This window comes from Mus musculus, chromosome 3 (assembly GCF_000001635.26).
Source record: "Mus musculus strain C57BL/6J chromosome 3, GRCm38.p6 C57BL/6J".
In the NCBI taxonomy this organism is placed as follows: Eukaryota; Metazoa; Chordata; class Mammalia; order Rodentia; family Muridae; genus Mus; species Mus musculus.
The window spans coordinates 92,539,201-92,678,136 of NC_000069.6; the positions used below are offsets into that span (position 1 = coordinate 92,539,201).

The following is a 138,936-nucleotide window of genomic DNA, read 5'->3' on the forward strand; positions in this document are numbered from 1 at the left end:
TTTGACTCCTACAGAACATGAGAATCTTCACCAAGAGGATATAGTATATATACCTTTTCCCATAGGGAACCAGAAGCCAAAGAAAGGACATGATTGAAGCACTCTGAGCACTAGTTAGGAGCATACTCTGAACTTGGACAAGGGTGGTGAGAAAGCAAGGGATAACAAGAAGTTGGGAAAAATAAGTGATAAGACCCTTCCTCTGGGCAGCAGTAACAGGAGTGGGAAAGGATGCAGGTCTAAGAACAATGGAACTAAGCATTCACAGTGCTGGAGGACTGACAGGCTAGAGGGAAAGGCAACAATTTGAGACGACTCAATTTTGAGGGAAAGTGACAAAATTGGAGAATGTGGATGTTAGACCTGGAAGGAGAGGATATAGTGATAAAACTTCTGTCCATACACGTGTCTAGTGGGCCAGAGCACCCAAGAAGCAGATCAGTGTCAGACATGGAAAGTGGGGAGTGGAAGGAGGGAAGTCTCTCCTTGGAATACCTGCTATGTGCTGAGCTCTAGGAGATGGAAGAGAAAAGACATCCATGACTATCTAGGCTTTAGGCCAAGCATAGCTCCCATCTTCCAAGCAGCCACCCAGGTCAGGATCAGAATGTTAGAGAACAAAAAGGGCCAGAGCTAAAAGGAACCCAACAATCAAACAGAGCATCCATAACTCCAGAGTTAAGGACTATCATCAATATTAGAGGGCATTCTGGACAAGCCACAGAAAAATGAAAAAAGTTGTTTTATTTGCTTGTTTATGTTTTAGAGACACTGGTTAAAGAGAAAGATAGCAACTTTAATGTCTTTAGAAGGTCTTTAGTTGTTGGTGGTTCATATTTTGATACTATTTCCTTCTCTTTACTATTTTAAGAATTACCTTTATCTTGTAAACTGTGATGATTACAAATAGCCTTTGCTTTTACTTGGCAAGATTCAATAGGGTCTTTGCACTGAAAATTATATTCAATGAGATTAAAAAACCTGTCCATGCTAGTGTGACACAGGTATTGCCACAATTTAAACATGGAGAAGGTGAATGAGATAAAGGAAGTAACTTGCTTGAAGTCATATTTTATTAAATATCAGAGAGACCCTGCACTGTAGATACCTAACAATACCAAAGCAAACTAAAGCAAACAAACAAATTAGGACTTGAGTTGATGTCACAATCTCAGCCAGAAAGTCTCCTCCTCCTGCCCTCCCAACCTGGATGCCAGGCCTGATCTAGGTGGCAGGAGTAGGCCTGTTATGACACCCACACCTGACTCTTACCTATCCCAGACTGTAGGGTACAAAGCACAGCTATAGACTGGCCTTCATTCCTGGTAGACATGATGTGGCCTGCACCATGATCTCACTGGGACAGAACCACATCTCCAAGCCTTATCCTCTCCTCAGATCACAGTAGATTAACCCCTCCACACACCTGTCCTCTTCTTGACTCTTGGGAAGTCCCTCTTCATGAGAAATGAGTATGTTACCTACAAGGTCACACAATTGGATGCTCAGAAATGTGACTTTTCTATGTGTAGATCCTGTGGTTTTAGCTCTATAATAGAGAAATTCTGGAATATTTTTGTAACCAAGAGCAAAGGCTTAATTATACTTGTGGTTCTGAGATGTGAAATACAGTCCCTGAAAGGTTCAGGTCCTCTGGATCTGCCTGAGGCTTCTTATTCTCACTGAATAACTTCATTCATGCCTGTGGTTTTAATACTGCCTTTGACCTGACCTGGACTTTTACTTGTACTTCAGATCCATGATATATCCAGACATTATAAACATCTTGAGCAGAATACGATATTTTTATCTGTATATACATAGCTTGAACCCCATACTTCTGTAAAATTATTATTTGTCTACTAAAACTTAATACACTGTTTAGAAAACTTCCCCCATCTGGTTATCTACAGTCACTTTGGTCTCAATATATTCAAAACTTGACTCTCCATTATTCTTTTTTTTTCCTTTCAGTCTCTGTTTGCAGAAATAAAATCATTACCTACTACCTACTCAGCAATTTCATCTAGACCCTAGACATCACCTCTGACTACTTCTACTTACTAAGATCCACTGCTGTGTCATCTACAGAGATAGGTACACCTGCTTTGAGCTTTGCTTTGTCCTTTACCTATGGAGAGATGCATTCATCTACTCCACTGTTTCAAATCTCTCTCTATATATATACTCTCTTTTATATATAATATCCCCATCTCTCTCTCTCTCTCTCTCTCTCTCTCTCTCTCTCTCTCTCTCTCTCTCTCTCTCTGTGTGTGTGTGTGTGTGTGTGTGTGTGTGTGTGTGTGTGTGTGTGTGTTTGGTGTAAAGACCTGTCATGGATTTATGATTTGGCTTGATTTTTTTAACTTTACAACAGACAAAAGCAATGTATATTCAGTATAATTTATGTTTTGAGTATATATGCAGGCATTCTGCTTTTGCCTTCTATATAATATTCAATAAAGTACATGAAACATTCTGCACCAAATTATAGATAAAACAAATTTATGCTGAATGATTCTTCCCAAGTGTAGTCTAATATATCTCTTCTGAGAACACTTAATACAGAGTAAGTAAGCTATAATATGTGTAGTTGAGAAGTAGCAAAGCAATTTTATTTATAATGATTTTAGTTTTTGATAGTTTATTTAAATGAAACCATACTGTAAGTAAGGAGCATTTGATAGAAAGAGAGTTAACACATTTAAGAAGAGTGTAACTGAGTACAAGGTATCTAGGGATATTTGTACTTTTAAAAGTTTCTATAAACTTGGAATTATATCAAAATAAAGTGTTTTTTTAATGAGCTTATGCTGATCTCCTACATTGAGTCTTAAAGAAGACCCTCATTTTCTCCACTTATAGGACAGAGTGTGAATTCCAGCACAAGGGGTCCTTCCTGCCTCGCCAGCTGCCCCACACACTGTTCACGTGTTACATCCCATGCAAAGGAGCTGTACAGTTCCTGGTGTACAGGTTAATGCCTTATTTTCTTCTTTTTCATGGAGAGATTTTTTGGGCTCAGTTATTTCATAGAGAATCTACAGGAACCCAGCTCTCCTCATCGGTCCCTGGATGAGTATTCAGAGAAATAGTTTAAAGAGAATGGTGGATAAAACTAGACCCTCTATAACTATTTACTGCCTGACCACTGTGGTTGTTTTCCAATTTGTTGTGGTTGTCCTTTCTCTCCTTACAATACAGACACAGCATGTCTAAGGAATGCCCTATGTTTTTAAATGGATACAGACAGGGGCAGGAATCCAAAAGAATTCATTTGATGAGCTCAAAGTTTCTAGGAGTGGCTATTGTCCCTTTGGCTTCAGCTCTGTCACTGAAGGCACAGACTAGTTGTCATCAAGTAAAAACAACTGTCAAATGTTATTGCTCTACTTCTGTATCTCTTTGAAGGGTCTCCTCTCTGAAACTACATTATTACATCATATAAGCCAAAGCTGGAGGGTGAAGGCATTTCCATATTCAAGCAAAGTGTATGAGAAGGGTGGAAAATGTAAATAACAGGCAGGTGGTGAACACAGGTTCTCTTCTAGAATCTACTCTTCACTCAGCTTTGAATTCGCCAGTCACTTATCTTAAGATGTACTTATAAAAACACTGTTCAAAATAATTTTTAAGATATTCTAATGAGGTATTCTTCAGAGTTCAAATGGATATGAATAAATATACATGCTGATCTGGAAGGAGTCCTAGCTTGACATAGCTCAGATCTCTAAAATCTATAGGTGACTAGGATATTCTGCAGGATAGCTACTACATATTCCCTGACATGAAAGAAAATTTTGAGTGAAAAGTCTCGATTTCTATGGAGTATACAGGAGAACTATGAACACTTGGCTGGATTTAGATCTACAAAAGAATAAAGTAATCATTTCATATGTAATAAGTGGGTAGAAATCATCTCACTCCTCCACATGAGGGCTCTGACTCACTTGTTTTTCTATGCTGTTTGGAATCAGAAAAAAGTCAATAAAAAAACTACAGTCAACTAAAGAAAATAAACAAGATTGCTGTCCATATTAAAGGGTTGGGCCTCAAAGGAAAGGGGAAGAGAAATGAGACTGAATTGGACATAAAGTGTTAGGTTTTCACCAAAGTCTCAGTCCAGGTCTAAAATGGATGAAAAGACTTGTCTTTAAGCAGGTAACTCTTGCCTACCTTTCTTTCCTCCCGTCTGCATCTATCTGTAGGTAGAGTCATAAAAAAGATGGTTTATTTGTTTGTTTTTAAAACAGGGTCTTACTCTATAGTTCAGTCTGTCTTGATACTATATATGCTATACTGGCCTTGAATTTACATCACTCCTACCTCCACCTTAAAAGCTCTGCTCTTCCAAGATTGACCCACCATACCTGGCAAGAAGTATGATTTTAAGAAACATTGAGTATTGATGAAAATACACCTCTGTACTTTAGTTTAGATTGTTTTTCCATGTCTTTGAGTGCTTGCCTATATATGTGTCTGTGTACCACTTAGGTGCCTGGTGTCTAGAGAAGCCAGAAGAATGTGTTAGATCCCCTCAAGCTAGAATTACCAATTGTTCCGAGACACAAAGTGGATGCTAGGAATTGAATATGGAACCTCTGCAAGAGCAGGAGCCAGTACTGTTAACCACTGAAGCATCTCCCCAGGCCTTCCCTTGTTATTAGACCTTAAGAAAGAATATAATTGCTAAAAGGATAGCAGACACTCAGAGGCCACTCTTCTCTAGTTCTCCTACTTTATAGATAGATAGAAAGTTGAGATGGGGGACTTGAAATAAATAAAACACAGTAAGATAAAAAAAAAGCAGAATGCTTCCAAGGGGTGACTAAATTGCCTGGGTTACTATTATCCATGAAAAGTTAATAGTGTCATTCCCAAGAAAGGTTGTTACCATTGTTCTTAAAATAAAAATGTTTTTAGAATGATAAGCATCTCTTTTTTGCCCTTCTTGTCTTCATTTACTATGAGACACGTACCCAGCTTCAGCTCATAACCCTGTGAGCCACACTGAGAAACTGATGCTTCCATCCACTGCCTTAGAGCAAATGTTTTCACAAAAGCTGGTGTGTAGGCTTCAGCTTTTCAATGTAAACAAAATGCAGAACATTGCAAAGTTGTTTTGGTACAATATATATTAACTATTTATATTTATATATAATTTATAAAATGTATATAAATTACATATCTATGTAATATAGAAATAACTTGTATGTGTGTGTGTGTGATGCTATGGTGCATCCTATTAATGCTAAAACATCAGTAAAATGTAAGCTCACTTGTTACTTCTTAAAAACTAAAAGGAAATTACCTTAATACACACTTGAAAGATAATTCCACTTTAGATAATAGAAGCTAAGACTTGGTTTTATTCCTAGGAATAAACTAAGGCAATCCTACAAAGTGAACATAGCAATTCAGCAAAGTACAACAGAAAGGAATTAAAGTCAGTGTCTTGGGAGCTTTAAGTCTCATTGTACCTGGCTCCTGGTCTCTAATAAGTTCTTTTATTTTCAATGGTGAGGCTATGGCTGAAAACAAGGATGACAATGGTAACTTCCTTCCTGCCTTTCTGCCTCCACCTCCCTTTCCATACACACCCTCAACTACAATACTCTCTTGTGGGTGTATGAAACCCAGACAAGCAGGTATCTTGTTTGCTCCTAGGTAGGGAGAACAGACACTGTGTCTGGAATTCTGACTCATGGCAAACTTCCGTTAGGGTGGGTCTCTCTCTTCTCTTGTACCACATGCTTTCATATTCACATATATACACACACACTACAAAAAGTATGCCCCACTATTATCCAAGGTGATTTTTCTCTCCAATGTTCTATGGTAGATACTAAAATAAAAAAACACAAGTAGTTGTAATTTAACCATTGTTGAAGACCTATTATGTGTCTAAGCATGGGGTTAGGGATTATTGAAAATGGAACTAATGTAAAATTTCATATTCAATTTGCTTTCTTTTATCTGGAGAAAATGAAGGTGAATAAAGAAACTCAACATGCGAATTTCTAGTCCCACTTTTCCCTTTTTTCAAAAGCCTTTTTATCATTTTATTTATGTGTATGTATGTGTGTCTGTGTGAGTGCCATATATGCACAGATGTCCATGGATTTTGGAAGGAGATCTACTGCAGCTGGAGTTACAGGTGGATATACGGTGCTCAGGTTCTTTGGAAAGAGCAACAAATACTCTTAACAACTGAGCCATATCTCCAGCTTCCTATTCTTGCATCTCCAGTGAGAATCTGGTTATCAGCAGAAAAGTTTGACTTTCTGAAACAGGTAACTTTAAGAACTTGCTTATGACTAAACAGATTCGTGATACAATAGGGTAGACGGGCTGGGATGACCAAGACTATGCGTACAGATTATTTCACCTTATAAAGGTCAAGAAGCAGTGAAGCTGGGTGCCTCGATTATCTATGAGGTTAATAAGACATTCCTCTTCACAACAGAAGGCATGGGACAAGTAGGCTGATTGTGGCTCAGGCTGGGAAGGAAGCAAGTTGAAGAGAGCTTGAAGCCTGGATAAGCTGCTACTGGAATTTTCTGGGAATGGAGCATGAAGGGCTGCAGAGAAGTAATGACAAAGAGTAGAATTTCTATGTAGCTAGGAGGCCAAAGCTAGCTTTAAAAATAAAATGGATATGAAGCTTAATCCCATAAGGAGAGGACAGGATTTTAATGAGGCTATCCATCCACATTAAATATGGCATTTTTCTATGTTTTGAGTTTCTTATATACTAAAAAAGGAAATATATGATTTAAATAGAAACTTCAAATGTCAGCTTCATCCCAAATCCTTTCTCACTCCCCAAGAAACCTGTCTAATGATAGGCATTGCCATAACTACTATAGTCTTTCCTAGGTCTTTTTGAATCATAAAATGTTCTCAGTTCTTAGGCACACATGTATAAGATTTATTATTCTAATTATCAAGCCCTCAATGACAAAAACACACATCTTTTCCAAAATAGGCACAGATCCAGCCCCCTTTAATAAGAACTCAGTACTTGTTCCAAGAAATGAAGTCATGCAGAGTAAGGGGAGAGGCTAGATAAGCACTTACTTTGTGGGACAGGAATAGAGTTTTAAATATAAATACAACCCATCAGTTGTCTAGGGCTGTCTACCAATAAGCTCTGTTGTGAGTTATAATGCAATAAATACTTGCTGAATGCATGCTGTAAATAGAAATCTGTGGGAGATGGTTACTGGAACAACAGCTTATTTACTCCATTCCAAGAAAGGCATGCAGAAGAACACACAAACACACACACACACAAACACCTCTTTCATAGACACTTAGAGACTTACCTGTATAATTTTTTTTCTGGTTTTGTGCAAGCTACATGTCTGTGTTTCTCTTTGAATAATAATATAAACAGAATTGTACTTTCATGACTCAAGTTTCAGATTTGTCTCTCTGCACTCCTCTTCCCACTGCATGGCACTTGTTTTTGTAGCCAATGGGCCCGTGTTGGGTATGATCTTACACAACTACAACACCATGTGGTTATATGCAAGGCAAGTTCACTTCAAAACCATTGGAAATCCATAATATGGAAGCAGAACTCACTCTGATGTGCCTCAAAAACTCATTCCGTTAAGTAGCATCCCCTGTTTCAGGCATTGAACTATGCACAGAAATTCAGAGATAAATAAAATAAATCTTTCTTTCTTTTTTTTTTTCCATTTTTTATTAGGTATTTAACTCGTTTACATTTCCAATGCTATACCAAAAGTCCCCCATATCCACCCACCCCCACTCCCCTGCCCACCCACTCCCCCTTTTTGGCCCTGGTATTCCCCTGTACTGGGGCATATAAAGTTTGCAAGTCCAATGGGCCTCTCTTTCCAGTGATGGCCGACTAGGCCATCTTTTGATATATATGCAGCTAGAGTCAAGAGCTCCGGGGTACTGGTTAGCTCATAATGTTGTTCCACCTATAGGGTTGCAGATCCCTTTAGCTCCTTGGCTACTTTCTCTAGCTCCTCCATTGGGAGCCCTATGATCCATCCATTAGCTGACTGTGAGCATCCACTTCTGTGTTTGCTGGGCCCCGGCATAGTCTCACAAGAGACAGCTACATCTGGGTCCTTTCAATAAAATCTTGCTAGTGTATGCAATGGTGTCAGCGTTTGGATGCTGATTATGGGGTGGATCCCTGGCTATGGCAGTCTCTACATGGTCCATCCTTTCATCTCAGCTCCAAACTCCGTCTCTGTAACTCCTTCCATGGGTGTTTTGTTCCCAAATCTAAGGAGGGGCATAGTGTCCACACTTCAGTCTTCATTCTCCTTGAGTTTCATGTGTTTAGCAAATTATATCTTATATCTTGGGTATCCTAGGTTTGGGGCTAATATCCACTTATCAGTGAATACATATTGTGTGAGTTTCTTTGTGAATGTGTTACCACACTCAGGATGATGCCCTCCAGGTCCATCCATTTGGCTAGGAATTTCATAAATTCATTCTTTTTAATAGCTGAGTAGTACTCCATTGTGTAGATGTACCACATTTTCTGTATCCATTCCTCTGTTGAGGGGCATCTAGGTTCTTTCCAGCTTCTGGCTATTATAAATAAGGCTGCTATGAACATAGTGGAGCATGTGTCCTTCTTACCTGTTGGGGCATCTTCTGGATATATGCCCAGGAGAGGTATTGCTGGATCCTCCGGTAGTACTATGTCCAGTTTTCTGAGGAACCGCCAGACTGATTTCCAGAGTGGTTGTACAAGCCTGCACTCCCACCAACAATGGAGGAGTGTTCCTCTTTCTCCACATCCTCGCCAGCATCTGCTGTCACCTGAATTTTTGATCTTAGCCATTCTGACTGGTGTGAGGTGGAATCTCAGGGTTGTTTTGATTTGCATTTCCCTGATGATTAAGGATGTTGAACATTTTTTCAAGTGCTTCTCTGCCATTCGGTATTCCTCAGGTGAGACTTCTTTGTTCAGTTCTGAGCCCCATTTTTTAATGGGGTTATTTGATTTTCTGAAGTCCACCTTCTTGAGTTCTTTATATATGTTGGATATTAGTCCCCTATCTGATTTAGGATAGGTAAAGATCCTTTCCCAATCTGTTGGTGGTCTTTTTGTCTTATTGACGGTGTCTTTTGCCTTGCAGAAACTTTGGAGTTTCATTAGGTCCCATTTGTCGATTCTCGATCTTACAGCACAAGCCATTGCTGTTCTGTTCAGGAATTTTTCCCCTGTGCCCATATCTTCAAGGCTTTTCCCCACTTTCTCCTCTATAAGTTTCAGTGTCTCTGGTTTTATGTGAAGTTCCTTGATCCACTTAGATTTGACCTTAGTACAAGGAGATAAGTATGGATCGATTCGCATTCTTCTACACGATAACAACCAGTTGTGCCAGCACCAATTGTTGAAAATGCTGTCTTTCTTCCACTGGATGGTTTTAGCTCCCTTGTCGAAGATCAAGTGACCATAGGTGTGTGGGTTCATTTCTGGATCTTCAATTCTATTCCATTGGTCTACTTGTCTGTCTCTATACCAGTACCATGCAGTTTTTATTACAATTGCTCTGTAGTAAAGCTTTAGGTCTGGCATGGTGATTCCGCCAGAAGTTCTTTTATCCTTGAGAAGACTTTTTGCTATCCTAGGTTTTTTGTTATTCCAGACAAATTTGCAAATTGCTCCTTCCAATTCGTTGAAGAATTGAGTTGGAATTTTGATGGGGATTGCATTGAATCTGTAGATTGCTTTTGGCAAGATAGCCATTTTTACAATGTTGATCCTGCCAATCCATGAGCATGGGAGATCTTTCCATCTTCTGAGATCTTCTTTAATTTCTTTCTTCAGAGATTTGAAGTTTTTATCATACAGATCTTTCACCTCCTTAGTTAGAGTCACGCCAAGATATTTTATATTATTTGTGACTATTGAGAAGGGTGTTGTTTCCCTAATTTCTTTCTCAGCCTGTTTATTCTTTGTATAGAGAAAGGCCATTGACTTGTTTGAGTTTATTTTATATCCAGCTACTTCACCGAAGCTGTTTATCAGGTTTAGGAGTTCTCTGGTAGAATTTTTAGGGTCACTTATATATACTATCATATCATCTGCAAAAAGTGATATTTTGACTTCCTCTTTTCCAATTTGTATCCCCTTGATCTCCTTTTGTTGTCGAATTGCTCTGGCTAATACTTCAAGTACTATGTTGAAAAGGTAGGGAGAAAGTGGGCAGCCTTGTCTAGTCCCTGATTTTAGTGGGATTGCTTCCAGCTTCTCTCCATTTACTTTGATGTTGGCTACTGGTTTGCTGTAGATTGCTTTTATCATGTTTAGGTATGGGCCTTGAATTCCTGATCTTTCCAAAACTTTTATCATGAATGGGTGTTGGATCTTGTCAAATGCTTTTTCTGCATCTAACGAGATGATCATGTGGTTTTTGTCTTTGAGTTTGTTTATATAATGGATTACATTGATGGATTTTCGTATATTAAACCATCCCTGCATCCCTGGAATAAAACCTACTTGGTCAGGATGGATGATTGCTTTAATGTGTTCTTGGATTCGGTTAGCGAGAATTTTATTGAGGATTTTTGCATCGATATTCATAAGAGAAATTGGTCTGAAGTTCTCTATCTTTGTTGGATCTTTCTGTGGTTTAGGTATCAGAGTAATAGTGGCTTCATAAAATGAGTTGGGTAGAGTACCTTCTACTTCTATTTTGTGAAATAGTTTGTGCAGAATTGGAATTAGATCTTCTTTGAAGGTCTGATAGAACTCTGCACTAAACCCATCTGGTCCTGGGCTTTTTTTGGTTGGGAGACTATTAATAACTGCTTCTATTTCTTTAGGTGATATGGGACTGTTTAGATGGTCAACTTGATCTTGATTCAACTTTGGTACCTGGTATCTGTCCAGAAATTTGTCCATTTCGTCCAGGTTTTCCAGTTTTGTTGAGTATAGCCTTTTGTAGAAGGATCTGATGGTGTTTTGGATTTCTTCAGGATCTGTTGTTATGTCTCCCTTTTCATTTCTGATTTTGTTAATTAGGATTTTGTCCCTGTGCCCTTTAGTGAGTCTAGCTAAGGGTTTATCTATCTTGTTGATTTTCTCAAAGAACCAACTCCTCGTTTGGTTAATTCTTTGAATAGTTCTTCTTGTTTCCACTTGGTTGATTTCACCCCTGAGTTTGATTATTTCCTGCCGTCTACTCCTCTTGGGTGAATTTGCTTCCTTTTTTTCTAGGGCTTTTAGATGTGTTGTCAAGCTGCTAGTATGTGCTGTCTCCCGTTTCTTCTTGGAGGCACTCAGCGCTATGAGTTTCCCTCTTAGAAATGCTTTCATTGTGTCCCATAGGTTTGGGTATGTTGTGGCTTCATTTTCATTAAACTCTAAAAAGTCTTTAATTTCTTTCTTTATTCCTTCCTTGACCAAGCTATCATTGAGAAGAGTGTTATTCAGTTTCCACGTGAATGTTGGCTTTCCATTATTTATGTTGTTATTGAAGATCAGTCTTAGGCCATGGTGGTCTGATAGGATACATGGGACAATTTCAATATTTTTGTATCTATTGAGGCCTGTTTTGTGACCAATTATATGGTCAATTTTGGAGAAGGTCCCGTGAGGTGCTGAGAAGAAGGTATATCCTTTTGTTTTAGGATAAAATGTTCTGTAGATATCTGTCAGGTCCATTTGTTTCATAACTTCTGTTAGTTTCACTGTGTCCCTGTTTAGTTTCTGTTTCCACGATCTGTCCTTTGAAGAAAGTGGTGTGTTGAAGTCTCCCACTATTATTGTGTGAGGTGCAATGTATGCTTTGAGCTTTACTAAAGTGTCTCTAATGAATGTGGCTGCCCTTGCATTTGGTGCGTAGATATTCAGAATTGAGAGTTCCTCTTGGAGGATTTTACCTTTGATGAGTATGAAGTGTCCCTCCTTGTCTTTTTTGATAACTTTGGGTTGGAAGTCGATTTTATCCGATATTAAAATGGCTACTCCAGCTTGTTTCTTCAGTCCATTTGCTTGGAAAATTGTTTTCCAGCCTTTCACTCTGAGGTAGTGTCTGTCTTTTTCCCTGAGATGGGTTTCCTGTAAGCAGCAGAATGTTGGGTCCTGTTTGTGTAGCCAGTCTGTTAGTCTATGTCTTTTTATTGGGGAATTGAGTCCATTGATATTAAGAGATATTAAGGAAAAGTAATTGTTGCTCCCTTTTATTTTTGTTGTTAGAGTTGGCATTCTGTTCTTGTGGCTGTCTTCTTTTTGGTTTGTTGAATGATTACTTTCTTGGTTGTTCTAGGGCGTGATTTCCGTCCTTGTATTGCTTCTTTTCTGTTATTATCCTTTGAAGGGCTGGATTCGTGGAAAGATATTGTGTGAACTTGGTTTTGTCGTGGAATACTTTGGTTTCTCCATCTATGGTAATTGAGAGTTTGGCCGGGTATAGTAGCCTGGGCTGGCATTTGTGTTCTCTTAGTGTCTGTATAACATCTGTCCAGGCTCTTCTGGCTTTCATAGTCTCTGGTGAAAAGTCTGGTGTAATTCTGATAGGCCTTCCTTTATATGTTACTTGACCTTTCTCCCTTACTGCTTTTAATATTCTATCTTTATTTAGTGCATTTGTTGTTCTGATTATTATGTGTCGGGAGGAATTTCTTTTCTGGTCCAGTCTATTTGGAGTTCTGTATGCTTCTTGTATGATCATGGGCATCTCTTTTTTTATGTTTGGGAAGTTTTCTTCTATTATTTTGTTGAAGATATTAGCTGGCCCTTTAAGTTGAAAATCTTCATTCTCATCAATTCCTATTATCCGTAGGTTTGGTCTTCTCATTGTGTCCTGGATTACCTGGATGTTTTGAGTTAGGATCCTTTTGCATTTTGTATTTTCTTTGACTGTTGTGTCGATGTTCTCTATGGAATCTTCTGCACCTGAGATTCTCTCTTCCATTTCTTGTATTCTGTTGCTGATGCTCGCATCTATGGTTCCAGATCTCTTTCCTAGGGTTTCTATCTCCAGCGTTGCCTCGCTTTGGGTTTTCTTTATTGTGTCTACTTCCCCTTTTAGTTCTAGTATGGTTTTGTTCATTTCCATCACCTGTTTGGCTGTGTTTTCCTGCTTTTCTTTAAGAGCCTGTAACTCTTTAGCAGTGCTCTCCTGTAAATCTTTAAGTGACTTATGAAAGTCCTTCTTGATGTCCTCTATCATCATCATGAGAAATGTTTTTAAATCTGGGTCTAGATTTTCGGTTGTGTTGGGGTGCCCAGGACTAGGTGGGGTGGGAGTGCTGCGTTCTGATGATGGTGAGTGGTCTTGATTTCTGTTAGTAGGATTCTTACGTTTGCCTTTCGCCATCTGGTAATCTCTGAAGCTAGCTGTTTTAGTTGTCACTGTTAAGAGCTTGTTCTTCAGGTGACTCTGTTAGCCTCTATGAGCAGACCTGGAGGGTAGCACTCTCCTTAGTTTCAGTGGGCAGAGTATTCTCTGCAGGCAAGCTCTCTTCTTGCAAGGCAGGTACCCAGATATCTGGTGTTCGAACAAGACTCCTGGCAGAAGTTGTGTTCCACTCACTAGAGGTCTTAGGATCACGTGTGGAATCCTGTGTGGGCCCTTGCGGGTGTCAGGCGACTCAGCTGGCAAGGTAGCCGGGGCTCGAGTGGAGTGGAAGGGGTTTGTGCCCCAGATCAAGCCCGGGTAGCCTGCTTCCCTATGTACCGCAGTCTCAAGTTCCACGCGATTGGATTGGGGTAGGCGCTGTGTTCCACTCACCAGAGGTCTTAGGGTCCCGTGGGGAGTCCCGTGTGGGCCCTTGCGGGTGTTGGGCAAGACTCTGCTGTCAAGGTAGCCCGGGGCTCGAGTCTCGAGTCGAGCGGAAGGGACTTGTGCCCCAGATCAGGCCCGGGTAGCCTGCTTCCCTATGTACCGCAGTCTCAAGTTCCACGCGATTGGATTGGGGTAGGCGCTGTGTTCCACTCACCAGAGGTCTTAGGGTCCCGTGGGGAGTCCCGTGTGGGCCCTTGCGGGTGTTGGGCAAGACTCTGCTGTCAAGGTAGCCCGGGGCTCGAGTCTCGAGTCGAACGGAAGGGACTTGTGCCCCAGATCAGGCCCGGGTAGCCTGCTTCCCTATGTACTGCAGTCTCAAGTTCCGCGCGATTGGATTGGGGCAGGCACTGTGGTCCACTCACCAGAGGTCTTAGGGTCCCGTGGGGAGTCCCGTGTGGACCCTTGCGGGTGTTGGGCAAGACTCTGCTGGCAAGGTAGCCCGGGGCTCGAGTCTCGAGTCGAGCGGAAGGGACTTGTGCCCCAGATCAGGCCCGGGTAGCCTGCTTCCCTATGTACCGCAGTCTCAAGTTCCGCGCGATTGGATTGGGGCAGGCACTGTGATCCACTCACCAGAGGTCTTAGGGTCCCGTGGGGAGTCCCGTGTGGACCCTTGCGGGTGTTGGGCAAGACTCTGCTGTCAAGGTAGCCCGGGGCTCGAGTCTCGAGTCGAGCGGAAGGGACTTGTGCCCCAGATCAGGCCCGGGTAGCCTGCTTCCCTATGTACCGCAGTCTCAAGTTCCGCGCGATTGGATTGGGGCAGGCACTGTGGTCCACTCACCAGAGGTCTTAGGGTCCCGTGGGGAGTCCCGTGTGGGCCCTTGCGGGTGTTGGGCAAGACTCTGCTGGCAAGGTAGCCCGGGGCTCGAGTCTCGAGTCGAGCGGAAGGGACTTGTGCCCCAGATCAGGCCCGGGTAGCCTGCTTCCCTATGTACCGCAGTCTCAAGTTCCGCGTGATTGGATTGGGGCAGGCACTGTGGTCCACTCACCAGAGGTCTTAGGGTCCCGTGGGGAGTCCCGTGTGGGCCCTTGCGGGTGTTGGGCAAGACTCTGCTGGCAAGGTAGCCAGGGGCTCGAGTCTCGAGTCGAGCGGAAGGGACTTGTGCCCCAGATCAGGCCCGGGTAGCCTGCTTCCCTATGTACCGCAGTCTCAAGTTCCGCGTGATTGGATTGGGGCAGGCACTGTGATCCACTCACCAGAGGTCTTAGGGTCCCGTGGGGAGTCCTGTGTGGACCCTTGCGGGTGTTGGGCAAGACTCTGCTGGCAAGGTAGCCCGGGGCTCGAGTCACGAGAGTCTAAATCTTTCTTTTTAAAAGTCAGAACCTAGATCAGGTAAAAGACTAAATGAATAGTTTCAGTAAGATAACAGTGAATACTTTGGCAGAGTCTTACAGAGTATCTTATAGAAGGAAGAGTAAAACCATTGCAAAGCTATATTGCCCATAACTTCCTAGAAGACCTAAAGCTGGCTCAGTCCTGTTTTCTTCCCACATTCATCATGAGGTAAAGGCAAACATTCCCTTCCTCTGCCCCTACATGTATTCTGATTTAGCGATAGCTTTATATGACTCACCTAGCTTAAGAAATTCTTGTCTTCCCAACATCTGACTTCCACCCATAAACCTTGCAAACCATTTCCTCATTCTATCACCATTTGATAAGGGTCCACAGAGGTTGAAAATTTGGCACCTCTAGGGAAGATCCAGAAGTTGGTGCAAAGCACTGGCCAATTTCTATGGTGATAAGCTTCAAGCAGTCAGCAGGACGTCCTGATACTGACCCTGATCAACCAGAGAGAGAATGGTGAAGGCTGTAAAAACACACTAGTTACAGAATACTTCGTTTTTAGAGATTTAGTAAGTGTATTGCTCTCAGAGAACAATAATATGCACTAGTCACTATTTTCTGTTTTTGTAATAACAGTAAACACAAGATCTATTGCCTTAGCAAAGTTTTAGGTATGTTATTTTTGTTGTTAACTGTGGGCACAGTGTCACACAGTTCCCAAGAATGTCTAAAACTTTATACCTATCAATCATCATATCCCTCTTCTCCCAACTCCCATTCGACTCCATGTTTCTATTATTTTTGTTTGTTCAATTATTTTAGATTCCTAAGAGGAATGAAATCATACAGAGTTTATCCTTTTGTGACTAGCTCCAATCACTCAGTACACTCAGCATACTGATCATACACAACATGATTGTTTTACACTCTTTTAAAAGGACCACTATACTACGCGACAATATGTGCATAGTGCTTTTTCTTTATGTATTTATTGATTGAACAGGTTTTTTGGATTGTTTCAGGACTTTTACTATAGTGAGTAATTCTGCACTAATAGGAAAAATTACTCTGAGATTGTAATATCTAATTATCTCTAAGCCCAGAATGTGGATTTTGGAACCATTGGTATATTTTAAATTTTTAAGTAACTACTCATTTAATACTGTGAATGCACATTTAAATTCCCACTAAAGTTTTACAAAGTATCCAAATTTATCCATGTTCTTCCTCAACTATTTTTGCAAGTGCTTTATAATAATAATCCTAGAAAATATGAGGTAATAATGCATTGTGGGTTATTTTATTTTATTTCAATTTTTGGAGGTTTTGAGGGAGGGTTTCTCTGTGTAGACCAGTCTTTCCTGAAACTTACTTTGTAGACTAGGCTGGCCTCGAACTCAGAGATCCACCTGTCTGTGCCTCCCAAGTGCAGGGATTAAAGGAGTGTGCCAAAATGCTTATTTATTTATTTATTTATTTATTTATTTATTTATTTATTGCAGGTAGGTGCTCAAATTCCACAACACACATGTCAAAACCAGAAGACAAGTTATAGAAGTCATTGAGTCTTGGAATTCAAAAGTTTGGCAACAAATCCCTTTACCCACTAGTACATATTCCCAGCTTTCCATTATGATTTTGATTTTATTTCTACAATGATCTAATAATATAAAAGTGTTGGCCACCTTTAGATACACCTGTTGGCTACATCTATGGCTTCTTTGGAGAAATGTCTATTAATGTCTGTTCTTTATTTTTAAATTAAATAACATACATACATACATACATACATACATACATACATACATATGTATACATATCAATATGTATATATGTCTAACAATGTCCTTTGTTTATTTTTAAATTAAACACACAAACACACACACACACACACACACACACACACACACACGGATATTTTGTCTAAATGTGTGTCTTTGTGCCAAATATGTGCCTGTTCTGCAGAGGTCAGGAAAGGGTATCAGATCCAGTTGGCTGTGCACCATTATATCCAGCTCAGCCCCCTTTCTAGCTTCAAATATAAAATCAAATTATTACTATCTTCATTTCTATTGATTTGTAGAAGTTCTTTATATTATTTTGAATAGCAGCTCTTTATCACATGTACTCCTCAGTTTGTGGGCTTTTCTCAGCTATTGCTTTTAATACAGAAATTTTTACCTTGTTGAAATACATTAAATGAGATATAAATAAACCTAAAGTAATTTATGTTCATATGCTGTACAATTTAACATTGTATAAAATGCCAAAAATATTTGAAGTAATCTACAGATTTAATGTGATCTTCATAAGAATCCCAACTTCATTTCTAAAGAAAGATTTAAAAATCCTAAAATTCATATGAAATCACAGACACCAAATAACAGAACAATCCCATTGAAAAACAAAACCATCATACTTCCTAATTTTAAAATGCATTATAAATCTAGAGCAATGAAATATGTGGTATTGTCATAAAACAGTCATATATACCATTGGAGCATGTCTCTTCCAAATAAACACACACACACACACACACACACACACACACACACACACACACACACACCATGATCAACAAATAAAAATGGTTGCAAAAAGACATAATGGAAAAAGAATGGTCTATTCAATAGCTGATTTTATGTAGCAGAGGATGGCCTAGTAGGCCATCAGTGGGAGGAGAGGATCTTGATCTTGTGAAGATCATATGCCCCAGTACAGGGGAATGCCAGGGCCAGGAAGTGGGAATGGGTGTGTTGGGGAGCAGGGTGGGCAGGTTATAAGGGACTTTCAGGATAGCATTTAAAATGTAAATGAAGAAAATATCTAAGAAAAAATCTAGAACAATAAAAAAGAGCTGATTCTAGGAAAACTGCATATTCACATGTGAAAGAATGACACTGGATCCTTATCTTATATTTTACACAAACATTAACTAAAGATAAGTAAGAGATTTAAATCTAAGCTGAAGAATGGAAAGCTACTAAAAGAAAGTGTAAAGTTTGATGACACTGAAATGGGCAACAGTATTTTTGGATATAATATCAAAAGGCATAAGCATCAAAGCGGGGGATGGGGAAAGAGACAAATGGAATCCCAGTGCAATGGTAACTTTCTAGGCACAGAGGACTAAGGTAGAGTCTTCTTCTGCAGAGATTATGTCCAGGTGTGGAAAGACAGATGGCATGCACAGGTACAATTAAAAATAAGTAAGTAGTAATTTCAGGCAATTAAGGATAGCTATGAAGAAACCACAGTGTGGCAATGTTCAACTATGGTAGCAGGTAGGCTATTCTGAGGCGTGGAAGCTGGGACAGACTAAAGGGAAGGTATCATGGATAGGTCCATGAGTGAAAGGCTGGTCTTGATGTGCTCCCTAAGCATTGTGTGCTTGCAGAGTACTTGATGACTAGCAAGCATGATCAGAAAGCCAGGAAGAGACTAACATAGCAGGGTGTGGGCCATGTAAGGAGTTTGGGTCAACTTTGATTTGGTCTAGGCTTTGCTTGTGGAAGGTGACTCTGACTGCCTTTAGAATTGGGTTGGGCAGGTAAGAGCTGGGACTCCTGTCTTCTCCTTAGCTGCTTATCAGGTCAATAAGATATATATTTTTATTCAAAAATTTTATTATAAAACTATCCAAGGTAGGGGATGAGAGTCAGGAGGAGAGACTCAATTTTAAGTAAGGTAGCAGTAGTTTTCTTACTTAAGGTGGCTTAAATTTTAGTGTTCAAAAATGTTTTTTTCTGTATGAGCATATTCAATCTTGTCAGAACTTATACCCCAATGGGAGATACAGAGAGAGGGAGCACTATAGACAAATGGTCTCTTGCTGCAGGAATCGACTCCTAACAGGCATCTCACTGGGGGATCCCCTTCCCACAGTTGCTCCACTCAACTTTCCAACTTCACCTCATGTTCCCCTCATAGTTCTTGCATGTAGTAGGGATTTTCTCTTGTATAGTAAGAGTTTGCTCAGGTCTGGAAGTGTCTATCCTTCCACATCAGTTATGAAACATACCTTTTCTTTTATTAATAATTGCTCCTGGCAAGTATGTGGAGAAAAAGGAACAGTTCTCCATTGCTGGTGGGATTGCAAGCTGGTACAACCACTCTGTAAATCAGTTTGGCAGTTCTTCAGAAAAATCAGACATAGTACTACCGGAGGACACAGCTATACCACTCCTGGGCATATACCCAGAAGATGCCCCAACATGTAATAAGGACACATGCTCCACTATGTTCATAGCAGCCTTATTTATAATAACCAGGAGCTGGAAACACCCCAGATGTTCCTCAACAGAGGAATGAATACAGAAAATGTGGTACATTTACACCATGGAGTACTATGCACCTACTAAAAACAATGAATTCATGAAATTCTTAGGCAAATGGATGGAACCAGAAAATATCATCCTGAGTGAGATAACACAATCACAAAAGAACACAAGTGGTATGCACTCACTGATAAATGGGTATTAGCCCAGAAGCTTGTAATATCCTAGGTACAATCCACAGACCATGTGAAGCTCAAAAAGAAAGAAGACCAAAGTGTGGATACTTCACTGCTTCTTAGAAAGGGGATCAAAATACCCATGGGAGGAGATACAGAGACAAAGTGTGGAGCAGAGACTGAAGGAATGATCATCCATAGACTGTCCCACCTCAGGATCCACCGCATATACAGTCACCAAACCCAGACACTATTGTGGAAGCCAAGTACTTGCTGACAGAAGTATGATATAGTTGTCTCCTGAGAGGCTCTGCCAGCGCCTGACAAATACAGAGGTAGATGCTCTCAGTCAACCATTGGACTTAGCACAAAATCCCCAGTGGAGGAGCTAGAATAAGGTTTAAAGGAGCTGAAGGAGCTTGCAGCCCCATAAGAGGAACAACAATATGAACCAACTAGTACTCCACCACACTGAGAGCTCCCAGGGACCACCAACTAAAGAGTACACAAGGAGGGACCCATGGCTCCAGCTGCATATGTAGCAGAGGATGGCCTTGGTGGACATCAGTGGGAGGGAATGCCCGTGGTCCTGAGAAGGTTCGATGCCCCAATGTAGGGGAATGCCAGGACAGGGAAGAAGGAGTGAGTGGGTTGGTGAGCAGGGGGAGAGGGGCTGGGTTAGGGAGTTTTCGGAGGAGAAACCAGAAAAGGGAATAACATTTAAAATGTAAATAAAGAAAATATCTAATAAATAGAAAAAAAGAAAAAAAAAGGAAAAAAGAAGACAGTCCAAAAATAAATAAATAAATAAATAAATAAATAAATAAATAAATAAATAAAATAAAGATCAGATTGAGATATAAAAGATATAGTTACAGATAGCAAGACTCTATTCCTGAAAACAGTACATTATTCTGTTGCAAAATATTAAGAAATCAAGCTAGAACTAACATGAAAGCTTCCTGCCTACTGATTAGTTTGAAGTGCTAGAAAATGTTATATATGCTGCTGAGGGTGAGGAGGCATGGGTATGGTCATCAGCAATCTACTCAGCTATAAAACTTGAATAGTCTAATCCTGGTAAGCCTGCTAGGCAAGCTGTGCCCACCAAGTAATTGTGGTATAACTATTATGGGGCCAACCAACTGCTTTCTAATTGTATTTGAAGACCCTTCCATAGGAGTTAATTCATGCCTGATATTGTCCAAAGCCCACAGCTATAGAGGTCATAGTTCCTACAGGGAAGAAAAATATTGTTGTTTTCTAAATGACATAATAAAAAACTGCCTGCTTAGATATTAAAAATAAAAACAAAAAACAAAAACAAAATACCTATCTGCTCCATCACTGTAACTTGACCTTATAGAAGATCACAGTGCTCCTCTCCCTCTGTCCCTCTGTCCCTCTGTCCCTCTGTCCCTCTCTCCCTCTCTCCCTCTCTCCCTCTCCCCCCTCCTTTCTACATGTCATGTATTCCATTCATCAACACAGTTTCTCTCATTTCACTTAGATGGTTCTCTTTAAGAGCTCTCCTTCACTTAGATGGTTCTTTTTAAGAGCTCTCTTAGTATCTCTTGTGTGTTCTCTGCCCACTGGTTCCTAGTCTCCTAAGTTTCAATCACATGTCATCTGCCCAATGGAAGACCATTTAGGAACCTATAGAACATCTCTGAGCATTGCAAAGCATTCACTATGGAAATGATAGCTAGACCCAAGGACAGCTGAGTTTAAAGCCCAGTGACTAACAGAGTGACTTTGAGCAATCAACTTGCCCTGTCTATACCTCAGGTGCTGTTGTGCTGGGAAGATGAGATACACATAAACATTTGATACTGACTAACCTGTGCCCAATGCTCAATAACAACTGCTCTTTGTAGAAGCATTCGTACATTTATGGTATATTTCTCCTCATTCTGAATCTTTAAGAGACACATGTATCACTATGTGTTCTGAGTCTTCCCACATACAAAATCTAGTTACTTAAACTTTTTTTGATGATTTCTTAAGTAGCAGAGCTATACAATATCAGTCTTACAGATATATATCATAGTACTAATGGGTAGGAGGAAAGACAAAGAAATTGTGGAATATAGACTCTTCGATGCTCTTTCCTTTCGCATTCCTTACCAGTGTGGCGTTCCACCCCTTGGTAGGTTATTGCTTAAAAATTACTTCGATTCATTTTTGCTTATAAATTCTCCAAAGAATGTAAGATAAAAGTCACTCATTATAGTAATCTTTTAAGGCTTCCTCACTCTCTAAATTATAAAGTTTGCTTTGAATGGTAGTTAAAAGCAGCAGAGATGTCTCACTACATGTTATGTACCTTTTATTTTTTCCATGTTTTGGGATAAATGAACTGAATAATGAAAAATGTAGTCATCTTGGGCCACACATTCATCTAAGAACTAAGAAGAACATAGAAATGTGGACCTTAGTTTTATTCAGCAGTGTACTGAGCTACACAGACTTTGACACAGATATGGCAGAGTATTGTGGCATGGATGGCTACAAGTATTAAACAGGAGACTGGAGCTGCTGACACATGGTAAGTCTGCTCAGTACTGGATGGAATTCTATGATTCATAGTTGCATGACAGTCATGATAGAGAAGGCACCAAGGTCTACACTGGCATCAGAGTAGAGGTTTGACTCAATAGACTACATCGATGCCTTGCTCAAGTTGAACAAAAACACCAACTGCAATTGTAGAGTAAGATGAACCTGGGTTTCTAATTAGATTTGGCACTATAGCAACAGCTTTTAGTGCTGAAGTCATAAAGTGATTTCAGTGTCAAGGAACACAATCAGCATGCTTTGAATTTTAGGAAAGAGGGAGCAAACCAAGCCAGAGTACAAAGACTGCAACAAATAATACTTCATTGCATGTCAAGATGCATGCAATCAAGGACCAAGCACCCTCAGGGGAACATGACTTCTCAAAAGTGTTTGTCAACATAATGGAGCAGATAGATGGATCTGGGGAATATCATCCTGAGTGAGATGACCCAGTCACAAAAGAACACAGATGATATGCACTCACTGATAAGTGAATATTAGCCCAGAAACTTAGAATACCCAAGATACAATTTGCAAAACACATGAAACTCATAAAGAAGGAAGACCAAAGTGTGGATACTTTGTTCCTTCTTAGAATGGGGAACAAAATACCCATGGAGAGAGTTACAGAGACAAAGTTTGGAGCTGAGGCAGAAGGAAGGATGATCCAGAGACTGCCCTACCCAGAGATCCATCCCATAAACAACCTCCAAACCCAGACACTATTGCATATGCCAGCAAGATTTTGCTGAAAGGACACTGATATAGCTGTCTCTTGTGAGGCTATGTCAGTGCCTGGCAAATCCAGAAGTGGATGCTCACAGTCATCTATTGGATAGAACACAGGGCCTCCAATAGAGGAGCTAGGGAAAGTACCCAAGGAGCTGAAGGGGTCTCCAACCCTATAGGAGGAACAACAATATGAACTAACCAGTACCCCCAGAGCTCATGTCTCTTGCTGCATATGTAGCAGAAGATGACTTAGTCAGACATCATTTGGAGGAGAGACCCTTGGTCTTGTGAAGATTATATGCCCCAGTAAGAGAAAAAACAGTAAAATTGAACTCTTCAGAGATTTTTGTAGAGATTCATTGAGATAATGCGTAGTGGTTAGCAGGGAAATACAGTCAATAAGTACTATAAACAGTTTCTATCATCTTCTGCTTTTCAACTGAAGACTGTGAACCAGGTTTTCATATAGTGATTTTGTCTTTCTTTGTACCTTGGAGTTGGTTGGGCCTTAAACTGGGAGTTGGGAAACAAAGAGAAACTTATTTTGTTTCTTTAAATCTTTTTGAAAAAACATTAAATGTATATGTATTCTGCCTGTGTGATATGACTGTGTACTATGTGTGTGCAGTGCCCACAAGTGCCAAAAGAGGGCATGAGATACACTGGGAATCAATTTACAAACAGCTTTGAGCCACCACTTGGTTGTTGGAAATCAAACCCTGATCCTTTTGAACAGCAATAAATGCTCTTAACCCCTGATCTATCACTCCAACACCAAGAAATATATTTTGAATGGGGCAAATAAAGCTTTAATTTAGTCCCCCTATTACCTCTGTCTAATCCCCATGGCTTATGAAAAGAACCGTTTCTTCAGATTTTTTGTTTGTTTGTTTGTTTGTTTGTTTTGTTTTGTTTTGTTTTGTTTTAAACCCAGTTGGAAAGCAAATTCCAAAAAGAAAATTGGAATATTCAATAATAATTATAGTAGGCTTCTTTAATATAGTTTTTTTCAGTTTCCAAATACTTTTAAAGTAGTTTGCATTTTACAAAATACTTTCATCGTCACATTAACCCTGGGAAATTCTTACATGGACTTGACTAATAAAGAAAAGGAAGAACAGAGGAGCTAAATCACCTGTCCAGCTAAGAACCAGAGACCAAGTAGTTCTTCCAGAGCTTCTGTCAGTCATCATGCTTTTTATCTATTGGACTATAAAATGTGTGTTAACATGGAGCCATAGTGCCACCCTGGAAACTTGTACCTAATTCTACCTAATGAGCCAGTATTCAGCTCATCATTGTGTTTTCTGATATGATTCATTTAATGGAAATGGAAACAATTTCCCTACAATTTTTTAAAAATATTTTATTATATAACTTTCAAACACTACAAAAATATTGTGTCCACGTAATGCTATAATTAACACATTGGCTCATCAGAGGCATAGCTGCTGATCTATTGATATTTTTTGTGATGCATTTAGCAGTAAGTTGTATATATCCCTGTACCCTGCCTAGGACCTTCAGGATGCATATGACTAATTACAATTTGATATAGTGTGTTATTTTTCTTTTCAAATGTCCTCAGATAAATAAAGTTTTGGTAAATTCAGAACATAAAAAAAAAAAGATTATATGCCCCAGTACAGGGTAATGCCAGGGCTAGGAAGCAGGAGTGGGTGGGCTGGGGAACAGGGCAGGGGGAGGTTATAGGGGACTTTTGGAATAGCATTTGAAATGAAGAAAATATCTAATAAAAAAAAGAAAATAATGTTTTAGAAATGAAGGTGAGATAAAAGCATTTCTGGACACACAAAGTTATTTTTTAAAAAAATGTATCACCAACAGACCTGCTCTGTAAAGAAATTACTAATAGTAATTTGTTGAACTGACAGGGATGTTAATGAGTTAGAAGAAAACACGGGCTTGAGATTCCTTGGTAAGAGTAACCATAAAAACAGATTCATAGTGCCCTAGCATTGTAAAACCATTCATAGGCTTGGTGTGACAGCCAAAGTAGCAAACAATTGAAGCAAAGGGTAAATTAATGTGATAAAATTCAAAGACATAACCAGGTCATCAGATACTGAGCATGCTTGACAAATGGAACTCAAGGACAGTGTCTCATTAGCACATGTTCTCCCTCTCTCTACTGCTATATTTGATTTTTAAGTTTTATTTTTATTGTATGATGTTATCATTCAAAATAACTTGTCATTATCAAAAGATGTCTCTTTATGCATCATGTGAACGTCACATGAAATAAAAATCTGTGATTGACAAACTGAAAACACCAGCAAGGAATTAAAAGCAAAGTAAGTTATGTACCCACGCAAGAAGCTGAAAAACACAGACACTGTTTTGGATGCCAGCAAGTGCTTGCTGACAGGAGCCTGATATAGCTCTCTCCTGAGACACTTTGCCAGTGTCTCACAAATACAGAGGTGGATGCTCACAGCCATCCATTAGACTGAGCATAGGATCCCCAATGAAGGAACTAGAGAAAGGACCCAAAGAGCTGAAGGTGTTTGCAGCACCATAGGAGCAAGAACAATATGAACTAGCCAGTACCCCTAGAGCTCCCAGGGACTAAACCACCAACCAAAGTGCACACATGGTGGGACTCATGGCTCCAGTTGCATATGCAGCAGAGGATGGCCTAGTTGGACATCAATGGGAGGAGAGGCCCTTTGTTCCATGAAGGCTGTATCCCCCAGTTTTGGGGAATGCCAGAGCCAGAAAGCTGGAGTGGGTGAATTGGTGAGCAAGAGGAAGGGAGAGGGGACAGGGGGAGGGTGTTTTTCAGAGGAGAAACTAAGAAAGGGAATAACATTTGAAATGTAAATAAAGAAAATATCCAATTAAAAAAAAAGAGGAAAGAAAAGAATCACAGCAAATTTACAAAGTCAAACTACTAAATGCCTTTAATAATACCTCATCTATAAATGAGCACCCTACTCACACATGAGTTAAGAGTGCCAATTTAAAGAATAGAGTGAGTGAATTTATACAAAAAATTAGATTAAACCATAAGCCACACTACAGAAGCTCTATTCTATGCACACACACACACCAAGTGGTATTCAAGGAATTTGAACAAAATATTTCAAACAAATGGAAGCCCAATCAAGTAGGAACATCTATGCTTAGGTTAAAAAAGACTTTTAATCAAAAACAGGAAAGAGACAAGGTCATTCTGGGGGACTTTTGGTATAGCATTGGAAATGTAAATGAGCTAAATACCTAATAAAAAATGGAAAAAAAAGAACCCCCCCCCAAAAAATAAGTCATGGGGAACATAAAAAAAATGCTCATTTCATGAAGAAGAATGAGGAATTCCAAATAAATACCTCATACCAAAGTAACTAACTACAAAATGTGGGAATTCCTAGGCCCAATGAAAGAGATAAGCTGAAATGCAGCACTCATAAAAGATTTCAACAGCACACTCTCACCAGCATACACATCATCAGTGAAGAAAATCAGAGGTATGCAAAAGAATTTAATTACACCATATATCAAATATACATGACATCCAAGACATCAGAATATACACATTGTTCTCTCCTTGCAAGTATTTTAGCTGTAGGTGGCACCATTGTTCCAGTTTTGCTACAAGTCAGTTGGCATTATGTAGGTGTTTCAGAACTAAGGACCAACACCCCCCAAAAAAATCACAGATTTATATTTAGTATGTTGTTCACCATGAAGGAGGAAATCAACTACAGATAATTTTCTGTCCCTAGTGTCTTCTCCCTGGAGCCAGGGTAGACCTCAATGACTCCTCAGTGTCAGCCTGAGGTTAGACACTATGGGATTCCCACCATCTCTGGATCAACTCGGATAAACTAGCTAGAAGCTCCTGTGTCTCGACACTGTGTGAGGAGTATAAGGATCCAAGATCTTGAAGTTGCAGGCCCTCGTAGCAGGAGAAGCATTCAGATTTTAAATTATGGTCTTTGATCCATTTAGATTTGTTTTGTGCATGTTAAGATATACAGAAGTATCTTGGAGCATCTTTAAAACTGATCTGTTCAAATTAGATAGCTACATGTAGCAGGATGAAACTGGATTCCTATCTCTCACTGTATACAACACTCAACTCCAAGTAGATAAAGGCATAAGACTTTGGCATAAGGCCTAATACTCTGAATCTGAAAAGGGAGAAAATAAAAATATATTTTTCAATTTAAAGTCACAGGAACATACTCTGGTGGCAGACATTAAAATAAAAAATTGACAAGTGGGACCCCAGAAAACCAAAAGGTTTATGTACAACATTTAACACTATCATTTGAATGAAGAGGTAGTCTACAAAATAGGAAAAATTTTTAGGAGCTATGCATCTGACAGAGCATTAGTATCTAAAATATACAAAGAACAAAAATCAAAACAAAATAAAAGAAACAAAAAAACCAAACGTAACAAAAATCAGGAAAACAACACAAACAATGGGGCATGGATCAAAATAGCAAATTCTCAAAAGATGAACTATAGTGGTCAAGAAACATTTGTGTAAATGATCAACATTTTAGCCACTAGATAAATGGAAATTAAAACTACATTTAGGTTTTATCTTACCCCAGTCAAGATGGCCAAGATCAAAAAACAAACTGCAGCAGTGAGTCCATCCAGTACTAAGCTTTATTTTGTGGGGTAACTTTTAATTATTATTTCAATTCATTGCTTCTTATGGGTGGATCTAATTAGAAGTTTACTCATTTCCTCTCATTTGAGAGAATCTAAATTTTCAAAGTTCTATCTGCTTATTCTGGTTTCCATTGGATTTTGATGTAACAACTTTTTTTATTAAGTTGAGTAATTTTTTATGTTTCTTTTTCCTAGTTTGACTACAGATTTTGTACATCTTATCTTTCCTCCTTCCAAGTTCTATTATAAACATCTCCCTGATTTCCTTAAATTTAATGAGCTGTTCTTTCATCAGTTGTTATTATGTGCATATGTGTATGTACAGGTATAATCTTAAGTGTAACCTATTTTGTCTGAATAATATTACTTGCATATGTGTTTTCAATCTTATCAATCTTTTCAAAGAACTAAATCTTGATTGATTTTTATATTTTCTTTTAGTCTCTGTTTCATTAATTTCTGCTTTATATTTTATTTCTTGTACTGCATTTAGGTTTGACTTCCTGTTTTTCTAGCTCTTAAGGCTTATTGTTAGTTTAATTGTTTGAGATCTGTGATTTTGCCCTAGAAATGCTTTGCCTGAATCCCAGAGATCTGTTACATTGTGGTATCAATTTCATTCATTATAGGAATGTTTTTCTGCAATCCTTACTTCATCAATGACCCACAATTTATTCAAAATTTTATTATTCATTCTCCAAATATTTGTTCTGAGGCTTCTTTAGCTATTGAGTCTAGTTTAAATTTAGTATGATATAAAAGACAAGAAATAATTTAACATTTTGTATTTTTTTCTTTTATTCGTCTTTTATACATTACATCTTGTAGTTTCTCCACTGCTCCAATTCCTTCCCCTAACCTTATCTCTCACCATATCTTCTCCTCCTCCATTTCCCTTCAAAATAAAGAAACAGGATATTCACCAAATATGGCCTAACAAGATACAAAAACATTAGGCACAAGCCCTCATATCAATACTGGACAAGTCAGCACAGTAGGAGAAAAGGGTTGAAAAAAGCAAAAGAATGAGAGACACTGCCCCCCCCACACACACACACACATACTCATACTTTTGGGAATCCCATGAGAATACCAAGCTATAAAAACATATGCAGAGGACCTAGCTCAGAGTCATTTTTGTACTTTTAAAAGTGGTCTTGCATCTTTGTCAAAGATCAAGTGTTCATAAGTGTGTGGTTTTATTTTTGGGTCTTCAATTCTATTCCATTGATCAACATGTCTGTCTCTGTACCAAAACCATGCAGTTTTTATCACTATTGCTCTGTAATAAAACTAGAGGTCAGGGAAGGTGACTCCCCCAGTCATTCCTTTATTGTTAAAAATTGTTTTCGCTCTTCTGAGTTTTTTGTCTTTCCAAATGAATTTGAGAATTGCTCTTTCCATGTCTTTGAAGAATTGTGTTGAAATTTTGATGTGGATTGCATTGAATCTATAAGTTGCTTTTAGTAAGATGACCATTTTTACTATGTTAATTCTGCTAATTCATGAGCATGGGAGATCTCTCCATTTTATGAGATCTTTGATTTCTTTCTTGAGGGACTTGAAGTTATTGTTACACAGGTCTTTCACTTGTTTGACTAAAGTTACATCAAGATATTTTTTATTATTTATGGCTACTGTGAAGGGAGTTTTTCCCTAATTTCTTTCTCAGCCTGTTTATCATTTGCATAAAGGAAGGCTACTGATTTATTTGAGTTAATTTTATATCCAATCACTTTGCTGAAGTTGATTAACAGCTGGAGAAGTTCTCTGGTACAATTTTTGGTGTTGCTTATGTATACTATCATATCATCTACAAATAATGATACGTTTATTTCATCTTTGCCAATTTGTATCCCCTTTATTTCTTTTTGTTGTCTTATTGTTCTAGCTAGTACTTCGAGTATTATATTGAATAGATATGGGGAGAGTGTTCATCCTTGTCTTGTCCCTGTTTTTAGTGGGATTTATGATAACCAGAAGCTGGAAGCAACCCAGATGTCCCATGACAGAAGAGTGGATACAGAAAATGTGGTTTATTTACACAATGGAATACTACTCAGCTATTAAGAATGAGGACATCCTGACTTTTGCAGGCAAATGGATGGAACTAGAAAATATCATGTTGAGTGAGGTAACTCAGACCTAAAATGATATGCATGGTACGTACTCACTAATAAGTGGATGTTAGAAAAAAATACAGAATACCCAAGATACAGTTCAAAGAACTCAAAAAGGTCAACAAGCTGAAGTGCCCAAGTGAGGACACTTCGGTCCCACTTGGCCTCAGTCCCACTTGGGAGGGAGAAGCAAGTAATCACAAGTGGGGATGGAGGGAGGGACCTGGGAGGGTAAGTGAAGGGGGTGAGGGAGTTGGGGTAAGAGGGGAACCTGATCTCTTATTGGGTGAGGGAAAAGGACTGAAGCCCTTAGGGCCAGCAGAAAGAATGGAAACAGGCAACCTCAGGAGATAGGAGGTTATGGGGACACTCGAGAATGCACCAGAGGCCTGGGAAGTGACAGACTTTTAGGACTCAAAAGGAGGGACCTTAGGGAGAGGGAACTTATAGAGCCCACCTCCAGCAGAAAGATGGGGCATCAAATGAGGGAACGGGGGCATCCCACAGTCAAAACTCTGACCCACAATTGTTCCTGTCTGAAAGAATTACAGTGATGGAAATGGGGAGGAGCCTAAGGATAATAAGGTCCAGGGACAGGCCCAAAAGTGGAATCCAGCACAAGGGGAGAAGGTCCCAAAGCCTGACACTATTACTTAGGCTATGGAGCGCTCACAAAAAGGGACCTAGCATGATTGCACTCCTGAAGATTCAACAAGCAGCTGAAAGAGTCAGATGTAGATATTTGTACCCAACCAATGGACAGAAGCAGCTGGCCCCTGTTGTTGAATTGGTGAAGGCTGAAAGAAGCTGAGAAGAAGGGTGGCCTTGTACGAGGACCAACAGTCTCAATTAATCTGGACCCCCAAGATCTCTCCAACACTGGACCACCAAACAGGCAGCATGCACCAGCTGATATGAGGCCCCCAACACATATACAGCAGAGGACTGCTGGGTCTGTGTTCATTCAGAGATGATGCACCTAATTCTCAAGAGACTGGAGGTCCCAGGGGGTTTAGAGGTCAAGTGGGTGGGGTTGGGGACATCCAGGTGAAGACGGGGGTAGGGGTAGGAGGTACAGGATGTGGAACAGTCTGAGGGTGGACGGATGGCAGGGGAAATAAAATATGGAGTATAAAAAATTAATTTTTTAAAGAAGTGGTTTTGCAGTATATACTACAATTAATTTTAGAGACTGACACCAGGAACAGAGCAAACACAGGCTGGACAGAGGCCTCTGGCACATAGGTAGCAGATATACAGCTCAGTAATCATGTGGGTCCCCCCACAACTGGAGCAGAGGCTGTTCCTAAAACTCTTGCCTTTCTGTGGAATCTGTTCCTCACCTGGGGTGCCTTGCCTGCCTCAGTGGTAAAGGATGCACCTAACCTTGCAGAGACTTGATGAGCCAGGGTGAGTAGATACACAGGGATATTCCACTCCTCTCAGAGAAGGGGAGGGTGGGGAAGAAACCCTGTGGGGAGGGGGGAGCAGGAGGGAACACACATCAGGATGTAAAATGAATAGATAGATAGATAGATAGATAGATAGATAGATAGATAGATAGATAGATGGATGGAAAACTAAAAAAGAACTCCTAGAAAAAAAGTCTAGAGAGATGTATCAGAACTCATAAATGGAGCCTCCAAACATACTAGGCATATTTCTAATTCTTCTCTCGTGAAGAGTTGAACTGAGATGAGAAACAGAGCTGTGCTTTGCTGTGGATTAAGATTGGAGTCTGACTAGTGCACAATGGTATTGAATGAAGGTCAGTAAACCATCATTGTTAAAGCCTCTAGTCATGACTGTTGTGCACCGAGCTTGTTTTTGTGATTTTTTAAAAAAGAGGCTGTTGAGTCGGGCATGGTGGTGCATGCCTTTAATCCCAGCACTCAGGAGACAGAGGCAGGTGGATTTCTGAGTTCGAGGCCAGCCTGGTCTACAGAGTGAGTTCCAGGACAGTCAGTGCTATACAGAGAAACCCTGTCTCAAAAAACCACAAAACCAAAAAAAAAAAAAAAAAAAAAAAAAAAAAAAAAAAAAGGCTGTTGAATATGATAAGAAACAGAAAAGAAAAGGCTAAATAAAGTAAGTACAGGATCACAGGGTTTTTAGGATTTATTAGACATTACACCTATTCACAATTCTGCCACAACATTAGGAGTGACATCAGAGTTGCTAACTACTGACAGGCCTCCCTTTTTCCCCCACCCCCTGCCTCAGGAAGAAGTTGTGATATTTAAGGTTGGGATTGAGCTTCTTGGGGAAGATACCGGACCATATAGCATCCTGTATCCAGCCTGTCATAGACAAGAGGATGGTCAGGGCCAGATAGATTTATGGGTGAGTAGGCCAGCTGAGGACCTTAAGGAAGTGTGGATGGCTCTCTTCCCTTATGTGGGATGGTTGGAGAGTCTCTGGGACACTGGTGTGGTTGCTTTAGTTTTGGCTTCACTGCACTTCATGGTTCTGCTGCTGCTTCTCTGTAGTGAGCACGTCTCCTTTCACTGGTTGGACTGGCTTAGTCAGTGCTTGGTACTAATTGCTCTATCTACTTCTCCTGCTGTGTCCGGTTCTCCAATTCGTGTTTCTTCCTTTCCAGTTGTTTACCCTTCTTTACTAGTGCTTGATCCAGTGGCTGGTCTGAGAGCTCCTTCTCCTGTTCTAGATGTGAGTAATCTAGCTGCTGTTTCCTTGAAGCTTTCTCTTGCTTAAGTGACTGACCCAGGCTTTTTGGTCCTTGATAACCTTCACGCTCTATCTGTTGCTGCTGCTGCTTTCCTAGGTGTAATTCTGGCTCACCAAGTTTCTGCTTCTCTTCCAGATCCTCTGCCATATCTGGCTCATGTGACTCCTGCTGCTTTCCCAGGTGCAGTTCTGGTTCAGGTGGCTTCTGATGCTGCTTCTCTTCCAATTGCAGTTCTGGTTCCTGACACTCCTGGTGCTGCTGTTTTCCCAGGGACAACTCTGGGTCAGGTGACTCCTGGTACTGCTGCTTTCTCAGGTACAGTTCTGGCTTATGAAGTTTCTGCTTCTCTTTCTGATCCCCTGCCATATCCGGCTCATGTGACTGCTGCTGCTTTCCCAGTTGCAGTTCTGGCTCAGGTGACTCCTGCTGCTGCTGCTTTCCCAGAGGCAGTTCTGGTTCAGGTGACTCCTGCTGCTGCTTTCCCAGAGGCAGTTCTGGCTCAGATGGCTTCTGGTGCTGCTGTTTTCCCAGTTGCAGTTCTGGTTCATGTAGCTTCTGCTTCTGTTTCTGTCCCAGGTGTAGCTCCTGCTCCTGTGGCTCCTGGTGCCTCTGTCCCAGGTGCAGCTCCTGCTGCTTTTCTCCTGGAATCAGTTTCTGCTCCTCTGGAGTTTTCTGCTGCTGACCCAGATGCAGTTCTGGATCCTGCAGCTTCTCCTGGTGCTGTCTCAGATGTAGCTCCTGTGGTACTAGCATGTCTTGCTGCTGCTGCTGCTGCTTCTGCTGCCCCAGGCACAGACCCTGCTCCTGTGTCTCTTGCTGCTGCTGCTGCTGCTGCTGCTGCTGCTGCTGCTGCTGCTGCTGCTGCTGCTGTCTGAGGTGCTGTTCTTGCATTTGTGGCTCTTGCTGCTGTTGTTGTTCCAGGCACAGGAGCCCCTGGGGCTCTTGTGGTAGCTGCTGCTTCTCCAGATGCAGTTCCTGTTCCTGCAGCTCCTGCTGTGACTTTTTCACCTGCAGCTGCTGCTTTTGTGGTCCTGGCTGCTGCTGGTGCTCACACTTTTGATCAGGCAGATCCTTCACAGGGTTTGGCCGCTTCTCCTCATGTTTGGGAAAGCCCTTCTCTTGAATCTCAGTGAAGACCTGGCATTGTGTAGGATGTGGAGTTGGTTGCTTTGCTTGTTCCTGCTGGATATGATCTGGAGAACACACAGTCTTGAGAGGTCCCTGAACCACAGCTGGAACAGTCACTGGCAGTGTGTGTTGATGGGACATCTTGGAAGCTTCTGTAGACCAAACTGAAAAAACAGAAGGGTCAGAGGGTGGACTGAAGATAAGGGAAATAAAGGAACTGCTGAACATACAGAATATACATTATGTTCTGCGTTCTTGACATCCTTACTACTGAATAGGGCATTCTCCCACTTCCTTAGGCTGTAAATCACAGAAGTAGAAAAGAGTTAGGGTGGAAATGGTGAGTGCAAAGAAATGCTATCCACTGAGCCCTCTTGTTCACTGGAGGAGTCATTTTACAAAGAGGTTCTGCAAGAATAGGCTAGCTGTTAATTAACCTTCTTTTTTTCTGGTCTTTCCCTGGGTTCTGGAAAGACAGTTTCTGTGATATGTCACAATATGAAGGGAAACCTTAGAAAATTAAAGGTCTCACAGAGGACTCCAGAGCTCTGGAAAGCTTAGAGTCTGTGATGAAGGGGAGCTGGGATTGCAGGAACCTCAGACTGGAGTCATATAGCACATTGCAGGCACAGCTCCCATCAAAACACTATGGATTTCTGGGCAGCTCACATAGTCCTTCTGGGTTTAAGGTTTTGTTTTGTTTTCTCCAAAAAATTACCAGGTTGCCCTACTCAACCTGAGAGCTCCTTTCTTCTTTGCTCTTCTGAATGTGAACTGTAGTCCCAGGGCCAAAGTTGAAGAGTGAGGGGCAACTGGAGAGTTACTGAGAATTGTAGCTTGTTATTCTCAGTACTTAGAGTACTTCTAATGCAATTTCTTCACTCCTGTTTTTCATGGCTTTCTCTATACAGAAAGTTTCCCTCTGCACACCTACCTGCTTCCTTGAAGGTTAAGTAATCCAGCTGAATCTAGCCCCAGAGCAGTATCTACTCCAACTCTAAGTAGACACTTATGGTCATGTTCTGGCCCGTTGGGAGCCTACAGCCCTAACTAAGAACCCAGTAGCTAACACTCACCAAACTCACAGGAGGGAGAAGGCAGAGGCTTCCAGCAGAGTCCTGAGCTGAGCAGCAACTAGGGCCCTTTATATTGTTCTAGCCTACAGTCCTTCTCAGGTTGGGGGTGGTAGACTGGTTTCACCACTCCAGTTGGTCAACTTCCTTCCTTTCTGAGTCATCTGATAACTTAGACAGCAAACCCCCACACCCCCAGGGCTCCCTTTTCTAGCTGCTGTTGGAACATGTGGGAGTGTGAAGGCTCAACCCCTCCTAACTGAGATCATCTGACCTGAGCACAGGAGAAGAGAAGGGAGTGAGAAAGGTATCCTACTTTGTAACTTCAACAAAACTTACCTTTCAATCTCAATGGGTTTGGGTTTGGCCTGATTTATAAGTTAGTGTATTCATTTCCAAGGGCATAGAGTGAGAAGCTTTGTGCTTTGGGGATAGCCAGGCCAAGATCTATGGTACAATAAGGAGTCACATCTGAAGGGACATATGGTAGGCATGCTAGTTTGCTATTAGCCCATCTGTACTCAGAATTAACATAACTTGATTTTATAAGGGCATATGTTGTGTCTTGTGAAAGATCAAGAAGATGGAAGCATTAGTCTTAGATTCCTCCAGCTGTATACCAGGAACTGCCCAGCCCCCACATCATACCCATAGTGTATTTATCGAAGTTTCTAAGGATACCATGCTTATAAAGGCTCCTGGTTCACTTCAGGCAAAGGAAACAGGAAGGAGTAGGAATAGGATATGGTGAATGCATTGCATTTCATGATGATAACCAATACTTTCTATAATTATTTTTGGAAATGTACACTATACAAGCTCAGAACCAAATTGTCCATTGTCACCTCAGAACATTGTTTTCCTTCCTTCCTTCCTTCCTCCCTTCCTTTCTTCTCCTCCTTCTCCCTCTCCTCCTTCTCCTTCTCCTCCTCCTCCTCCTCCTCCTTCTCTCCTTCTCCTTCTCCTCCTTCTCCTTTTCTCCTTTTCTCCTTCTCCTTCTTCTTCTTCTCTTCTCTCTCTCTCCCTCCCTCCCTCTCTCTCCCCCTCCCTCCCTCCCTCTCTCCCCTATCTCTCTCTTTCTTTCTTTCTTTCTTTCTTTCTTTCTTTCTTTCTTTCTTTCTTTCTTTCTTTCGGGGGCATGGTTTCTATACATAGTCTCTTTGTGTACCCCTGGCTGTCCTGAAAGTAGCTCTGTAAACAGGATGGCCTTGGATTCAAAGATTCACCTACCTCTGCCCCCTGAATGCTGGTATTAAAGCCACCATTAGAAACATGCTTCTTAAAAATAGATTAGAAAACATTATAGAGTAGGAATTTAAGCATCTACCAACCTTCAAAATGCTCATAGTAGCCTAAGACACATATGATAAAATTCAGATTCACTGCTATACTCAAAAGGCCCTGGCTCATGTGACTTCTCTCTTTTGTCTTGACACAAGTTACCCTTTCTTTGAAATGTATGCTACAATCTCCCTGCAGGTCCTTGGTCCCTAGGGCACATCCAAAGTGCTTTGACTCAGGACTATGTACCTGCTGTCCTTTCTACTAATAGGCTCCTTTCCAGTGCTCTGACATGTATTCAAGCTTTGACAGGAATGTTGAGATCTGACGAACATACTCCTCTGAATGCCCTAACTATCAGATTGTCTTCAGCTTTAATTAACTAATAAATTTTAGTTATTCTATCTATATTTATTTCATATTATTTATCTGTCTTCCACTGAAAAACAAGTTATATTTTGAGAGAAATATTCTGGGTGTGCTTTCCATTGTCTCAAGGACCTATCAAAGTCACTCCATACACTAAAACACTATCAGTATTAATTAAAAGAATAAATGACAGCAAATCTCATACCTACAGACAACAACTTCCTAATATTTTAATGTCAAACAATCTTCATGTGTTTGAAAATGTGTGTGCTAGGAAAATAAAGCTGAATTGTGGCTTATTTTTGTCTTTAGTGCTCAGTTAACAGCTTATTTTATGGAGTTCATCATTAACACTTTTTTATGAGATCATACAAAATAATATAGTAAAATAATGGAAAGATAAAACTCATTTCTAATTAGTCTTGAGAAGTTTTTCAGTTCCCCATAGTTGTCCTGAGGAGCATATAATCTTTGTCTTAAGCAGATTTGTTTACAATAATTCCCTATGTTCCTGGGATGTATTCTTTAAAGAGATAGAGGACTGACATGACCCTCTGTCCTCTAAAACAAGTTTGCCAGGATTTCTCCATTCCCAGAGCCATGAGGCATCCTGAACACTACTCTGAACTATATTTCTTTCTTCCTTTCTTTCTTCCTTCCTTCCTTCCTTCCTTCCTTCCTTCCTTCCTTCCTTCCTTCCTTCCTTCCTTTCTTCCTTCCTTCTTTTCTTTTTCTTTCTTTCTTTCTTTCTTTCTTTCTTTCTTTCTTTCTTTTTCTCTTTTTCTTTCCTTTTTTTGCTTTTATTTATTTTTTTTCTTTTTCTATTAGATATTTTCTTCATTTACATTTCAAATGTTATCCCCAAGCCCCCTATACCCTCCCCCAGTCCTGATCCCCAACCCACCCACACCCACTTCCTGGCCCTGGCACTACTTTCTATACCAAAGAAAGCATTCCCCACCCCACCAGAAGAAGTAAGCAAGCATTCTCACATGAGCACTTATGCTCCACTTCTGACTTCACATGGGAAGAATCTGACTCTCCTCAACCTGTGACAGTGCCAGGGCAGCAGACTGGTCAAAAAGTCACACTGGTCTTATGGGTTCCCAGAGGCTCAGTATCTGCTCAATCTGTTTCCCACCAGCTGATTCAGAGTATGATAAGAATTCAGAAATGATACTGTGTGTGCGTGAGTGTTTGAGCACTGGGAAAAGCTAAGGTGTGGGAATGAGGGCATAGGATAGAGCCCAGAAACCTGTGTGTAGTTGAAGGAGGGGTTGAAGAAGCTCCAGACTTCTAATGCTCAAAGGTCACATATTTTGCCCTAGGATTATCCCACTTAGCGACTGGGAATGCATGTCAATTTGGCATTTTTTTTTCAGTGTGCTGTGTGACTGACTTTATAAGTCTCAGATCCTTGTGATGAATCCAAGAAACTATGCAATGCAAATTATACAAATTCTCCAGTGTAATGAAGGTAACCTTTCCCATAACCCATGAAGAGGCCTTGACCCAGCTCGGCCTCAGTGTTTAGGAGGATAAGAGAAGGTGAAGGGATGAATATGACCAGAATGTGTGAAATTGGCAGAGAATGAATTATTTCTGAAAACTTGCCTTTGAAGAGTTTAGAGTGCTGCAGCTTCTTCAGAGAACATCATCTCTGTTGTTAGAGTCCATCTCCTACACCGATAGAGACTGATTCTGAAAAAAAAGGAAGCTCCCACTGTCCAAGTTCTACAGTAAGCTAGCGCTAGACTGGAAACCAGACACCCTGGCTGCTGCTCTGAAGGCAACTCTTCCCTATCAGGCTCCTTAATAGGATTTGATCAGTGTGACAGGTTTCACTACATGACTACAGAGACATCCTCTAAGTCCAATAAGTTCCTGTGAGAATTTGGTGAGGCAATATGCATACTTAGCATATGATTGGTGCTCTGGATACTGGTTGCTTTCTTTTCGGGTGTCATTACACTTATTGATTAATATTCATGTAGTATGCTACTTGCCTAATGAAAGCATTTTTAAGGAAACAAATTTTTAAAAGTTGATTTTCTTGTTCTCTTGAAATTCATGAGGCTTTGGCCAGACATAGTTTATCATGCCTTTTTCATAATCCCAGCAATTGATAGGTAAAAGCAAGAGTATCAGTAGTTCAAGGCTATGCTCAGGCTACATAATAAGTTTCAAGATAGGTTGGGCCATATGAGTCTCACAAAGAGAGAGAGAAGGGAGGGAGAGAGGAAGGAAGGAAGGAAGGAAGGAAGGAAGGAAGGAAGGAAGGAAGGAAGGAAGGAAGAGAGGGAGGGAGGGAGGGAGGGAGAGAGAGAGAGAGAGAGAGAGAAAGAAAGAAAGAAAGAAAGAAAGAAAGAAAGAAAGAAAGAAAGAAAGAAAGAAAGAAAAAAGGAAGGAAGGAAGAAAAAAGGAAAGAAAGAAAGAAAGAAAGAAAGAAAGAAAGAAAGAAAGAAAGAAAGAAAGAAAGAAAGAGAAAGAAAAGGGAGAAGGGAAGGGAGGGAGGGATAGAGGGAGGAACAGAGGGATAGAAGGATGGAAGGAAGGAAGGAAGGAAGGAAGGAAGGAAGGAAGGAAGGAAAGAAAGAAGGAAGGAAGGAGGAAGGAAGGAAGGAAGGAAAGAAGGAAGAGAGGAAGGAAGAAAAGGAAGGAAGAAAGGAAGGAAGGAAGAAAGGAAAAGAAAAAAGAAAGCAAAATACTATGTCAGAGCAACAAAATCATTTGCCTTTTAATTTTCTCATCTATCTATTGCTTGCTACTGGGTCTCAAGTGACAACTAGGACATCATAAAATACCATGTCATCTTTCTTTCTCTAACAATGTTGTTTGTCCCCAGTGGGGTAATAAATTAACATGGATTTGTATTCCTAGAGCATGATAGGACTTGGAGGGTTCTGGGGGCCCATGTGGGCAGAGGGGAAATAGTGACTTGGGATTAAGATTTGATATAGAAAATAATCCAAACAAGGAAGGATGGAAAGAGCTGTATCAACCAAAGAGGATGATGGAATTTATATGATGGATGGCATGATAGACACAGAGTATAAGGTTTTAGGCTCTGTGTATGTACAGACATGGTATGAGGAGTGGGAGAGGTCCAGGGTAGTAGAAAACAGATAGGGGTGGCTATGCCCTAGAAAGAAAGAATGGTGAGGGGCTCGGCAGTGGTAAGAGAAAGGCAGTCAGTCATACAGCCTCTGCCAGAAGAATTTCTAAAGTGTCATACAAATAAACAGAAGTAGGCTAGGGCTTTAGCTTACCACTTCTTTCTTGCTAATTAGGGTGTGTGCAGGGGGCACCTGATCCTGCACCAACTGCCTCCTGACTGGTTAATTGCTTTCAAAATTACTTCTGAGAGTGGCTATAGAAACCACTCAGACCCAGGTCAGATGCATGTGTTTATGTGCTAAGAAGAGGATCTGGAAATAATGCTTAGTTCTGGAGTACCTTGTACCAACAGGAGCTGCCACCCTTGACCTAGTGAGCCTCTGGTAGAACATTCCCTAGTGTGGCCCTTTCCTGACCCCATTGATTTGTTCTCTGTATTTGTAGGTGATTTGTCATGAAACCATATAAAACTCTTGGCCTCCAGATGAGTCCTTGTCATGCAGGGCAGCAAATCAATCCTGCTTATCAACCTTCCTCCCCCGCTCATTTACACACTCTTAAAACTGGGTCACTCAGCCAAGAGATTACTGGTCCCTGAATCTCATGTATGCAAGGATGCTGAGGGCCCTGGTCTGTCTTCCAGTCTGACGGAGGGATAAAATCCTTGGCCTCAAGAAGCCTGTTTTAGAACAGACTTATCTCAGGGAACTTCGTGACTAATAAATAGGCTTATTAGCAGAGAGGGTTGCCATTCAATACCACACTGAGGGTGTACTCTGGACCATGTATGTCCTGCATCAAACAGACCCAGAGCTGTGAAAGTGTACCTGGGGGCACATTTAAAGGAAATAAATCCTTTAAGCCTTTTTATCCAATCCACTCTCATTCAATATCTTTTAATCTCTTTCTTGTTACAGAGGAGGAGCCCAGATTCCACGGCACCTGATCTTACTTGCTAGCAGTCTCACCACTAGCAAAGTGAGTCAAGTTTTGATCTCTGCTCCCAGGTCACTGTTTCCACTCCTGAAGCAGAGATGTCATTAAGTGCTATAGAGTCTATTTAGAGAGGCACCGAGGGCTACCATAGAAAAAGACAGAACTACTGGCCACATTGCAGGCAAGATGGGAAGTGCTGAAGCAGCTAAAGGGCTATTTTCTCACTATTCAGGTTATGCTAGAAAACACATGCAGAGTGAAGAAGGCAAGGGGAGGATAAAGGTCAGGGTGCTATAGGGTGTGGTGAATCAAGCTTCCTCCATCAGACAAGTTAGAACTTGCTGTGCTCCAACTTCACTCTCCCCTCACCCCACCCTAGCATTTCTGCCAAGAGTCTAAGGCCCAGTCATCCTTAAAGCAGACCTTACCACACTGAGAATGCTAAGGGGATGACCCCTTGGATCACAAAAGGTAACACAGTGATTCAAGAGGGGTACTGTGAAGCAAGGAAACCATGACTAAGCCTCTGCTTTTGCCTTTGTTTACTTCTGAACCTTTATACTCCTATTCTCTCTCCTAGAAATACATTTTTCAACTTCTTCCTAGTGACTGCATTTTATTAGCTGTTGTTGACTGACACCATTCTTGTGCCAGTATTCTAGGCCACAGTGGTCCAGCAATAAACTAAACAGGGAAAATGTCTCTACTGTGTGAAGATTTCACTCCCATGTGGCATATCAGCAATAAATAAAAAACGCGCAGGCACGTATAGCATATGCTATTACATTGTATGTAGAAAAATGTGGCAAGAAAAGCTTATGAAGTCTAGGACATGGGGAAAGACTTTCAATGAAATAGTCACAGCAAGAACCTGAAAAAAAAAAAGAAAAAAAGAAAGTCAGCCCCAGTTGAAATGGAGGAGGAGAATGAGATAGTGCAGCAAACACTGTTAGACAAAAGTCTTCTGGAACCAGCAAGCAGGCTGATGTGACTGGGCAAGTGCAAATAAGATAACGTTGGTAGAGTGAGTGGAGGAGAATTGTGAAGGGAAAATCATGCAACAACTTTGGCTATGGGAGGGACTGAAATGAGAAACGACATGGCAGTGACACCCTCTGACTTAATTTTGAAAATATCCTTCTGAAAAGAATAGAATCAGTTGGAGCTATAAGAGGCAAGCATATGATTTTATCAATATCTCAGAAGGGCGGTATCAATAGAAATAAGTAGTCAGATTACAGGTGCTTTTTAACAACAGAAGAAACAGATGAGACATAAGTGGGAAGTCAACAATGATTCAAACATTTTAGTCCTATGTGATAGGATAGAGCCATAGTTAACAAAACCAAGGAGACCACAGAAAGAATGACTTCCTGAGAAATCTCAGCTATGAGTTCTGAAACAGTACAGGTATGAGATTCCTCATCACAGGCAGCCACCACATGGCACTTGAGTTCAGAAAGAGGTTTGTGATGCAGACTGAGAATGATACTTGAAGTCATTATCTAAGATGAAATAACCAAGGGAGTGAATATTAACAAAAGAAAAAGGAGACTGGAAGACTATCCCCACTGCCAAGTGATCATGGAGATGTGAAGGAAGTCAATGAAACAGGGAAACTCAAACAGCATGCCATGAGTTAGGAAACACTGCAGGAAGATGGATGAAGTGTCCTATAAATCAAACCATTGTTTGAAGTGGCAAGGGGAGGCAGACAGTGAAAAAGAATGCTGTAGATATAAGTGGAGCCTAAGAAAGTTAAATCTGCAGTCGGTAAGAGAAATGAGATGTTGATCAACTAGCATAAAATTCCAGTTATGAGTAAGTGCTGAATATTTCAGGCACAGGAAGGGTGGTGATGGAGGTGTTAATTTGAACTTGGCAATCATTTCACAATATACTCGAAATATAAAATGATCACTTTGTGTACCATTGAATATACATACTATTAAATATTTGAAAAGATAAGACTATGAATTCTTTTGTGTTAGGGAACATGGAACTGGGTGATCGTGATAAAGACAACCTATGATAACTAATCTTGATTGTAATCTCAAAAGAATCAAATGAACTAGGATAAAGCTTCTGAACATGTCTAGATTGAGTTAATTGAGGGGGAAGACTTACCTTAAATGTTTGCTGATAGTACCTTTTTACATGCTGAATAGGAAGAAAATACATGAAAAGGAGAAAGTGAGCTGAGTCCTAGCTCTCATGTTCGACTCTGCTTCCTTTCTAAAAAGATAGTATAGCAAGATGTTACATGGTCCTGCATCTGTGACATCTCCACCATGATGGACTGTAACCTATAATTGTAAGCGAAAATAAATACTTTCTTACTTAATTTTTTTCATACTCCATTACAGAAATACCTGTGCCGAGATTCATAAGAGCTTTGTAACAGCCAAACATTGGAAATGATCCACACATCCATCAACCAGAGCATATATGTTTTGATGAATTTTTCCTTTCTTTCTTTCTTTCTTTCTTTCTTTCTTTCTTCCTTCCTTTCTTTCTTTCTTTCTTTCTTTCTTTCTTTCTTTCTTTCTTTCTTTCTTTCTTTCTTTCTTTCTTTTCTTTCTTTCCTTCCTTCCTTTCCTTCCTTTCTTTCCTTTCTTTCCTTTCTTTCCTTTCTTTCTTTCTTTCCTTTCTTTCTTTCTTTCTTTCTTTCTTTCTTTCTTTCTTTCTTTCTTTCTTTCATTTACATTTCCAATGCTGTCCTAAAAGTACCCCACATGCTCCCCCACCCACTCCCCCACCCACCTACTCCCACTTCTTGGCCCTGGCATTCCCCTGTACTGAGGCATATAAAGTTTGCATAGCCAATGGGCCTCTCTTTCCACTGATGGCTGACTAGGCCATCTTCTGATACATATGCAGCTAGAGACAGGAGCTCCAGGGGGGGGGGGGGGGTTCCTGGTTAGTTCATATTGTTGTTCCACCTATAGGTTTGTAGATCCCTTTAGCTCCTTGGAGGACTGAAAATAATTTTTAGTATACAATGTAACAATCTTCACAGATTTGTAGCATTTTGTTCATAATCACCCTACCAGTTTTGCTTGCCTCACCTCCCCTTCTATTATTTCTTTAATTCAAATAGTCACCTACAGCTTTCATGATCTGTGCATACAAGAACTTGTGATGTTCATCTGATTTTGGCTTATTCCACATAGCATAATAATTTCTGTCTCTCAATTTGTCTGCCATCCTTTTGCTCTTTGCAACATGGAGAAGTGTGGTTGTATATATTTATATTTTATTTTTAGACTGTCCTTAAGATTTCACCCACTCTGCCTATATTTTCAGAACCACCTTACCCAAATATTGTAAGCCGCTTGGGAAATTATCTTGTCTCATTTTTTTTAATTGAATGTTTACAAAGTTTATACAAACTAAATGCAAAGCATGTTGTCCTTTATGGGTGCATTATTACCAGTAAACACACTTAATTTCCTTAAGTCTAAGTAACTTAACTTGTGTACATTATAGATATGGTGTAAGTATTTCGGTTTGGGCTTCTGGACATGTGATGCTTAGAGGCATTGAGGAGATATGGCTTGAAGGAATAATTTTCCTGGCATTAAAGAATATTATGAAAAAAGTAAAAATTCAAAGTTAAAGGAACAAAAATAGATCTTTCTAGGCAAGAAGCACAAAGGATCAAATGCAAAGTGAAGGCTTTAGGAAAGGTGTATGCACTACCCCCCACAAAAAGCAGCAAAGATAGATGTCTATGAATACATTGTAGATGACTTTCTATCCTACCTGCTCACTCAGATGCAGGGAAATGTGTCTGAGGACAAATTGCTTTAACACAGTGGCAGTTTAGAGTGAAGTAGGAACCTGGCATCAGCAAGTGTAAGAAGAGCTGGGGCTGTCAGATCCTCTGTCTCGTACTTTCAATGAATCATCCCTTTATACCACAAACTCTTTTGAAGTATGAAACAGATCCAGGTGTACAGTAGCTTATTCTGCTGCAGAGCCAGCATGACACCAGAGGCCTCACCTGGCGCTGCCAGCCTGAATTTTACTGAGTCCTCTACCTTTGATGCTGTCAAAGCATGATAGGTCCCTGCTGTCATTTCAGGGGATTTGTTTCATTGAGAATCAAAAGTTCTCCAGAAAATTGGAATTTAGAAATTAGACACCATCCCTTTAAATAGGACCGAAGGGGTCCCTGAGATACAGAACTTTCACTTTAAAAGCAAGACAGGAGCCAGGAATGCAGCTGTGGCAGAATTTGTTTAGCTTGAATAAGACCCTGGGTTCAAAGCCATGGCCTTTGAACTCAGCAGAGTCCAGCAAAGAATTAACAAAAACCCAGGAAGAGTATGCCTTACTCTTTTCAGCAAAGGCCTGTGCCTTGAACATAATTATTTTGTCTCTGGAGCTCCTAAAATGTACCCAGCTTACTCCATTAGGCTAGACTGGTAAGATAGCTTCACATGTAAATGAAAGAGAGGGAGACAATATTCTTTTTATTTGCTCTTTTATTTCTTTGCTATCTAAATGTCAGGATCACTAGACAAGATGTTTCTATCCTTTTCTACCTTCCATTTCCAGTTGCAATAGTAGCCTACAGTTAGGTCGAAATGGTAGCTTATGGTTGAGTGGACTTGTTGGTTATTGTGAAAACAGCATCTTTACAACATAGTCTTAGCCTGACCTGTAGTAATCCTATACCCTTTGAAAAAGGGCATGGTGTCAGGGACAGTCTATTTGTTTGACTTCTTCTGGTTCCAGTTGCCTTGAGCACCTGGTGGGGACTGTGGTGATTGAGAGCCCTTCTCCAGAGTTTGGCCAGATGTATCAGAATCTGACTCAGTCTTGTTCTCTGAAGAGCAGCAGGTAGGTTGAGCGCAGCAAGGAGGTGGCTGTGGGCAGCAGGTGCACTTTTTGGGGCAGCACGAACACTTCTGTGGGCAGCATGGTGGTTTCAGCGGACAAGGACAGGTGGCTGGACAGGGACAGGGACAGGGGGGAGGACAGGGACAGGGCTTTGGAGGGCAACATGGGGACTTGGGTGGGCAGCATGGGGATTTGGGACAGCAAGGTGGTTTCTGTGGACAGCACGGTTTAGGTGGGCAACATGGTTTTGGTGGGCAGCATGGAGGGGGGCACTGGTTGGTTTTGGATGGATCACTCATCTTCTTTAGAGTTGGAGTTCCTAGGGATAAAAAAAAATATTCAAATGACTATCTGGAAGTCGACTTTCATCATGACCTTTTTTTCCTTTTTTTTTTCAATTTTTTATTAGATATTTTCTTCATTTACATTTCAAATGCTATCCTCTTCTTTGGTCTCAAAATGCATCTAAATCTCCAGGGTAAAAACTAAGACCTTGGTTGAGTAGGGCTGGCCCTCTCAAAGGCCACACAGATAGTGCCCATCCATGCTGTCACGGGTGTTTACATGTCTGATCCTTACTAGATAGCCACTTTTCAGATAAAGAATATAAAGTTATGAATATGTGATAAATTTGCTTAAAGATTCTTAGTCAAGGGTAAAGAGACCTTTAGGCTGATTTTGAGTCACATCATAAGTTTTATCTCATCTAATTATGATTACACCAATGTAAAAGGTGAGCACTTTATTCACTACTTTAAATATGAAGGCAACTGAAATTCAGACATCTACTTCAGTGGTTTGTAAATAGATTTAAAATATGTTCTGTCTTACCTAGATCATGTGTATATTCAGGTCTAAATGTGGTTTCTAGGAACCTAGGTAAAATAGGATTCTCAGAGCCACCACTTGGCTTTATGAAAGACCCAGATCATGCCATTAGCCTTGTAACATGGGCCACTGGCTAGTGTCAGCAAGAAGACACTGATAAGTCAGGGCCCCAAGCATTACAAGGGCTAAAGTGCAAGGTTTAGCTCTATAAGCCATAGCCTGAGGCAGCTCCATTCACATCTGCTAGCTGTTTTCTCTTAGGAAGCAGCATCAAGGGTTAGGAGGAAGGAACTTGACCTTGGAGAGACCTCAAACGAAACCATTCAAAAATTTTACAGTGATTTTATTCTTTGGTAAATAGTGAAACATCAAATAACTTTGTTTCAGCTCAGGTCAAAAAGTGACTAAGAATCCAAAGGCAGAGAGTCTAGGGTTGTCATGTAACTGGAAAGGAGATATGTAAGGAATCAGGATGTTTTTGTACACCGTTAATGCATACTCAGTTCAGACAACCACACATCCATGTTGGGTAGGTACCAGGCCTGTCAGAGCACTGTCACCCAGGTGGAGGCAGATGTTGTTGGAGTAGTGACTGCCTAAGTGTACAGCCACTCTCCCAACCTGTGGCACCCACAGGGAGTTTTTTTTCAAAAAGCACCCTCTGGCACAAACTTTTAAAATGTTGCCAAATATTGATATGTTTATATATATGCATATCCATGTGTGTGTGTGTGTGTGTGTGTGTGTGTGTGTGTGTGTCTGTTCATGTTCTTTTATAACAATTCATTTTATCATGATACAAGAAGGGAATTAGCTTGAGCTTTGTGAGAGTGCCTGTGAGCTAGATCAAGTTGAGATTAATTACACTTTCTCATTAGGGTCTTCAGTTGAGACCTGGGTGAAGAACTCCTCTAATGGTGTCTGCTCTGCTAAGGTTTTAGTCTCCTGGAGTGGACCCTTCCACCTATATTCCATCCTTTCCTTTCCCTAATACTTAGACTATCTTCTTGTTCTGTTGTCCAGAAGATTCAGGAACTCCTGGAGACAGAAACTACAAATTATTTTTACCAGATATTACTTATTACCCTAGGAAGAAAGCCCTGGAAGTGTGCAGAGTTCTTCAATTTGGTGGTTACTAAAGACACCTTTAAGATGACCTATATTGCCATAAGTCACTTTTTATGACATCATAGCAGACACAAGGCCTTGGCTGTCCTGGAGGATGGGTGTCAGGTTCTTAGACTCATTCCTTTTCCATCTGGGAGCTCGACCTAAATCCAGTTTACACTTGACAAACTGGGTCTCAATGAGCCTAGGTGTGTCTGATACCTCCACCCTGTGGGCACAGTGACTTTCTGACTGTCAAGCTAATTGCCAAGTCCCACCTGTTCTCTCTCCACTCAACTTTGTGATCCTTACTCTGAGCTTTCCATGTAGGAAGAATCGCTGGCATATGAGGAAGATCTTCTGTATTCCTGGATGTAGACAGTGAAGACTTTCATAGGCCCAAGGATGTTCTGAATCCCCTGGTCCATAGTAGCAATAGTGACGGAAATGTGAAGGGAGAAAATCTACTGGATATCAGTCCTTCACACTCCTGAGTTTCTCCCTTAGTGATGAAGCTGAACTGTCAGGACTGTTTCCATTTGGAAAGGGTGTGACTTTGAGGGACAGATTTTTTTTTTCTCTTGTAACTAAGCCTACCAAATATAAATGCTTTTTGTTCTTTGTTAAGAAACTTCTACTTCTTTATCAAAAAGATGATCCTGGAGCAGCATTACTAAGGGGTGAGGGTGGGATAAGTCATCCAATCCCTCCCTGGGCAGGCGATGTCACAAAGGGGCTGAGCTGGCATAGCTGCCTAGCAATGCCCAGACTTGCCTGAGATTGAGGTCAGTAATAAGGAGACAAACAGAAAATGACAGACATATTAGCATAGCAGAAGACACTAGGGCAGCCAGGAAAAAGAGAGGTGTGTCTAAGTCTCTACCATCTTGGCTTAAAGATATTTCACAGAAAATATAAGTGTGTGTGTGTGTGTGTGTGTGTGTGTGTGTGTGTGTGTGAGAGAGAGAGAGAGAGAGAGAGAGAGAGAGAGAGAGAGAGAGAGAGAGAGAGAGAGGTGAATGTGTGTGTGTGTGTGGGAGAGAGAAAGAGAGAGATGGAGGGAGAGAGCGAAAGTATGAATGTGCGTGTGAATGTGTTTGTGTGTGGGGGGGGAGAGGGAGGGAGGGAGAGAGAGAAAGAGAGAAATTGAGTAATTCTGCACAAAGTTCATGTTCTGGAGCTTATGCAGCCTTATGCAGTGAGTTAGGAGGTATATATCTGTGGGAAGTCCCTTATCTGTTTCTTCACCTTGTTTGCATATACTCCTTTAAGGGCTTCAACCTGAGGGCAGTCTCAGAGGACGATCAAAACCCTGTGTTGCTTCTCTATAGCTTCTCTGAGTTTATCCTGCTCCACTATTTATTCTCTCTGCCTCTTTGTCTCTACCTATCTCCTCTATTTCTCTATGTGTCTCTCTGCCTCTGTCTCTGTCTCTCCCTGTCCCCCACCTCTCTCTCTCTCTCTCTCTCTCTCTCTCTCTCTCTCCCTCTCTTCTAAATTGAAGGACAGTATACTGAAAGAACAATTCAGACCTTCCTTGTGCCTGAGAAGTTCAGATTGTTAGGATCCATCCATCTCTCTAGGTCTAGACAGGCTGTTTCTATAACAGCATTTCTTATCCCAGTACAGACCTCTCTAGCTATACCCCACCACACACACACACACACACACACACACACACACACACACACATACACACACACACACACACACACACACACACACACACACCATTTGGCAAATAGGCTAAGAGACAATCTAGTTCACTATAGCATGGGGAGACAATGACAAATCCCTGAGCAGTCTTACCACACTGGATACAAGTCCATCCCAAATCAGCTCTGCAGCCATCATCTTATGGACTGGAACAAGAAGTCTGTTATACTTTGTTTAGTTGGATTCTGACTACCCTCTTCCCCTCCAGAGGGGTATTTCTCCTTTTTTTGCAGGTATAGTTAACCCTCTTGAAGACTCCTACATGTAAAACCTTACTACTACCTGCTGCTTCACCTCAGAACAAGCTTCTCCTGACTCCATATCTCCCCTTCTTAAGGCAGCTACTCACAAGCTGCCTCAGAAGTGTGTCCACTGTCTTAACCCCAAGGTGCAGGTCCAGGGCTGCTGCTTCAAGTCCTTCTCTATTATGCTCCAGTGAGGATTGACCTCAATCCAAGTTCATTAAAACCCTAGTAGGGCTGCCCTCTCTGGGCATCCTCTCTCACTATGGCTACTGTTCTCTCAAGATTAGCAGGCTGGCTCAGAAGAGATGGCTCCTGGATTCTGCTTGCAACCTTTTAGGATCATTGAATGGCTTCCCATTATTAAGAATCTCTCTCATCTTCACTCTAACCTCTCACTAAATACTATTCAAATCAGAGGATCTCTGTAAGTATCACTCAAATAAACTTCCTTGACCCGTCAGCTAAGTCTGTATGTTTTAAAGTTCCTTTCACCAAATGTTAACCTGTTAGTGTTTTATAACCGTACTCCCACAGTTGATTTTCTGCTTCTCTTTAATCAGCACAGATATTTTCGTCTTGCTACTGTTTTAATATCTTACATGCTATGTAGTGTTATGTGGACATCATTAAATGATGACTAAAGGAACAAGTCAGAAAAAGAAGACCCAACAAGACAAGGCTTGTATGTGTTACCTGATCTGGCAACACAGTTCTTCCTTGGGCTCTTCTTAGTTCAGCATTTCCATACTTGATTCTCGGTGTTAAAAGTAGTTTCCTGGATGTTTCAGCAGATTGAATAGATGCTGGGTCTTCCTCAGCAGTCTAGTGAGTCCATGGCTATCAGAAGTCAAAGTCTTCTGACCCAAGTGCTCTGCTTCCCTCCCCTCTAAACTCTCAGCTCTTTTATGACATCATAATACTCTCCCCCAAGATTCTCTGACTAGCCAGCTGGTTCACCTTTGCCCACTGCTGGTTAAAGTTAAATTGTCTGCTTGTCCTTGGCCTCTCTTTCCAAAGTCCAAAAGTTCTTTAGCTAATTCACAGTATACCATCAACCCCCACAAACAGTTTAAAGCATAAACTATATTGTCTAGACTGATACACTGTATCTTTAAAAGCAAGATAAGATGCAAGCCATTCTTCTTGGAAAAAGCAATGTTTACTGAGACTTGGTAAATAGCCATATAAAATAGGAGCAGGTGGAAAAAAACATTTTCATTTCAGATCTGGAAAATGTAAAAATATTTAGTATAGGAAATGGAAAAGGACCATTTGATAGCAAAGCTCACTGTGGCAGGGTCAGAATGAGGAGTATGGAGGAAATATAAAAGGTAGGAGCTCTGCTGAGGATTTGGATGTGTGAGAAAGAGCTCAGACTATATCCTGAGGACAATTGCAACCACTTGAATTTACACAAGGGATATAGGTCTCTCATAGCTATGATACTCCCAGAGTTCAGATTAGTCCAACCAGTGGCAAATTTTGAAGTTAAGCTCAATTTCCTTATCTAACATAGTAGTTAGACAATTTGGGTTGTATTTGTTCTGTCCCTTCCTTTGCCCCAGTCTCTTTAAAGATAGTGACAGCAGTTTCTAGAAGTAAGTCTTGTCCTTCATATATGCAAGGCACCAAGCCACAGCACTGATAGAAAACACCAGAGCCCCTGGTCAGTTCCTCATGGTCTTCTAACCTGCATCATATCCTAAGTCATGACTGATGGCTCTCACCATCTGTGTCATTCTTCCGATGGCAGTGTATCAAGTCCAAATACAATAGAGGCCTCTGTAAGTTGAATTTTTGAGATTCTTCCTTGTTCTTGACTCATATCTCTCTAGAATAACAAACTTTTATATGTGATTGTTTACTTGTTATTCTTACATAGATATTCATTACCTCCTATATAATTTGTACAAATTTCTCAAAGCACTTCACAGATCAATGAATATTATTACATTCATTGTTCTCTATGAATTTGAATGTTAAAATTGTCTTAAGTAGTTTAAGTTTTCACTAGTATTAAGCTCTGATTTGTTCTTTTTATGTTGATTTTAATTTTTACAGGTTTACAAAACCCAGTATCACAGGACCACCATACCACATATGATAAGCAAGTATGTGGTAGAAAAATGGTAGAGAAAGAGACGGGAATGGTGTGTGCACTATGAAGAGAGACAGAACTAGAGAAGTAAAAGTCGGTGAGGATTAGCCTGATGTGAGTAGCCTGCCCTGCCACCTGAAGCCATAGTGAGGTCCAGGCCTATGCTGCCACTGAGATCCATGTCTGAGTCTATGGCTGGCCCTTCAGCAGCAGGGGTCTGTGTTGATGTCCCATGTCTCTGTACCATGTTACCACCAAAGGCCATGTGGACATCTTGGTCTGTGCTGCCTCCTGGACCCATCTTGATGTCTGAGGGCTACATAGAGTTGGCCCTTCCCTTTACCATCTGTAGCACTTGTGAGAGCAGGTCTTCATCTCACCTAGGCAATACAGTAGAGCTGGCCCTGGTATCATGGGCATGGTTGAACCTCCTGAGGAAATGAGCCCATTCTGCTTCCTGCAGGTCTCCACAAGCAGAAGAGCTTGTCCTGCCCCTCACCTTGGCTAAGTGGGAGAGCTGACCCTTGGAGGCACTTGTACAGGAAAGCTGGTAAGCTAAACAACACAGCCACCACCCAGGCTCAGATCCAGGCCTTTGAGTTGGCTCACCCCAACTTCTACCCCATATATAACTGCTGGAGTGCATGAAAAGGCTCCTCCTGCTGAACCAAAGCAGCAGAAACTCTATGACACAGGACAACAGGATATCTGAGAAGAACCCCAGTGAAGGTTGTTAGTGTAGCAGAAGCCAGAGGCCTTGAACCAGACCAATGATTCATTGCAATGAACATTGGCAAGTAAAGTTGTTTGGACAAGAAGGTATGCTATGTGATATACCATGATATACCATAGCTTCTGCAGCGAGATATTTAATTTTATTTTTAATTTCTTATGTTATTTTTTCTCTTTCTTGTTGTTTTTATCTTTTGTTTTCTTTTGGGGGGAAGACTGCAAAGGCAGAAAGTAGATATGTAGGAATGGGGAGATGAACAGGATTGGGGTATATGAGTGAAATTCACAAAAAAAATCAATAAAAATTTTAAAATGTTTATTTTTAGTGGAAAATATATTTTATGCACTATTTTCTGATCATAGTTCCCCTCTCCCAGCTTCTCCCAGCTCTGCTCCACATCCTTCTTTTCTTTCTCTCATGAGAAAATAACAGACATTTAAAGTAAAATAAATAAAGCAGACAAAAAAAGAGGACTAAACAACCAAATGAATAAACAAGGAGAAATAAAGGAGCCAAAGAAAAGGCCTAAGAACCACATAGAGAGAAACACACATTTGTACACACATAAGCCTTTTTGGCTTGGACCTGTGCATACTGCCATACTCATATGTGTTTTACCACTGTTGTATTTAAAGGCCTTGTTTTGTTGGTGACTTCCATCTTTATTGGCTCTAAAAAATCTTTTCTCTCATCTTCCACACAGTTTCCTGAGCTCAGAGGGGAGGGATTTGATAGAGACATCAGATTTAGGACTGAGTGTTCCAGGGTCTCTCAAAAACTGCACATTATCTAGTCGTGGGTCTCTATATTTGTTTCCATATACTTCAGGAGGAAGCTTCTATAATGATGGCTGAGCAAATCTGATGACACTGATCATTGAGTTTAGCAAAATGTTAGTAGTCATTTTATTGCTATGTTCCTTTAGCAGAAAAGTAATATTTGGTTTTCCCCTAGGCCTATCAAGTCTCAGTTTCTTGACCACCAAAGCATTGTCAACCATGGGTTTCATCTCGTAGAGTGGGCCCATTAGACATTGGACTAAGTTGGTTAAATACACAACTTTTTTGCCACTCTTGCATCAGCATATTGCAGGTTAAAAGGTTTGTAGCTGCATTGTTGCTTAGTTTTCTTCTCTGCTACTGAAGAATACCTACCAGTACAATAAACTCTAGTCAGTAGGGGTTAAGGCTCTGAGTGGGTACCACCCCAACTTCTCCTGGTTCAGCAAGATACATGGGTGTTGTTTTCAGTAATAAGGCCTGCTATCAGTTTGTGGAGAGCAACAAAAGTCTTTGTACTTGCTTGGGGTGTTTGGGGGGATTCTATGACATCCCTTTGGGCAGTAGTTCAATTAGATGTAATCCATTTCTGGCACTGAAGGTTTTACTTGGTGATGAGGGTTATCTGGTTGAGGCTTTGTCATCTTGCATTATTTGATGATTCCATTTAGATGTGTTCTCTCTCTCTCTCTCTCTCTCTCTCTCTCTCTCTCTCTCTCTCTCTCTCTCTCTCCTGAAGTAGATTTGCATATAACATATAGCTCTTCAACTGACCCTTAGCTGTCCTTTTCCATATTCTGTTTCTTACCCACACTTCCATCTCTCTCTCTGTTTAATCTTCCTGTTCCAGTTTCTCTTACCCTCATTCATCCAGAACTATATACTTTATTTCCCATTCTTTGTGAAATCCATCCCCTCCTTGTGTCCTCATCTCTTAATTTATACCTAACTTCAGTGGTTATATGGATTGTAACCTGCATATATACATATATATCACATTTGTCTTTTGGGGTTAAGTTTTCTCACTTGAGATAATTCTTTTTCTCCAGTCATTTACCTGATTTTATTTTTAAATAGCTGAGTAATATTCCATTGTATAAATAAGCCACATTTTCTTTATCCAGTGATCCACTGACAGATGTCTAGACTATTTCTAATTTCTGATTTCTGATTTTTGCCAATAAAGCAAGAGAGGACATAGCTGAGCAAGTGCCTTTGTAGTACAATGTAGAATCCTTTGGGTACATGCCCAAAGAGGTATAGCTGAACCTTGAGGTAGATCAGTTTCCAGCCTCCCAAAGAACCAGCCCACTCATTTCCATAGTAACTGTACATGTTTTCATTCCCATCAGAATGGATGAGTGTTTTCCTTACCCTATATTCTCATTAGCATGACCTGTCATTTGCTTTACTGATCATGGCCATTCTTATTGGTATAAGATGAAATCTCAAAGTAGTTTTGATTTGCATTTCCCTAATGAATAAGGTATTGAACATTTCTTTGTTTCTCAACCATTTATTTTTCATCTTTTCGTAACATTTTTTTCTTTTAGATCTGTATCCCAGTTATGATTATTTTTATTATAATTCTTTAATAATTTTTTACAGTGCAGTCGGTATCCCCCTCCAGGTCCATTCTCCGACTGTTCCTCATTCCATTCCTCCTCCCCCGCACCCCACCCCCGTCTCCAAGAGGATGTCCCCACCCTCCCACCCTTCATCCCACCAGACCTCTTCACTCCCTGGGTCCTCAAGTCTCTTGAAAGTTAGGGGTATCTTCTCTCACTGAGGACAGACAAGGCAGTCCTCTGCTGTATTTGTGTCAAGAGGCTCATATTAACTAGAATATGACAACTGACTGGTTGATGGTCAGTGTCTGAGAGATCTTGGTGAATCCAGGTTAGTTGAGACTGCTGGTCTTCCTATGGGTTTGCCCTCCTCCTTGGCTTCTTCCAGCTTTCCCCTAATTCAACCACGGGGGTCCCTGGCTTCTATCCTTTGTCTGAGTGTAAGTATCTGCATCTGACTCTTTCAGTGGCTTGTTAGGCCTCTTGGAGGGCAGCCTCCTGTCTGTAAGGACACTATAGCATCAGTAATAGTGTCAGTCCTTGGAGCCTCCCCTTGAGCTAGCTGGATTCTAATTTGGGCCAGTCACTGAACCTCCCTTCCTTCAATCTCTTCGCCATTTTTGTTTCTGCAATTCTTTTAGATAGGAACAATTCTGGGTCAGAAATCGTGACTGTGGGATGGCAAACCCATCTCTCCACTTGATGCTCTGTCTTTCTACTGGAGATGAACTCTACAAGTTCCCTCTCCCCACTGTTGGGAATTTCATTTAAGGTCCCTCCCTTTGAGACCTGAGCATCTCTCACCACATAGGTCTCTGGTGCATTCTAGAGTGTTTCCCCACTGTATACCTCCTGAGGTTACTGTTTCCATTCTTTCTGCCCACCCTCAGGGCTTCACTCCTGTTCCCAATACCTGATCATGTTCCTCTTTTCCTCTTGCTGTCCCCACTCCCACACAGGTCCCTCCCTCCCTCTCCAGTTCCTGATTGCTTTCTTCTCCCTCCCAAGTGAGATTGAGGCAACTTCACTTGGGCTCTTTGGCTTGTTAACCTTCTTCAGTCCTGGGGATTCTGTACTTTTTTGGCTAATATCCACTTATTAGTGAGTATATAGCATGCATGTCCTTTTGAGTCTGAGTTACCTTACTTAGGATGAGTTTCTAGTTCCATCCATTTTCCTGAAAAACTCACTACACATTGGCAAAAACTCTTCTCTAACCCCACATCTGATAGAGGGTTAATATTCAAGACATATAAATAAATCAAGACACTAACCTCTAAAAAAACCAAACAACCCAATCAAAAAATGGGGTATAGGACTAAACAGAGAATTCACAACAGAGGTATCTCCAATGGCCGAGAAGCACTTAATTATTCAAAGTTTTACTAGTCTGAGAAATGCAAATTAAAATGACCCTGAAATTCTACCCTACATCAATTAGAATGGCTAAGATAAAAAACTCAGATGACAGCCCGTGTTAGCTAGGACATCCAATTTGATCAGCACCATTTGTTTAAGGTGGTGTCTTTTTTTTTTTTTTTCCAATGTGTATTTTTGGATTGTTTATAATATAAAAAACATCATAGTTGTATGGACTTATGTCTGGATCTTCAACTTGATTCCATTAATTGATGTGTCTTTTTTTAATGCCAAGACCATGATGTCATTGTTAATGCAGTGCAATGTGAGATTGGAGGTGGACATACTTCCAGAAGTTTTTCACTTTTCACTATTCAGTATTGTTTTTAGCAATCCTGGTTTATTTTAATGTTTCCATATAAAGCTTAAATTTTCCTTATAATGTCTATGAAGAATTGGAGGGGATTGCTTTGAATCTGTATATTGCTTTTGGTAGGATGATAGTTTTCATTGCATTAGTCCCATTGATTTATGAGCATGGGATATCCTTCTGTCCTATGAGATCTTCCTTAATTTCATTCTTCAGTGTCAAAAAGATTTTATTATTCAAGTCTTTCACTTGGTTAGTTGGAGTTATCCCAAGATAATTTTTGAGGTTATAATGAAAGGTGTTGTTTCTCTGTTTTTTTTTTCCTCAGTCTATTTGTCATTTCTGTATAAGAAGGCCATGTTTTGTATATTAAGTTTGTGTTTTATTACTTTGAGAAAAGTGTTTATCAGCTGTAGAAATTTTCTGGAAGATTTTTATGGTCTTTTACGTATAAAATCATATCATCAGCAGAGAAAGATATTTTAACTTCTTCCTTTATTATAGATATATCCTTGATCTCCTTCAATTGTCTTATTACTCTGGCTCAGACTTAAAGTCTTATAGTGAATAGGTATGAAAAAAAATAGACAACTTTTTTCATTCCTAGTTTTAGTGGAAAAGCTTTGAGTTTTTCTCTACTTAGGATAATATTGACTGTGGGGTAGTTGTAAATAACATTAATTATGTTGATGCATATTTCTTGCACTCCTTGTCTCTTTATATTTTTTTCAATTTTCTGAGTCAGGGTTTCTCTGTGTAGCCTTGGCTATCTTGGGCAAGACTGGCCTCAATTTCAGAGCATCTGCCTCTGCTTCCAGAGTGCTGGGATAAAGCAAGCACCGCCATTACCCAACTGTCCATTCAGGATTTTATTATGAAGGAGTGTTAGATTTTGTTGAAATCTAATGAAATGATCATATGGTTTTATCTTTCAATCAGTGTACTTGATAGACTATATTAACTGATCTGAGTATATTGAACCATCCACCTATCACTGTAATGAAGCCTGTGTGATCATGGTGGGTGTCCTTTGTAATGTGTTCTTGTATTTTATTGAGAGTAGGTAATTTTTTTGTTGGATCTTTATAGGATTTAGGTATAAGGGTTACTGTGACTTCATAAAAAGAATTAGTCTTTATTCTTTCTATTTCTATCTTGTGTAATAATCTGAAGACTATTAGTGTTAATTTTTCTTTGAATGTCTGGTAGAATTCTCCACTAATGCCATCTGGCCCTGAGCTTTTTTTGTCATGATAAGATTCTTAATTATTTTTGTTGTGTTTAAAATGATCATGATCTTGATTTCATCTTGGTAGATGGTATATATCAAGAAAATTTCCCATTTCTTTTAGGTTTTCCAATTTGGTGAAATACAGATTTTTAAGTATGTACATATGATACTCTGGATTCCCTCAGTTTCTGTTGTTGTTATTTCTAATTTTATTTTGCTATTCTTCTGTTGACTAATTAATTAATTTAGTTAATTTGGCCAAGTATTTATTAATCTTAATACTTTTCTCAAGAATCAATTTTTTTTAATTCATTGATTCTTTGTATCATTTATTTTTGTTTCTATTTTATTGATTTTAGCCCTGAGTCTATTTCTTGCTGTACATTCTTCTTAGGTGTTATTTCTTCTTTTTGTTCTAGAACTTTCAGGTATGCCACTAAGTTACTAACATGAGAAAATTCCATTTTTATAGGCATTTCGAATGTTATGAACTTGCACCTTAGAACTACCTTTATTGTGTTCCATAAGTTTGGGTATGTTGATTTGAATTTCATTCAATTCTAATAACTTTTATTACTTCCTTAATTTCCCTCATGATCCATTTTTTTATTCAATGGTAAGTTACTCAGTTCCCCTGAGTTATAAATTTTCTGTTGTTTCTGTTGTTGTTACTATCTAGCTTTAATCCATGTTTTTTAGGTAGGATACAGGGCATTATTTCAATTTTCTCTTATCTGCTGAGTCTTACTTTATGTCCAAATACATGACCTACTCTAGAGAAAATTCCATAAGCTGCTGAGAAGATGGTGTGTGTGTGTGTGTGTGTGTGTGTGTGTGTGTGTGTTCCTGCATGCACATGTGCATGCTTGAGTGAAATGCTCTGCTAGGTCCATATATTTTCTGATGTCACCTAGCTCCAGCATTTATCTGCTTGGTTTTTGCCTGGATAATATGTCTACTGGTGTCTATGATGGTAAGATGTGTTTCTTGAACTCAGCAGATAGATGAATCCTATTTTCAAATCCAATCTGTTATTCTTTGTCATTTTAACAGGGATTGAAGCTAGTGATCTTGATAGATATCAATGAGAAATGTTTGTTGACTCCTTTTATTTTGTTGTTATGGTATGGGCTTGGTCTGTTCTTTGGATTTGCTAGTCTGGGATTAATTTATTCCTTGGGTTTCCTTAGGTGTGGGTAACCTCTTTAGGTTGAAGTTTTGCTTTGATTTGTTTTGTTTTGTTTTGTTTTGCTAGTAACTTCTATAGAGCTAGATTTGTGGTTAGATACTGCTTAAATTTGGTTGCATCATTATGTTTTTCTTTCTCCATCTATTGTGATTGAAAGTTTTTCCAGGTGTGGTTATCGGAGCTGGCATCAGTTTTCTCTTAGATTTATAGAACATTCATCTAGGCCCTTCTGGCTTTTAGACTTTACACAGAGAAATCAGGTGTTATTTTAATGGGTTTATAATATAGGTTATTTGGTCTTTTCCCCTTTCAACTTTTAATATTCGTTCATTTAGTGTTCTATTATGTGTTGTGGAGAATTTCTTTTTCTATTAATGTATTTAGTTTTTTGTACAGTTCTTGAACATTAGTAAGCAACTGCATATGTAGGTTAGAAAAAATTTTCTCCAATAAAGTTTTAAAAAATAATTTCTGTTCATTGGACCTGAATGTTTTCTCCTTCCTCTATTTCTACTATTTGTAGATTTTCTCTTTTCACATTGTCTCAGATTTCCTAGAACTTTTGTAATTATTTTTCAGATTTGAAATTTTCTTTGACTGATGTATCCCTTCCTCTATTATGTCTTCAATACCTGAGATTCCTTCTTCCATCTCTTGTACTCTAGATGAGCCTTACTGCTGAGTTTTTGTTTGTCTTGGCTTTCTAAATCTTTTATTTCCAGGTTTACCTTAGTTTGAGTTTCTTTTAGTGATTCTGTTCTTACTTTTATCTTTTTGAACCATTTCATCATTTAATTCCTCTTTTTGTGTTTTCACAGACTTCATTAATGGATTTATTCATGTCTTCTTTGAGGTCCTTCAGCATGCTCATAACTATTTTGAAGTCTTTTTCTTGTGCTCCAGCTATATTGTATTTCTTAGGGCTACAGTCATTGGTTTCTGTGTTGTGGTACAGACATATTGTCATGGTGTTAATGATTATGTTTTTGTGCATATTCCTGGAAATCTGAGATAAAGATGGTTGTGATTGTAGGGGCTGATATCTGTTCATGTCTTTCTTGGGTAGATATTATTTTCCTTGGTTTCTGTTGCCCTCACTTGATCTTTAGAGCATGTGATGGCTGTGGGTTGCCTATTAGGAAATGTTTCTTATCCTCTGCCAGGTGTTACCATGGGGCGTGCCATGTAGAATGTGTTTCTTGGGTTATTGACAGCCTACGTGAAGAAACAGTGAATGGCTACAAAGAAGCAAGAAACCAAAAGTATCTTCAAGGTTGAGGAAAGTTGTGTCTGCCATGAAATAAAATAGAGTTCCCAAGGAGCAGAAGCAGAGCAGAAGGACAAGGCCCTGCAAATGGTATGTTAAGGGTCTGGGCATGAGACTGGGTAATTTGCAATAGAGAACAGGAAGGGGTGTGAATATCTCATGCCTGCCTGATTTCCAGGCCAGAGATACCAGTGTGTTCCCACGTAGAGAGTGCTTGTGGGTACTGGCAGGTGATACAAAAGTTGAAGTGTGAGGGGAAGGCTGGATTCACTACAAGGTTCTCACTGCTGTGCATTTTATCTATAGCAAAACTACAATATTTTCTTCAGAACAAATATTTAGTTGTACATTTTAATTAATTTTAAATCTTACTATGGTTTATGCTGCTCATGTTATATTCATATGTAAAATTTCTTTCAATGTGTGTTATGTCTTTATCCTGCTAGCTTTCAGTAAGACAGAAATGTTCATATTTAAAAGTATAGCTTTTTATTTTTGTTTTATAAACTATATATATTTTAAAACTATAGAAAATTATTCTAAGAATTTCTTAAGGAACAATATTTTTAATATTTTAATCCTATAAATACTCCTCTTATTTCAGAAAAATATGGTTATCTATTGTGACAACATTACTTATGTAATAAACTAATTTTCTTCACAGATTTGAGGATGTGCTTAAGGTGTGCTTAGTGTGTACTTAGAGTGTGCTTAGTGTGCATGAGCATGTGTGTGTGCGTTATGTATAGATAGAGCTGAGTCCAGCTCTTAACCTTCCTAATGTGTTATATTAATATATCTGTATGCTCATTGTCCAAGATCCCATTTTTTTAAGTATAATAACTTTATACTGCACTGAAATGTCCACTAGACACTTTATGGTTCCTACTTGTGGTTCTTATATTAAGGAATCTTCCTCAACATATTAAAAGTTCAGTGATGTGTTTATTATAGTTTTATTGAACTCTAATAAATGCACACTAAGAATACTAAGTGTACCTGCATGGCTGCCATGCAAGCCAAGATAGCAAATTATTTCTAATGTCTTCTGAGAGCATCCAGGGTCAATCAGCAAGCAGGAGGAGGGGGTCAGTTGTCTCAGGTAGGTGAAAGTACAGGACTCTCCTAGAGAATGTCTGGAGATGAAATATGACCGCTGGTCCAGAGGCTCCTTCCAATTGTTCAACTTGTTTTTCATTGTCCACAGAGATGAATGATCCATCTGGGTTAGTCCAGATGCACTGTTGGCCTATGTCTGTCATGGACCCTCCCTACAAGCCTTTACTTTGGGAGATGTATGGTTTCCTGAGGAAGACACTTCAGGTGAGGTTTCAAACTCAGAGACATGTTGCTGCATTATTAATATTGTAGAAGTATTGTTTTGAGTAGGCAGCTACCCAAAGCTACTTTTACACAACTTTCTTTAACAGTCAAGGGAAAGACAAATGTGCTGACTAAGCAGAATCACCTCCCAGCAAGTGCTCTGGTTGCTCTTCCTTTCTCCCTGGATGCTGATATGAGTTTATTCTCCACACTGTCAACTATCTTGTACACAGTGCCTGAAAAGGCCTGAAATGGGGTAACAGATCTCCTGTGTCTCCCCAGGGGAACTATAACCAAATCTAGAGCTTCAGACTTTGACTCAAACTCTCAACAGTCCTCTACTGGCATTAGACTGTATCCTCTTGGTCATGATTTGATTCTAGGATTAAGAGATTCGTGCCTCACAGAGGTTCCCAATTCAACTCTGACCTCTACTCTGGAGGGTCTAAGCTATAAAAACATTGATTCCTGAAGGTAACCAGAGATGCTCTATATTCCCTTGGATCCAGTGAGCCTCAGCAATATGAGGACGTAAAGATTACCCTTCAGGGTAATGATGCTGAGAAAGAACATGTGATTATTAACTACTCACTTAGCTGTGCTGCCTCCTGGTGGAAAATGTGATCCTTGAACATCCTGAAGGGGAAGCAACTGTCCTCCCTGAATAGATGTATCTGACAAATGAATTTCAAAAAGTCTCTGAGGCTTTGTATATATGAATATAAATGATAGTGTTTTGTCAATTATATTATCTTACTGCTAAATTAATGTGTACATATATACTCTATGGTAAATAACAGAATTCTGAGAAACATTTGTTCTTTAAATACAACTGATGTAAAGCATTCTGGATAGAGGGTTATATAGCAACACTGTACAAAAAAAAAAAAAAATTAGAAGCAGCCGTCTAAAAGTGAGAGGCTTTCTGATGGCAGATCTCTGTGCAATAGAGTAAATATGAGACTGGACTTGTTCCTTTCATCCACCTAATGAGGGTGACCTTTTCATAGCTTTTCTACCTGCACAGGTTCTGACTGTATCCAGCTGGCCACTTATACAGAAAGAGTGTCCAATTGGAGCTGTGACACCTCTTCAAACCTCCTTGTTCCAAAAGTTTTCTGTTTCCACCGTTACATGGACTTTATGCCCAGACATCAAAAATATAATGTCTTCTTGCTACCCTGCTCTCACGAAGCTTACTTACTCTTTGCCTAGATCTCTATATCTGCCTGGGATCTAGCTAAACTATAGAGTGTCTTTGCTTGGTGTTGGCTGAGCCACACGCCAATAGAGTATGAGCCCTTCCATGTCTCTCTTTTTGGCTATTTTCTCTCAGCCATTTTCTCATATCTTATAGTTGTTTTTCCTACTGTTAGTAATTCTTACATTAAAATTCCTTAGTTTAACTGCATCCATGGTTTCTATATCCCGATTGAACCCACTGCAGAGACACCTTAGACCCATAGTTCTGAAGACTCTACTGAAAAAGCTCAGTGAGTCAATATTTAAATTATCTCATTAATTTACTACTTTTAATAAAATTTAAATTTATTGGAAATATCATACAACATTTTGCAAATTATAAAAATTTTCAATTGCATTATCCCAGAAAGCCTCACCCAAACATTAGGTGGAACTCAGAGAAGCCTATGCTAGAGGGAGAGGAAAGGTAACAGAACACGACCCAAAGAAAGCATGGTTCCCAGGGGTTCACAGAGACTGGAATGACTATCATCAGCCTGCATGGGTTCATACTAGGTTTTCAGCACACATGATGTGGTTGCTTAGTTTGGGATATTTGTGGAACTCCTAAGAGAGGGGAAGAATGTGTCTCTGACTCTTTTGCCTGCCCTTGGAACCCTTCCTTCTTCTGGGTTGATCTATCCAACCTTGTTATGAGGCTTTGTTCCTGTGCTTATTGCATCTTCTTATGCTGTGCTTCGTTAATATCACTGGGGAGCCTGCTCTTTTCTGAAGAGAAATGGAGGAGGAGTGGATTTGGGGAAGAGGGGAGATAAAGGAAGGGAACTGGAAAGACTGGAAGTAGAGAAGATTGTGGTTGTGATATATTGTATGAGAGAAGAATAAATGAAAAAGGAAAGAAAAAGAAAAAAAGAAAAACTTTAAGCTAAACCAAAGCAGTATTCATTGTCATTGTGGATTTTGTCTCTGTCCTCAAATTTCAAGACAAGGTGCTGGATGCCATCCTGTTTAGCTTGCAAATGGGTTGGGGGCTTCATCTTATTTTCTCAACTGTATATTATATGTTAATGAAAAATGGCATGCCAAATATGTAACTCATTACTGCCCTCTTGTGGTCTGGTATCTAACAGAGCTATCCTTAATACTTTCTAAATAACATTGTTGACCCCCAGGGCCTACTGAAGGTTTAGTTCATTACAGAAAATTTCACCCCAAAAGAAATTCTATATAACACCGAAAAGTGACCAAAATGACCCATAGAAATATTTTTATTTGTCCCACTTTTCAGTTTTTTCTTGCATTCCATTATAATATACTTAAATTATTAAAGTAAGACCTGTGTAGATTCATTAAAAATTAAAAGCATATGTCTTTTCTTGATGAAAATTAGATTTTATTACTTTATTCTTCTGTAAAAATTATTTCTAAAGCCATTTATACATGGCATACATGACATTTAAATTTTTAATTTTTAATACTTTTGGTTGTTAGAGAAATACAAACAACATACTTTGACTATAAGTTGATAAAGAGGGATTTTCTTTGTAACACATCAGATATAGATAAATTTGTTTAGGGATAATGAAATATTTAAAAATATTGAATATATCTCAAATTTATGATAATGTTGACAATAAAAAAATAATATTAATAAAGTTTCCCTATCCATTAGACAATATGCATCAAACTGACTATATCTAGAAATTCTGCCTGTAAATTAGTGCCCAGGTTAAAGGTCATGTTTTCTGGACTCAGATAATCTGTTAGTGTCTTTCTAGTTTTCTCACATGAATTATCCCTATTTTCTCAACTGTATATTGTATGTTAATGAAAAAAATCACCTGTAATTTATTGATCACAATGCCTTATTCTCTGCAACACTTATGGTTAAAATTATCACTTAATTTTGTATAGATAATTGTTGGCATGGTATAGAGTCTCTCATATATAGAGACTCTCTCTCACCAACCTTATGGACACCAGTTTGTTTCAACATTGAGACTAGGAAATAGTCCCAGAGGGTGGACTGGGAAGATCACTGCTTTTGCCTGTGGACCACTGTTGGATTGGAAAGGACAGTACTTTGAGAATATTTTCCTAAACCCATGACATCTGTCCCCTTGAATAAAATAGGAAAAGAGACTATTATGTGTCAGACTGCAGCTTCTGCCTCACTGCTTTATGGGAGGCAAAACACAGGGATGACAGGTTGCAAGTCTGCCTTGCCATTGGGAACCAGAGCACTGCCAGATTGTCACTTAGGGAAGGCAAAATGCAGTCTAGTATAGGGGTCCCAGTTCGTATTCTTCCTGGTGAGAAACTGAGAGATCTGGTACAGGTGCTGTGGTTCTCAAACTCCTGTGTGCCCAGACACCACTGGGGACTTTGAGGTGTTGGGACCGGGGTCCACTGCCTGCACTGAGCCCAGAACAAGGTAGTATGGTTTAGCTCCAAATGAGTACTAAAGTATGGAGAGGCTGGAAGAAAGGTCTTCTAAAGGAGATCTAGGCTGGGCTCTCTATGACAAAGGCCTCAACCCAAGCAGGTATCCTTGATGATGAAAGAGACAGTCCTTGTTTATCCAAACTGTTTTGTTCATGGCAGATGAAAATGTACACATCTTACTCAGAGTGAACCAGAGAGTGAATATCTTCTGCAGGAAGGGATGCCCAGTAAGGGAAGTTCATCTGCTTAACACTCCAGGACTATCTAGATACCTCATTAGCCTGCAGAACTCTAGGTTTTTATGGAATGTGACCACTTGTCATGTTTCTCTTAGTGAGGTGTTGTGGTCACATGTTCCAGGACAGGTAGTCTGAGTCGGAGCTGATTCTAATGCCTACCATTATTAATTGAGATTTACCAGGATTTTTAAAAAAAATCTGCTTTGATCTTGCCAGTTCTGTCTGGTGGTATGGGTCCACTTCACCACAACCATGTGTGAGCATCCACACCAAGTCTCAAAAGTGTCTTTCTAACTGGACACTGTACAGATCTTCACTGACTCTGGTCTCTGTGTGGAGATATGCAGTGGTCACTCAGTTACATGGTTATGTTCAGAATTTCTTTTCATGATTTTTTAACTAAGGTCTAAGAACTATAAATGTCCCTGTGCCATCTCCTTCTTGGGCATCATACAGTCTCACCCAGGGTCTGAGCACCAGAATGTCCACTGTACATAAGGACAGCTCAGTAGCAGCAACAGCAGCAGCAGCAGCAGCAGCAGCAGCAGCAGCAGCATAAGCATTAGTAATATTGGGCCATTTGTGTTCTGAAAACATCTTCCCACACCTTTCCTGAGGATCTTTCCTACAAAAAGCCCTCCAAAGAGCTCAGGCTCTGGTTCTCTCAGGAAGGAAATTTCTGGCTTGGCAGGGTCATTGTGGTATCTGGCTAAGGAATCAAGGCAGATCAATTCAGGCTCCACTGGGAAAATCAATAAACACCAGCAAGCTAATGGTACCATAAGAGAGAAGCTTTATTTCTGTTCTGTGTGCTTATAAGGCTTCAGGAAACAGTTGTCTTTCACCTTCAGTTCTTCTTTGCCTTGTACAAGGTCCAATGCTCGGAGGCCTCAGTTCCTTAACAAGTAAAGGAGCCCATTATCCATGCAACTATTTCAGGACAGGGAGGAAGACTGAGTGAAGAAGAGCATCATTTCAAAGCTTATCCTGGGCCATGTTCTTTGTTTTCTCGAGGGATGCAGTTTAGCTACAGTTTCCAGGGTTGTGGCAACAGCTCGAACATTCTGCAGCCTCTTTCTCAGGACACTCAGAACTCTGAGGCTGGCGGAGGTAGAACCGAGGAAATCGGTGAGATATTAAAGAGCAGCTGCTTCCCAAACCAGAAATATAGCAGGTAGAAACACAGCAAGCAGGAGCTGGTGGGGCACTGAGAGGGAGACATGAAGTAGGAACCTGGGGACCTTGTTGGGGGCACTTGGGTGGACAGTTAGCAGAGAGCTTGCACTTCTGTTGGTGTTGCTGGGAGGACATCTTGGGCAAACTTAAAATATCCTGAAGGGGGAAACATACAGACATTTTGAGATCCTGGTGAATACAAATTATTTTGCATTGATATTTTCTATGAAGCCTGAAGCTCTGTAACAAAATCTGTGAGTCTAGAAACTATGTCATTATAACAGAGAAGCTCTGGTTTCCTGATATGAAAGAAGACCAGCAGTGGGTAAGTCAAAATTAGGTAAGCCTGCTCACAGTCCTAAGACTCTTACTTCAAGTGCTTGAAGTACTGCTGGTCTTCCAAACCTTATTTTAGCTTTTCTCCTATGCTCTACTTTGGACATTTACCATACTTTGAGGCCAAGTGGATCATTACATCACCTTCCTCCTCAGTCTCCCTTTGCTTTGGTTTGCTGTGTTGTGGGTTCTGGCTAATTTCTATTCTTCAGTACAGTATGGCTACTGTTGTCCTCCAATAGTTTCCTTATCTCCGTGCTTTCCCATCACCCCAATCTCTAGAAAACATTTGCCCTTTCTGGGATGGTATTTTTGATTTGTCTTCATAATTTTGAGTGCCTAAAATTACCCATTGGCTGTTGCTCATTCTCCATTCTGGACTGGCTTGTATCATTTAGCTTGGCCATAGACAACCCATTTATCCCTCAAATAGCCATTAGATCAGTAAGAGGACTCACCTTAGTCTCTTAATATCAGGCAAGCAATGGAACTGAGGAAACCCTACGAGTAGAAGTCTTTTATACATCTACTGCTCCAAACTCAGAATGAGGCATGGATGATGTGAAAGCTGTCTGCTGATCAGGTGGCTATGATGACAACAACCCACATGCTAGTGGCTCTGTCATTTTGTCACTGTGTCACTCTGGGTCACTACCAGCTCCTTATGAGTGTCTTCCCAGGCCATCTCTTCTCTCCAAAAGCCTTGTTACTATTTCCATAAAGGGGAGTAAATCGTAGTTTACAAGGATGTTTATAAGAAAAAAGCTTGGGCACTAGATGGAAGTTATACTTTCTGCAAGAACCCAAAGCAGATGGGCAGCAAATTGAAATCCACAGATGCTAGGCCAGCTCAGGGTGCAGAAGCGAACTGATGGCTTCACTAAGTTTGGGACCAATAACAAGAGCACTTAGGATCACTAGTGGGGAACCTGTAGATTTGATTCAGATAACAAAAGCACCAAGAACATTGAGCAATACAGTGACAGACCTTTCTGGAAAAGATGATGGTTACTGCTCCCACTACACACAAACCAAGGTACTGAGAGACAGGAAGGAGAAGTTCCAAGTCTGTGTAGCGTTTGCTCTGGAAATTCTGCATCCCAAATCTTGACTACAGACCCAGGCATCTGTTTTGTATTCAAAGAACTTCTTTCCAGTTTGCCTATGTGCATTCATTGTGATCTCCTTTCTCCCTGCCCAGGAACCTCCTTATTTCCACATGCCACTCCCAAACCTGTTGGTGTTTTTGTTTTTTGTTTTTTGTTTCCCTTAGCCTACTCTTTCAACCTTCTGTTTTTAACTAACAAACGTTTGTTTCTCTAGCTTGTCAGTACACAGCAGACAACATTTCAACCTTCAGTGAATTCACCCTGCTATGTTTAATTGCTATTAAAATAAAAACAAAATCATCAAAGAATTTTGGCAGGTGGATATTATCATAAAATTAGCATGCCCCTTCTCCTCTGAGATGAACAAGGCTGCCTCTTCTGTGTAGTGTTGCTATAAAATGAAGTGCATCAGCTTCCAGCTCTGTCTCCAAGGTCACTCTCCTTGATGACTTTCTGTGCCACACTAGAAAGGTAGCCCTTTGTCTCTTGTGATGCCTTTCCCTAGACTTTTCTGTGTATCTTGAACTTGGATTGTCTTACTTATCCTGTATAATACCCCTGTAGCATATTCAGTGTTCCATATCACCATGTTTATTTTTCAGCAATTGACATTCTTCTTAGAATGAAATATCATATCTCTTTAGGCCCAGTAACTTTACAATACCTGTTGTTCAGTGAACTGATGAGAGTTTTGATGAGCTGAGGCCAAGGTGTTCCTTTCTTTTACTCTTTGAAAGAGAGAAACAGAGACAGAGACAGAGACAGAGACAGAGGCAAAGACAGAGAGACAAAGAGACAGGGACAGAGATACAGAGAGACAGAGAGAAAGAAAGAGACAGAGAGAGAGAGAGAGACAGAGGGAGAGAGGAGAGAGAGAGAGGGAGAGAGAGAGAGAGAGAGAGAGAGACAGAGACAGAGACAGAGACAGAGACAGAGACAGAGACAGAGACAGAGAGCATCTTGGAGGCCAGGTCAGCATCAAGAATTTGGGATAGGTGTGAGAAGCTGCTGGGAAGTTGTAGTCATTGGTGTTGGTCAGCAACAAGGACCTTGAAGGAGTTTGGTTCCAGCTGTGTTACTTTTCTTGGGATTCAGAGATAATCAGACCAGGTAAGCTCATAGAAGTCTTCAAGTCTGTTTTCATTTATTAGTAAGAGTTCCAGAAAGCTAACACACAGGCCTCATCTTAATTTTTTTTCTGATTTGGTTTTCCTTTTGAACATACAGCTGAAATATGAATGGTTATATGCTTCTTGTTAGGGGAGAGACAATAGCTGGTAAGTATGTATGGGTATAGAATAATTTAAGGGCAGTGACAGTGTGCAGAAGAAACTTCATATTGATATTCTGTTCATCTTTGTTATTAGAGAAGATTACTAACAGGTTGCTTTGTTTTGTCAAATGGTATTGTGTATCTACCTAATTCTTGCTGAATTGTGCCTATCCTGGATAGGAGGGTGGTGAGTTATGGGTGATACCCCATACCCATAGATATAAGCCAATTATGCTCCTTCTCTGCAATAACCCCCACTAAAATATTGCAAGTTATTTTAAACAGCTGGAAAGTAATATATTATACTGATCTAACTATCAATGAATTACTGATTCAATAATAGAAAACCACACAAAAGTTTTCTTCTATTTTTCTATTTATTTTATCTTATTTTATTTATTTCTTATAAAAGCTTTCAAAGCATCACTTTAATTATAGTGATTTGACTATATGGACAGAGTTTCATAACCTCAAATATTAAGCTTTTTTCTTATTAGTGGTAAAAATGAGGTGATAGGAGAAAGATAAAGAGAAATGAAATGTATTCTTAATCTCCTATTCATCCTGTAGCCTGCACAATAACTGGAAGTTTCTTATTGTCAATCATCTCATACCAATAAAAAATATCTAAATTTAACCCACTCTCTTCTTGCTCAAAAAACACAAGTATAATTCAAATCCTGGTGCTCTAATTCCAAGAGCTATGTTCCTCTAGTTTCTATAGTATGTGAAGTTGTGATGCTGATTCAGCACAGGCATAGACAGATATGCATTACAGACATCAGCATAGGGGAGGAGAGGGTGTGCCCAAAGGCAGAAACTACTGGTGGTTTTTCCACAAGAGATGATCTTATTAAATGGCATGGGGTTCACTGTGGGTGAGGGAGAAGCTGGTATTCTGGATTGAGATGAGAAGAACACAGGCATAGCAAAAGATGGGTATAAGCTTAGTCTGTCCAGGAAAAAGGGATCATAACAATATTGGGAGTAAAAGAAGAAAACATGACACCATGGTTGTTCAGATAGAAGGCAGAGCTTTATGAGCTGTGTTGTGTAGTTTTACCCTGAAGATTCCTGGCTTCTGCCATGTATTTCCTGGAACTCTGCTGTGAAAGTTGTTTAACCATCAGGTCTTCTGATGGTTACTCCCCCACACACACACACACACACACATACTTCTGCAATTGTTTGTTGCCTCAGCTTCATGGCTTTATGTGGAAAAGAAGCTGGGAAACCATACACCTTAGTGTCATAACATTGGTATTCAAACCCCTCATATGTCATTTCACATATTTTGAGCATGAAAAGGGCTAGGGCTAGAGAGATGGCTCAGTATTTAAGAACACTGGCTACTCATTCAGAGGCCCTGAGTTCAATTCCCAGAAACCATATGGTGGCTAATGATCCATCTACAACAGGATCTGAAGCCTTCTTCTGCCATGCAGGTATATATGCAGAGAGAGCACACACATATTTAAAAAAAATAATCTGTAACATGAGGTTAAAACTTGAAATCTTAAGAGCTGTTGTACTGTGATAATATGAGTTAATTTGATAAAGTCTCAGAAGTATGAGTTCTATTCTAAAATGCCATTAATTCTTAATCTTTATTTATGTTGTCTGGCAGGAAAACCACAGAAGGACAAAATATAGGCCTTGTACCCACCCCCTGCTTTACTCAGAGCAATTAATGATAACTTTACCTGATTTACACATGCTACTTAATAATGCTTCTTAAAAACAAGACTAGAGTTAACGGGCCATCTCTCACTATCCAAGCAAGGTGAGAAGGACCATGACCAGATTTTCATTTTAGAATGATTACCAGAGTCTCCATTTCACTGCTTAAAGCTGGACTGTGTAGCAAACAGGCAGTTTGCAGGTTTAAACCAGAGATAGGTTTGGGAAGAGTTCTTTACTAATGAGCTTTTATGGAAAGGGGATAGGCGTAGAATTTAAGGAGAGTCTCTGCTTGGTCAAAGTCTCTCTGGCCATGGCTGGTACATTCTCCAACTCCACTCTTCATCTGCCTGTACACTTCCTTACTACCTTGCCTGCCTAAGGACTCAGGAATGTTATAGATTCCTATCTGGTTTGGGTGTTTCCTTTAATAGAAGGGTGAGGTACAAGCTAGGCTAGCATCTGCATGCATGAGATTCTTATCAAGCTAATCCCTAAGTGATGAAAGAGCAGAAACAATGATCGTTCTTTAGCCTGAGTGGTGGGTCAGCCTTTGAAATTTCTAGCCTCCCACAAGCTAGAAGAACAGGAAGCACATTTGAAGTTCAGTGTGTGTCTCTTTGGCACAAGATAGCCATAATCTGTAACCAATGTCCAGGACTCATGGGTCTCACAGGGAGAAGAAGGGACAAGATTTATTCAGCATAATAATTTCCCATCACTTTTATGAAAAGGACTTAAAATCCAGTCACATTACTCTACCTGTATAACATAGCTTAAAGATATGACAGACATTCAGTACAAACATCAACACTGAAGAAGGCTGGGTGATTTTATATATATATATATACATATATATCACATATACCATGTATATAATGATAAATAAGTGTAGTCTATGTCTGTACAACAACTATTATATATATTATACAAATATACATACATATATATGCATAGTTAATTTAGAAATAGTATGAGAAAACATGCATTCCATATAATATATATGGAATAATATATATATATAAGTTATATATATATAACATGTAGTTAAGTCATGTGAGAAAATCATTTTATATATAATTATAAATATATATAGTAGTTAAAATAGTATGAGACAAACTATGTATATGTGTAATTATAAACATATATATGTATAATATGCAGTTTAAAATCATGTGAAAAAACATTATATAAGAGAGATATAATTTATAATATATATGCTAAAAAATAGTGAGAAAAACAAATAAAACTAAGTACCCACAACCATATAGTATACAAAATTCTGTGATCTGGATCTGTAAGTCAAAGTTATAGTTATAAGCATCTGTGTTTTTCACATGATCCTTAGAATATGAACCTAGTACAGAGACTATCTGAATGGAAACATGCTCCTGGACTGGAGACTGGCTATCTGAATGACTTTTGTGTTTTTGGAGCCTCAGTGCCAAATGAGTATTGCTGTTTGTCTCTTGATTTCTAAGATAATTTTGAAAGTTTTATGCTTGGAGCTGCCCTAGGTCCAAGAAGGATCGACATGACTTCTGATCTGTCTTCTCTGTAAGAACAGCTGTGTTGTCCCTTTGTCTTTATGGTAAATATAATTATCTCCTCTTTAGATCCTGACTTCTGTGCTTACCTTGAGTCATTCTTTGGAAGCAGGCAATAAATAGCTAAAATGAACTATTAGAAAAATGTGTGTGTGTGGATATAACTACCAAACGGTGCTTGTTATTCCCAAGACAAGAAGGGATGAAGATATTGCCTTCACTCTGCTTCTAATTTTCTTCCAGGCAAAGCTCCTAAGAAGGCATTCCAAATTTTTCAAGAAAGGAGACTACACCACCTAGAGCAGCAGGGCATATTCCCAAGAAACTCCATTCTTGTGCTGATGTAAAAATGTGAGCTTCTCCCACTCAGATAAGAAGATCGCTGTCTCCATCCCTGCCTTTTATGAAGACTGCTAAACTGATAATTTCCCTTGGTTATTATTATCCCTCAATTATGGCCTCACAATTGACTTCTCTACTGCACCAAATGATATCCTACAATGAGTATGTTTTAAAAGGAATATAAGGAAGAGGATTCATCTGCCCATTGTCCCCTCTTTAAAATGTATTTCCACTTGGAAAAGCAGTGTTACCTTGAACTGACCAACTTTATAGCCAGACTCTATACTCCAAAGAACAAAAGACAAACATTACAAAGCAACAGGCTTGTTGCTTGGGTTTTGAAAATTCTCTGTCCTGTCATTCTGAGCTTGTATTTATATTCTCAGATATGGTGGTTCACACAAGGAGAACCTCCCACATCCTCACTTTTCTGTATTAAATACCTATATTCCCCATATTTTATTTTCCTCTTTTAACAGTGCTGAGCTGAGTTTACTGCCTATGAAAACTAGAATATTACAAAGTTCAAAATCATACACACACACACACACACACACACACATTTATATATATATATATATATATATATATATATATATATATATATATATATATATATATATATATATATCGGTTTCTAGGTTCCAAGTAAGAAACTGCCTAGACTAGAGATGCTGAACTTTCAGCCTCCATCTTGGCTCTGTAACAGATTAGGAATTCCACATCTGGTTGCTCATGAGCCATAGGAGGAAGTTATTTCAAATGCAGATCCTCCATCCCCAACTAAGACCTGTTAGAGTATAATCTCCAAGGAGTTAAAATTAAGTGTATGCATTTAAAAAAATACTTTCTGGGTAATTCTGCCTGATTCAGAAAGTCTCAGTGTTCTATACAGCAGGGACATAACCAGACTTTAGAACATTCAGATGGCATTTCTGCTGCTTCCTATTATCTTCCTCTGAGCTCCTTTGGAGAATTTCATGGATAGCTGAAATATGTACAAAACACATGACTTTTTCAAACTATTCATCCTTAGAGAGTCCTGAGCCAACATCAAGTGTGATTATCTGATCAAGTTCTTATGCCTTGCAGTGAGCTTTGATACTTTAATGGAAATGCTTCCATTAGGAGAAGTTATTATGCCATTAAGGAAGCTTCCCCAACCCCTTTTTAAGTTTTCCTTTGCTACAATTTTTCCCAACAGGCGTATATGAGCAGATACTAAAAAGTATTAATAATACATTTAAAATACAGTTTTTATGTAGTTCATTCTTACAAAAATTCATTTTATTAACTGCAAGTCCAAGATAAAATATCTTACTTGGTTTGGTTATGTTCTTTTGTGTTACAAATGAGAGATAAATGTTCATAGAAGTCATCTTAAAGTGGAGAGTTCAAATGTGAGCAGGGTCAATACGAAACCCAAGGCCAACTATTTATCAACCCAGTATTTATGTTGGAGACTGGTTAAAGAAGAAGAGGGAGCACAGGTTAGCTGCTCACATGTCTGTAATTTGATCATTTTGTCTCAAATCCAGGCTCGATCTCCTATTAACTGTGGAGCATAAACTTCCACTTGACTTCTTGCATTAGTTACTGATCTGTAAAGCAAAGATGTCAATTATTTTTCTCCATAAAGCTGCTGTAAGAATTAAGTCAGCATCATGTGTACAGTGCTTGGAAATATGCTTGATATCATCATCATCATTTAGTAGTAGTAGTAGTAGTAGTAGTAGCTCTTGAATTTGTAATCCTCTTGTGTCAAACCTCTCATTATTTAGATTACAGATATGCACCACTATATCTGACTTAGCAATAATGAAAACATATCTTTTTTCATTTCTCCAAATATTTACACATTGCCACATATTTTTGAATTAAGTACAAACCCAGGACTCTCTAGAAAAATGGATGAATCAAGATATTAAGCAGAGAACACAAAAGTTGCAATGTGCTAAAAAGTGAACTAGTTGTGTGATGGCCTTGTCAGCCATCATTTGGAAGAGAGGCCCCTTGGTCTTGCAAACTTTATATGCCCCAGTATAGGGGAATGCCAGGGCCAAGAAGTGGGAGTGGGTGGGTAGGGATCAGGACAGGGGGAGGGGGGACTTTTGGAATAGCATTTGGAATGTAAATGAAGAAAATATCTAGTACAAAATTTTTTTTTCCATTTTTTATTAGGTATTTAGCTCATTTACATTTCCAATGCTATACCAAAAGTCCCCCTTACCCACCCACCCCCACTCCCCTACCCACCCACTCCCCCCCCTTTGGCCCTGGCGTTCCCCTGTACCGGGGCACACAAAGTCTGCGTGTCCAATGGGCCTCTCTTTCCAGTGATGGCCGACTAGGCCATCTTTTGATACATATGCAGCTAGAGTCAAGAGCTCAGGGGTACTGGTTAGTTCATAATGTTGTTCCACCTATAGGGTTGAAGATCCCTTTAGCTCCTTGGGTACTTTCTCTAGCTCCTCCATTGGGAGCCCTGTGATCCATCCATTAGCTGACTGTGAGCATCCACTTCTGTGTTTGCTAGGCCCCGGCATAGTCTCACAAGAGACAGCTACATCTGGGTCCTTTCAGTAAAATCTTGCTAGTGTATGCAATGGTGTCAGCATTTGGAAGCTGATTATGGGGTGGATCCCTGGATATGGCAGTCTCTACATGGTCCATCCTTTCATCTCAGCTCCATACTTTGTTTCTGTAACTCCTTCCATGGGTGTTTTGTTCCCACTTCTAAGGAGGGGCATAGTGTCCACACTTCAGTCTTCATTTTTCTTGAGTTTCATGTGTTTAGGAAATTGTATCTTATATCGTGGGTATCCTAGGTTTTGGGCTAGTATCCACTTATCAGTGAGTACATATTGTGTGAGTTCCTTTGTGATTGTGTTACCTCACTCAGGATGATGCTCTCCAGGTCCATCCATTTGGCTAGGAATTTCAGCTATTAAAAAGAATGAATTTATGAAATTCCTAGCCAAATGGATGGACCTGGAGAGCATCATCCTGAGTGAGGTAACACAATCACAAAGGAACTCACACAATATGTACTCACTGATAAGTGGATACTAGTACAAAATTTTAAAAAAAGAAAAAGAAAAGAACAAGTAAATAGCTTGCCATGCTAGAACAATATGTTGTTCTTATGAACTGGTAAATTTGAATATTTATTTATTCTAAGCAGCAAATACTCATTGTATACATTCATCAAATACAATCTGTTTTAAAATATATATTGAGTAGTATATAGTCAAGTTAACTAACATGCATTGTCTCACATAGTGACATAGTTAACATTCTGTTATGATGTGGGCATTTCAAGTCCTCTTACTGCCTGTCTGTCTTCTTTCAATCTTTCTGTTTTTCTTCTATAGATCTCTACTATCTATCTATCTATCTATCTATCTATCTATCTATCTATCTATCTATTGGCCATCTATGTGTCATATCTGTCTGTTTTATCTGTATCTGTATTAGAAACATTGTGAAACATAAGAAATTTGTGTTATCTACTCATTTGTATAAAACAGAGGTATACTGTACTTTCAACATTAAAATGAAACCATATTATTGACATACTGAAAATAACCTGTGATACAGGCATTTCTTATGAATATACACATTTTAGAAAATTATGAAGCTGGCACAAATATTTATGAATCAAAATGATCATCTAACCACTGGCTTTCTTTCCCATCAGTGTTTTGAAGTGAATTTGATGATGTCAAAACAGTTTGTGTATGTGTACATGTATGTGTATGTGTATATGGCTATGTGCAAATATTTGAAGTAAGCAGTGTGACTAGAGCAAGTAGTCTCTGGACTATCTAGGAAACATGAATAGGCTGAAATATTAGGAACCATTCTTGTTAAAATTAGTTTCTGCCACACTTTGTTTCCCTGTTATTTGGAAAAAGTCTGTCTTCAGTGATGATTAGAAATAAATTTTAGGGGAAAAGGTTTTTATACCTTATATATGATAAACACAATCACCTAACCACTGATACTGTTCATTTTATAGATTCTTTCCAGAAACATTTACAAATGTGTCAACTAAACAGAGACATCTAAACAGCAACACATCAATGTTTGTAGGAAACTGCTGTTCACAAAATGAAGTGGTTTTTTTTTTCTTCAGTCAAAAGGAGAAGGCATCTAGCATTTTGTTTGTTTGTTTGTTATTGTTGTTTTGAGACAGGGTTTCTCTGTGTAGCCCTGACTGTCCTGGTACTCACTTTGTAGAACAGGCTGGCCTCAAACTCAGAAATCCTCCTGCCTCTGCCTCCCAAGTACTGGGATTAAAGACATGTGCCACCATGCCCAGCAGCATCTATCTTTTAAAAAAATAGATATTAATGACAATCAAATTTCTTAGATACTTGTCAAGTCTTCCAGGAACTTCTTCTTTTTATGAAGTTTTCCTACTTTGACAGAAATTGTCTTTTAGCAAAAGACCTACCGTTGTTGTTATACAAAGGAAATCCCTCTTCCTAGAGTATGATTTTCCTAAATGGAATCATTTCACAATCTCTCAAAAATCAGTTAGAAATTTCCACAGTTCTAGAATTCCAATTCTAAAGATGTATTCTAAAACTGAATAATCACCAACAAGATATTCACTATTCTTTGTCTTGATTTCAAAGTGGTAAAAACAGTATGAATGTAGAACATTAGAAAAGTAGTTATGGAGAAAACCAGGCCTGATCAGGGTCACAAGTCCCTTCCGGTCCACTCCAGCACCGGGATACCTTGGGCACAGAGTCTGCGGACCCCCACAAGGTACCCACAGGACCCTCCATGGGATCTTAAGACCTCTGGTGAGTAGCTCACAACTTCTGCCAGCAGGCAGGTTCAAACACCAGATATCTGGGCACCTTCTCTGCAAGAGGAGATCTTGCCTGCAGAGAGTACTCTGACCACTGAAACTCAGGAGAGAGCTAGTTTTCCAGGTCTGCTAATAGAGGCTAACATAATCACCTGAGGAACAAGCTCTAACCAGAGACAACTATAATAACTAACTCCAGAGATTACCAGGTGGTGAAAGGCAAACGTAAGAATCTTACTAACAGAAACCAAGACCACTCACCATCATCAGAATGCAGCATGCCCACCCCACCCAGTCCTGGGCACCCAAACACACCCGAAAAGATAGACCCAGATTTAAAAGCATATCTCATTATGATGGTAGAGGACATCAAGAAGGACTTTAATAACTCACTTAAAGAAATACAGGAGAACACTGCTAAACAGGTAGAAGACCTTAAAGAGGAAGCACAAAAATCCCTTAAAGAATTGCAGGAAAACACGACCAAACAGGTGATGTAACTGAATAAAACCATCCAAAACCTAAAAAGGGAAGTAGACACAATAAAGAAAACCCAAAGTGAGGCAACGCTGGAGATAGAAACCCTAGGAAAGAAATCTGGAACCATAGATGCGAGCATCAGCAACAGAATACAAGGGATGGAAGAGAGAATCTCAAGTGCAGAAGGTTCCATAGAGAACATCTGCACAACAATCAAAGAAAATACAAAATGCAAAAAGATCCTAACTCAAAACATCCAGGAAATCCAGGACACAATGAGAAGACCAAACCTACAGATAATAGGAGTTGATGAGAATGAAGAATTTCAACTTAAAGGGCCAGTAAATATCTTCAACAAAATTATAGAAGAAAACTTCCCAAACCTAAAGAATGACATGCCCATGAACATACAAGAAGCTTACAGAACTCCAAATAGACTGGACCAGAAAAGAAATTCCTCCTGACACATAATAATCAGAACAAAAAAATTCACTAAATAAAGAGAGAATATTAAAAGCAGGAAGGGAGAAAGGTCAAGCAACATATAAAGGCAGGCCTATCAGAATTACACCAGACTTTTCAACAGAGACTATGAAAGCCAGAAGAGCCTGGACAGATGTTATGCAGACACTAAGAGAACACAAATGCCAGCCCAGCCTACGATACCCAGCCAAACTCTCAATTACCATTGATGGAGAAACCAAAGTATCCCATGACAAAACCAAATTCACACATTATCTTTCCACGAATCCATCCGTTCAAAGGATAATAAAAGAAAAAAAAAAAAACAATACAAGGATGGAAACCACGCCCTAGAAAAAGCAAGAAAGTAATCCCTCAACAAACCAAAAAGAAGACAGCCACAAGAACAGAATGCCAACTCTAACAACAAAAATAAAAGGAAGCAACAATTACTTTTCCTTAATATCTCTTAATATCAATTGGACATGCAAACTTTATATGCCCCAGTACAGGGGAATGCCAGGGCCAAAAAGTGGGAGTTGGTGGGTAGGGGTGTGGGGGGGAGGGTATGGGTGACTTTTGGCATAGCATTGGAAATGTAAATGAGGAAAATACCTAATAAAAAATTTTAAAAAAGAAAAGAAAAGAAAAGAAAAGAAAGAAAAGAAAAGAAAAGAAAAGAAAAGAAAAGAAAAGAAAAGAAAAGAAAAGAAAAGTAGTTATGGTGAGTTACTGCCATATGTCATGGTGTTGGCTGGTACTTGTCAGAGTGGCGGACACTGACAGCTACTGTTTTATAGTTAAGTTTTAATGAGTTTTATTTATTTATTATTTTATGTGTGTTTCTTAGAATATATATATATATATATGTGTGTGTGTGTGTATGTTTGTGTGTATATATATGCATATATATACATATACATATATATACATTTACCACATGCATGCCTGATTTTAGCAGGCGCCAGGACAGAGGGTAGGAGTCACTGCAGTATCTGTAGTTACAGTTGGTTTTGAGTAGCTATGTGGGGGCTGGGAATCAAATTCAGATCTGCAATAGTAGCCAGTGCTCTTAACCACTGAGCTATTTCTCTAGCACATATTTCCTTATTTTTAAAAACTCATTTTATTTATTTATGTCTGTGCATTTTTGCCATTTATGTGTAAATGCTGGAAAGAACCAGAAGAAGGCATTATGTGCCCTAGAACTGGAGGTACTGGAAGCTGTGAGCCTCCTCATGTGGCTACTAGGAACAGAACTTAGTCATTTTAAAGATCAGCAAGAGTTCTGCGCTACTGAGAACCTTTTTAGTCCCTACTCAGTTTTACACAATATAATATAGAGTATTATAAAAGAATACTATTGTATCAATTTTAAAAGTTAGAGCATATAAATAAGAAGTTCCTAGTTGTAATTATTTTGAGAATGATACTATTTTTAACTTAATCATCTTATTTATGCTTATCAGCATTAAAAATTCCTTTTTTCAGTACTGCAGATTTGACACATGGCTTCACACATTTCTGTCAAATGCTCTATCACTTCTCTCATTCTCCCACATTAACAACAAAAGATTTGCATCATCTCCTTTATAGGTACAATTACACATATATAATAATGCATAATTATGACACATATGTGCATGTGAATATAGGTCATAACAAAGTCAGCTCGCAGCATCATGGGGATGGCTGTAAAAATGAGCATCCTATAGACTGGAAATGATATGTTAATTTTTGGAAAATAGTCAGTAAAATCTATTGGATTAGATAATTGAGAAATGCACATCAATGAAAACTCTTCACATGGAGTTCAACTTCAAATGAGACTTAACTGAAACTGAAGCTGCCTCCGGACCTTATAATGTGTAAGGCTCCCCTAAAAGCCAGGCTACTAGGGCCTAGGCTTGCGCCCAGATTTCCCCCAGAAGAATGATACTTTAGCAGTTGGAATTTTATAACGATAAAGCAGTGAACTTAGCTGGTGGGTTTAGCATAGGCATTGAGGTCATAAACTCCTGTGTGTCATCTTTACTGGAGCTCAAGCTGCGTTGACATTGATGCTTACACTGTTGACCCAGGTCCACTTTGCCTTGTGTTGGCTTTTTTTGGATTTCCCCATTGGAAGGCACTTCCTTCTGCACCTCAGATCCCTAGTTCTGCTGAAAGCTTTTTACCCCACGAAGTCTGTTTTCCTCAATCCCCAAAGTTCTTCCTTTTTCTCATCTCTCCCTCAAAGAGTAACAAACAACTGTTGATGTGTGCTATCTGAAGTTCAGAATATTGTGCTCACTGGTGCTCCATGCTGATCTTCACTTTTTCTTCACTTTTTTCCTTTAAATGCTACTTTCTGATATTGCTGTTGTTTATTTTTGAGATGGCAATTTAATTACAATTTCTCCCTTCTCCTTTCTACCTCTAAAGTTGAGTCTGAACCCTCTTAAATGCCCTTTCCCACTCCCCTTCAAATCCATGGCTTCCTTTCTCATTAATTGGTATTGCATACATATAAGTGTGTGTGTGTGTGTGTGTGTGTGTGTGTGTGTGTGTGTGTGTCTGTATGTGTTTCTAAATATAATCTGTTATATTTAAATTCTTTTAAACATATTTGAAACATAAAAATACATAATTTAATAATCATTAATTTTTATTAATCCATGTTATTTAAACCGAAATATACCCTACTTCTCCCATTGGACCATAACACTTCTTAGCAAAAAGTCAAATATCCCACATGCATCTTTAAATACAAAGGTCTGTATACAATAGGTGTTCTACATGAATGTATTGCTATGAAGCTACAGAGAACTGAAATACAAATTCCCAGAAATCTGTCCCTGAGAGGAGAAGAACCCACTTGAGGGTCCTCTGCACTTCTGATCAGGGTCTCAAGAACTCACAGAAATCACAGTTATGCACCATGATCAATTTTATTGTTGTTGAACTGAAAGGGTAGGCTAAAGAAAGAAACAAGAAATGTTTTTCTAGCCAAGAGAGGTGGAGGGCCTGGCCTTCCTGGTGAAATTCATGAGTTTATCTGGAAAGGTTGTTGTAGCTATTTACCCTCGTTTGTGCCCAGTTTCTTAGCACTCTTCTTCTTTGCAGTGGTAGGTGGTACTACCCCTAAGACAGCGAGGTTGTGGGTGATGAATTTCCTTATGGCTGACAGTGTTCTGGAGCCTCAGCCTTTTTGAGTAGGAAGAACAGCCTGCTGAACAAGAAGTCCCACAAGAAGTTGAACAGGTACTCAAAGAGAGGTTTGGGCCTTTAGGAGGTGAATATATGGGAGCATTTGGCAGCTCTGAAAGTTGTGGCTTCTGCTGTGACATTGCTCAGCTAAAACGTTAAATCTGAAAACAAAACAAACAAATAAACAAACAAAAACATACTGAAATATCAGAGACTGGGAAGTGTAAGTCACTCTTCTCAAGATATATGAGGCTGGCAGCAGTGGAGCCAGCATTAGCACTCAGAGAAGACTATCACAGGAGGAAGAACAGTAGTCTCAAGGATTGAACATATCAGGAGTAAATTCTGAGAGAATTTCTAAGAATTTGTCAATTATCGAGCTAGTAGCTTATCCCTCTCCTATAAAAGAAACAAACTTAGCTGAACTGATAGGACCCTTTCCCCAGGGTTGATGCCCACCACAGTCAACTGTAAAGAACAAGCACATCTGCTTTTGCACTAATTGGGTTCTGGCCTGTTTTCCAACCCTATGTGGTATGTCTCTGCTGTTTCTTCTTCCCTCTAGACCCTGTGGGTCTGTCTCATTTCATTTCATTTCATTTCATTTCAGGCTTCTTGGCATGGATTTCCAGCCCTACCCTTCTCCCTGCTACAAATCTTTCCTACCTGCTTTAGCAAATTGCTGGGAGAGACAACAGAGAAGGTCAAGACCTCCTTAGCAAAGCCTAAACAAATAACTCCCAAGTGCCTATTCACTCCAAAATAGCCTTACCTTCCAGGAAGATGAGTAGACAAGTCACCCTAAGAGGAGCCTGAGGTTTTATGGGGCCAGAAATGACGATGCTGTTTTATACATCCTCCAGCTGAAAGCTCTAGGCTACTTATTATTGAAGGGCTGTCATAGAGTGGATGATCTATCGAGGTATTTCATAATTCCCAAGGCACGATTTCTCATCTGTATACAGCTGTGGTGCATTTCAAAGGGAATTCCGGGTAAGCAATCGATGAGAAATCTGAAGCCTTCAGGCTAGCTTACGTAGAAATGAGTACACTGCCCAAGTCCTGTGAGATAACACAGGATGGGAAATTGGTTGAGGAATGCTTCTGAGTTTAATATAGAATGAAGAGGAAAGATAGTCTTCCATCTGTGACTAGAGTCTGAGCAAGTTCCTGCTTTTTCTCCTGGCACACAGAACCGAACTTCCAGCCCATCACCTTGCACCCCAAAGGACTTACCTAATTTCATAGTCACATCAGAGTCCTCTGTCTTCTGAACTCTGTGGATTCTCTCAAAGATCTGTTGCTGTCCTAAGACCTGGTGACCTAGATACATATCTTATCTTCTCTAGCAAACTGTTTCTGAATGACAGAGCCCTTGTCTTTATCACTTCTGCATTCCTAGAGCCTGATGTTATCCCCAACACACACTAAAAGTACTCATTAATGTTTGATGAAGGGCTCGATTTACCTGACTTTAGAACAAAGCTTCTATCTCACAGAAAGAAAAGTAGGAATATAAAACTCAGCTCCTTTTCTTTGTAGTTAGATGTTCACTTTATTCCCCTGTTGTGAACACCCTTTCCAAATCTGTGGGTCGATCTTGCCATATACAATAGACTGAAAGCAGGGAAGAGAAAAACCATTCATAGATGGCTGTCTCTTAAATACAAATAAGAATCTGCATATTGATCAGGACACCAATGGGGGTGGGGGAACTTTTACAAAGTAAAGTTTTTCTTGTTCTTTTATGAAAATTGATATTATTCCATGTTTCTTTTGTTAGAGTGGCATTCTTCTCAACTAAATACTGTTTCTCATTTCTAGGTGTTTCCATCTCAGAATCGCTGTCGGTGTGTACCTCTCACAATGATGGCCTTCTCAGTAAGTCTTGATGGCCTCTAACTATCCCTACAAAGATATTGAAATTTGAAAACAATTGGCTAAGTGATGAAAGGTGACATTTGGTTGAACAATCTTCAAAGACTCCAAATAAGATTGAAAACAAAGCTGGGCATGATTGGGAGGGGGTGATAAGGAGTAACACAATCAGAGGAATTGCTTTTGAAAGGCTAAATCCAGCAGTATCAGGTTATTGAAACTTATCTGCTTCTTCTGATGAGGTTTCAGGGTAAAGTTTGGATGAAGGTAATTTAAGTACTTCTGAAAACACAGCAGGTAAGAGGATGGTCTGAAGTTTATCCCATCCCATAAAGAGAGGATCCTGAAAGGAGTACAACAGGTTTAAATTTCAGTGATTAAACAACATCTCTCTTCACTTCTGTGCCTTTCTTCCCTCACAACTCTCTCAGGCAGAAGAAACCTCTAGTTGTTCGTCTGCATGCTTCATGCTCACTGAGCCATAGTGGGAAAGCAGAATGACTGATCCCAGTGCATTTCTTTTCCTTTCCCTACCCAAGATCTACAACATACAACTTCCCCTCATGGAGATCTCATATACCACAAAAGTATTTATTTGAATTTAATCAATAATCACACATTCGTTATGGCCCCTCTATACCAGGGGCTTTGAGTTCCTTCTGAGATTTTTGCCATTAGTATTCTGCTCTTGATGAATTATGTATACCTGCCTATTTTTATATATTTTCCAGTCTATACATTATATTAAAAATACCTATAGAAAACTCTAAGTGAAGTTAGTTTCATCACAGTGAATCTCATCAACATGTACAAAACTATGGGGATTGATTCTAGAAGGATTTTCACTTACAATAGAGAATCAATCCCCATAGTTTTGTACACGTTGATGAAATAAAATGTTGGATCCAAGTCCTGTGTGCAAAGAAATAAAAATTTTGGGGAAAGGCCTGATTCAAAATGGAATAAAGGGAGTGGTGTTCTCAGGGTGAGACCTTGCTCAGCTAAGCTCCCAATTTGTGAAAAGGAATTAAAGGAAGGCTTAAGCCATAAAGGAAACCATCTATACCAGAGGGCTTATGCAAATGTAACTCAAAGGGGCTCCAAATTCCAGCCCAAGCAGGTGGCATACTTTGGCAGCTTTGGCCATGTAGTCCTGGGTTTAAGGACACTGGGGTAAAGTGGTTGTAGAATTGTCATTTGGGGTTAAGAAAAACCATTAAGGCCAAGAATGTGATAAAGGAGTTCCCCAATGGAGGCCCAGAGCTTTAAGCTGTAAAACTGAAGCCAGGACTCTGTAGGATACTCCAAGATGCTGGTGATACTAGAGCTATTAGATATCTACCAAGGACACCTGCTAATAAGGTGTGGAGCCATCTCAAAAGAGAGAATTGTTTTATGTCAACAAAACTCGGAGGAGTAGGAGATATGAAGAATGCTCTGACATCAGACATAGCGATACAAAATTGGAGTTTGTCCTGCTAGGTTTCTTTCCTGCCTTAGTACAATATTTCCTCCCTTTTGGAATGGTAATTTATATACTGTACCTTTTAATATTGAAAGCATGTTATTTGCTTTTTGTTTTTGCTTTTACAGGGATTATAGTTAAGAGATTGACATGAGTCTCAGGTGACACTTTGGACTTTGAAACAGTCTTAAGAATTAAAGGCTATGGGGGCCTTTGAATACATTTTGCATTATGATATGGCTGCAAGAGTAGAATGTGATGGATTGAATGAGAATGCCCACATATGCTCATATATTTGAATGCCTGGTTCCCAGTTGGTAGAATTGTTTGACAAAAATTAGAAGATGCATCCTTGTTGGAGTGGGTGTAACCATGAAAAAGAAAGATTGTTATTAAGGGTGGACTGTGAGAATTCAAAAGTTTAAGCCAGGACCAGTCATTCTGTCTCCTCCTAATGCTACAAAACAGACTGTAAAGCTCTCAATTTCTGCTCCAGTGTCCATGCCTGTCTACTTACTGTCATGATGATTAAGGAGTAACCTTCTAAAACTGTAGTCAAGTTCCCAATTAAATTCTTTCTTTTTTAAGAATTGGCTTGGTCATGATGTCACTTTATAGCAATAGAACAACAATTAAGACAACTAGGACGTTGGGCAGTTTTAAAAAAAAAACTTTTAATGGCCTTTTGTGGTTTTTCTTTTAAGAATTAGAAAAAAATGGTATTTCTCAACAAAGATATTTGAAATGGAAAGTACACAGAAATAGTCATCAAAAGTAACTTCCTTTAAAAATAGTCATTAAGCTAGCCACCAAAACTATGTTTAAAACATCACTAACAATAGTGCTGACGAAGTAAATGAAAATGTGTCTTATCAAAAATATCAAAAAGGTTGCAATCCCACCAACAATGGAGGAGTGTTTCTCTTTCTCCACATCCTTGCCAGCATCTGCTGTCACCTGAATTTTTGATCTTAGCCATTCTGACTGGAGTGAAGTGGAATCTCAGGGTGGTTTTGATTTGCATTTCCCTGATGATTAAGGATGTTGAACATTTTTTCAGGTGCTTCTCAGCCATTCGGTATTCCTCAGGTGAGAATTCTTTGCTCAGCTCTGAGCCCCATTTTTAATGGGGTTATTTGATTTTCTGGAATCCACCTTCTTGAGTTCTTTATATATATTGGATATTAGTCCCCTATCTGATTTGGGATAGGTAAAGATCCTTTCCCAATCTGTTGGTGGCCTTTTTGTCTTATTGACGGTATCTTTTGCTTTGCAGAAGCTTTGCAATTTTATGAGGTCTCGTTGATCGAGAATCAATCTTACAGCACAAGCCATTGCTGTTCTATTCAGGAATTTTCCCCCTGTACCCATATCTTTGAGGCTTTTCCCTACTTTCTCCTCAATAAGTTTCAGTGTCTCTGGTTTTATGTGAAGTTCCTTAATCCACTTAGATTTGACCTTAGTACAAGGAAATAGAAATGGATCAATTATCATTTTTGTACATGATAACCGCCAGTTGTGCAAGCACCATTTGTTGATTGCTGTCTTTTTTCCACTGGATGGTTTTAGCTCCCTTGTCAAAGATCAAGTGACCATAGGTGTGTGGATTCATTTCTGGTCTTCGATTCTGTTCCATTGGTCTACTTGTCTGTCACTATACCAATACCCTGCAGTTTTTATCACAATTGCTCTGTAGTACAGCTTTAGGTCCAGCATGGTGATTCCACCAGAGGTTCTTTTATCCTTGAGAAGAGTTTTTGCTATCCTAGGTTTTTTGTTATTCCAGATGAATCTGCTGATTGCCTTTTCTAATTGGTTGAAAAATTGAGTTGGAATTTTGATGGGGATTGCATTGAATCTGTAGATTGCTTTTGGCAAGATAGCCATTTTTACAATGTTGATCCTGCCAATCCATGAGCATGGGAGATCTTTCCATCTTCTGAGATCTTCTTTAATTTCTTTCTTCAGAGAATTGAAGTTCTTATCATACAGATCTTTCACTTCCTTAGTTAGAGTCATGCCAAGGTATTTTATATTATTTGTGACTATTGAGAAGGGTGTTGTTACCCTAATTTCTTTCTCAGCCTGTTTATCCTTTGTGTACAGAAAGGCCATTGACTTGTTTGAGTTTATTTTATATCCAGCTACTTCATCAAAGCTGTTTATCAGGCTTAGGAGTTCTCTGGTGGAATTTTTAGGGTCACTTATATATACTATCATATCATCTGCAAAAAGTGATATTTTGACTTCTTCCTTTCCAATTTGTATCCCCTTGATATCCTTTTGTTGTCTAATTGCTCTGGCTAGGACTTCAAGTACAATGTTGAATAGGTAGGGAGAGAGTGGACAGCCTTTTCTAGTCCCTGATTTTAGTGGGATTGCTTCCAGCTTCTCACCATTTACTTTGATGTTGGCTACTGGTTTGCTGTAGATTGCTTTTATCATGTATAGGTATGGGCCTCGAATTCCTGACCTTTCCAAGACTTTTATCATGAATGGGTGTTGGATTTTGTCAAATGCTTTCTCAGCATCTAACGAGATGATCATGTGGTTTTTGTCTTTGAGTTTGTTTATATACTGGATTACGTTGATGGATTTCCGTATATTGAACCATCCCTGCATCCCTGGGATGAAATCTACTTGGTCAGGATGGATGATTGTTTTGATGTGTTCTTGCAAGCTTGTACAACCACTCTGGAAATCATTCTGGCGGTTCCTCAGAAAATTGGACATAGTACTACCAGAGGATCCCTCAATACCACTCCTGGGCATATATCCAGAAGATGTCCCAACCGGTAAGAAGGACACATGCTCCACTATGTTCATAGCAGCCTTATTTATATTAGCCAGAACCTGGACAGAACCCAGATGCCCCTCAACAGAGGAATTGATACAGAAAATGTGGTACATTTACACAATGGAGTACTACTCAGCTATTTAAAAAAATGAATTTATGAAATTCCTAGGCAAATGGATGGACCTGGGGGGCATCATCCTGAGTGAGGTAACCCAATCACAAAGGAACTCGCACAATGTGTACTCACTGATAAGTGGATATTAGCCCAGAAACTTAGGATACCCAAGATATAAGAAAAAATTTGCTAAACGCATGAAATTCAAGAAGAACGAAGACCAAAGTGTGGACACTTTGCCCCTTCTTAGCAATGGGAACAAAACACCCATGGAAGGAGTTACAGAGACAAAAGTTGGAGCTGTGACGAAAGGATGGACCATCTAGTGATGGCCATATGCAGGGATCCATCCCATAATCAGCTTCCAAACGCTGACACCATTGCATACACTAGCAAGATTTTGCTGAAAGGGCCGAGATATAGCTGTCTCTTGTGAGACTAGGCCGGGGCCTAGAAAACACAGAGGTGGATGATCACAGTCAGCTATTGGATGGATCACACGGCCCCCAATGAAGGAACTAGAGAAAGTACCCAAGGAGCTAAAGGGATCTGCAACCCTATAGGTGGAACAACAATATGAACTAACCAGTACCCTGGAGCTTTTGTCTCTAGCTGCATATGTATCAAAAGATGGCCTAGTTGGCCATCACTGCAAAGAGAGGCCCATTGGACTTGCAAACTTTATATGCCCCAGTACAGGGGAACCCCAGGGCCAAAAAGGGGGAGTGGGTGGGTAGGGGATGGGGGGGTGAGTATGGGGGGCTTTTGAGATAGCATTGAAAATGTAAACAAGGAAAATACCTAATAAAAAATAAATTAAAAAATATCAAAAAGGTAGAAATTATTTTAAAAATATTTTTAAAGATTTATTTATTTATGGATGTGAGTACCATGTAACTGTCTTCAGACACACTAGGAGAGAGCATCAGATCCCATTACAGATGGTTGGGAAACACCATGTGTTTGCTGGGGGATTGAACTCAGGAACTCTGCAAGAGCAGTCAGTGCTCTTAATGGCTCACCTAACTCACAGCCCCTATTTTTCAAATATTAACCAGATATTCTAAAGTTCACAAATAAAATATCTGAAATGAAAATTCATTATAAGGGCTCAACATAAATTTTAATATCTAGCAAAAAGCAATTGCAAGCAAGGTAAATAAACAGAGACTCTGAAAAGAAAAGAAAAGAAAAGAAAAGAAAAGAAAAGAAAAGAAAAGAAAAGAAAAGAAAAAAGAAAAGGTGTAGAATAGTGACTAAAGTCTTGGCAAAATCTTGGGATGTAAATTCACACACACACACACACACACACACACACACACACACACACACACACACACATTGAATAAAAGGAAAAAGGTAAGACACAGAGAAAAAGCAACAAAAGATTTAAAACTCTCCTTAACCTTATTATAAAATGTAATTCATTCACAACTGGACAAAATGAATAAATCAATGGATGGGAATGGTACAGGGCCACCAACTGGTTGCTAGGAATTGAACTCAGGATGTCTGGAAGAGCAGTCAATGATCTTAACTGCTGAGCCATCTCTCCAGCCCCCTTAATTTTCTTTTTAATTAAGAAATTCAAATTAGGGGGATAGAGAGGTGGCTCAGTGGTTAAGAGCACTGACTGCTCTTCCAGAGACCCTGAGTTCAATCACCAGCAACCACATGGTGGCTCACAGCCATCTGTAATGGGGATCCGATGCCCTCTTCTGGCCTTTTCTGGTGTGTCTGAAGACAGTGACAGTGTACTCATGTACATGAAATACATAAATATTAAAAGAAAAAGAAATTCAAGTTAAAATAAACACAGAAATATTTATATTCACAAGCATCTCAGTAAAATATAGAAAAATGAGAAAAGGAGTGTTTGAAGAGAGAAGTGACAGCAGTATGTTACAGGGTGTTCTGATATTTATAGTTGCTTTTTCACTGAAAAGTATGTCGTCTATAGGCATTGTGGTGGTTTGAATAAGAATGATCCAATAGGTTAGTATATTTAAATGCTTAGGGAGTGATACTCATTAAAAGGATTAGGAGGTGTGGCCTTGTGGGAGGAAGTATGTCAATAGGTGTGGACTTTGGGGTTTTAGAAGCCCAAACGAGACTCAGTACCATCTCTTTCTGCTGCCTATGGTTTGAAATGTAGAAGTCTTAGCTCCTTCTCCAGCACCATGACTGCCCACGTGCTGTCATGCTCCCTGCCATTACAAAAAGGGACTAAAACTCTGAAACTATAAGCATATCCCAATTAAATTCTTTCTTTGTAAGACTTGCAATGCTCATGTTATCTCTTCACAGCAATAGAACACTGACTAAGAATGATACTTTTAAAAGGTTGAAAACAAAATAAATAATAACATCCAAAAAATGAAACACAAAACAAAAACGAAAATACCACAAACATTTAAACAAGCAAAACCGGAACTTTTTTCCTCCAAATATTATTACAGAAAAAGATTGATAGAAAAATGTTGAAATTCAATAAATGAAACTATAGATTTGTGGTTAGTGAAACTGTTGAGAAAGGTGACAACATTTTTTCCAATGGGATAGAAAATTTGCATATACTACTCTTTCAGAAGACAAAACTTTAGTTCCTAGCACAGACTTTGGTAGGTCACAATTACCTGTAAGTCTAGCTTTGGGGAACTTGATGCCATTAGCTCTCAAGGGCATCTGCACGCACTTGCATATTACCATATACATATAATTAAAAATAACGTTAGATCTAAAAGTAAATGTTAATTTACCAAGGAACAATACTCTTTTAAAAAATACTACAGGGCAAATATAAAAGAATAAAATTGACATTCTTCTCATAACACTTGCAAAAATTAACTCAAAATGAATCAAGGATCTGAGAAACTCTATGAAGGAAATCTTCATGACCTTGTTGGAACATGCGATCTTGGTTCCTCTAGATCTTTACTCTTAAATAGACACATACCACTGATATTTATAGCATTCCCAGGCTAAAAAGATGAGAAAACTCTCTTCCTAAGAGGTCTTGTCTCAATTGGACCGTTACTTCCCTTGTAGGAAACATAAGTAATTTTTGTTTCCTTTTGTTTGTATGGCTTAAGAACTAGAACTGGCTGAACAATAAACATACTTGTTACTATCCTAGTTGGATTATTTTCGCAAGGAATTGGAAGATTCACCTTGTAAATATATGCTTGAGGTCCCCTTTATTACTGAAATAAAGTAAATACGCTTTATTAGCTATGCATTTGACAGAGGGATAGGGTCTAGAATATACACATAACTCAAAGACCTAAACTTCAAGGGACCTAGTTTGTTTTCTATTGGTGTTATAAAACCCTGATCAAAACCACCTTGAAGTGGAAAATGTTTATTTCACCTTGCATGTTATACTCCATCCTTGGGGTAATCCAAAGCAAGAACTGAAACAGGAACTTGAGTGTGTGTGTGTGTGTGTGTGTGTGTGTGTGTTCCTAAGTATAACCTGTTGAGTCAGTATGATCCTACCTGTATATATGTTTTCTGGCATGACCATTTGCCACTGGGATAAAAATTGTGCTCTTCCCCAGGGAAGAATACTTCTCCTGCCCCCAGCTTTACTCACTTGTCTATAGTTCTTTGTCTGTGGTTGAGTCTCATGAGTTTTCTCTGTCCAGTTTGGCATATTCATTGACGTCATCCTTGTTCAGCTCCTGTTCGGCAATAATGTTTGTGAAAATTTATGGGTGTAGCTTCTGATATTACCAGGAGACCCTATTTTGTAGCAAGCTCTTTAATCCTTTAGCACTTGCAGTTTTTCTGCTGCCCTCTTACATAATGTCCCCTGGGCCTTGGGTGTTTCTAGATCTATCTATTGATACTGGGCTCCACAATTCTGCATTGTGATTGGTGGTTTTTCTATAGTAATCTCTGTTGCAAAGAGAAGTTTCTTTGTCGAGTGGTGAAGACTATATTTACCTATGGGTATAAGGACAAATGTTTGTAGATTGTTATTAGGTATTATACTAGCTTAGTAAATTAGCAATTGTAGATTATCCTTCAATAACTATGAGTTCACTAGCACTGAGTAGTTAGCTAGGTTTCTAGGTTGAGACATATTCTACTTCTTACGTGGAGTTAGAAGGCTGTTGGGTGCCACTAAAGAATGTTCTCTTAGGGTTAGTGTGCAATGCTGGTTGTTGATGTGGTTCATGGGTGTCATAGCTGGGTGGGATTTTTGGTTGCCTCTTCCCCTCGAGAGCTTGCAAGATGTTTCCTCAGACCTCCCTTCTGTTATCTTCCCCTTCTTTCCCTAAAGAAACCCTTTTTTCCATTTTTTCCATCAGATCACTTGTATCCTGCTATTCAACTCTCTGTCCTCTCTATTTCTTCCAAACCCATCTATCTCAACAATGGTTCTGTTTTACCTTCCTTGTTTCTTTAGCTACTACACGCTATGTACTTGCATCTGAAGATTTAGAACTAGGTTTGCCCAATAGGAGAAAACAAGTGTTTGCCAATAAACTTCTTATCAATCTTCCATAGACTTTACCCTGTGCTGATCTCCGCTTTCACTTCAAACTTCAGAACTATCCTTCCTGACTCTGAAGGAAGGATTTCAACCAATTCTTAACTATGCTGTAACATGCACATCTACCTATATAAGCATACATGCACATGCGCATAGGCACACACACACAAACACTAAGTGTGTGAAGGGTAGTATATGATCTGAGAGTTAAGGTCAATTAATAGTAGTGAGGAAGATTGGAATAAACTAACTGTAATTGCCATGACTAGGCATCAAATGAAGTTAGCACCAATTGGTAAAGTAAAGCCAAAAAACTAATATAGATTGTAAATGTATTGATTTTCAGCAAGTTCTCATATTGCAGAAAGACAGAAATATATCTGCCTGTAATTCTGAAATCACACTCTTATGACAAAGATTAATTCTCCTATCATTCATATTAACTCTTAAGTTCTATCTACCTCTCTACCTCTTTCTTGGAGCTTGACTCTATCTATATCTTCCCATCCTAATCCTGAAGTTCTGGTTCATTAGTTCAAGACCTCTAGCCTGAAGAAAAAAATTAGAAGTCAACAAGGTTTGTTTTAACATATGTCCTGTGAACTTGACATTAGGAATAAGTGTGTGCATATAGTTAATATGACAACCAGTTCAAATTTATCCATTAGGTTGGCTGAGATGTAGATGATAAACTTTCACCATATTTGGATCTCAAAAATTTTAGTCTGCTTGCTTTGTTTGCATAATTCCAATGACTTCAATTCAGAATGTAATTTTACCACCTTAAATATTAGCTTTCTGGATATGTGCTATCAAAAACTGGGCACTGACTTGAATACGATCTAGAATGGGAATCATGGGCTAATTAGAATTGATACATATGTCCCATGTTGTAAAGTTTTAGGAATGACTAGTCATTTCTTTTGCAAGTGGTTTTGACTGTGTCCATTAATATAGCTTAAATAATTGAAATCACGATGCAAAAGAAAAATGGCTTATGATTCAATATGAATAAAAGATAATTTTGAATGAAACTTTGATATATTTGAACTATCGTATCCGGAATAAACATTATACAACATTCATAAAATATAATTTAAAATTGTTTCTAACCCCACGTTGCTCAGTGGCAGCTATATATTCTGAAAACTGCCATCAAATTATTTTGGTTACTATACCATCATCATAGAGCAGTATTACTTCACAATATCCTATATGCTGTAATCTATTGCTTCTAGACTACAAACCAGTGTAACACATTACTCTTCTGAATACTGTTCTGTAGGCAATTGTAACATGTTGAATATTTATGTGACTAAATATAAGTATAAATCAAACATGAGTGGAGCACGCAGAACTGGAAGGAACTCTGAGTGATGCAGTGAAGACTGAGTGAGTGTGAAGACCGGGGGAGCCATGATAACACTGCAGACTTAATTAACACCTCCCCTTAGGCCATTCTAAAGCAAAGCCAAACGAAACCATTTTTCCAATAATAAATTACCCTTAACTTATTATCCCTTTATTAAATTATAGGCATTTAAATCTATTGTAACTTTTTGTGTAATACTGAGATTTTGCTGGAAACAATGAAAATATAGCTATATTATTTTCTTTCTCTATACACCTACTCTATAAACACTTTTCGTGTAATTTAAAAATTACTTTACTTTTATAATTCTTTTGTTAAAAATTAGGACACAAGACAGGCATGGTAGAACATGTTATAACCCCAGTACCTAGTGGGAGAATTGTGAGTTTGGAGCCAACCTACATTACATAGAAAATTTCGACCTAGCTTAGGCAATATAATTGTCTCAAAACATCAACCATGCAAACAAGTATGAAAAAATAAGCTACAAAATCCTAAGGTGCAAACACACAGCACCAAAATTATCAATACCATTGTGTCCTGTCCCCCACTGAGAGACTTCAGAGACACCAGCCTATGTGGAGCTGACTCCTGTGGTGACAGCACCCTCTTCTGGATCCGCCTGAGAATCTGATGATATTCATCTTGAGGACCCTTTTCAGAATGGTTTGTTTCTGTTTTCATCATAGATTTCTTTGTAAGCATAAAATATATCATGAACAGTTTCATCTTTTGATGAAAATCTTTCTGCCTTGGGGAAAATTTTTCAAATGTTTTAAGGAAATTACTTAGACATTGAAAGCCTTAAATGTGGATTTTTCTTTGAAGTTAATTGTTTTCTACTCCCACAATCTTTCCTATTTGTCTTCTTCACCTACACTCTCCCTAGTCTAGTTGCAACAACTCCTCTTCAGTCCAGTTTTCAACACTCTGCCACCTTCAAGCACACCCGAGCACAGGTTGTTTTCTGTTTCAATCATAGCTTTGTTGATATTTTGCAACCTTCTTACTCTTGACAAAGCCTTTGAAGTTATGTGTGAACCTCTTCTTCCAGATGCCACTCATACATTCCTCAGTAACTTTACCTCAATCCTAACAGGTTGCATATATGCAGATATGATGGTGCAATCCCTCTATAGCTGCACCACTGTCTTCTCAGTCCATTGCAAAAACAGGATAGGCAAGCTCATTTGTTACTCCCTAGTATAGCTCCTTCTTTCAGTAGTCGAAGGAATTGTGTTTGAAGGGACAAATACCACTTTATGATGATTAAGAAGATTGTTCATGGAAGGAGCATGTGTGAGAGCATTACCAACAATACACAAAAAATTTAAAGTTGTTTTGTTCTGAGACACTTTGCATTACACTGGCATTGGTACCATCTCAGCAGGGGAACTGGGCCATTCCTGATTTCTTGCTTCTTAACTGTATGAAGTTTGTGCTTAGTGACAAGTTTGAATGGGCTGTGACTCTCACTGTGGTAGATCATGAAAGATTTCTTGTAGACTATGGCGCCATGCTAAAGCTAGATTGTGATCTTTTCTTTACAAGCTGAGAAACTTGCTGTTGACACAGCCTGTTTATAGGTAAATATCATTTCAGGCACTTATTTGCAGAGTTAGATAGGAGTGATTCATGCCAAAGAGTTATGCTGACAATAAGCAAAGTTTCTCATCTGCCTTAATATCAACATCTACGGACTTCTTTCGCCATTTTGATAACAATTTCATTTTTATTTATTTTACCAAATTAGTGAGTTGATTACTTAAACAGATCCTAAAAATAGGTAGTAACTATTGGCTTTAGACATGAATGACGAGCAAACAATACCATAATTGATTGTTTCTTGTTAGTCATTTTGACTGAGGTTTATTACCAGGACTACTACCTAATGTAGGCTAATACGGCTTCTCCCAAGGACCATGTTTCCCAGCACCTGGGTGGTGGCTCACAACCTTCTATAACTAAAGTTCCAGCAGATTCAGTGCCCTTTTCTGATTTTGACAGGTTTCAGTCATGCATGTGGTATACATGTACACATGCAGTCAAAACATTCACACACATAAAGTTTCAAATATTTGGCAGTAAAAGAATTGCAAACTGAATTCACAAATGCATAAAAAATGAGTATCTACTCTGATCAAGTAGGCTTTCTCATAGAGATGCAAATATGGTTCAAACTACACAAACCAATAAAAGTAATCTAAGACCTCAAAGACAAAAACCATATAACCATCTCATTAGATATAGAAAATATTTTTTAAATAAAATCTGATATCTTTTCATGGGAAAAGTCCTGAGGAAACTAGGGATGTTATATAGGTATAAGAAAGGGCCTTCTGAATAGAACTGCATTTTCCCAAGAATAAGGTCAACAATTGACAAGTGGGACTTCCTAAAACTAAAAAGCTTCTGTACAGCTAAAGGAACATTAGGTGAAGCAGAATCCCAAAGAATGAGAGAAAATTATTTCCACCTATATATCTGACAGAGGATTAACAAAGACAGGTCTCAAAAAAAAATCATCAAAAGGAAAAAAAAAAGAAAACAACAACAACAAACTAGTGATCTACTTTAAAAAATGGGCTTGAGATCTGAACAGAGAACACTCAAAGGACCAAATTTATTTAATTAATTATCTAAAAGCCAAGAGATATATTTAAAAATGTTCACGATGCCTAGTAACTAGGGAAATGCAATCAAAACAACTTAATGATTTTTGCCTTACTTTTACCGCACCATGGCAAAGATTAATAACATAAATGACAAAAAAAAAATGCTGCAAGTGTCAGGGAAGGGAGCATTTATTTACTGCTGGTGAGATTACAAACTGGCATCACTACTATGGAAAATTGTATAGAGAACTCTCCAAAGGCTAAAATTAAATATACCATGTTACCCAGCTACATTGCTCCTTGGCAAATACTCAAAGGACTCCGCATTTACAGATATTTGCTTATCATATTCATTGTCACTCTATTCAAAACAGCAAGAAAATGGAAACAACCTAAGTGTCCTGCAACTGATGAATTTATAATGAAAATGTGATACATATGCACTATGGAATGCTACTTAGCTATAAAGAAAAATGAAGTGATGAACGTCTCAGGTAAATTATGGAACCAGAAAACTTCATATTGAGTGAAGTAACCCAGACACAGAAAGAAAAACATTTTATGTTCTCTCTCATCTGACACTCTTAACTCCAAATCTTCAAATGTGAGTTCATATCCTGGATTAACTGCAGAAACCAGGAAAGTGAAAATGTACTATTTCTAGGGTGTGGGCATGGGAAAGTACTAGAGAGCTGACTAGTAGGATTTATGTGATGACACTTGGATACGGGAAAATATAAGGGACTTAAATTAGGGAGTGGAAGAGAGAGATAAATACAGAAGAAGGGGGTGGAGAAGAAGAACATAAAATAACAGCAAGAATATCTGAAATCGTAAAGAATCATACTTTAACTACCTAAAAATTTATAATACATGTAAATCTGTGTATACACACACATATAAGCCATATATATATATATATATATATATATATATGCCATTTCTTATACCATATGCCACATATATATAAATAAAAATTTCTCATCTCAACTGACAATATTTTCTCCAAGAGCCAAAAACCACCATGAGAACTCTCTTTTGAGTTGTTGGCCAAGGTTTTCCAAGAGACTTCTCATATATATAGCCAATGGCTATTGCTTTGTAGGCCAATCAGAGGTAGAGAGTAAGTCTCTACTGCTGAAGACTACATTCACTACAGAAAACAGGGCTTAGAGGTTAGAACTGACCTGAATACCTGTTGTTTGAAGACTAGTTTTCACGGAGCCCAGTAGCTCTCCACAAGTCTCCAAGGTAGGAAAACATCCAATAGTGCCACACAGCTATGATACTGAGGAACCACAAAAACAATCAGCATGGTACAATAACCCTAATGGTGCAGTAGCAGCATGTATACCTTAAATGGTAACAAACAGCTCTAATTGCACTTAAGATCTGCCCAACTAGAGAAAAATCATGTCTGATACTGGAAACCTACACAACTACCCAAGGATAGTGATGTCATGGATCTTGGAGGAGAACCTAAAACTACTAGTTTACTCAACCAGCATAATCCCTAACTACTCTCTAATTAATAATAATATGTACTTATACGCACAGCTAAGAATAGTAATCTTTACCCTTCATCAAGGGAATTTTGCAATAGACAGATCACTAAACAAAATCACAACCAATCAAAATGTAGAGTTGTAGAGCCAATTCCCAATGAATACATATATAGTACAGTTTCTGTACCCTAAAGTGCAAGGATCATTGTTGAAAAGAGGGAGGAGTGATTGTAAGAACTAAAAGAACAGGGAGTTTGCTGTGAGACTGTGTTTTCTAGAAATGTCAGAAGCTACATCTATACAGACTGAGCAATAGGACTGCCTAAGCATGAGCTGAATAAAGACAACAACACAGCAGACAAGCTAATGGGGGGTGGGGGAGCCCATGAGGCATTAATCCTATTCAAAAATTTGCAAGTAATTTAAGGAGTGCAGAGATAGTGGACTACTAGTCTTCCCTAGAAAAAATCATAACAATGGTTAGTCATCATTCAAGGTAAACTGAGAGAAGGATAAGTGGAGGAGGCAGACAGGGAGGAAGGGAGAGAGGGAGGAGATGTAGAGAAAGGGAAAGAACAGTGCTTCAAACAAGTGATGTCTGTAATCATTTAGCACTCACATAAATTGCCCATATGCCATATATTAAGCAATGAACCATTCTTAGTGCAAATTAAACTGACCCCACCCTAGACCTTAGAGCATGAAACAGCCTGTGACACTGACAAGTGATTATAATACTTGTATAGTCATAATGATTTTAGGAAAATTTAGAAAGCTATAAAACTTTCAAAGACACAGCCCTTGTCTCAAAGGGGATAAGATTTAATTTATTTTGGAGTGGCCTGGGGACACAGATTTGGGTTTCAATGAGGAAATAGTTTAATGAAGTTTCTATAATAACAACAATGGATATCATTAATGGAGGCATATGGGAAGATCAGGTAGCTTGGTTACAGAAAGTAGTGGAAACTCCTATGGCCTCAGATATTGTCAGAAATCATTGATTGGTTAAAGCTAGTGGCTTGTTGCTATGTAAAGGTTCATGATTCACCGAAAAATGACACCCCCAGATTCAAATAGTATGTAAATTCATAGAGTATTTTATTCTGCAGAAGTCCAGCATGCTGGGGTGTCCCATTACCAGAATAGAGAGACAATGAGTGAGCTTGCAGGCCTGATTTAAAGCAATTCCATGGTAGGTTACCTTTATGTTAATTTGTTGGGTCTATCTCTATGAACATTCCATTACCAGGGTGCTGAGGCTTGAGACTTGTTGGGGAAGTCTGGAAACTGCTGCTGAGGAAGTGACTGAGGGAGTCTGGAAACTGCTGCAGACCCCTTGTCCTTGCTTCAGGCCAAAGGGGGTAGTTTCTGAGTTGTCATCCCCCCTTCAGTTCTTGGAAACAGATTTAGGCCTAGTCTCCTTAACTGCTAATTTGAAGCCTGTCATGGAATTAGCCTAGCCTTCTCAAATATATCCCAAGAGATTTTACCTGTTAGTCAGAGGATATTTTGTCAGGCATAGAGATGGTAATAGAATGGCTGTTAAGGGAATTAAAAATAGCCCAGTGTAAATTATACTCAATCCCTGGACTGGCAGGATTCCAACTGCTCCACATTCATTGGCCTGATGAATTAATTGGCCCTATAGAAGGCTTAGTGTAAGGTGTAATTCTTCCCAGGGGCTTTTACTTTTAATAATAGTATTCATAAGTGTTAAATAAGCAATGCCTTTGAATTTTCAAAAAAAAATTCTCTAGGGGGTATTTTCTCTATGAAGAAAGGATGGAGAAACGGATTGAGGAAAGGCATTTAGCATTACAGCTTGGATTTAACTACAGTAAGTCAGGGACAGTGTTGTACTAATAGCAAGAAATCTGTCAACCCTGAAGGGGAAGGAAATGCTTAAGGAGACCAGCTTCTGTGAGGACAAAGGTCAGAAACTAGTATCTGAACAGGCAGGTCAAAGGACAGCTGGGCTGTCAAGTACATGGGTATATTAACTGTTTCCTTCATGTTTAGTTAAGTCCTGTGACTGGAATGAGATGTGGAAGAACAGAATATGTTACACTTTATAACTCACTATGCCACCTGAGAGACTAACTAGGTTCCCAGTATTTTGAAATCCTAGCATAAAGCCTGAGCCTTTGGAGAAGGGTATAATATAAATGTCCCTCCCACTGCGACTGTGCATGCCACTGACAGTCTCTGCACTTTGACCAGTTGTGAGCTTCTGCATTAACAAAGGAACACGTATTATAAATGAGATTTTAATCAAACACTCACAGCACAACTTGAGCTTTTTGTCCTCTATTTCTATCGGCACCTTCCACAGAAGTAATTCCCTGGGGATTATAGTAGAGTTATAAGAAATACTAGATAAAGCCTGGTGTATATGGTTATGTTTATCTTAATAAATTATTAAATATTTTGAAAAATATTATCATGACTTTACAGTTTACAAATAGTCCATCCATATTTATTAGGTCATCCTCACAGATGACACACTCTGAGACACACATATAGACATATGTCAGCTTCAAGTCCTCTGATTGTAACCTTTGGTTGGGTTTTTCCAATGAGATTTAATTATGGGGAAGTAGCCTGGATGTCATTGACTTGGCTCAGGATGGGGACCAGTTCCTGATTCCTGGAATGATGTGGAGAAGAAGTCATCTTAATTCAAGCTTCACTCTTCAGATAGGTGATGATCTGACAGGTTCCTGAACTTGATGAGTGGGTCAAAAGAATGGCTGACCCCATGCTCTGAACATTAGCTATTAATGGAGATGAGATCACTTCATAAGTATCTTATCTTGCCCTAGCTCATATATTCATTCTGTCTGTCCTCTACATTAGGATTGTTTCACCTTCTCACTCTGTAGGAATAAGGAAAGAAATAGAGATGAAGGGAGCAATCTGAGTTATTTTTCACACAAACTTCCCAATTGCCTTTTTTTTTTTTTTTTTGGAACTACTAACCAACAAAATTATGAATTTAGATTCCCCAACTACAAGTATTTCTTATAAGATTAATCTATAGTCATCAATCTAAAACTAAACATAATTAGTCTTAATAGATATAATTAGTCTTAATAGATAACAAAATATCAAAAAAATTTTAAATAAACACCAGTAGGAAAAAATATCAACTGGTTTACAAAAGACACAGTCTGCTCTCTCTCACACACATACTCCACAGCACACAAACTCCCACACAAAAAGCAGATATTCAACTTTGTTAATAGTCAAATAAATACAAAGAGAACAATTACCTTCCTGTATTTGAAGGAATGCTGTCAGATTCCTTTACCTATTTCAAAATAACAATAATTTATGAGTTCCAGCAGAGAGCTCAGCGAGCTAAGTTAGTGCGGCCTTCTTCCACCAGGCCCTCTACCTACCCACCACGGCCTTGTCCTGTGCCCAGTGAGCTGGCAGTGGGGGACGCGGGGCCCAGAGCAGCCTCAGTCCCTATCCTGCGCACTGACGCTAGGAGCTCTCTCGCCCTTCTGGCTGCAGCGACTTTTTTCCTGCCAACGATTATGCCTGGATGGTAGTGGCATCCACAACTCCACCGGCCCCCTGCTCTCCAGGGTCGGGCCGATGGAAAAACCTCAGCCAGGCCTTCGAGGACGGCTTGAAGGTGGAGGTGAGCGTGGCATGGTGGAAAGAATGGCGGCCACCTGAAGGCCAAGGCTGGGCCTTCGGGGCTTCTGTGGCCTGAGGCGGATTCTGTGGCCTGAGGCAGAGGGTATGAGCAAGAACACTCTGCCATCAGCCATCAGCGGGAGGGCAACCCACCCATGGGCGAGCACTCAGACCTGAATGAACAGAGGCCTCAATGGGCTTGGAGGAAGGTGAGTGGGGAGAATCGTGGGGAGAGGAATGATCGATTGCTGGGCCACAGTCTTCCTTCTACTGGAGGGAAGCCGAGACCACAACCGCATGAGGCCAATCTGATCCCCTGGCGAAAGCTTAACCTGTCGCTTAGAGGGCTTAGAAGACCTGTGTATATAATATGAAAAAAAGTGCTCTTAACCTTTCCCCCGACCCTTTTTAGATTTTTGTCTAAATCTGGACATCTAACTGTAGAGATTACAGATGTAGGGTAGAGGTAGGAGATCACATGTATATCCAGTCGCCACTAAAAATAAAAAAAAAAAAAACCGTAGACATGTCTTCTACAAGTGACCTTGAAATGGTGGCCTCTAGAAAGACCCAGGAGCAACAGTCAGAACCTGTCTGTTCAGTACCTTAGAGTACCCAGCAAGAGGAGGAAGAGGTCCGCTGCCAGACTGGTCTTTTAAAGAAGGTGTGTGTGTGTGTGTGTCTTTTATTCTATTGTATTGTGTGTGCATTTTATTCCTCATTTCTTAATGCCCCTCCACCGTGTTTGCGTGTGTGCACATGTGTGTATTTGAGTGTGTTTGAAAATGCCAGGTTTTTTTTTGGGGGGGGGGGAGGGATGTCTTTCTAGCTGCTCTGAAGTGCCTGACATATTTTGTGTGTGTGTGTGTGTTCTGTTTTAGGTATTTATTTATTTTTTATTAGATTATTTTCTTTATATACATTTCAAATGCTATCCCGAAAGTTCCCTATACCCTCCCTCCGCCCTGCTCGCCTACCCTCCCACTCCTGCTTCTTGGCTCTGGCTTTCCCCTGTACTGGGGCATATAACGCTTGCAATACCAAGGGGCCTCTCTTCCCAGTGATGGCCGACTAGGCCATCTTCTGCTACATATGCAGCTAGAGACACGAGCTCTGGGGGTACTGGTTAGTTCATATCGTTGTTCCACCTATAGGGTCTGACATTTTATAAGTAGTAAAACATTCTGTAAGTACCTTTTTGTTAGATCCATTTGAAATATTTTTTGAAGAGGAATAGCCAAACCTCTTCTGAGTTGACCACATTGTGTTTGTGCCCTGGTTTCCAGAAGGAAATTCAGAGTGCTAAGGCATTGTGGTCCAATTGGTCGAAAGGAACCACTATCCCATTTTGTTTGGCTTTTCTGTGTACATAGTGTATGTAAAGGACAAAGGGGTTCTAATTTACAACATCTAGTCACTGTAGATGTTAAAGAGGTTGCCAATGTATGACAAAGTAGAGTTAGTAGAACAATACATTATTTTTTTACATTTTGTGTTAAAGTTTTAATTACTCTTGTTACATGTGTGCCATTTACTGACTGCTGTGTACATAGTGACAACAGTCCTTATTTGAAACATCTGGTCTGTCTAGGCATTTAGAAGTGCCCAACGTATGTTAAATGTAGAGGTAGTGAAATATCACTTTGCAAGTATCTTTTTTGCAAAAACTCATGAACTGTTGTCTTCTGGGAGTGGAGTGATGAGCCCCTCTGACCAGTACTGTCTTTACTTGTTCAGTGGTTTGGAGGAGGTGCTGGGAGGCAGTGACAATGGGTGTGTAGTAGTGTGTGTGTATGTGTGTGTATGTGTGTGTGTGACCCTTTCAGATGCCATTTTTATATACTTGCATTTTGTTTTGCTGTGTGTATACTGTGTATAATGGACAAATATATCTAAATTTTCAACATCTAGACTCTAGATGTTAAAGAGGTTGCCAATGTAAAACAAAGTAGTAAATTTAGCACATAGTGTACATGGTTAAAATTCATAGAAAATTTTGTTCTGTAAATGACTTGGGGATAGGGATTTGTTCAGCTGTTTCTAGGAATTACACATGCCTATTTTGTCTACTGATTTGAAGGGAGAAGAAAGTGGGTCAAAGCCCAAATGGTTGTATTTAGAAGATACCTCAGATAATAACCATTGCTTTGCATACAGTTTTATTTACCATCGCCATTCAATAGCAGATAAGTTCTTGCATGAAACATCTAGTCTTTGAGATATTTGAAGAGCTTGATACATTTAAAGGTACAGGTAGCAGAATAGTATTTTGTATATATAGTTTTCTAAACTGGAGAAATGCTGTGTGTAGAAATAGAATTGTTAGCCCACCTCTGAGAACAGTGTACAGGCTGTATTTGTTCAGGTGGAAGGAAGGAACTGCAAAAAGATGCCGTTAGTGTGCTAGATATTTCTAGCTTACCCATTACCCTGTATGCTGTGTGTATCTCATGAAACTTTGCTATGCTCTATATATTGTACATACTGGACAAATGAGTCCTATGATATCTAGTCTCTAGGTATTTAAGAGGTTGCCAATGTATGACAAAAGTTGTTAGTAAACTCACACATTCTGTATATTCTTTTAGTTCATAGCAAGGTTGTCTTCTGAAGAGTTGTAAAAGTGTATGATCCAAGTGATGGGTGACTGTGTCACAGGACACAAGATGGGCTGAAGGGGAAGAAAGTATGGAGGCCAGAATGTTCTCAACAGAAGACACTTTGAGATCTAACTAGTTACATGTGTGTGGTTTCAGCATTACTATGTATATAGGGGACAAATTTATGTCCTCATCTGAAATATCTACTCCTTCTAGGCATTTAGAAGTGCACAAAGTATATTAAAAGTAGACTTAGTAAATAATACTTGTAGATTCTCCTGTTTAAACTCATGGTGAAGTGCTGTCTTTTGGAACTAGGAAGAGAAACTGCTTCTGAGCAATGCGGCCTTGCTTGTGTGGGTCTAGAAGGGAGGAAGAAAGAAAATGAATGAAGGGCCTAATGCTAATGCAAGTTTGGTAATGCAAGATTATCCATTGTTCCTTATATCTGTGCATTTTACTTTGCAATGTATTGGAGACATATGTCCAAATTTGCAGCACCTAGTCTTCCTAGACAATAAAGAGGTGCCAGTGTGTTACAAAGTAGAGTTAGTGAAAAGACATGTTTGTAAATTATGTTAAAATTTGTAGGAAAAAAAAAAAAACCTCTTCTTAAATCCACTTAGGAAGTGAAATTGTTAATATCCCACAAAAACATGACAGTTGCATACATGTGACCCCTGGATGGAGAGAACTGCAAGAGGGGCTAGATCAGAACCTTGCTGTTTAAAGGCAGCTTCTGATGACAGCCTTTGTTAGGTGTGCAGTGTATTCACTGCAGTGTACACATGCTGGGGAAACTGAAGTGCTTATTGGGAACATCTGGTCTCTAGACTTTTAAGTGCATAATAGACTTGATGTGGTAATACATGCCTTTAATTCTAGGCTGAGGCAGGTGGATCTCTGTGTTCTGTATCAGCTAGGGCTATACAGATTTTGTTTCAAAACAGTAAGAAAGTGTGCATAATGGACTGGTAGGGTGGCTCAGGATGTAAAGGTGCCTGCAACCAAGCTGGTGACCTGAGTTTGAGTTCCAGGATCCACTTGATAAGGGAAAAGTGATTCACAGCTTGTCTTTTAGCCTCCACACAAGTGCAGTGGCACACATATGCACACATGTGTACAGTACTGCATAAATGTAAATGCACACCATGGTAAAAATAGAGGGCTGACACCACTTTGTTAAGGATTATTTTTTTTATTTCATAGGAATGGTCATACTGGGGAAATGCAAGTTAAACTTGGCCTTTGAGCTGATGCTGTTACTAGGTGATAGAAGTAGGCTTGGGCAAAGATTAGTGCTCAGAAAAAGGCACTGTAGCTGTTAGTTGGTTCAAATTGTCTAGCCATTGGTTAATGTTGCCAGGTAGTAGTTGTAAGTTCTAGTGGCTAAAGGATGTTAGAAGTAGCAAAAGAATTACTAAATGTCAGGATACTCTTTGGGGAGGGCTGCCTTCTGGATGTGGCCTTTGTTAATCCTCTCACTAGCATCATCTGCACTTAGGAGTTGTGCAGGGAAGAGGATGGCTGAGGGAAAGGCTGCTAGTGCCTCTGTGTTCAGAGGACAGCTGTACCCAGGGGCCTTATGTGCAGCTTGGTAAAATAGTTGTGTTCATTATGCACAGTTGTCATCTGAATGTTAGGTCCTAAAAGAGAGTACATGGTTAAGAGTAGAGCTAGTGGATATGGTAGAATTGACAAAAAGGCTTCCTCTTGAACAAGGAACTGCTAAGCCATGGACAGTGTGGGGAGATTCATGTTACTGGGCTGACTGGAGGGACAGAGAGGTTCATAGGGCAAGGTCTACAGGGGTGTTGAGACTGACATCATGAGAGCCACTGCGTCTCCCAGCTGCTTCATGGGAATACAGTTGTTGAGTGGAAACAACCCTTCTACATATGCTAGAATCTGGTGATAAACTTAGGAATGCTATATTTACTGTGGTATGTTGCTTTGTGTTTCTTTGTAAGCTGAGACTGAGCAAATGCAGAATTTAATTGTAACTTTGCCAGTATGTCTATCTAGAGACCTGCTGCTATTTTTGTCTTCTATGAAATTTCTGTTGCCAAAGAAGACAGGATTACAATTTTGTCTGCAAGATTGAGATGGCATGGTGTATTCTTGGTTATCAAAATCCTTGTGTAGTGTGGGGTTTTTAGTTGGTGGATATTCACAATGTGGGGAAAGCATGGTATATAGTGTATAATCTCAATTGCCCAAGTGTGTTAAGCTTGCAGGATGTAGAACAACACATCAAACTGAGCTGCTTGTGACTGGGTGACTTTGTTCTTGCCTTCTTGTGTTTTGTTTCCTGTAATGCACACACCAAAAAAATAAATGAAAGCTTCCTTAAAAGAAAAACAATTTATAACAACACACTAGCCAGTTGGAATGTGTGAAAGTTTGTAATAACATAATAATATTTTAGGATGATAGTATGAAATAATGCAACTGTTCTAGAAGGCAATATGGGCAAAAGGATGTGTAGCAAACATATACAAAACATGAGCATTGCCTTTTATGTAATAGTTGAATTTCTAGGCATCTAAACAAGAAACATGATCAAGGATTTTTCTGGATATGATGTCAAATAGAGGTCTATTCATCAACTTGACTTACATCTGAATTTTTAAAAGTTTTCAGTATATTGGAATCTGATAAACATTGATCATCTTGTCATGTTTCAATAATTTAAAAGACTTAAATTTAAGGCAATAACAAGACAATGAACAAAATTATACCTTTCCAGATCTTCTTATATAAAAAAACGAGAATCATAGTCTATTGAGAAAGACTGAATTTTCATTAAATAAGATGTTCCAACCATTGCCAATGCCATGCATTGTGTCAGTTATTAGAAATTCTACCACAGTAGAACAAATACATAAATGCTAGAGAACATACGTCTGTACCTAGATGTGGATAATAACACCAATAGACATGTGTGGTGGACTACCCCCTACTGTATGCAAGAAAGGATGAGTGAGCAGTTAGATGACTGGCTATCTGAACCACATTCCTAACCCAGGCTTCAGACACTCAGAGTATTATAGAATAAAAATTACCACCACTGACACGTAGGGATGATGATGGTCAAAATAATTAAGAGTCTGGAGAAGATCACCAGGAAAGACTTAATTGTTCTATAATAAAGAAAATGAATAGGCAGGGTTGGGACTCAAAATTTTCCATATGATTTCAGCATCCCTGAGCCCAGAACAGGAGGAGAAGAGAATAACCAGCCTTCAACATGTGCCTCCTCTACTGCTTATCTGAGGTTATCATGGCAAAGGTAAGCAGCAGCCCCAGACTGATGGCTAACAGCAGAGCTGATGCGACCTCTGCTTCAACAGCAGCCACTACTGCCATCACTACTACAACATCCAGAGCTGTAATTATGACAATGGACATAATGGAGTAAAAGATATAAACCCAGAAAAAAAAATAGATATGCATCCATAGAGGAACAGTAACACCATTGGGCAACATATGGGATAGACTGACCCTCACTGTATGCAGTAAAGGTGAATAAAGAGCCACTGTCCACAACCCGTGAGTTAACCTGCTACTGTTCCACACAGCCCCGGGCTTCTGAGTCATCTTTGGAACAACTGAGCCTTAATTGGCAAAACTGATTTGTAAGATGCTTGGAGTCAAATAATCAAGAGTCTAGAGAAGATCGTTAGGGTAGAACTTTATTATTTTGTCCCCAAGAAGACAAACCCAGCAATAGGGGAACATTTAAAACATTTCACAAGATTACAGCATCTTTGAGCCCAGGACACAAAAGGCAGCAGGAGAGAAGAACAGGCCAAGGAAGGTCCACTGAACATGGCTTTCTCCTGAATGGTTTGTCTAAAGTGTTAGTTGCTCAGGTCAGCAGCAGCCTCCAGACTGCTGGCTACTGCCACAGCAGCCACTGCTGCCACCACTGCTGCCACAGCAGCCACTGCTGCCACCACTGCTGCCACAGCAGCCACTGCTGCCACCACTGCTGCCACAGCAGCCACTGCTGCCACCACTGCTACAACATCCAGAGCTATGGCGATGGCGACGGAGGGATCTGCGGGGTCTGTGATGGCTCAGGCAGCAGCCTCCACCCCCAGAGCTGCAGCAGCCTCCAGAACTGCAGCATCCCCCAGAGCTGGAGCCACAACAACCCCCAGAACCCAGACTACAGCAGGAAGACACAGGGGGACACTTGGGAGGACACTTAGGGGGGCATTTTGGAGGGCATTTTGGGGTCTGGCACTTGGGAGGACACTTGGGAGGGGGCTGGCACTGCTGCTGGTTCTGCTGGCAGGACATCTCTGCTGGTGAATGCTCTGGGGCTGTGGAAGAATCATAATGCAAATTAGAACCAGGATCCTGGGGTCATCCTATCTACTTCTAAATATCACTGATAGTCATAGAAAATCTATATTCTGTAGTTTTATTTCTAACAAACCCCAAAGCATTCTGTGATAATGGCCTGTAGAGCCAAATTATCTTCTAAACGTTGACAGGAAAAAATAGGTTCTTATTCTTAAAAAAAAAAAAAAAAAAAAAAAAAAAAAAAACAATCTCCTGTAAAAACCCATAAGTTGAGAGATTTCATAGTCTGGAAGCATCTTCAGAATAATTTCCTCCTCCACTTAATTTCTCTGAATGACATCTTTTATAATGCCACTGGGCTTGAGCTACATCTATTGTATATCATATCATGATTCTTATAAGAGTTCTATGGATTCCTGAAGCTTTCCAAACTGATAAGGATAATGACATCAGAGAAGGAAGTAAAGATTATTGCTAGGTGTTCCAACTGCATTTAATAAAAGACCTAACTTATCCATTCCTGAAGCTATGAACCAGGTCTTGTTCCTCATTTCAGGCAAATCTGAACTCATGTCAGCACCCCATGTTGACTGGTGTTTGACATAATAATTCTTGTGCTCGTTGTCTTAAAATTTCTGAGCAGCCTGTGATCTAGTTCCAGATCTATGGCTCTGTCTGCTCCAGGCCCAAAGATCCCTTGGTACTGTGTCCTCACTGTTTGTCTTGCTTTCAAGGCTTTCCAAGAGAGCTGTTACAAGAGGGAGCCCCCTCCCTCCTGAAGCCTATCAAGGTCCAAGGCTTTCTGCATTTTAGGTTTTAATCCTGAGCCCCACTCCACAGGAGGGCAGAATATCCACTCTGGATTCTTAAGTCAGAGGTACTCAATTCCTTCTAATACCTCCCATGAGTTTTAGAGTCCCCTGGACTCTACCATTCCTACCCAGCCTTCATTTTCCCCCATTGCTCTCTGCTCTGCTAACATGTCTCTGAACTCTGTGGCTTTACCCAGCTCTTTTCCACTTGCCACCTCTCCTCCTAGCTTCCTTCTAGTATAGGCCATGTTCCCAATCCCAATGGGCACTTACCAAGATTCCAGGTACACAAGATCTTTGGATACCTCGGAAGGTGAGTGAATGGAGGTGCTCTGTCCCTCAGCCCTTTTAAACTGACTCTGGGCTCTGCCCAAACCTGTGAGACAGTGGTTGGGCATGAGAGGCCCTGCCTACACTCACATGATCTTCTGATTAGTGATGAACAGATAGGTGTTCCTCACCAGCCTTCCTCTGTGGAGCTCATGGATGCTACATCCAGCATGGATGATGATGTAGACATAAGATGAGGAACTGGATTCCTGTTAACCTTCATCTCACATACCTGAAGGATCCATAGAGTATCTCATTGCTCAGCTGATCACATTACTGCTCTTTCTGAAATGATCCACACTCCAAATTTCATGTTTAAAGTACAAAACTGTGATTTTTGTGTCCGTCTTCCTCCAATTTGCCCTTTATTTTATGTTTATATTATATTTTATGTTGAGAGTGGTTTCTTCTCTTCTCATTGTCTCACCCTTAACACTATCATTAGTTCTGTTTGTTCCTATAGAAAGCTTCACTTTAAATTTCATGTCACATATACAACTTTATTTCTCTATAACAAATTGAGCAATGAAAATATGAGAGAATATACATACTTTTCTTTCTGCAACTACTTTAATTCACCTGATAGAATTATCTTAAGTTATTTCCATTTCTCTTAAAATAACTTGCTTCTTTTAGAGGAAAAAAAAACCCAATGTAAACCATATTTTCTTAATCCATCCCTCTACTGTTAGATATGTAGATTTGTCCTGTAATTCATCTATGGTGAAGACCCATGACAGTAATATGCAAGTATTTGTGCTATGTTGACTTGGTGTTCTTTGAGTAAATGTCCACAAGTATATAGCTAGATATAATAGGTCCCTTTTCCATAATTACTTGTATTATCCCTGGGGTAAGAAAGAATCTCAGTGTAGTTTAGATTTGGATTTGTGTTTCTTCTATGGCTATCAAATATGATTTTTTCAAGTGTTTGGAAGCCATTTGTATTTCCATTTCTGAGAAATATCTATTAATTCTATCAGTTCATTTATTGAGTTATCTTAGTTCTTTGTACATCAGAGGTATTAATCCTCTTTCAGATACATAGTTAGCCAAGATTACTATCATTCTGATATTTCATTTTACTGTTTTCTTTTAAGTATAGAAGCTTTGCAATTCCATAAGGTCTCATTTGTCCCTTATTAGCTTTATTTCTTGAGTAACTGCGTCCCATTCAGGAAGTCCTTGCCCATGCCAACATATTGAAGTATTTCCCCTACCTTTACAGATCTTATTTTAGGGACATGGATATACCTGGAGTTAATTTTTGTATAGCGTAGGAGATGGGAGTCTAGTTAAATTCTTTGTATGTGATTATACAGTTTTCTCAGAAGAAATTAGCTTTTCTCCTGCATGATTTTTTTTTTCATCTTTGTAAAAGGCGAGGTGATTCTGGCTACATGGCTTTGTATCTGATCCTCTATTTTATTCCACTGATCTATATGTCCTTTTGTCAATATTATGATGTTTTGTTACTATGGTACTATAGTTTAATTTGAAATATCACCATACATAATAATTCCAGTGTTATATTGTGCTATAATAATCTTGGGCTATCTGTTGTCTTTTGTATTTGAAAACAAATTTTAAGATGCCTTTTTCTATTTCTGTGAAGCATGGCATTGAAAGTTTAATAGACATTTCCTTTAATAAATAATTTTTCAGTATTAATTCTCCTAATCCATGAGATAAGATACTTTTCCATCTCCCAGTGTATTTTTCAGTTTCTTTATTTAAACTTTTAAAAGTTTTTATTGTGGAAGTCTTTTAATTCCTTGATTACATGTATTCCAGGATAAGTTTTAGGGAACTGTGAATGGAATTCTTTCCTTAATTTCTTTCTTAATGTGACTGTTATTGCTATATACAAAGGCTACTCATTTGTTAATGTTAATTTTGTAACTGGACACATTTCATAAAGTGTTTATCAAATCTAAAAAGTTTCTGGTAAAAATTTTAGGCTCTCATATATAGAATCCTTTTGTCTACAAATAAAGATGCTTTGATATATATTTTATTTGTATCCCTCTTTCTTTTTCATGTCTTGCTGTTGTAGCTAAGAGTTCAAGTACTATATTGAATAAAAGAAGAAAAATTAGATGCTGTTATTTTTTGTGATAGTTAGTATAAATGCTTCGGGGAATTTTTTTCTATTTAGTATAATTTGGGGTACAGGTTTGTCATATACGTCATTTATTGTGTGGGAGATAACTTTTCTCTATTCCTAGACTCTTCAGGTCTTTTTTATAGTGAATGGATACTGAATTCGTTCTGTGCCTATGAGATAATTGAGTGATTTCTGTCCTTGAGTCCCTTTATGTAAATATATATATATATATATATATATATATATATATTGAGAGAGGGGGGAGAGAGGGAGGGAGGGAAAGAATGAGAGGGAGAGGGGCAGGGGGAGAGGAGAGGGAGGAAGGGGAAGCCTTACTAAGCATCATACCTAGTCTTGTCTGTTTAGTGTTCTATATGCCCTTTGTACATGAAACATCATACTGACTTTTCCCCATATCACAGACATGAAATTATAAGTTCCTTGAAAACTTGCCCTGGGTTTTGTATTTCCTTACCTGTACCAGCACTTTGAATACTATATGATCTTACATCTTCTCACTAATGAAATCAATGAATTTCAGTTTAGAAAAATCTATTCCTTATGATATTGATCACCCTCGAAGGATCTGCCCACTGGAATATGCATGTGTGGTCAGGCCACATGACTTGAAAGATCTGCCACTCTCTCACTTAATAAGAACTTCTTGCTCTTCCTCAGGTTGCTCCAAAAGTCTTAGTAATAGGGAGAGGTCAGGAACTGATTTCTGAGTTTCCACACTGACAACTCTGTTCAGCTCAGCTTCTAACTTCCAGGATGATGAGGTTTAGATGTCATCTGGTCCATAACTCTGCTGCTGTGCTGGAGAGCAGCCATGTCATCAGCTAACATATGCAATGTTTCATGGGGAAGACTGAAATGTATCCTCTGACTATGAGCTCTGCAAGCTTAAATGGCAGGTTAGTGTAGCCATCTTGACTAACCAACCATTGTTTGGTTTCCATTTGTCATGCTGCCTCTCTATTAGAATGACTAATTTTTGTCATCTCGTGGGTTGCAAAAATACTGCTGACTTATAACTAGAAGTAATTCAAATGAATAGTGGGACTTTTTTTCTGTGTTCCTGAGCCAGTATCAAGTAAATTAGTCATTTCTTCTTTGTTTTTCTCATTTTAACCTTGAACAGTCACAAACATTGATTCCATGATCTCAGAGACTAAAAGAAGGCTTACTTTCTATTTATATAACATTGCTTAAAATTATATTATTTGGCTGCTCCAAATGCCACATTTTAAATTTATTGCTACAACACACTAATAAATAGCTGTTTTTCTTCATTTTGTCGATACTGCATGGTTTTATCCTCAGATTATTTAAACATTCTCTAATGTTGTATGGTCCCTGAGTATATGTATGTGGTTTTATTTTCCAGTTCTCTGACATTGTTTAAAAGATATTTTTAACTTTTGGAGTTCACATTATAATTAATCACATACACACATACACACATGCACACACACACACACACACTGATGTTTTATAATTAATAGACAAAATTACCTTGAATTTTCTTCTTTTTTTAAAATAGCATTGCTTTTGCCTTGTGGGTTCTAGTTCATAGTCTTGTGGATGTCTTTTCTATAGTGAGTAATATTAAACTTCTCTTAATTATTGTAGTTTATTTATTTATTTATTTATTTGGGTTGATATTAGAACAAATTCATGTGAAACTGTTTACTTCACTTTAGTATATAATTTTGAAAACTCAATAATTATTTGAATGAATAAAGATTACCTTGACCTCATACCTCCAAACTCATGCACACACATATATGCCCACCAGCTGAACATATACAAACACAACAAACATATACCACATATATATGTAGATACAGATATAGACATATAGAAATGTAGACATATAGACATATAGAGATAGATAGATAGATAGAGAGAGAGAGACATTTCATGTAACATACCTGCACAAATAAAAAATTAAGTTATATTTATGTAAGTAAGTAAGTAAGTATGTATGTATATGTATTGGAGTCATACTGTGGTTCTGAGTCTGGGAATGAATGCTGGAGGGAGAGAAGTCCTTCTCTGAGAATCTTAATGTTACAGCTCTTTTAGATGAATGCCTTGTCCAAGGGTCTTCAGAGAAAAAGCTTTCTTAGATGGTTGTATCTTGTGCACACTACCATTGATCAGGGTGGAAAAGGACTATGTATGAACTTTGGAATGTGGGAAGGATTTTTCAGAATAAAGGAAATCATTGGCTAGCATTCAAAGTATTCCATTTGTATGAAGACACATTCCAGAAATATCAGGTACTTGCTGGGTGAGTCCTTATCCTGGAAAGGAGGAAGTTAAATTTGTAGGTCTACCAAGGACTTCTGGACCTTCTCCAGATAGAGGACATGAGGGGTGGGGGTGGGGGTGGGGGGCTTTGACTCCTCAGACAAGGTCAGAGAAGGGGAAAACCTGCTGATAAATGAAGTCCTCCATTTTGTGCCCACATCAGAAGAGCTATCTTGTCACAGTAGACTGCGGCCTTAATTAGCAGGGTTTTCCTCACATAATTTTACCTTTTGTGAGAAATTTTTGTTTATATTTTAATATCTCTGTGTGTATTTATAAATCAGTAAGAAAATTACTAGTTGGAGATTTATCAGGTAAAGGAACAGAATGTAATGTCTAAAGGCATGAGGAGAGTGTGGGGAAAGGGATGGCAACGACCACTTTCTGCCAGAGTCTAAGAATCAAGTGACAGACATGAAGGAAATCACAAGTTAAAAGACAAAAAATGTCTCAGGTCAGGCCCACAGGGGAACACCAGGGCCAAAAAGGGGGAGTGGGTGGGTATGGGAGTGGGGTTGGGTGGTTATGGGGGACTTTTGGTATAGCATTGGAAATGTAAATGAGCTAAATACCTAATAAAAAATGGGGAAAAAATGTCTCAGTGTTACTGAAGTGCCTTGGTAATTTTATTTATTATATTATTTTATTTTACTTGCTCTTTGGAAACAGGATGTCTCTAGATGACAGTCTTAGATGACCTAGAACTCACTCTGTACACTAGGCTAGCTTGGAAATCTTAGATGCAATGCCTTGATTTAAAGGCAAAGCACAGAATTCATGGGAAAGAGAGACATGGAAACCCTAATTTGCACTTTTAGTATTTGCCTTGATCTTCTTTCTACCTATCTAGTCAGCAGCATGAGAGCTAGGAATTAGGCAATAGCAATTCAAACAGGAAAAATGAATTATCCAATAGGCACTTGGGCACATTGATGTAGGTCCCAAATTACCTCACTGCATGCAGTAATATAGGACAGAGTTGTTTTGGGGATTCCGAACTTCAGCAAGGTGAATGCGGCTTTTTAATGGTTTTGAACGAAATATTTTTGATGCTCCACCCAGAGATTAAGTTCTCAGATATGATTCAGACACTTAAGCAGCCCCAGGTAGATGAAGTAAAGTACATTCCACAAAAGCCTCCAGACTTCTAGCTGCTGAGTCATGGCAGCTGGAGGTCCCTGTACCTGGCTGCCACCCAGAGTCTGCTGTGGTAGCTCAGACAGCAGTTGACACATGCAGATCTGTCCCAGGTACTGACTTTCCATGTGAGAGGAGAATGGGGTAGTTTAGACTAAGACCTAGTGAGGGTGGGCCAGTTGCATGAGGCGGTGAGGTGCCTGATGTAGGGTTCAGCTCCCTGTTCTGTAGTAAGCACATATTGGTGGATGGTCAAGCTGGAGCTCAAACAAGGTAGAAATCCCGCGGAGCCTGCTCAGTCCTCCTCCGTTGTCTTTATACAATCATTTCTTTACATGTTATGAGCTTCTTCAGTATGAGTCATACAGAAAATTATCTCTGAAATAGATTGACAAACATTTTACATTATCTCATCGGATCCTCAGTACGTCTTTATAAATAGTTGAGATTTTTTTCCCCCACAGAAGAAATAAATGAAAGCAAATGGTGCTGTACCCTGTACCAGTCAATGCATACTTTAAAAACAATCAATAAGGAAGAAATCACACTTCTTTTGGGAGTTACTTCCCAATACATTTAAGTAATGTACTTTGCAAATGTGTATATGAGACATAATGTAACACACATCTACATACATGAGAATAAGAAGTACAAAGTGTTACTACACAAATTGTTTATTCCCAGTTGTAATCATTGGACAGTGTGAGGCTTTGGACTGCTTGGCCACCAATGAGACATACCCCAGCTTGTCACCTCTAGTGATCCCAAGTCAGGTGATGTCCTTTTTGGAGCCACTAGTCTTTTCCATCTCTCTCTGTGGCACCAGAAATTTCACCTTGTGTATCATGATTCATCCTTAGTGCTTCTGGTACAGATAGATATCCAGGCACCACTCCTGACCACCTAAGGGACACTGAAAAGTGTGAGGGTCACACATCTCTGTAACTGGTCAAAAATGTGCTTCTGGTCACTAAGTGATCACAATACAGGCTTCAGGTAAGAAAATGAAGTGAACACAGTTTATTTGCAATATCAGAGGCCCAAGAGCATCAGGAAAAAAACTGACTCGGGATTATATGGGTGGAGGAGACACAACCATCAGCTTTCTCCAAACATTTTGGCTCTAATATTCCTTAACCTTCAGCAGACTTCCTGACACCTCTTCATTCTGTATTCCACCTCTGTGCTGAGCCTATTTCCAGATCCTCGTGTTCTAAGGTTTCCCCCTGGGAAGCTTATGAAATTCTTTTAAGTAATCACTTACCAGGACCACAGGGGAAAACAAAGCGCACCAAAGGAAGTGAGTAGATATTCTCTAGCCCTAAGCCCTTTGGTCTTGTTCTTGTTATCTTCTTCAGCCTGTGACATTGAGCCTGGTTATGTGAGCACACAACTGACTCAGAAATTGCTCCCATAAGTGTTGACTGGATGCTCCTCCCCTGCCTCCTTCTGTGAGGTAAAAGGAAGCTGTTTCAAAGCTGCAGGTGGGAAAACAGTGGTGAGCATGTCCTTCCCATCACCTGCCTCGCTGCTATCTCTTTTGTTGTGCGCACCTTCCACTTTCTTAGAACTTGGTCTATAAAATTTTAGCTGCAGATCTTCAGGTGCAAACGAAGAAAAAGAGATCCACTTGAGCTTTTTCATGCTTTCATTGTGCTCCTATTACTAGTGAGTCTGGTAAACCATATTACTGATGTAGGCTGTAATTCTACTGACTTCCTAATAACACTGACTTGGAAATATGCTGTTGTCAAAAATAAACACAAGTTTACTCGTGTTTGCAAGGGGAGACTTTATTATTGCAATTTTGTCATTTTAGGGGAAAGTCACAACTTTGCAGAGGATCACCAAGAGTCCAGAATACAAAGCACAACAGAAAGGAATGGCAGGCAGTAGCACTTCTCCACAGCTTGTCTGAAGTGCAAGGGCCCTGATCAGCAGCAGCCCCCAGACTGCTGGCTACTGCCACAGCAGCCACTGCTGCCACCACTGCTGCCACAGCAGCCACTGCTACCACCACTGCTGCCACAGCAGCCACTGCTGCCACCACTGCTACAGCATCCAGAGCTGTGGCGATGGCGACGGAGGGATCTGCGAGGTCTGTGGTGGCTCAGGCAGCAGCCTCCACCCCCAGAACTGCAGCAACCACCAGAGCTACAGCAGCCCCCAGAGCTGGAGCCACAACAACCCCCAGAACCCAGGCTACAGCAGGAAGACACAGGGGGGCACTTGGGAGGACATTTTGGGGGGCACTTTGGAGGGCATTTTGGGGTCTGGCATTTGGGAGGGCACTTGGGGGTGCACTTGGGAGGGGGCTGGCACTGCTGCTGGTTCTGCTGGCAGGACATCTAGGCTGGTGAGTGCTCTGGAGCTGTAGAAGAGTAACACACATGTCAGACTTAGGAATCTGGGGCTATCCTGCCCCCCAAGCATCTATAATTATCATAGACACACTATCTCTAGTAGTTCTGTTGTAGAATGTTTATCCTCTTACATGCTCATTATTGTTTTTTGGAAGCTTCAAAAACCTACACAAGTCAGGTAAAAACTGACATTTAGTGTCTAGCATCGAATGACAAGCTAGGCATTATGAAATGTGTCTGAATCGCTAACTTGGAGATTAACTGTTTAAAGCATCATTTCAGGGAAAATGGATTTCACTGCAAAGAGAGCCTTTTCTGTCTCTGTCTCTTCCTTTGAATGCTAGGCCAGGGCTGTTTCAGAGTGCATCAATTGAATATGCACAATTTTCTGTGCTTCTGAGAGACCCATTCCACCAAAGAAGCTTATTGTGTGCAGAGCCCTAAGTCAAATGGATCCTGACTGCTTATGCCTCCTATGGATGTCAGAATGCCCTTTTCTCTACCCATCATTCTGGCCCACCTTAAGTCCTCTGTAAGAGTGGCCTCCTGGCTCTGTAGTTCTACACAGCCTCCCATCCAGCTCTCCTCTCAGCTTTCCTCTAGTACAGACCATGCTCTTGCTCCCAATGGACACTTACCAAGATGACAGACAGCACAAGATCTGTAGCCACTTCAGGAGGACTGGATGGAGATGCTCTGCCACTCAGCCTTTTTATTCTGATCCTGGGCTCTGCCCAACCTGTGAGACAGTGGCTGGGCATGGATGACCCTGACTCCTGACACCCATGTGGTTCTGTGACTGGAGATGACATGAGTTTCTCACCAGCCTTCCTTCATGGGTCTCAGGCATGGACTATGATTTAGGTATGAGATGAGGAGGAGTGGATTCCTGGCACCCTTAGCTTCACATACCTGAAGGGCATGTGCTTTAGAGATTGCTCATTCCTTAGTCTATCTCACTTGCTTCCTATTTCTAGTGTAACCTTCAGTCCTGATAGACTTTTAACAAGCTCACTCTAGAGAGACCTCCTAAAACTATGGTATTCAAACATGGCTACTTGAATAGCTTTCTTCACTCTCCCTATCTGTGTGGCTCTATAACACAGATAGACATCTTCACAGGCAAAACCCTGGCCAAGAAATTTGAGTCATCAAGGGGACAATGTGGGATTTTGAAACCTGTTTGACCTGTACAGTTTTCCTTTTTAGGTGTAACTTTTAAATATAAAAAACAATTACTTATGTGTGTAGTGAAAGTCAGTAGTGTATTTGAAAAGGTAGGAGAGAATAAATTATCCTTCTAAGAACTATAGATCATTGAAAACTCTTAACAAACAATATATATTTAGCCTGCTGAATAAAGGAGGAAAGTTTGGTTCTTTAAAAAAAAATAACTGAATGTGGGTTGACATAGTCAAAATATGTCATATGCATGCATAAAATTTCACATGGAAACCCCATATTTTATAAAGTTAACCTAATGTAAGATAATTTTAAAATTCTAATGTTTTCTAGAGAAAAATTGATTTTGTTGTTTATTGGTCGATTGATTATTTTTCTTAGGATCATATGGGATGGAGGTAATGATGTCTGATATCTACAGAGGAGAAATAGGTAGGCAGGAGAAAATTCTGCGAAATAATGTACATGTATTCTTCCATATGAGCCAAAATGGGTAAGAAGAGACACATTTCTCCCTGACAGGAGCAGGGGATTTCAAGGGCAAGAATCCCTATTAATTCATGGGATGTGTTCTAGCTGTGTTTTTCAGGCCCATGTACTCTCTTTATTGCCCTGGCTCTCACAAATGTCTACTGTTCTACAGTTTTCATATGAATGGGGTTAAAATGTCCCCATTTTGGAGATTTCACTGGAAATATATGAGGTTTAATTTAGAACAAGATGATTATAGAGACAGTCACATGGTGATAGTCTCTACAAACTGACCAAACCCAGGGAGATAACAAATTAAGTCAGGAGGAGTCAGGGGAGAAGCAAAGCCTCTTCTAGCTGCCTTTGGTTCTAGGAATGGGTAAGACTTTGGGAATAATGTTCAAGTCATGTGGGAAAAATTAACACCAAGGAAATGTGAGAGAGATGACATCTACCTATCTAAAGATTTAGGCAATATTTGACTGCAATTTATCATGACTCCATCTCTTTATTTATCCATTATCTGTTGTCTATCATGTGTCTATTTATCCATAATGTACATATCTGCCATCTCTCTATCATGTAATATCTATCTTTCATCTATCTATATATCTATCATCTAATTTTAATCTGTCATCTATCTATAATGCATTATCCTTTACCTATTTTTCTGTCTGTCTGTCCGTCTGTCCGCCCATCCATCCATCATCCATCCATCATCCATCCATCCATCCATCCATCCATCTATCTATCTATCTATCTATCTATCTATCTATCTATCTATCTCTTATCTGTCACCTATCATCGTTCTACTATACATGTATCTGCCATGTATGCACCTGTCTATCTATCCTCTAGCTACCTATTTATTCACATATAATTACTACTCAATTTTTCTGAGAGTCTTCACCATTTATAAGTGCTGAGTACTTTTTGCCCTGCCATATCTATTCATCACAGTCCCTTTGATTTTTTTTTTTCGTGTACCATGTTATTTACATAAGCTTACAGTAAACAATTTGACAACCTTTCCTGAATTTTGTTAATTCAACCCAGGATGACACATACATTGGCCATTTTAAGACTTTTAAATACTCCATTATCAGTGATATTTCTGCATATTAATAGTTACTCCTAATGACTCGGGTCACCCAATAGGAACCTGTATTTTAAGACTGTCAGGGTGAACCATAGTGGCCACATCACCTGCAGATCTGCCACTGTCTCACAGACTGTGACATTTGTTTTCCTGGTGAGGTTGCCCCAAAGGAGTTAGTAACAGGGTGAGGCCAGAAACTGATTCCTAGTTTTTCCAATGGCAGCTCTGCTCACCTCAACTTCCAGCTTTGGGATGATGAGGTGGCAGCTAAGATGCCAACTGGTCCACACCTCTACCTGTGTTCAGGACAACACCCAAGTCTTCAGTGGATTTGGATAAGTGATGTGTGAGTATGATGCTTACTTCAGAAAGACTGGAATTTAATCCTCGACAGTGAGCTGAACTGGATTAGGTGTCAGGTCACTGTAGTTGTCATGCTCAGCCAACCTTTGATTTTCCAAGGCTCACTTTGACATGTTCTTTCTCCTGGGGTAAAATTTTCTCATCATCAAATAAAAGAGAGATCCGTTGAATTATTACCATAACCAAATCATACTGAATAGTATTGTCTTGTTATCCCACAACAATACTTAACGCATGTGTTCCTCCCTTCAGTTTTATAAACCTTTTGCACAATCATTATATAAGGCTTTGCATCTTAAAACAAAAGAATAGGGACTTGGAGGAAGGGCTAGACTAGATACCACGAAGGCTCTACTCTCTAAAAATGTAACTAAAGTGGCAAAGGAATTTGGTCAGAGATATGAAAACCACTGTTCATGACAAATAGGTATGCCAGTTACTTTAGTCAAGTCATAGAACACCTTAGTGAGTTATCTAAGCTTATGAAAAATGAGACATAACAATAATTAAAGTTGATTCTCTCCTCAACAGATAGAGATCACTACAGAAAACCATAATTAAGCACAATGGGCATAACAAACAACCCATGTGATGCCTAGCTCCTGCCCCCAAAGCTTAGGAGGCATAGTAGAATGTTTAGTTGTTAAAAATCATGCTAAACATTATCCTTCAGTATTTATTTTTCTTCAGAACTATTGCCAAGAACATCACAAAATATTATTTTTTACTCACTCAATTCTGGTTTTTCTTAGACAACATTGTTAAATAATGCTGAGGACAGAAAACATATTTGAATCTTTCACTTCTCTTGTAACTATCAAAGCAATGACATAATGTAAATTATGACTAATATTATTTCCCAAATGAAAACTTTTATGTAAGAAATACCTAAGATAAATGTCTGTTTCATGCTGATTATGTTCATTAATTTCAAAAGGTGACTCATAACTCATTCTCTACCTTTCAAAATGAAAAATATTATGTTATTTACCCTTTCTTTTTCTCTCTTCAATTATTCCCTTATACCTCCGACCTTGATCCACTCAAATCCATGGCTACTATTTCTTTAAACATTGTTACATAGATATATGCACATATATAGTCCGAAGTATGTAAATATAACAAAATCACTCCATATAATATTTCTTGTTGGCCTATGATTTCAGAGCTAACCCCTTAGTATTGGCTAATCAATTTTAGGGCTCTTCCCAAGGCAGAATATTTCTCCTGCTCTCAGCATTCTTTAGTTGCCTGTATTTTCTGGCTTAGAACAGAGTCCCAGTGAGGTGTCCCCATTCCATGTTAACATATCTATTGGTGCTACCCTTTTTCAGTCTTGTTAAGGCCGCAGTCTTAATGAGATTATATGAATATAACATTTTAAACAATTTTAGGAAATTAAATCTCACAAACTTCCTGATTTTCTGTTTCTTATAACCTTTCTTCCTCTTCTTCCACTATGATCTCTAGGCCTTGGGTGCAAAACTTGTGTTGTTTACATATCAGTTGGAGCTAGGCACCACACGGCCTCTTATTCTCTGCATTTTGATTGGTTGTAGCTTTCTGTAATAGTCTCTGTCTGTTGCAAAGAGAAGATTTTTTAGTGAGGGATGACACTTATCTGTGGATATAAAAATACATTTTTTAAATGTGCTTAGGAATTATGCTGATCTCCTCCAAAATCCATGACTTCATTAGTCATGGGATAGTTGGCTATATTTCCAGTCCCAGCCATGATTTTACTCTTGTTGATCAAGTTTTAAGTCCAGTTAGAGAGTTGTTGTGTACGTAGACGTTTTTGCCACTATTTTACCCTTAGGGATATCTTATCATGCTGATTTTTCTTGTGGTTCATAGGTATCATATCCAGGTGAGTCTACTGACTGCTTTTGTCCCATGTAAATTTGCATGGTGCCTTTTGGAACTGTGAGAGCTAGTCACCAGAGAGGACACTTGTAGATTAGAACCAGCCAGGATCCTCTACAAACTGCATATGAGGCCTCACTTATAAATTGTTGGCCTACACTCCTGGGTAAATGGGTGCTAGCCAGAAAGTGCTTTCTTATACCTATATTCTGCAGGGTACTGCATATGTTCTGTTTTGCTTTGTTCTAGAAATTTCAGTGTTTTAAGTTTCACATTCTGTCTTTTAATCCATTTGGAATTGGATTTTGGGAAAGCTGGCAGATATGGGCTTAAGTTCATTGTTCTCCATGCAAGCATGAGTTTTCCCAGCACCATCTGTTGCAGATGCTGCCTCCACTCCAGTGTGTGACTTCGGCGAGTTTGTTCAGTATTAGATGACTAAAGTTTTGTGTCTTCAGGTTTGCTTTAGTGGTTTTTTTTTTCTTTTTTCTTTCTTTCTTTCTTTCTTTCTTTCTTTCTTTTTTTTTTTTTTTTTTTTACTTAACTGTTTTTGTGCCAATGCCTGATTGTTTTTATTACTATGTCTCTGCAATATAATGTAAGGTCCAGACTTGCATTCCGACCAGGGGTTTTTGTTGTTGTTCAGCTTGTTTGTTTGTTTGTTTTGTTTATACAGGGTCTTTTGTCATTCCATGTGAATTTTAGAATACCTTTTTTCTATTTCTGTGAAAAGAGAAATAGAGATTTTAATTCAGATTGAATTAAATCTGTAAATGGCTTTTGATAGAATGGTAATTTTCACAATACTAACTTTCCCAATCCATAAGCATTTGACTTCTTTCCATTTTGTAGTGTCTTTGTCTGCTTTCTTCACTGGCTTTGTTTTTAATTGTAGAGGCTCTTTATGTTCTTGATCAGGCTTAATCCTAGACATTTTATTTTCTTGAGGTTATTGAGAATGAAAATATGGCCATGGTTTCTCTCTCTGTATGATTGTTGGTAGTGAATAGAACAGCTATTGATTTTTACAAGTGGATTTTAGATATTGCCACATTGGTAAAATTGTTGATAATTTCTAGAAACCTTGAGGTCAAGTTTTAGGTTCTCTAATGCATCATATCATGTTACCTGCTGATAGAGGTAAATTGGCTTTTTTTCCCCTATTTGTATTTGTTTAATTTCTTTTTCTTGCCTCATTGCTCCAGCTAGTGCTTCAAGTACAATATTAAAAAGTAGTTAAAATAGTAGATATCCCTGTCTCATTCCTGATTTTAGTGAGATTTCATGTATTTTTTTCTCCATTTAGGTTGATAACTTTTATTATATTGGATTATTTTCCCTCAGGTTCTTTATTCTCTTAGCCGTTAACCATAAAGTCATATTGGATTTTGTCAAAGACTTTTTCTGCATCAATTGATATGATCATGTGACTTTTATCAGTTGGTCCATTCATACAGTTTATTACTTTTATTGACTTATGTTAAGTTGCCCCTGCATCTCTAAGAATAAAGTCAATATACTCATGCTGTACCATTTTCTAATGTCTATATGTATTCTTTCTGTAAGTATTTTATTGAGTATTTTCTGTCTATGTTCATCCAGAATATACAGCTATAGTTTCTCTTTTTAACTGTGGCTTTACCTGTTTTGGGTATTAAAGTAATACTGGCTTCATGGAAGAAGTTTGGAAGTCTCTCTCTCTCTCTCTCTCTCTCTCTCTCTCTCTCTCTCTCTCTCTCCTTTCTCTCTTTCTTTTTATCTCTCTTGTGTTTGAATAGTTTAAGAAGGACTCACTGTAGAGTTTCTTGGAATATCTTTTAGTATTCTGTGAATCTACATAGCCCTGAGTTGTGTGTGTGTGTGTGTGTGTGTGTGTGTGTGTAAAGGCTTTTAATTAATATTTGAATTTTCTTATTTGTTATGGGTTTGGTTAGGTTTGTTATTTTCTTGGTTTAATTTTGGTATGCTAGCTACATGTAAAACTTAGTAATTTTTTTAGACTTTTCTAACTTAATGTAGTCCAGGTTTTTAAGGAATGCTTTATAATATTCAAATTTTCTTTGGTGTTTATTGGAATGTTTCCATATTCATTTATGATTCTGTTATTTTGGGTCATTTCTTTCTTTCTTTTGGTTAGTTGGTCCAAGAGTCTCTCAATCTTGTTTATCACAAGGAACATCTTATATTAACTGGGATGTGTATTATTTTCTTTGTTTCAATTTCATTAATTTAGACTCTGATTTCTTTTTTTTTTTTTCATTCAACTGAGTTTGGATTTGGTGGGTCCTACTTTATATATTTTTGAGTTGTTCAAGTAAGTCACTTATTTGTGCTCTTTCTGATTTTTTTTAAAGATGTGCTTAGATTTTAAAATATCCCTTATAAGTCTGATTTTAATATATCCAAAAGTTTATTTTTGTTCAGTTCAAAGAAAGTTTTTTTTATGTATTTTATGATTTAACCTTTGACTTTCTTTATTTTCTTCTCTCATTATGCAGTAACAAATTGTTTATTTTCTAAAAGTTAGTATACTAACTGGAATTTTGGCTCTCTCTCTCTCTCTCTCTCTCTTTCTCTCTCTTTCTTTCTTCTGTCTATTTTAAGACTTACTTAGCACAGAACTTGCAGGGGCCTGCAACAGGTACTCTGTATATGTTGTGACTGTTCACTTGGTTGTTTGGGGGACTTCAACTGTGGGAGTGGGTGTGTTATTGACTCTTTTGTCCATTCTTGTGACATAATAAAGGCAGTTTACAACAAGCCAATAGTACTTGAAGTCTTACCTAGAACAATAAGAAAACTGAAGAAGATCAAGGAAATGCAAATTAGAAAAGAAGCCAAAGTATTTTTATTTGCAGATGACATTATAGTATATAGATAAGGGACCCAAAATTCCATCAGGAAACTCCTACAGCTGATAAACACTTTAAGCAAAGTAACAGAATATAAAATTGACTCAAAAATATCAGTATACTGATATAGGAGGCAGCCATGTTGTACAGCTAGAATGGCATGATCCTGAAACCCCACTCCACAAGGACTGGCATCAGCAAGTGGACACTTGGTTCAACCGCCGACACACAAGATCCGCAGCTTCAAGGCCTGGCAGGAGAAAGTGTGCAGCATTGCCCCTCGTCCTGTGTTCGGCCCCATCAGGCCCATCGTAAGGTACCCTACAGTTAGATACCACACCAAAGTCAGGACCGGTGGGGGCTTTAGCCTGGAGAAACTCAGGGTGGCAAGTATCTACAAGAAAATGGCTCCCACCATCGAATATCTGTGGACCCAAGAAGGCAAAACAAATCCACTAAATCACCACAGGCCAACGGGCAGCTCCTGAAGAAGTACTGCTCTGAGCTCATACATTTCCCCAAGAAGCTGTCTGCTCCAAAGAAGGGAGACAGTTCTGCTGAAAAACTTAAATTGGGCATTCAGCTGACAGGACCTGTGATTCCCATCTGGAATGTGTACAGAAAGGAAAAGGCCAGTGTCATCACTGAAGAAGAGATGAACTTCAAGGCTTTTGCCAGTGTTTGCATGGCCCATGCCAATGCCCGGCTCTTTGGCATCCAAGCACGAAGAGCAAAGGAAGCTGCAGAGCAAGGTGTTGAAAAGAAAAAGTAATGCCTGGTTGAAGTGTTGCAATAAATTTTCTCTAAAACAAAACAAAACAAACAAACAAAAATTCAGTATCGCTTCTATGGATAAATGATAAATAATCTGAAAGAGAAATCTTGGAAACAACACCTTTAACAGTAGTCTCAAATAATATAAATATCCTAGGGTATATTTTACCATGCAAGGGAAAGACCTGTATGATATAAACTTCAAGTCACTGAAGAAATAAATTAAAGAGGAATTCAGAAGATGGAAATCTCTCCCATGCACATGGATTGGTAAGATTAATATGATAAAAAGTGGCCATTCTACCAAAAGCAATCTATATATAAAATTCAATCCCCATCAAAATTGCAACATAATTCTTCACAGACTTTGAAAGGACAACTCTAAGCTATATATAAAAACAAACAACTCAAGATGGTTAAAACAACCCTGAGTTGTAAAAGAACTGCTGAAGGTATCAGAATCCCTGATTTCAAATTGTACTCCAAAGCTATAGTAATGAAAATAGCATGGTACTGGCACAAAATCAAACATGTTGGTCTGGTCAACGGGATTGAATTGAGAAACTAGACATAAATCCACACACATGTGGACACCTTGTTTTTTATTCAGAGTTCAGAAATACTCATTGGAATAAAAACATTATTTTCAACAAATGGTCCTAGTCAAACTTGATAGCTACATGGAAAATAATCTAAAGAGATCCGTGTTATTACCCTGCTCAAAACTCAACTCCAAATGCATTGTAAACCTCAACAGAAAACTAGCTACACTGGACCTGACAGAAAAGAAAGTAGGGAATAGCCTTGAAGTTATTGACACAGGAAACGGTTTTCTGAGCAGAGCAGCATTGACGCAGGCACCAAGATCAGCAATTAGCAAAAGGGGTCATATGAAACTGAGCAGCTTCTGTGTGGTAAATACAACATCATTCAGACAACGTGGCAGCCTACAGAATGGGAAGAGATTTCTATCTGCTATACATTCAATAGAATATTACTAATAAACAAACTAGATAAAGAACTCAAGAAACATATCAGGAAGACATGTAAACAAATAAAAGATGGGGTGCAAATCTAAGCAGAGAATTCTCAATAGCAAAACCTCAAATGGCTGAGAAATACATAAAGAAATGTTCAACATCCTCACACATCAAGGAAATACAAATTCAAGCTAGTTCTATCTATAAAGCTAATATATGCTTTTGTTGATTGATGGGTTTTTTCTTTTTTTTTCTTTTTTTTCTTTTTTGTTTTTGTTTGTTTGTTTTGTTTTCTGAGACAGGGTTTCTCTGGGTAGCCCTGGCTGTCCTGGAACTCACTCTGTAGACTAGGCTGGCCTCAAACTCAGAAATTTGCTTGCCTCTGCCTCCCAAGTGCTGGGATTAAAGGCATTCACCAACATGCCCATCCTGGATTTTTTTTTTTTTTCTTGATCCGTTCAACCAGCCTCTGTCTTGTGATTGAAGAGCTGATGCCATGAATATTTAAAATTATTATTGAAATGTATGTGTTAAGAGATCTAAGTAGGATGTTTCCATCAAATCCTTCCCCATAGAACTTAAGGAACCCTGTAGAAGAGAAGACTGAAGGAGTTGGGGAGACCAGACAGAGGACAACAGAACTTGCCCATCTAAAACAACTAAGCAAAGTGCATATGAGCTCATAGACACTGAGGCAGCAGTCTCAGAGCCTCCAGGGATCTGTACCAGGTCCTCTGCACATATACTTTAGCTCTTAGTGTAGTTCTTTTATGGGTCTCCCAAATGTGTGAACAAGTAGGTCTCTGATTCTTGTGTCTTCTCTTGGGGCTCTTATGTTTTTCTGTTAGCTTATCTTCAATATAATGGTTTTCATTTTATTTTATTATGTTTTGTTTATATCTCATAGAAGTCTGTTCTTTTTATGAAAAACATCAAGGGAGTGGATCCAGATGGGAGAAAAGGTGGGGAGGAACTGGTAGGAGTAGAGGAAGGGAAAACTGTGTTCCAACTATATTGTGTGAGAAAGAAACCTAGGTTTAATACAAAGGAAAAACTGTTAATTATGGTGGTGATGTCTTTTTTGTTGCTCTTTGTTCTGTTATCAATAGCACTCTGCATTATAGTAATTATGACTCCAAATTTTATTCCAGTCTATTGATTATGCTCATTCTCTTTCAGTCTGAAATACTGCTTCCTATATTTTCTTTAAAAATTTAATAAAACCTATATTTATTATTTTGATTGTGTGTGTGTGTGTGTGTGTGTGTGTGTGTGTGTGTGTGTGTAAACATGAGTACAAGCAAGCACAGAGACCAGAGAATTCTGATTTTTCTGGAGGCAAAGTTAAAGGCAACTGTAAGCCAAATGACATTGGTGCTGAGAATCAAATTTGAACCCTCTGGGGAAACAATGTATGCTCTTAACCATGGAGCCATATCTCCTCACCAAATATAAAAAAATTTAGATTGTTTACATCATAGAAATGTTTTCTTTCCCCATCAATGTGGCAGATAGTGTCACTGGATACATTAGATTAGGCTGGAAGTCCTGGGCTTTTAGTGCTTGGAATACATGCTCCAAGTTTTCTGGCCTTCAAACTTCCATTAAAAAATTAGACATCATTCTGATAGGGTTTCCTACATATGTGACTTGTATTTTTTGTCTTCCAGACTTCAATACATTTTATGCTCTATATACTTAGTGTATTAACTATGATTTACCACAGGGATGTTCTTTTCTAGTCTTGTCTATATGGTGTTCTGTATCTGTCTTGTTTCTCTAAGGGAGTGTGTTTCCCTAGTTTGGGTATGCATTCTTCCATGTTCTTGTTGAAAATCTGGTCTACACCAGTGGCATGGAATTCTTCTCCCTCCTCTTTTCTAAAATTAGAAGGTCTTTTCATGGTGTCCTACATTTCCTACAGGATTTTTCCCCAGTGTTTAAAAAAAAAAGCATTTAATTTCTTTGCTTATTTAATCTAGACTATTTAATATTCTTTGTTTAGGTCATCTAGATTGTTTACCTTTGAATCCTGGCATTCTGTCTTCTGCTTGATTAACCCTATTTATCAGGATTCTAGAGTTTTCTTCTGGAGTTATTGTGTTTTTCAATTCCATTTTCATTTAAGCCTGAGTCCTCCTTGATGTTTCTATCTCTGTTCTGAATGATTGTGTTTGTCATCTTCATTGGCTTTATGCTTCTGTTTCTTTGAGAATCACTCAGGCATTTATTGGCTTTAAGTTTATTGAATTTCATCTTATGACTGCTTTTAATTCCTTAAATTCTTGGATGAAGTTAAAGTTTCTTCTTTCAAATTCTGTGTTCTGTAACTCCTCTAGGTAATTCCGATTGTGTGGAGAGGTTGGAATCAAATCATAGCTTGTTGATTAAATAAGCAACCAAATACCTTCCATTTAAAGGATACATAGTTTGTTAGCAATTTTCACTATAGCAAAGAGGTATTACATATTGTTGACCTCTCACATCATATAGGCCCTTATAAATGCTACTATCATACTTACTAACATAATGGAATAGAATATATAAACATAGAAAATAGATGTGAATTCTTAAAGAAACAGTAACACCAATGGGCAACATATGGGATAGACTGACCATCACTGTAGGCAGTAAAGGTGAGGGAGGAGTCACTGTCCACAACCCATGAGTTAATCTGCTACTGTTCCACACAGCCCCAGGTTTCTGAATCATCTTTGGAACAACTGAGCCTTGATTGGCAAAACTGATCTGTAAGACGCTTGGAGTCAAATGATCAAGAGTCTAGAGAAGATTGTGAGAGAAGCACTTTATTACTTTGTCCCTGAGAATACAGGTCCTTCAAAAGGGGACATCTCACAAGACTACAGCATCTTTGAGCCCAGGACACAGAGAGCAGCAGGAGAGAAGAGCAGGCCAGGGAGGGTCCACTGAACATGGCTTCCTCCTGAATGGAAGTCTAAAGTGTTAGTTGCTCAGGTCAGCAGCAGCCCCCAGACTGCTGGCTACTGCCACAGCAGCCACTGCTGCCACCACTGCTGCCACAGCATCCACTGCTGCCACCACTGCTTCCACAGCAGCCACCACTGCCACCACTGCTGCCACAGCATCCACTGCTGCCACCACTGCTACAACATCCAGAGCTATGGCGATGGCGACGGAGGGATCTGCGAGGTCTGTGGTGGCTCAGGCAGCAGCCTCCACCCCCAGAGCTGCAGCAGCCACCAGAGCTGCAGCAGCCTCCAGAGCTGCAACAGCCCCCAGAGCTGGAGCCACAGCAACCCCCAGAACCCAGGCTACAGCAGGAAGACACAGGGGGGCACTTGGGAGGACACTTAGGGGGGCATTTTGGAGGGCATTTTGGGGTCTGGCACTTGGGAGGACACTTGGGAGGGGGCTGACACTGCTGCTGGTTCTGCTGGCAGGACATCTCTGCTGGTGAATGCTCTGGGGCTGTGGAAGAATCATAATGCAAATTAGAACCAGGATCCTGGGGTCATCCTATCCACCTCTAAATACCACTGATAGTCATAGAAACCCCATAGTCAGTAATTTTATTTCTATCAAACCCCCAGATCTGGCCTACAGATCAAATCATCTTATAAGCTTTGACAGGAAAAAAACAAAACAAAACAGGTTCTTATTCTTTTTAAAAATACAATCTCCTATAACAGCCCCCAAGTTGAGAGATTTCATAGTCTGGAGCCATATTCAGAATAATTTCCTCCTCCAAGTAACAATTCTGAATGACATGTTTTAAAATGCCATTGGACTTGATCTATGGCAATATGCCATATGGTGATTCGGATGAGATTTTCACAGATTCCTCAAGCTTCTGAAACTGATTATAATAGTGAATTTTTTTCAGAGAAGAAAATGGTGATTACTGATCAGTGTTCTAATGCCATTTCATAAAATACATATCTCATTCCTGAAAGCATGAACCAGGTCTGTTCCCTCCTTTCCAGAAAGTCTGAACTCAACTTAACATCCCATGTTGACTGGTCATTGACATAAAAAGTCTTGTGCTGGTATGTCTTAAAAGTTCTGAGCAGCCTGTGATGAAATTCCAATTCATGGCTGCTCTGTCCTCCTTGTTAGTTTTTTTCCTAAGTTATCCCAGGGCTGTGTTACCAGAAGCCCCTCCTCTTCCTCCTGAAGCCTACCAAGGTCAAAAGCTTTCTGTATTTCAGGATCCTTTCCTGAAGGGTTACTCCATGAAAGGGCATATTATTGTCTTCTGATTCAAAATCAGAAGTACCCAGCTCCTTCTACTGCTTTCCATAGAATCAAAGTGTATTTCCCCACTACCTTCCCCCAACACTTCCATCCCCCATCCCATGTTCTATGTTCGTCAGTTCTGTAGGCTATTGAGTCCTCCAGATCTCCTCTTAGCTTCCTTCTGGTACAGGCCATGCTCTTGTCCCCAGTGAACACTTACCAAGATGACAGGCAGTACAAGATCCTTGGGCACCTCAGGATGTGTATGAATGGAGATGCTCAGCCTCTCAGCCCTTTTATTCTGATCCTAGGCTCTGCCCTAGCCTGTGAGACAGTGGCTGGGTATGACTGGCCCTGCCTTCTGACACTCACATGTTCTTGTGACTAGCAATGACCAAATGTTCCTTACCAGCCTTCCTCCATGAGGTTCATGGATCCTTCATTCATCTTGGACTATGACTTAAGCATAAAGCTAGCAGGTGGATTCCTGTCATCCTTAATCTCATGTTTCAAGGATTTCTGTCATAGGAGTACTTATGTCAGTATAGACTAGATCCTGGTCACAAGAGACCCAGCTGAGCCCAGATAAGCTGAGATCAGATTTTAAAATCTGTTTATTGTGTCTCATTTTCTCTCTTTACCTATAATACTGCAATATCAATGAGAATTATTCATAAAGGGCTTGTGAAAGTCAAAGAGTATCACCAAAAATGGAGAAAATGAAAAATACAAATAAGAAAACAGTAGTTTGTGGAAAGTCTTGTACATAGTAGCTCTCTGACAAATTACCTGTGTAGGGGCAAGCTATAGACTTTTTTCAAAATGGTTTAACAGTGATAGATATGATTGACCTATGTCATTCTCATCTGAAAAGTTCACAGTGAATATCACTATTTTGTATAGTTAATGTCAACAAAAAATATGAAAATGGAAAGTATAGTTCTTTCCAAAGTCAGTGAATCTACTCATTGTTGTTGTTTTTAATGTTTTTAAATAGCTTTCCTTTTTATCCTGATGAGAACTTAACTGGGGAAATCCTAAGATTGAAGCAGTATGAGACTCTTAGAAGAAGCAGAGTCATAACTTTGCTCTTCATATTCATGTGAAGTTTTGGATTTCTGAAGGCTATGACCGAAAACAATGTTGACCAAGGATGAGAAATGAAGAGAGAAGACTTGGGACTGTTAACATCTGTTTCTCCATGTTGACAACCAGGTACTGGGGACTTGCCCATGTGTAGTCAGGTGAGCTTTAAGATCACATGTCCTAAATACTTACCAGGAATGAGCTTGTACCTTTATTTTTAAAACTCTTCCTTTTTCAACATTTTCTCTGTCCTTCACAGCCATAGCCTTTATACAAAATGGTATTTTTAAATTGTACAAATGTACTCTTTTAATGAAGAGGGTTGAAATTTATTGTAAGCCAAAGTTTTTGAAAAGTCAAACCTGACTATGAGGTTTAATTTAAAGAAATATACTAACACAATGAAATATCAACAACCAAAATCAGATTGAACCATATGAAGGGAAATTCATTTTCTCCTTAACAATTGATGAACCCTTCACTGAGAAGCCTTGGGACAAATCTGTTTGGATGAGATTGATGGGCTAAGTGAAATGTGGGGAAGACATACACATATGTATAAATAAGGGCAGTGACTACAAATTTGAGAGGTTCATGTCTTTTTTAATCAAAAATTATTTTTTCTGGTGATCATCTTTTATCTAAACTGCCTATCTGTCTATTTGCCTGCCTGCCTGCCTGTCTGTCTATTTATCTATAATCTAACTCACTTTTGCTCTGATCCTACAACATTGATATGTACCCAAATGCCCAGAGTCCTCTGAAAATTGTCTCCACTGCCAGGCAGATCCAAGGATAGTAATGAACGAGGACCAATGCAAGCCATAAACATTTAAATAAAACACTAAGATGATTTTGTTGATTATTTTCTTGACTTTATGGTTCTTGATTATGAACTTTGAAGAAGGCAGGGTGGTATTGTAATGTGAAAAGCTTAGGCAGAAGTGCAACAATGTGGTCATTCCTTAATTAATTTTTCACATCACACCTAAATAGTTAACACTTAGTTACTGATGAAGTCTGTGCCTTGCTGTGCAGGTTAGATTTTGTCAACTTGGTACAAAACACCAACTGAGAAAATGTCTCAATGAGATTGGCCTGGGAGCAAGCCTGTGGGGTTTTTCTTAATTAATGACTAATGGGGAAAGGCCCAGCTCACTGTAGACAGTATGGTCCTTAGGCAAGTGATTCTGGGATATATAAAAAGGCAAATTGAGAAAACCAGGGGGGACAAAGCTAGTAAGCAGCATTTCTCCATTGTTTCTGCTTCAGTTACTGTCCTCCATTCTTCCTTGGCTTCCCCCAATGGACTATCTACCTATCTAGGATAGGTAAACCAAATAAACCCCTCTAACCTTTGAGTTGATTCTGGTCAGTGTCTTATCGCAGCAATAGAAAGCAGACTAAGAAAAGTGTCTAAGTAAGAGATTCAAACTCCAGTGTGAACTATGGCTTCTGCTCAATCTCTATTCAACTATTTATTATTTTCCATCTTACAGTTGTTCAGGGCTGAGCCACATTGTTGTCTGTAGTTTTAATATGCTTCTCATTGTAACACAGTGCTGTGGCCTTTGCTCATCTGGAAAATACCAATCCATCACTCCTGTATTTTGGTGTCACTCATGTGCTAGGCCATGTACGTGAGATTATAATGAACTCTTTGAAAACTTGGCTAAAGTTTTATACTTTGATTTTCATTAACTAAAATAGGGTACTTGGTACTGGAGAGATGGCACAGTGGTTAAGCATACTTGATACTCTTGCAAAGGACCTGGGTTTGATTTTCAGCACCCACATTAGATGGCTCACAAAAGCCTATAATTTAAGGGGATCCAACACTCTCTTCTGACACCCATAGTATCAAGCATGAATACATAACACATACATACACACATACAAGTGCTCATACACATAAATAAACGTAAAATACCAGAATGATGTCCACATTGGCTATTTTAAACCTTTTAAACCACACTGTGAACATGATCAGTGATGTTTCAAAATATAAATAACTACTCCTTATGGCTCAGGTTACTACATAACAATGTACATCCTGAGACAGTGCAGTATGAGGCCATATCACCTGAACATCTGCTACCATCTCACCAGCACTGACATTTGTTCTCCTGCTCAGGGTGCTCCAAGAGCTTAGTAATGGAGACAAGTCAGAAATCTCTTCCTGGTTTCTGCAATGACATGTCTGCAACTCCAAACTCCACCTTCTAGGATGACAAGATTGAGATGCCAGCTGATCCATACCTCTGCCTCTCTGCATGTACATACTCAAGTCCTCATCTCACATGTGTGACTATGATGATGTGTGAGTACTATGCCTTCTTCAGGAAGACTGGAATTTAAGGCTCATCTACATACCCTGTAGTATAGGTTTCAGGTTTACATTACCATATGGATAAGAAACAATTGGTTTACCAGTGCTCTATTTGTCAAAGTGTCTCTATTTCTCCATCTCATGCAGTATAAGGAATGCTGGTGACCTCTATCCAGAAATGATTTAATCTCAAAAATAGTTTTTCTATGAATTTTACAGAAACCAATGATGAATGAGTTTTCTTCTTTTTTCTCCATTTTACCTATAAACAAGCAAAGCAATGAAGCAGTCATCTTAGAGTACAAGAGAAAATACAATTAATATTCACATAACAGTATTTAACGTTATATTACAATAGACAAACCTTTAGCCAAACTAATTAAAAGGCAGATAGTATCCAAATAAACAAAATCAGAAATGAAAAGGAAAACATAACAATAGACACTGAAGAAATCCAAAGAATCATTAGGTCTTAAAAGTCTGTACCGTACAAAATATGAAAATTTAAAAAAGGATGAATTTCTTGTTTTCTTGTACATACCACTCCCCAAACTTAAATCAAGATCAGGTAAAAAATTGAAATAGTCTTATAACCTCCAAGGAAATAAAGGCAGTTACTAAAAGTCTCCCAACCAAAAAGGCTCAGGGCTAAATGGTTTTAGAGCAAAATTCTACCAGACTTTCATAGAAGCACTAATACTAATACTCCTCAAACGATTACACAAAATAGAAACAGAAGGAACATTGCTAAGCTTATTCTATGAGGCCATAGTTATCTTGATAACTAAACTACACAAAGACTCAACAAAGAAAGAGAATTCCAGACCAATCAATCAAAGATTACACTGTCCCTGTGTAGGGTTATCTTTGGCTTCTGATGTCTACATTACTGATATACCCAGTATTTCCTGGCAGTATTCTGCAGTTTATGCTATTTAATATAATAATTTTATCCTGAAATAGAAAATTTGAAAGTAGGTACTTTGATACTTATGGACTTGAGTTTTCCATGTTTGATTACTTTGTTGCTGTGAGCTCTATTAAATACCATGTAAGTTTTACAGTTGCTTTTCCATTTCACTTCAAGTTTCTATCATGCAGTATTTGATGATTGAATTGAAGTTTGCTTTCTATAATTTAGTTATTTTCACAGAATAATTCTGTTCTTACATTAAAATGGAAAACCTTCCCATCTTTACTGTTTCTTTCAATGCTTTCTTCAGTGTCATAAAGTATCAATGTAGAACTCTCTTACCTCCTTGATTTTGTTTTTTCTGGCATTTTTTTTAAATGCTCCAGTGCAAAGGGGATGTTTCCTGAGTTCTTCCATAATGTGTTCAGTTTAGAATTATACAAATAATACTGAACATGGAATATTGATTTTGTAAAACATTGAATTTGAAATTTTTCTACTGTCAATTTAGGGCATTTTGCATATAGGTTAATATTTTCTGCAAACAGAGGTAATTTTCTCCTTTTTTGTTTGAATCTTTTTTATGCCTTTCTATCTCAGGCCTCTACCTAAAATTTTATCAATGAAGAAAGTGAACATCCTTGCCTTCTTCTCAATTTACAATGAAATAATTTTACTTTTACTTTATTTAGGTAGTTGTTGATACATCATTTTATTCCTAATTTCTTCACTGCTTGGTTCACAAAGGATGTTTCATTTTCTGTAGGCTTTTTTGGCATCAATGTAGAAGAGTATCATGACCTTGAACCTAAGTTTATTCATACACTCTATTGCATTTACTGATAAGCCATTGTTCCACAATTCTAGAATCCAAGTACTCAAACCAACTATCATGGTATTATTATTTAATGTGCTCCATTCTCAATGTTTTAATATAATATTTATAAATTCATCAATTTTGCCACATATATATCATATAGTTTGTTGATGGTCACCACTTATTTCGACTACTAAGCCCTTCAAGAGCCACTTCTAGATCTTATTCTAAATTTGAGGGAAGAAGTGGGAGGAGAAGGCAGAGAGGGGGAGGGTAGGAAAATCTCACACAATAGATGTTAGTAATGCCACAAGAAAATATGTATGTGTGTGTGTGTGTTACTATCATCAGTGAACAGTGATTCGCTGAAGTATAGCATAGAGTAGTATAGATCCACAACCATGCTATGATAATTCCCCTTATGTCATTGGCGAATGTTTGACCAAAAAGATGACCAAAAGAATATGAACTCTTGTGGATATTTAGGGTTATGAAGCAGAAGCTGATGGTTAAGATCTTTGATGAAAGCACCAATCACTTTTGTCACAGTGCATAGGCAAACACTTTGGTACTATTGAGGGCATTTACAACATGCTGATTACCTTTAAGAGTCTAAAAAAATGCTATGTTAGTTCCTGGTGGATGGGAGAAAAAGTCTTCAAAAGTATTATTCTACTGGGACCTTATGAGCTATAGTCATGGAAGGAATGGCATAATAGGCCCATTGGGACAATAGTGGCATAGATATTATGAACCAACCTTTTCCTGGTAAGATTAAGATCCATGCAGAAATGTATAATTTATGTGCTATTTTTAGAAATAAGATGCTGTTGTCTGTGCTTATAGTGAAATTTGGTTTTCAGTTATATTTTACTCTGTCTGTATGTAGTTTTCTGCTCATTTTTAAAATTAGCATGTCAAGTAGAAAGTTATTTTCTTTTAATTTTGAGATTTCAATACAACTACATCATCGTCCTATTTCCCTTTATTGCTCCAAACGCTACCACACACCCCTCCTTGACCCTTTTCAAATTCATTGCCTCTTTGTTATAATGTTTATTACAGACATAAAATTGAAACACATTACTAAATTTAACATTCTCTGTGAATACAATGTTATCTGTGGATATATTTTATAGCTAAACATTTTATATTAGGTAACTCATTTATATGCTCTTTCCCAGGAAAGACTTCACCTGGTCTCAACATTTCTTAGTTGCCTGTAGTCCTTTCAGTAGGGTTGAGGCCTCAAGGACTTTCCTCTGTTCACTTTGAATGCTTATTGTTGTTATTGTTCAGCTCATGTTTAGGCAGCCATGCTGGTGAGACTTTATGGGTATAATCTATGATATTATTAGAAGACACATTCTCATAGGAAACTCCCTGATCTTCTGGCCCTTACAATTTTTTCACTTGCTATTCCATAATGACAGTTGAACCTCTGTTGCTGAAGTTGTTATGCAGATCTTTTGGGACTGATCCTTACAATCTTCATTTTTTGAATGGTTGTGGTATTCTTTAATTATCTCTGTTTAGAAAAGAATTTTTTCTTAATGGGGAGTGAGAACTACACTTTTGTGGGGTATAGAGACAGATATCTAGAGTGCAGTTGAGGGTTATCTGATAAAGTAAATTGATTTTGATAAGTTTTCCTCCAAGACTCATACATCACTAGCCCTGGATAATTGTCTAGGTTTCAATACCAGGCGTGATTTTCCTCTCATTGAGTAGATCTCAAGTGTAATTAGAGAGCTATTGGATAACCTCAAGCTTATACCACAACTGCAACTTTGGGATTGTCGATTCCTACTGCTTTTTGTTAGGCCTCATAGGAAACAACTGATAACTGAAAACCTCAGACTGTCAACAGCTTACTAGTCATGGTATTCATATTAACTTGAGGCTTAAGTCTCCAGAGCCCATACTCAAGACTTGGTTCTAGTTTCTTCCAGCTACCATGCTACTCATACATACCTATGCTCATGCAGGTCAAATGAGAACCTGGGTGTTGTCCTGCACAGAGGCACAAGTGTGGACTAGTTGGTATCTCAGCCAAACCATTCCAGAAGTTCCAAGGTGAGGCAGACATGATTGCTATTGTGGAAACCAGGGATCATTTCCTGACTTCTCCCAATAACTAAGGCTATTGTAGCAAATGGGCAGGAGAATAAAGTCAACCAAGTTGAAGCAGTGAATGATTTTTCAAGGTCATGTGACCACACATACCACACTCTGTGTCAGAGGTTAGATCTTTGGGATGATCCAAGTCTTTAGAAATATCTGTCTCTAAGCTTAGATATCAATAAAGATGCTAGTGAGAAACTTAAACAACACCAAACATCTACAGGATGAATGTATTCAACTACTGAGGATAAGAAAAAAATCATAAATTCTAAAAAAGGTTAAGGAATTTATCTTGACTATATTAAACATCATAGATTAAAAGGAAAGAAGGTGAAATCAAGCTGCATTATCAAGACACCTAAAAGATGTAACAGACATTTTAGGGAAAATCATAAACAAAGACCAGAAAATAGCATCAATCACCTTTGAACACATTTGAGAGAAGGTAGAAAATTCTGCAGCATAAGTAGCATAAAAGGCTGTTGTCATAAAGGTATTTATTTCTCTTAAAAGTCCTCTGTAATGACTTTGGATAGCTATTGTTGGGAGTGTATATGGCCCATTAGCTGCTTTGTCTCACATGCAGGAGTAGACTAACAATATGACCCAGCATATGGTCCATTCCTCTGTTATTTTATAGGTGAACAACATAATTCTTTTCACATCATGTTAACTGTTTTCTGACTTTCTTCTTACTAATGTGCCATCTGACATTACCAGGATATCATGTAGTTTCTATGAGAGAGACAGGCTGGCTTCTGTAGAGATGTACAGCAATATTGAAACATTAAAGACAAGAGTATTATATTCCTAAAGAAAGATC

General features: G+C 39.1%; 6 protein-coding genes, 2 long non-coding RNA genes and 1 pseudogene across 17 annotated transcripts; 2 read left to right on the forward strand and 7 right to left on the reverse strand.

The window, feature by feature from the left end:
* Positions 1-31,698: 31,698 nt before the first annotated feature.
* On the reverse strand, positions 31,699-34,590 carry Ivl (involucrin). 3 transcript variants are annotated; one of them, XM_006501046.1, is made up of 2 exons: positions 34,501-34,590; positions 31,699-33,579 (listed from the first exon to the last, which is right to left on the reverse strand). In XM_006501046.1, the coding sequence occupies exon 2, from the start codon at positions 33,554-33,556 to the stop codon at positions 32,150-32,152; it is 1,407 nt and encodes a 468-aa protein (XP_006501109.1). In that variant the 5' UTR covers positions 33,557-33,579; positions 34,501-34,590; the 3' UTR covers positions 31,699-32,149. The 3 variants fall into 3 exon arrangements, with proteins under 3 accessions (XP_006501109.1, XP_006501110.1, NP_032438.2); XM_006501047.4 differs by lacking the exon at positions 34,501-34,590 and adding an exon at positions 34,350-34,456; NM_008412.3 differs by having other exon boundaries at positions 31,700-33,579; positions 34,492-34,535.
* Positions 34,591-34,620: 30 nt separating this feature from the next.
* On the forward strand, positions 34,621-107,347 carry Gm35639. Of its 5 annotated transcripts, none has more exons than XR_867457.3 (8): positions 34,621-34,795; positions 50,997-51,147; positions 51,497-51,583; positions 59,426-59,619; positions 60,737-60,852; positions 81,075-81,212; positions 82,983-83,039; positions 106,860-107,347. It is a non-coding gene; the product is annotated as a predicted gene, 35639 (long non-coding RNA). The 5 variants fall into 5 exon arrangements; XR_003954517.1 differs by having other exon boundaries at positions 59,477-59,619; XR_003954516.1 differs by having other exon boundaries at positions 50,997-51,130.
* Smcp (sperm mitochondria-associated cysteine-rich protein) lies at positions 44,666-49,873 on the reverse strand. The gene is made up of 2 exons (NM_008574.4): positions 49,629-49,873; positions 44,666-45,358 (listed from the first exon to the last, which is right to left on the reverse strand). The coding sequence occupies exon 2, from the start codon at positions 45,336-45,338 to the stop codon at positions 44,907-44,909; it is 432 nt and encodes a 143-aa protein (NP_032600.3). The 5' UTR covers positions 45,339-45,358; positions 49,629-49,873; the 3' UTR covers positions 44,666-44,906.
* Lce6a (late cornified envelope 6A) lies at positions 65,621-82,460 on the reverse strand. Of its 3 annotated transcripts, XM_006502319.3 has the most exons (4): positions 82,395-82,460; positions 81,931-82,220; positions 81,033-81,319; positions 65,621-66,071 (listed from the first exon to the last, which is right to left on the reverse strand). In XM_006502319.3, the coding sequence occupies exon 3, from the start codon at positions 81,296-81,298 to the stop codon at positions 81,053-81,055; it is 246 nt and encodes an 81-aa protein (XP_006502382.1). In that variant the 5' UTR covers positions 81,299-81,319; positions 81,931-82,220; positions 82,395-82,460; the 3' UTR covers positions 65,621-66,071; positions 81,033-81,052. The 3 variants fall into 3 exon arrangements, with proteins under 3 accessions (XP_006502382.1, NP_001159644.1, XP_006502383.1); NM_001166172.1 differs by lacking the exon at positions 65,621-66,071 and having other exon boundaries at positions 80,885-81,319; XM_006502320.2 differs by lacking the exons at positions 65,621-66,071; positions 81,931-82,220 and having other exon boundaries at positions 80,886-81,319; positions 82,395-82,439.
* Positions 99,866-101,342, reverse strand: Gm35699. Of its 2 annotated transcripts, none has more exons than XR_375838.4 (3): positions 100,811-101,342; positions 100,682-100,719; positions 99,866-100,285 (listed from the first exon to the last, which is right to left on the reverse strand). It is a non-coding gene; the product is annotated as a predicted gene, 35699 (long non-coding RNA). The 2 variants fall into 2 exon arrangements; XR_375839.4 differs by having other exon boundaries at positions 99,872-100,183.
* Positions 107,332-109,107, reverse strand: Lce1a1 (late cornified envelope 1A1). Its single transcript, NM_025984.2, has 2 exons — positions 109,057-109,107; positions 107,332-107,988 (listed from the first exon to the last, which is right to left on the reverse strand). The coding sequence occupies exon 2, from the start codon at positions 107,963-107,965 to the stop codon at positions 107,534-107,536; it is 432 nt and encodes a 143-aa protein (NP_080260.1). The 5' UTR covers positions 107,966-107,988; positions 109,057-109,107; the 3' UTR covers positions 107,332-107,533.
* Positions 109,108-116,449: 7,342 nt separating this feature from the next.
* Positions 116,450-117,726, reverse strand: Lce1b (late cornified envelope 1B). Its single transcript, NM_026822.1, has 2 exons — positions 117,678-117,726; positions 116,450-117,047 (listed from the first exon to the last, which is right to left on the reverse strand). Exon 2 carries the CDS (start codon positions 117,022-117,024, stop codon positions 116,611-116,613), a length of 414 nt encoding a protein of 137 aa, NP_081098.1. The 5' UTR covers positions 117,025-117,047; positions 117,678-117,726; the 3' UTR covers positions 116,450-116,610.
* On the forward strand, positions 124,994-125,699 carry Rpl13-ps4 (ribosomal protein L13, pseudogene 4; annotated as a pseudogene).
* Positions 129,413-131,115, reverse strand: Lce1a2 (late cornified envelope 1A2). The gene is made up of 2 exons (NM_028625.2): positions 131,065-131,115; positions 129,413-130,076 (listed from the first exon to the last, which is right to left on the reverse strand). The coding sequence occupies exon 2, from the start codon at positions 130,051-130,053 to the stop codon at positions 129,604-129,606; it is 450 nt and encodes a 149-aa protein (NP_082901.1). The 5' UTR covers positions 130,054-130,076; positions 131,065-131,115; the 3' UTR covers positions 129,413-129,603.
* Between the last annotated feature and the right edge of the window lie 7,821 nt (positions 131,116-138,936).

Excerpts from the sequence above, each read along its gene's own strand:
- Ivl (XM_006501046.1), bottom strand. The coding sequence starts at position 33,556 with ATGTCCCATCAACACACACTGCCAGTGACTGTTCCAGCTGTGGTTCAG.
- Smcp (NM_008574.4), bottom strand. The coding sequence starts at position 45,338 with ATGAGTGATCCATCCAAAACCAACCAGTGCCCCCCTCCATGCTGCCCA.
- Lce6a (XM_006502319.3), bottom strand. The coding sequence starts at position 81,298 with ATGTCACAGCAGAAGCCACAACTTTCAGAGCTGCCAAATGCTCCCATA.
- Lce1a1 (NM_025984.2), bottom strand. The coding sequence starts at position 107,965 with ATGTCCTGCCAGCAGAACCAGCAGCAGTGCCAGCCCCCTCCCAAGTGT.
- Lce1b (NM_026822.1), bottom strand. The coding sequence starts at position 117,024 with ATGTCCTGCCAGCAGAACCAGCAGCAGTGCCAGCCCCCTCCCAAGTGC.
- Lce1a2 (NM_028625.2), bottom strand. The coding sequence starts at position 130,053 with ATGTCCTGCCAGCAGAACCAGCAGCAGTGTCAGCCCCCTCCCAAGTGT.